At 40.1% G+C, this 144,103-nt stretch overlaps 1 protein-coding gene across 3 annotated transcripts; it reads left to right on the forward strand.

Annotated features, from left to right (window-relative positions):
• The first annotated feature begins 10,779 nt into the window (after positions 1–10,779).
• Positions 10,780–118,615, forward strand: pld1.L (phospholipase D1 L homeolog). Of its 3 annotated transcripts, none has more exons than XM_041562040.1 (27): positions 10,780–10,881; positions 33,118–33,188; positions 68,370–68,540; positions 69,308–69,444; positions 71,881–72,026; positions 72,107–72,212; positions 75,011–75,076; positions 75,720–75,778; positions 76,385–76,477; positions 77,896–78,048; positions 81,903–82,052; positions 83,547–83,630; positions 86,313–86,394; positions 87,114–87,224; positions 89,360–89,563; positions 90,576–90,792; positions 91,802–91,930; positions 93,562–93,680; positions 93,884–93,997; positions 100,435–100,545; positions 102,691–102,779; positions 103,933–104,046; positions 108,029–108,078; positions 109,719–109,853; positions 115,481–115,634; positions 115,922–116,039; positions 117,098–118,615. In XM_041562040.1, the coding sequence occupies exons 3-27, from the start codon at positions 68,387–68,389 to the stop codon at positions 117,320–117,322; spliced, it is 3,120 nt and encodes a 1,039-aa protein (XP_041417974.1). In that variant the 5' UTR covers positions 10,780–10,881; positions 33,118–33,188; positions 68,370–68,386; the 3' UTR covers positions 117,323–118,615.
• Positions 118,616–144,103: the final 25,488 nt, after the last annotated feature.

A 144,103-nucleotide genomic window follows, 5' to 3' on the forward strand; every position in this document is an offset into this window, starting at 1 on the left:
TGCAGAGGATATATGCAAAAGTATAGAGGAGAGAGAGAAAAAGAAGGCAATCAAATTAAACATAGTTAGACAGTATAATCCGGTTTATCTTGTTGATAGAAGAATTGATGAGCAGTGATGTCCAATGTTTGCTTGGAGCTTCCAATTCAACTCTGATCCAAATGCTGTCCAACTCTGTCTAACTCTATATGTTGTACTTAAACTTTCTGTACTTTAACTTGATGGACTTAAGTTGTTAAATCTGCCATGGCTCTCCTGCCATGCTCACCCCTGCTATGCTTCCCCTAGAATGAATGTCCTGATATACAGCAAGAGGGTCACATGGGTGAGGGCCAGCAATTGATTAATTAAGACAAGTTAAAGACAGAAGAATCTCTGAGTCTGGTCATCTAACAGACATCAATAGCAATTAAATGGACATACCAAACTATTCACTAAAGCAAGCAACAAATTGCTAGATATGAATCACAGGGGCAAACATTCTGAAAATCTCAATATATTGGTAAAACAGGACAACCTCTGGAGATTTTGGGGGCCCTAAAATAAATTTGCCATGGGCCCAATATCATCGAATTATGTCACTGCCCTTGACCTTTTGTAGTACAAATAATTAACTGTTTTCTTCAATTTCTTGGTGGTGCTTGTGTTTTTATTTATTTCCAGCCATAAGAAAAATAGGAAAAAGTTAATATAGAAGTCTTTGATGGAGTAGGGATAAAGACAGAAGCCAAATGTATTGCCATATACAAGCAAGAGAATCCAGGGAGGTTGTTAATTATAAGGCCTGCCAGGGTGAGTTCTAAGAAAGAATAAATGGGAGAACAATAGCTAATAAATAAAGACAGCACAGGGATAGAGATGGTTCAGCCTGCACACTATCTGTGCTATCCTCTGCAGTCCCAGCATATGGCAAATAAGTATATTCTGCAATAAAGTGATTTTTGTGTTATATATTAAAAAAAACTAGAGTGTGTGTGTGTTGCTTTGAATAAAAATGTGTACACATGTTATATGTTGCTAAAGACATAAAGTATACACATTACCCCATCACTATACTAATCTTACACATGTAGGAGACTGGTAATTAGTCTCCCAGTATTATTGAGCAGGCAGTCCCCTAGTGTTTTATATGCCTAACTGGGTCCTAAAATACAGTTAGGAGGGGGACCTGTTTCCTTATCCTCCTTAAAGCTATGCCCCTTGGTGTTTTATCAGTACCCAGTAAATGGCACTGTGCTAAAGTATAAAGTCCTGGGCAGCCAAGTGGTCAGGGTCCATCCGTTACCTGAGCAGGCAGGCAGGGTAAAATGGAACCTAGGCAGATCAGTAGGATAGGCTACTCACCTTAAAGAGATACTGACACCAGAAATTAAACTCTTTTTTACATCTATCATAATATTGCCTTTGAAAGCTACTTATAATTTATACTCTAGGAGTGACAAATAGACAGGCTATTTAGCTGAGCAGCTTGAGGCTCCTCCGAGGATTGTGAGTGGACTTATGATCCTGGGAACTAATTGAAGTAGGGACTAGGGGGCAGATTTACTAACGGCGAAAATTCGCCAGCGTTCACTTCGCACCCAGTGCAACACTTCGTCAGGCGAAAGTTTGCTCAGACTACATTAATTCACTAAAATGCGGAGTTTCGTCATGGGCGCCGACTGCTGGTGACTTTTCTCTAGCGTTACTTTGGCAATGCGAGTATTTGACAGTGAAGATGCACTAGCATTCATTTCTGCCTAGCGAAACTTCGCTAGGGATCTTGTGCTCAGGTCAATTTGCATAGGGCGGGAAATTCAAAGTTGTATGGACGTCTTTATGTTAAATGTTGGTGCATATACTTACAAATTACACTTTTTAAAACACATGTCCAGGGAACCTTAATAACAACAACAGAGTTATTCTAATGCCCTACACATGAGCCCACTGTAAAGTTAATGTTCCATATGTTTGTAAATGTATGCGAATTGGCGCCTGCACCCGTTGGGGATGTACCTGCATTGATGCTAGCGTTAGCCACTTCACCCTTTGGTAAATCTGCCCCTAAGTGTACAGACCTAGAGATGTAGAGATTCCCCTTAGGGAAAAGGCTGAAAGCTGGGGTACCTCCTTGCTGCTGTAAAAGTTCACTGATACTGACCAAAGGTGCTGTGAGTATATGCCTATCCACTGTTGCTATGATCCTACTTGCTCTATATATGTACACTCCTGTGTGGATTATCCTGTTCAATAAATATATTCTCTGGTTAAGTTAAAGAACCACTGGCGCCCAATTATTGTACCCTGTACAAAGTTACAGTTACACTACACCCTGTCTCCACACCGTTTGCTAGGGCTTACCCCTAAGAATTAAGGTCTCATCCGTATTGGGGATAATGCTCGTATTAGAGAATGGTGCACTCAGTTTATTACAGCGCTACACACATTGAAGAAAAATCTCTGCATTTAGTAAAGACACATTGTTAAATCATTTGTACAAAGCACACATAAGCTGACATTTCTCATTAATTTAGCGTCCTTGCCTCAGTCCTAAGTGATACACATGTATTATAACTGGTGAGCAAGACCATATTTGCTCCTTTTTTTATTTGCATGCACAGGTCACGAATATTATTTTTGTTATTATGTTTGTGCTAGAGATCAGCATTGTACAACTTCAGCTGATGCCAATCTAAGCTGCCACCATTAAGGTTTGCACCTGACCGGTAGAATGTGGCTTAAAAAAGAAATAAAAGAGAGAAAGACACTTTTTTTCTAGAAAAGTGTGAACCCTATCCACTATAATCACTTTGGAGATTGTTCCCTAAAGAAAAGGTGTTTTATAAGATGTTGGATATTAAGGACATTCGACTCCCTACTGCCTATAATCCTGTAGTATATTAACCCTCAAATGTCTTTTAATTGAGCAGGGAGATATACAGAGTTGTACCATACAAGTTGGAATGTTTACAGACATATAAGCATATTGACTATTGCAAACACTGAAATGATGTGGAAGATACCTCAGTTGGAGGGGAAACCATTTTCAGTGGCCAAGTTTTTTGCTGCGTTTAATGCATCACTTATTGTATGTGAGGCTGTTAGTCGGACTCCCTCAGTTTATCACACATCTTCATAACCTCTTACTATGTACTGTATATTAAAGGTTTGTATTTCTGTTAGGACAAGCCTAACTAAAGAGGAAGCAGGCCCTGCAGCTGTAGGGGGGCCCAGGAGGCATAGGCGCCCCATGAGACCCTAATTAATGAGCATTTTCAACATAACTTGGTAAAACAGGACAACTTCTGAATATGTTGGGGGTCCCTAAAATTAATTTCCTGTGGGCCCCAGCCCAGTAACATATAGTTATGCCATTGCCTGTAAGCTTAGGCCCTGTGCTACATTCCTTTTAATCTGAAACATATTGTTAAAAATTTGTTAGTATACATTGAAAAAAAAACACCACGACAAATTAAACTTTAAAATTGCAAAAGCCTTTATTAAGAAATAACTTACCGAAACTCCTCTTCAGCTCCTCTTCAGAAACGGCAACAGGGCGACAATCCATCGAGCAATTCCTCCTCCCTGACTATCTCTTATATGGAAGCAAGGGAGTAGAAATCGTGTGCCGCACGATGGAACACCCGATCGCTTCTTGAAGAGGAACGCAAGCGGAGTTTGTCCAGTGATAATCATTGTTTAGTCCCTGGATCTAATTAACTCATAGGCCTTTAGGAGTTGTCACCATTATAAAACCTTTTGACATCCAAAACTTTGGGCTGTCACCCATCAACCATCTTATGAGAGTTGAAAAGAGCCTAAACATTTTGTTGAGACATCCCTGATTGTCTGTGAACATAGTGGGGTGGAGGGAAGTGAAGTCTGTGAAGGCAGCAAGTCCATGTGTTGTGTAGGCCCCTGGGGTAAGGTTTTCTGATGGACCCTAGGTACCCCAGTCTGATGCTGTTCCTAGCTGTGCTCTTCTCTTGTTCTCATTCCAGTAGCTTGTATCCTAAGGGCTGATGGCTCATGGGCTCCATTTCTCCAGCTTCAATATGAGCTGCAGGAGGAAAACATAGCTAACTAACCAATGTTTTCCCCCAGAATTCAAGCCGAACCCTGAATCTTTCCAAAGGTATTTGGCTGAATACCCAACCAAATCTGAGCTCTAATTTGCATATGTAAATTAGGAAACAGACAGGGTAAAGAAGTCCAGGGGAAATTTTTTTGATGATCTAACGTTACATGATATTCAGTGTTTTGGTTTGGCTCTATTCGAGTTGTTTGCTGGACTAAAAAAGCAACTACAATTGGTGAATAGTCTCAGACTCCATTTCTCAGGTTTCCCAGGAAAATTTGGTGGATCATTCTCTGAAAAATCAGTGGGAATAACCTGCGAGTATGGCACACAGCAACATCTCCTAAAAACCCTTCCTTCTACCTGTCTTTGTTACTGGAGGTTGATAGGAATTTTTCTATTTAGGTGTGATTTATGCAAATCTGTTCAAGTTACCCGAGGAAAACTTTAATATGCTGTTCATCTTATCATTATGAAAATTCTGTGGTTCCACCAGCAGAGGTCAGAGTACTCTTTCTGTTTAGCAGAGCTCTACTTGCCATTAACTTTTCACTATCAGGCTAACTATTTTAGACATGAAGGTGATTAATAAACTTTTTGTTTGCTGGTTACTTCCTTTGATTACTTAACTTTTCAGTAAAAAAAAAACAGACGGTAAGCTTGCCAAATCATTTTAAAAATTGGGGACACTTCTAGAAAATCTGGATGGGCCCCACTGGTTGTTCACTTTTAAATGAACTTTTAGGGGCCGATTCATCAATAGTCGAATATCGAGGGTTAATTAACCCTCGATATTCGACTGGGAACTAAAATCGTTCGACTTCGAATATCGAAGTCGAACGATTTAGCGCTAATCCTGCGTTCGATCGATCGAAGGATTTTTTGTTCGATCGAACGATTAAATCCTTCGAATCTAACGATTCGAACGATTTTAATCCAACGATCGAAGGAAAATCCTTCGATCAAAAAAAGGTTAGCAAGCCTATGGGGACCTTCCCCATAGGCTAACATTGACTTCGGTAGCTTTTAGCTGCCGAAGTAGGGGGTCGAAGTTTTTTTTAAAGGGAAAGTACTTCGACTATCGAATGGTCGAATAGTCGAACGATTTTTACTTCGAATCGTTCGATTTCGTTCGAATTCGAACGAATTTAACCAATTCGATGGTCGAAGTACCCAAAAAATACTTCGAAATTCGAATTTTTTTCATTCGAATCCTTCACTCGAGCTTAGTGAATCGGCCCCTTAGTATGATGTAGAGGGATGATTTTCTGAAATTTGCAGTTGGTTTTAATTTTCTATGGTTTTTGAGTTATTTAACTTTTTATTCAGCAGCTCTCCATTTTGCAATTCAGCAATCTCAGCAATCTGGTTGTTAGGGTCCAAATTTCCCTAGCAACCATGTATTGAATTGAATAGCAATAACAACACATTTGTAGCCTTACAGCACATTTGTTTTTCAGATGGGATTAGTGACCCCCATTTGAAAGCTGGAAAGAGTTACAAAAAGAAAGCAAATAATTCAAAAACTATAAAGAAAAAGAAATAATGAAGGCCCTTTGAAAAGTTGCTTGGACGTGGCTATTCTATAACCTACTGAATTTTAACCTAAAGGCGAATCACCGCTTTAATTGCAGTGCAAACATTTGGAAATGAGTGCAGCCGAGCAAATTAGACATGTCCCAGATTTTTCACATGACCTTATATTTTGCAGTTATTATTGTTAGTTACCGGTACTATTATTTATAGTGATCATCAGCATTAAACCAGAAAAAGGAAATTGCTATTAATCTTGTATTGCACAACTTCTTTCAGTTTGTGTTTTTTAGTTTTATTCATACAACACACACTCACGTGAAGGTCATCTTATTATAGTAGATTTGAAGTACTAGTTTATTACATTGTATCTGGGCGGAGAGTCCTTTAGAATATTGGGATGCCCAGATTAGAAACAGGTGGGCTGCTAAATCCAAATAATATACAGCAACAAAAAGAGTTAATGATATTAAGGGTGTGAGTGTGTGGTTATTGTGTGTTTCTGCCTAGACTGAATACATTATTCATTATCTCTGTAGATAACAGCAACAGATCAGCAGTCTCCATCAATATAAAGGTAAGGGATCCGTTATCTAAAAAGCTAAATTTTTTCCAAATAATTCACATTTTTAAAACTGATTTATTTTTCTCTGTATTAATAAAACAGTACCTTTTATTTGATCCAATATATAAGGAATCCTTATTGGTAGCAAAACCAGCCTATTGGGTTTATTTAATGTTTACATGATTTTCTAGTAGACTTAAGGTATGATGATCCAAATTACAGAAAGATCCATTATCTGGAAAACCCCAGGACATTCTGGATAACAGGTCCAATACCTATATATGTATGTAAGGGGGTAGAACATGTATTCAGATTTTGCCACAGCCTTTTTAATTTTTTCTTTTAGTATGGCATATATGACTTTAGGCATGGAGCATGCTAGTGCATCTATCACACTGCAAGATTGGGGTCAATTACAAAGGGTGAGTATTTATCGCCACTTACATGAGGGTCAAGACACAGGATGTTCAGAATGACTGTCCTCTCCAGCAGCTTGTTTCTAGTCATTAGAATAAGAAATACATTGCCTGTGGTGCTGATAGGCCGACATTAATTGGAACATTGACTTAACTTCATAACTTATATCCAGATGCCAGAAGTGTCTGCTATAGAAGGCAATTGTCCCCGTAGTCACTCCTTGTCCTTTATTATGAGCCACTTTCCTGCTATTTCTACTTGTGAATGCCCACCCAGAACGGAATACAGATTGCATTGTGTATTTCTATGGAGCTTGAGCCATAACAGCAGTGATTGGAGAGAATTGCAACATCAGCAGGAGAAGTCACTTAGCAATGAAGCAGTTCAGACATGTTTTCCAGGAGCTTGTGCAGACATGGGATCTATTATCCATGTGGGATAATAAGGGGTCTTTCTTTAATTTGCAGCTATATACCTTAAGTCTAATAAAAACATTTACATATTAAATAAACCCCATAGGATTGTTTTACCACCAATATGGATTCATGCAACTTAGATACCATCAAGTGCAAGCTACTGTTTTATTATTACAGGGAAAAAGGGCATTGTTTTAAAAAATCTTAAAATAATTTGCTTAAAATAGACTCCATGTGAGATGGTTTTCCTGTAATTTTGAGCTTTGTCTATAATGAGTTTCTACACAGGGGATCCCATGCCTATACTAGGCAATTCGGGACCGAATGGCACATGTTGATCAAAAACCATAATATGACATGGGGGTTTACAAATAGCATAATAATATTCTTGATGCAACTTAATTACTGGTGCTGGTTTGGAAGCAAGAAGCAATATACCATGAACTGAATAAAAAGGGGTTATTTACTATGTGAATGGCAGGATACAAAGTGCATGCCATGCTCTATGTCTGCATGCTGCCATTCAATTTCCTCTCCCCAAGCACAATCAGATGAGGACGGGTGATAGGAGCTTGGGTTGGGAGGGATGTTCAGGCCTTGATTCCGGGCCGAGGTGCCCCTAGGCCGCTGGTTCCTAGTGCCCTGCGACTGTGATCACGCACCCCCACCCTCCGCTCAAGTGCACATGCGCTGGGGAATGCAGAAGTACGCATCCCATGTAGGTTGTGGCTGGGCGGCATGCCACCCCTAAAATCTTGCCTCCCTAGGTCCTGGCCTTTGTGGCCTCGCCACAAATCCGGGCCTGGGGATGTTCAAGTATCAGGAGAGACACTGTCCTGTGGTTAAAAATGTTATGAAGATACAGTGGCACAGGGGGCCCCAAAAATCAGAGGATACTGGGTAGATGCCCCACTTGTTTATTTATAACCGTGGCTCTGATTGTCACCCATTTACAAAAACAAAAAGTAATCTTACAAACAGTATAGCAATGCAGTGAGTATTCTTTACTTTTACTTAGCAATAAAAACACAGCAACATGAATCCATAATTAGTATTATTCCTGAGATGAAAGTTTAAATTGTAAACTGCCAGCACTGCCAATATCTCGGTATAGTTCATGCTTCTGTCTTGTCAGCATTACTTATTTTCCATCGTCTGGCTTGGTTGAGCATATGTTTATTATATGGTAGGTTGTGACAAGAGGATCTTTCTGACATTCTATTCCATGACGCAGACTTTTTAGCAAAACTAAAGGTTCAAGTTCACCAGAACTTACAGCACTATGCTAGCCTGCTGGACAACATGTACATAGCACTTTTGATTATTTCCAACTCCTCATTCTCTAATTGTGACTGATTTACTGTGCTTACTTTCTGTATTTTCAGAGACTCTGTGATTCAAAGCTTGTTCAGGTCACTTAAATGTTGGTCAGCCTGTATTTCTGTCTTTTCAAACATTATAGATTATGATTCACTTTCATTTATGTCTGCAAAAATATGAAAAGTTTCTTTCATCTATTGCAGCACCTGAAACATCTTTAAAATCAGATATGAGGTTCCTGGACTGGAATAAAAAGTTCTACTTTGATATGTTAATAAAACTCACTCAGCGTCTATTTTCCTAAAGAGTAACTTATTTACTTGAATCTTACTATTATCTTGTGGGCTTGTTTATTAAAAATCTAATTTGTGAGCTTTGAGGATTTTTTCTACTTCGAATAAACTCAAATTTAAAAAAACTCAAATGCTAGCTTATTTATGAAAAAATTGAATGTAAAAAACTCAATTGAATACAATCATGAAAAAAAATTCAAGTTAATAGGCTTAAAACCCTTGAATTTTTAGGAGGTTATTTATTAACGGTCAAGTTGTGTTTTTCGAGATTTATTATGCTCCTAAACTGCTAAAAGCCCAATCCGAAAATACTCCAGCTAAAACCTGTCGGGGTCATATAGAAGTCAATGGTAAATGTCCCTTTAACCATTTGAACCATTGCCTTCATGATTTGTTTTTGTTTTTTTTCAGTGGTTTTTGCTCGAAAACTTGATACATTTGAGGTATTGGACATTTTTTTCAATAAATTAGTGGTATTCAAGTTTTTTCCCCGATTGCTTTCAATCAAGTTTTTTACATTTGGGTTTTTTCATAAATAAGCAAACATTCGATTTGTGAGTTTATTCGAGGCAGAGAAAACTTCCCAAACCTCACAAACTCGACCTTTGATAAAACTCATTTGGTTTTTCGAGTTTTTATTGCTTAATCAATCCAAGACAATCGATTTTTTGAAAATGTAATTTGAATTTGTGAGTTTTTCTGCAAAACATTTGAATCGTGGCAAAAATTCCAATTCAAACTTAATAAATCAAAGCCTCCAAAACTAATATTAGGGCTCCCTGCATAGATACCAAGACAAAATATATTTAACTTTTAAGAGGGGCTTCAAAAATGTCAACATGGATTAATCTGTTCTGTATGAGCAGCAATGAATAAGCATTTGGACATATTACTCACGCAAAAATTAAAAATCCACCATAAAAAACTAAAATCCACCATATTTTAAACTCTTGAGTCCAAGTAATCTGCTCCAATATGGTTATACATGCATCAAGCTGTTCCAAGATCCAGTCCATCTGTCCACATCGATGCAGTGTGAAAACTGACCCTTTTGCAGATAGACTTTGTATATAAAATCTTAGAAGCCATCCATGCTGGTCACAAGAGAATCGGCTGACTGTGGTGTTTATTCAATGGGAGTATCTGTAACTATAGGGAGTGTTGTGGTTGTTGTTATGATATTATAGTAACAGAAGTTACTGGAATATGTACATGTGAGAAACTAAATAATGGTGGTTAATTAGAAGCAAGCAGCACCAAGTCTGTTTTTGTTAATTTTTTAAAATTGGTTAAGGTGCTGTGTTCTCTTTTTTTATGAGACTCTTCGTGATATTTCATTGTCTTTGTTGAAACAAGCAGCAAATGGTTTTCTGCTCATATTACTAAATACACAAAGGCAGATAAATGAGCCTCTCTGTGCATAAAGCTGGTCATAGACGCAAAGATCCGATCGTGCGAATCATCGTACGATCGGACTTCCCCAACTCCCGACCTGCCACTAACCATTCCGATCAAATAAAGTAGAAAAGAACAGATCAGCCGATGTTCTGCCCTTGACAGCAATCGTACGAAAGTTAAGTCAGACAAAAGCTTGTACGATCGGCAATACATGCAGAGATATTATCGGCAGCCGACAGAAATTTTCTAACCTGTCCGATCGACAAAACGACTATCTCCGCCAGACGAAAAATGTCGGGACTCTCCAAACACAGTCCGAAAATCAGATCTTTGCGTCAGAGCTCTAAGTGAAAATAAACCATAGAAATAAACCATAGTTAAAAAAAAAAGTTTTCTTTAAAAACGGCCCCACATATATATTTATGGCAAGAATGCAAAAAAATGTTTTTGAAAGTGCATACTAATTTGTGGACTATGTTACAAAATACCATTATGATTTCTTTTGTTCTAAGAAGCTGGTTCTTTACTCTAACCTTCTTGGAAAAAAGCAGTGTTTCACTATGTAAATGTGCACGGTGCTTACAGAGCTCTGTGGCCTCAGCCCTCCAGCTGTCAGCACAGCACCAAGTCTACATTTTCTTAGCTTGCTGGCATTTTAACACTCCGGTCCCTCCCTTTGTCAACTCTTTGCACTGAAGGCCACAGACACATGATTTATTTGGTGTGTTCATTTCCTGCTTTCTGGGAACTCTCGCCTGCCTGAGCTCCTGTGTACTGACAGAACCACAGCTCAGCGATGCCCACAGAAGGGTTGCAGCAGTGGCATTGAAAAAAAGTCAGTGTGAGTGCAGAATCTTGGCAAATGGAGCTACAGTCATGAAGGTACATTACAGAACAGATATAGACATGTTTTTTCTTTACTACAGAGATGTAAAACACTGCTGATAAAAGGGGTTGCTGGGAGATGTATTTGTCAATCTTCTAGAGAGGCACTAGCATTAGGGAGCTGTCTCTGATAATGAAAACTATAACCAAAGAATCTAGTTGCTTACACCAAATGGAAATTGGAAGCAAATAAATACCCAAATGTACATGTACCTCTTTTAACTGTAACAGATATCAACCTGCATTGTTCTAAACAAACGTCTAGGAAATGTAATCAAAAAGCAATGCTGCAACTACAGTGGCTGAGTTCACAGATACCTGGAACTGTAAGATGAGTCATAACACCCACATAAATGACAAGGCAAACCAAGCAAGATGGAATAGACATAATAATTGCATTTGTGTAATTCCCATAAGAAAAATATACAGGTATGGGACCCAGAAAGCTCCAAATTACAGAAAGGCTGTCTCCCATAGACTCCATTTTATCCATAAAATCCAATTTTTTAAAAAATATTTTTTTTTTCCCTGCAATAATAAAACAGTACCTTATAAGTGATCCCAACTAAGATATAATGAATCCGTTATCCAGAAAACCCCAGGTCCCAAGCATTCTGGATATCAGGTCCCATACCTGTAATTGTTCATAGGAGAAAAGACTAAAGACAAATTTGTGAAAAACATTAGCTGTTTTAAACAGATGTTAAAACGTTTTTTTTTTTTTAATTGTCCTTGAAAAGTCAAAATTTTTCTCATTAACGGCATATGAAATGTGCTCGGAGTGCCATTATGCCTCAGAAATAAAAAAAAATAAAGTGTTAACAGTCTCCTATCTAAGTCTCCAATCAGTTTCTACATTATGTTAGAGTAAGATGGGTGAAAAGCTGAAGGAATGATTGGTGGAATGTCAAAACCCAGTTTGCAGAGAATGATTCATTTTGCTGTACAATGCTTTATATCAGGGATCCCCAACCTTTAGAACCTGTGAGCAACATTCAGAAGTAAAAGGAGTTGGGGAGCAACACTAGCATGAAAAATGTTCCTGGGTGCCAAATAAGGGCTGTGATTGACCATTTAGTAGCCCCTTTGTGTATTTTCAACCAACATTAAGGCTCTGTTTGGCAGCACACCTGGTTTTTATGCAACTAAAACTTGCCTCCAAGCCAGGAATTCAAAAATAAGCTCCTGCTTTGAGGCCACTGGGAGCAACATCCAAGGGGTTGGAGAGCAACATGTTGCTCGTGAGCTACTGGTTGGGGATCACTGCTTTATATAATACAGTCATATTATTAGGCAAATGATTTTGTGAAACAGTCCTGACAACATCTAAGTCAACATCTTCTATTTGCAAGTGGGTGAGGTAATGGGAAGATCTGAAATATGATAACACCTACTTCCTCTAACTATCAAACGTGGGATTGTCCCAAATCATGGGCAGAAAAAGAGGCAGGTGATACAGAAAAAGGAGTACAATTGGATCTTCTTGTGTAGCCTTAGGGCTTGTGCCCCTAGCGGAAAAACTTGTTAGACACAATTTTATGGGATCAGATGTAGGCGGATATGCCTTGGTTTAAAAAAAAAAAAAAGAAAAGTGTGAAGAATGTTATGCTGCACTGATTATGTTTACTTATTAGGCCGTAATACAGTTCTGGATTTTGAAACTAACATTTATAAAAAAGTAAATGATGCTGAAAAACCTATATAAAAGTATAAACTTTCTGAAGCACTCTCTAAATTGATTCACGAAACAGAAACCCAAGTAGGTCAAGAAGCTGTAAATGTTCTCCAAATTACAAGAATTTGATCTGATATAAATGTCCCAGTTGTAATAGAGAGAGGGCAAAAAAAGGGGGAAATGGAATATCCAGTTATGTATTCTTGTAAGGTACACTTACCAATAATAACAGGGGGTCCAGGTGCTCAAGCCCCAGACTTTCAGCTTGGGGAGGTAATTACAAACATTTGTGATCAATGGTAGGCTGGCACAGACCAGACTTCACTCCGAATTATGATGCAAATAAAAGTAATATATTTAAACAAAAAAGAACATCTCAAAAGGGTAGCCTTATGCGTTTCGTGCCTTGTGGGCACTTAGTCATAGGCTAAGGGTATTCCATACAACCAGTGATATTTAAATTTGAACAAACCAGTCAGAGAAGCTGTGGTGTTTATATAAATGGCCTGTAGATGTCACTGTGCTCAAGACTAGTGGGGCTCATTTATCAACACTGGGCAAATTTGCCCATGGGCAGTTACCCATAGCAACCAATCAGTGATTAGCTTTTTAAAGCCAACTGCAAGTAGAACAATGAATGCAACAATCTGATTGGATTCCATGGGTTATTGCCCATGGACAAATTTGCCCAGTGTTGATAAATGACCCCCAGTACTGTATATACTTCCTGTCAGCTTGAAAGTGAAAGCTTACTGTTGTATAATGGCTGCATGAGGGCCTGCTAATAAAGCACTGTTATACGCTACTCATCCTCGGCTACCCAAATATAACAAATGGCAACAAGGATGGCTCTACTACCTCTGCAGCAGCCTGCAAATTTTCTTCCAAACCCTGGTGAGCCTAGCATACCTTTTACTACTTGGATCTGTATGTCTGAAAATGACATTATTGCTGCTGACCAAGAGGAGATTTCTGCTGCGAGAAAGCGTGCTTTACTTATTCACTGCCTGGGAGCAGAGGGACAGCGTATATTCTATACATTACCATTACCTGATGATACTTATGAAACTGCTCTTACTGCTATAAAGAACTTTTTCGTGCCAAGAGTAAATGTGGTTGCTGAAAGATATAAATTCCGCCAATGTGGACAGCGTAATGGCGAATCCACAGAACAATATGAAGCAGCTTTGAGAGAGCTGGTTGTTACCTGTGAGTTTGGGAATCTAACAGATGAAATGCTAAGAGACCAAATAGTGGAAAAAACAAACTCACCTCACATTAGAGAGAGACTGCTCCTAGAGCAGGATTTAACCCTTGCAAAGGCTATTACAGTTGCTAGCCAAATTGAAACAGCAGTGGCAGAGGCTAAAACTCTCAGTCAGGGAACTGCTGGGAATGTACAGATTGTGAATTCAGCACTGTGGCCTAATAATGCACAGTCACAGGCAAAATACAGTGCTAAGGAAAGGGATTCACCTACACTGCAAAACCGTGCAGCAAATACAAATAGAAAATACTGCTTTCGCTGTGGTTCAACACAACACACTGCAAATCATGTTTCATGTCCTGCGAAAGCTAAACGGTTCCGCAAACTGCACAAAAGTAGGACATTTTGTTTAGATCTGCCGTAGTTCTGCTAAAGATGTTCATGAAGTCACTACTACAAATGTCACAGTATTAAGTGTGGATAAAGCAGGTACATTTATTCCAGACAAGTTTATATGCACTGTCAGTGTCAGTACTGTTTCTGCTGACAAAGGGACACTCCATTAACCTGATGCTGATACAGGTTCAGCTGTTTCTATACTACCAAAGGATATTTTCTTGAAATACTTTGCAAAAATCTGCTTGTTGCACTTGCCCTGAAACTGGTCAGTTACTTAAAAGATCCAATCCCTGTGCTTGATTGCTTGCCAGTGACTGTACAATTTGAATCAAATACTGTAAAATGTGACTTTTACATTGTGAATAAGGGTACTGCTATACTTGGGAGGGATCTCTTTACTGCATTAAACCTACAATTAATTGATGGTCTCATTACTACAGCACCAGTGCCTGCCACACAGCCAGTGTCTAAAATTGCACCACAAAGCAACACTTCACTGGGTTGTGCAAAGAACTTTGTACACAAAGTTAAGTTGAGACCAGATGTAAAACCAGTACCATTCCCTGATTCAGCATGGGAAAAACTTGCTATCAATATTGTCGGTCCTTTTACAGATGCTCCTATAGACTGCAGATTTGCTATAACCTTGATAGACTACTACAGTAAATGGGCAGAAATTGCATTTGTCTCTCATATAACATCAGCTACAGTATTAAAATTTCTGTCTACAGTCTTCAGCAGAGAAGGTAATCCAAAGGAGTTAATATCAGACAACGGACTACAGTTTGTCTCATCTGAGTTTGAATTCTTTCTGAGAGAGAGGAATATTGTGCATAGGAAATCTTCAGTGTATTACCCACAAGCAAATGGAGAAATCGAGCGATTCAACAAAAGTCTGAAAGAAGCACTACAGACAGCAAATCTTACTGGGAAATCTTGGAAAGTATTTACAACAAAGTTCCTACATAACTACAGAGCAATGCGCCATGCAACAACCCAATCATCTCCAGCTGAATTATTACATGGCAGACAGATGCGCACTAAGTTACATGTTGCAGACATCAAAATTGTCGGGGGCGTCTAAATTGACACGCGTCAAAATAATTTTGACCCCCTTTGACTTCAATTCGTTTCGCTATTTTTTTTGGGACAAATTCGTCCATGACAACTCCTGGTTATAGAATGTCAGCAAACAATGCTGTTATAAACATTTTGCCTCCATAAAAAAGTACCCAGAGCAGGTGGTATAAAGCATGATATCCTTAATGGGACTCTCTCTTGCTCCAGAACACTCTTTATTGTCCCCCTTTACAGGCCTTTTGCAACAACTTTCCAATATTCTATCTTAGTAGCACAGAGAAATTAGGGAAATGGGAAGGCCATCTGCCATACACTCCATTTAATGAAATAATTAACATATTTAAAAATGATTTTATTTTATCTGTATTAATAAAACAGTACCTTGTACGACTTGACCCCAGCTAAGATATAATTAGTCTTTATTGGAGGCAAAACAATCCTATTGGGTTTAGTGAATGTTAAAATGTTTAAGCAGGCTTTAGGCATGGAGATTCAAATTACAGAAAGACTTATCCAAAAAAACACAGGTCCTAAGCATTCTGGATAACATTGCAATATAGTACCCTGTTCCAAAGACACTTTAATATTGTGTTTGTAGTCAACATATATTTGTAGCAGGGAGATTATTGAATATCATTCGATTTGATTTGTTTTTGGAGCCACTTGCCATTGCACATAGAAACATCCCAAATATTTCTAGGGTTATTAAAGGGCTACTGTAGTCTATTTTACTGACCCATTTGACTGAATGACATCCTACATAGGACTGCAAATTGTGGTGGATATTTTGCCATGTAAAAATCAAAGCTATGATCCAATGTTGATGCAAGTACAAATAAATACAGCATTACTAACCATGTTTATTTTAACTCTATTTTAAAAGCATCTATGAGCAAACCGCGTGACTCAGCTGGTTATTTGCTGGTATCAATTTCTATGACAAGGTTACAATACTGGATACACCTACAAAGAATTTGCTGTTGAGCCCAATTAACTCTATTTATGCAAATATATAAATAATATACTGTTATATGATTGTACATTAGTGTGTAACCAGCCTTCAGCAGTTTCTAAAAAATTGGGAATAGTTTTTGGCTGGCCTATAAAAAAAGCAATATTGCATATGGTTACTTAGGTAATAGCAGATCTTAAATGTACCTGAAACATGGGTTTCTGATTCTCGCCCTTGAAGTGTGGGTTTTCTTCTTTTTTTTTGGCAAAAGTGTGCCCTTTTGGGTAAATTGCATACCTCCAAACTTAATTTTAGTAGCAAGTACCACAATGACAAATATTTCAAGAACTTCACTGCACAGTACTCCCCACATAATAAGCTTGTATGCACAAAATATGAATCCTTGCATTTACAGTACCCACATTTTGCACTCCGCGTCATATGCTCATTTAGCAATCCAGCCAAACAAATTGAACTACGTACCTCGGACTATTAATTGCGTTTCTTATTGCAGTACACGGCTGCTATATAAATTCAGAGGCACATGCTGTAAAATAAATATCACATATTTGCCCCATGCTCACCTTCATGGACTTCCATGTTAATGCAATATTCCCCTTCCATGTGCCCAATGAATTAACTTTTTATTTATTCTTTTACTTGTAGAATATGGGTGGAATTATGATATGTGCAACTTTTTAAAAGACTGTACAAATGTGCACAGCAATAAAACTATGGTATGAAAACATGTATTCTTGTGCAGAGCTTATTATAGACATTATTAGGGCCAGTTAAGTTGTATTTCCAGTTCCTAATGAGGTGATCAGTAGCTGGGAGGCTTATGGGTGCTGACAGTGCAAAGAATAGTTTAAATATTACGGGCCCCAAATATTTAATTTATCCTTTGACTACCAGATTAGCAACACAGGCCCCTCTATCCACTTATTAGTCATCCCCTGCATGTGGCATTGTATAAGTTTACTTCTTTAGACTATGTTTTTGTATGCGTTCTGTGTTAAAGGGATACTGTCATTTGAAAACATGTTTTTTTCAAAACACATCTGTTTACAGTGCTGCTCAAATTACTCAATTTTGAAATCTGACATGGGGCTAGACATATTGTCAGTTTCCCAGCTGCCCCCAGTCATGTGACTTGTGCTCTGATAAACTTCAGTCACTCTTTACTGCTGTACTGCAAGTTGGAGTGATATCACCCCCCCCCCAGCAGCCTAACAAAAGAACAAAGGGAAGGTAACCAGATAGCAGCTCCCTAACACAAGATAACAGCTGCCTGGGAGATCTAAAAACAACACTCAATAGTAAAAGCCAAGTCCCATTGAGACTGATTCAGTTACATTAAGTAGGAGAAATAACAGCCTGCCAGAAAGTAGTTCCATCCTAAAGTGCAGGCAGAAGTCACATTACTGGGGCAGCTGGGAAACTGACAGTATGTCTAGCCCAATGTCAGATTTCAAAATAGAATATAAAAAAACCTGTTTGCTTTTTTGAGGATTGGATTTCAGTGCAGAATTCTGCTGGAGCAGCACTTTTAACTGATGTGTTTTGAAAAAAACAGGTTTTCCTATGACAGTATCCCTTTAAAGGAACAGATCAGTTTAAAAATAAAAAATCGGTAAATAGATAGTATGTACAAAATAAAAAATGTTTCTAATATAGTTAGTTAGCCAAAAATGTAAGGCTGTAGTGAACAGATGTCTAATATAGCAGCCAGAACCTTACTTCCTGCTTTTCAGCTCTCTAACTCAGAGTTAGTCAGCGACTTTAAGGTGGGTTAAATGGGATATAACTGTTCAGTGTGTTCGCTATTGATCCTTAGCATGCAGCTCAAATGCAAAAGCAAACAAATATGACCCATATCCCCCCCCTCAAGTCACTGATTGGTTACTACCTGGTAATCAATCAGAGGAAAGTAAGAGAGGTGCAAAGCAGGAAGTTGTATTCCGGCTACTATGTTAGACATCCAGTCTATGTTAGACGTCCACTACAGCCTTTATAGGTTATTTTTTTGGCTGACTAACTATATTAGAAATTATTTTTATTTTGCACAGCTTATCTATTTACCCAGTTTTAATTTTTATACTGAACAATTCCTTTGAACTAAAGAACTAAAAGTTCCTTTGAACTAAAGAACTAATTGTTTCCTGACCGTGGAGGTACCCTAGTAATCAGGTGCAATTGCCCCCAACATCCATAGTCTCAAATCTCACCCTACTCTGATTAGAATAAATACAGGCACCCCCATAACACTCAACCCATCTAATTTATAGGACATGAGCACATTGTAAAACAAAGCATACAAACCTCTCCACTTTATTGCAAATGTACTAATAATGTTGAAATGTGTGCTTTCTCTTTAAATGCAGAATGACTTGTTTGCCGTTTATAGTAACTGCATTAAGTGGCTGGAAAAGCTGCCTGCATTATTTTGTTAGCGGGTGTGTCTCACAGGTTGCTCAATGAATCCGGATGCTTTCAGCTTGCAGTCAGTTGCAGCTGTACTCTGAGCACAACACCACTACCCTAAGGCACTAGAAACAGAATCTTACGAAAGGCATTGTCGCACGCACAGGTAACATGGGAGAGTTATGGCTGTGAATCTGTGCTGCATTGCAGGGTACCAGGAAGATTATATTGTGGGGGCTGTTCTCTGTACTATGTGACAGGAGTGATTGTGCTTTGTATGCAAGAAATGGTATTCTACTTGATTTGTTTCTGTAACTGTCAATCATCTTAGTTATTTAAATGTTAATATATGTCGTTCTAGGGTCATTTACTATATGCTCTTCCTATCACAGTGCAGTGTCATTTATAAAAACACCCAAAGACAGTTAATGCATGCAAATTGCTAGGTTGCAAATTGATTGAATTTAACGGAAGCGTCCCCAAATTTCTACATTGTCTGGCAATCTTATGGAACTGCAAGCATAAACAAGGGAGTTTTCTATTTGGCCAAAATCGGTGTTTCATTCGTCATGTGGAAAATGAAACAAACTTGTTCTTAGCCTTCCAGAACTGTATTTTCATGTATTGCCTTAAAATAGCAATAGATAAGTAAATATCTGTTATCACTAGGGCATCTGATGAGTCAGGACCTCACCCACCACCCTAGCAAATTTGTGTGTTATAGCCACGTGCCCATGCTTCCCCTCCTCCTAACTTTTGTACATTTGTTGATATTGGGATTCACATTTATCGCACTAGCTAATTAAATGCTAATCCTTATATCACTGGAAAAGTAGCAGCAAAAGTCCCAGTGGTTTTTAGAGGGGGTTTCATAAAATTTTATAATAGTAAAATCCCAAATCTGCTTTTGTGATAATGATACCTTGCATCTGGCTAATGGAAATATATGTTTAAACTGTTCCACTGATCCACATTATACTTTTCCCTTTAAACCAGTACACTAAAAAATTGCTTTAAGTGATAAAGTCTATGCTGTCAGTTATGTTTGATATATAATCCTATACAAGGCTATATAGTATGTAATTATCACAGACTATGTGACATTCCGCACTGGTGTAGTCTATTAGTGTAGAGTAGACTCCCCTTTGGAAAATGGATTTGTAATTGACTTCCTTAGGAAGACTGGCATTTCCAGTATGGCATGGCTCATAAAACTTGAAGCTCACAATAACCCTGTGAAATGGCATGCAAATATATAGACAAACACAAGGAGATTTTATAGACTAGAATTAGGCTGTTGGATAGTGTCACGTGCAGTGCCACTAGTAATCTCTAATCATCAGTTCCAGGGGTATTCAAATGGTTCATTTGTATCTTATACAGTAGTTATACAGAGAATGTTTTAAAAGTTTTGGTTCAATCATGGGATGTGGAAAGTTTTGGTGACATGCAACACTGGACTACTCTGAAAACTTTTGTCTATAGAGAAATCCTAGCCAAAGGTACACACCCTAGTGTGAGAAGCAGCTATATGAATGTTAAAGGATGCTATGCCTCGACCATAATAGGTCGGGGTGCTTTGTGGTACATGGTAATGTTATGACACCATCCATGACTGTGAAAACAGGTACCATATCTGTATAATATAAAATAACAGGCAAGATGGCTCTATGATGGATGTGCTTAAGAACCTTAGAATGCACTGGAGTACACCACCAATTAATCTAGTGAAAACTTGTTTTTTTACATTGCAATACTGAAGCAACAAATTATTAAACTGCCTTAAGCTGGCCATAGACGCAACGATCCGATCGTACAAATCGCGGATTCGTACGATTTTCGGACCTTGTGTGGAGGGTCCCGACATTTTTCGGAGATCGGTCGTTTGGTCAATCGGACAGGTAAGAAAATATCTGTCGCCTGCCGATAATATCTCTGCATGTATTGCCGATCGTATGATTTTCAGTGGGAGACTGTCGCTAGCTTTGTCAGACATAACTATCGTATGATTGCTGTCAGGGGCAGAACATTGGCTGATCTGTTCTTTTACTACTTTATTTGATCGGAATGGTAAGACTTTGATCGGTTAGTGGCAAGTCGGGAGATGGGAAAGTCCGATCGTACGTTGATTTGTACGATCGGATCTTTGTGTCTATGGCCAGCTTTAGAATTAGTTACGTAATACATTGTTAGTTTAATTACTACAAAGGTCATTATGGAGGCTAAACAGTGGTGTAAACAAGAGACTGATGAGTTGGAGTGGGATGTGTTTTGCATGGTTTATATATAGAGCAAATTATATATAAACTGCATCTTTAAACTAGATTATGATAATGTGACATCCCATCAGTGGGGTGACAAGGTGTAAGTAAACACCTTTATGGTTCCAGAACACACAATCATGCTAAGTTTTCTGTTCCACCCCAAACAGCTTTGTTCCATCATACAGTTTAGTCTATCCACTGGCTGATTATGAGTTGTATCTAGGGTTGCAACCTGGCCGGTATTTCACCGGCCTGGCTGGTAAAAATGATGCTTGATGCCAATGTTATTAATAGGGAAAAACGGCACAAATATAGGAAGGCAGGTATTTTTTTTCCAGAAAAGGTGGCAACCCTATTTGTATCTGCTCAGTCACCATTATCTGCTCTGTTTGTTCAAGCTGGCAACCTGAGTGATCAGAACCCACAGACAAGGTGCATCAAGTGTCGACATATTACATTTTTATACATGATATATCATCTGCATTCCAAGAGGATTGCAGGAATGTCTATGGACAGGGGCGTTTCGCCTCAGGCGGCAGCGCATCACTAGGTGCCAGAGGCAGCAAACATGCTGCTCCTGGTAATTTAAGAGCCGAATTTCTGTTTTTCAAAGAGGAAATTCGGCTCTTCTAGCACAGAGCGCGCAGTTAGGCTCTCTGTGCTAGCGTACTGGCCCTCTTCGTCGCCCTCGTGGACCCCCCTGGACCTGATCAGGCGTAAAAAGGTAATCGCATGGGGGAGGGGGGGCAGCAGCAACTGCTGCTGCCTCAGGTGGTGGAGGGGCCAGAATCGCCTCTGTCTATGGAGATTGTATATTTACTACCTTTTTATAAAGGCCTGTGCCTAGCATTTTGCTGATGTCCCACTGACAGCATTCCAATAGTTAAGCAGTTGTGTCAAACTTGTATAAATTTGCATGCCCTTGCCCAGATAGAACTAAGGAGAATAGTAAAGCTCAACTAAGCATATAATAATATTTAATAAGCTCTCTTTGTTTGATGTATGCTCCAGGACAACAGTTGCAATTACATCAGATGGGAGAAAGAAATACTGGAAGGTAACACCACCCATAGTCTGAACGTTCTGTAAGGTACTATTCATGCTAGGTAAATATGTCCACAAAAAGTGAGTTGTTTGTTATCAGGTGTGGGTGGGTGTTGGAAAGGCAGGAGAGAATGTCTAGCACAAATAATGACAGATAATACTAAGCAGATGCGATATGGGAAGAAGTAAATGGCCAAGAGCCAGTTAAATAACCAGTTTGAAACTGGATTTTTTTTTAGCAACTGCATAAATGTGCTTTCTGTTTATGGATGGCCCACATTGCTGAATAGGCTAGCAATTGTAAGCTTTGTGTCTCCTTCTTCTATTGGGTACTGGAGAGCCTGCTATAATTACCAGGATACACTGTAATACCCTGGTTTGTAATTTTATACTAAAAAAGTATAGAAGTAGCCGTAGTGTACAGTAAGCAATTATCTAACTTAAATGTATTTGCCTGTACTCATTCTGGGTAGGCATGTTCTAGGGTGGTCATATGCATAATGCAGTTTTATCTCCATTTTAACTCACACTGGTATAATTTTTATGTAGCTCAAACCTATCTCATGTCACAAGTGGCATTTTTTCATCTGTGGCTACTTTGGTTTCTGAGTGGAGAGAGAATAAAATGGAGCAAATTAGTACAGATCTATAGTAGACTGATCAGCTACAATCAGTTGTAGTGAACCTTGCATTTCTCTCTTGGCAACACTATCCTATATAATAAAGTTGAAGTGTCTCTGCGTCCAGTCCCTGTGTCCGTGGGATTGCGCTACTGCGCATGTGCCCCACGGACCGTCGCGACCGTTAATTTAACGGGCTTAATGTCTAGTATATATATATATATATTTTGCATGTTTATATAAATGTTTCTCTGAATTAGAATTTCACTGATAAAGAGACAAATTTGCTGACCTCCCCATACTAAGGTTATCTCTATAAATAACAGCAGTCAAGTAAGAGGGAAGTTGGGTAACTGTCTAACCGTGGGATCTTGCAACATAACATTTATATCTTCCTATAATTCTGGCCAAACACCAAAACATTAATTATCTTGTTACAATGCTCCATGTCATATTAACTATTAGGATGATGGGCCAAAACCTTAGGTGTGGTATTCCCTTGAGCAATATATAGTTTGGGAAACACCATTATTGATATAAAGTTGGACTATAAAACTCATGACCCTTGCCTGCTGTTCAACTTCAATCCCAGCACTTCCCAACAGGCTCCAAAATCGGCATTTAAAGGGGCTGTTTGAGTTAACTTTTATGATGCAGAGAAGGGATCCCAAACATTTTTTCCCCTTGAGCTACATTCAAATATAAAAAAAGGATGGGGAGCAACACAAGCATACAAAAAGTCCCTGGGGGTGCCAATTATGGGCTATGATTTGCTATTTGGTAGCCCCTATGAGGACTGGCAACCTACAGTAGGCTCTTTTTGGTAGTATATCTGGTTTATATGCAACCGAAATTTGCCTCCAAGGCTGGAATTCAAAAATAAGCGCCTGCTTTGAGGCCATTGGGAGCAACATCCAAGGGGTTGGTGAGCAACTTGTCGCTCACAAGCCACTGGTTGGGGACCCCTGATGTAGAGACTGATATTTTGAAACAATTTGCAATTGGTTTTCTATTCTTTATGGTTTTTGACTTATTTCGATTTTTATTCAGTAGCTCTCCAATTTGCAGTACCAGAAAACTGGTTGCTAGGGTCTAAAAATACCCTAACAACGATGCACTAATTTGAACAAGAGGCTGGAGTAGGAGAGGGCCTGAATAAAAAAGTGATTAATAAAAAGTAGCAATAACAAAATTTGTAGTCCTACAGGGCATTTGTTTTTAGATGGGGGTCAATGACCCCCTTTTGGAAGCTGAAAAGAGTCAGAAGAAGGCGGCAAATAATTAAAAAATAAATAATGAAGACCAAACGAAAACTTGTTTAGAACTGTCCATTCTATAACAAACTAAACGTTAACTTGAAGGTTAACCACCCCTTTAAGTTAAAGACTTAAACATAAAAGACTCAATCGCCTGCTTCTACCACACCCTACCTTTGTAAGAACATAATAAGCCTGCAAGCGGCAAAGAAATTGAAAAGGCTTTACCTCTGTCCCACCTATAATTTTCTAATCTATTTTAATGCAAACAGTAAATACAGGTTTCATTGTACTTATGGTATATGGTAAGTATACTTGTAGTTGCTGCACCCTGTTCATTAAATACATGTAACTGTCCTCAAGAAGAACCTAAATGAATATTATATTTATTCCTGCCCAAAAGCTGTAAGCTACGATTGAAGGGCACAGTTTGATAAGTGTAATACAATAAAGGCAAAATGGCATTATATTGTAAGCTATTTTGGGCTGGACCCTTTTTACATTTTGTATCGGTTATTGGTTGTTTCATATGTAATATGTATAAGTAATAAATATGTAAATACATTTCTTCTCAATTAATTTGTAAATATAGCTATGCAGTGGGACAGCTTTTTGGCTGCGTTTAGTGTCCCTTTAAGTAACTGAGCCCTCATTGTTGTGATCAAAGCACATTGGACTAAATAGATGTGTATGGCCTAAATTGATGTTATAGAAATGGGGGGGGGTGTTATTGAAAAAAAAAAAAAACATATAGAAGAAAAAAAAGAATAAAATGTAACATATGATGGTAGAAACAGACAGATTGTGGCATTCTAGGCATGTAAAAGAGTTTTAAGAGTTTAAACTAGACCATAATATTACTATATCACAGGGATACATGAGGATATCACTGCTAAATATATATATATTTGTGTTTATATAGATAGAATAATAGAGCTATCACTATTTACAATAAACATAACTTACAATTAATATCATTGCATACCAGATTATTTATTTATAATACACAAAAGCTATTTGGCCTTGTGTTTTTATATGGTCATGAAACTCCCGGTTACATATAATATCCTTATATTTTACAAGAGGGGGTATTTTATTCACTATATATAATACACAAGAGTCATTAAGATCCTGTAAATTATATCCTTATATTTGACAATAGAGGATACATTATTTACTATAGATATTAAGGGGCAGATTTATCAAGGGTCGAATTTCGAAGTTGAAAATACTATAAAAATTCGACCATCGAATTGAATTACTTCAACTTCGAATATCGGAGTCGAATTTTTTTTCATCGAATTTAGCCATTTGCAGTCGAAGTAAAATCGTTTGATCGAACGATTAAATCATTTGAATCGAACGAGGATTTCAGCAACGATTTTTCTTCGCCTTCAAAAAACGTAGAAAACTGCTCTAGAAGTTCCCCATAGGCTAACATAGCACTTCGGCAGGTTTAATTTGGCGGAGTATTGAAGTCGAAGTTTTTTTAAAGAGACAGTACTTCGATTATCGAATGGTCGAATATTCAAACTATTTTACTTCGAATTGAAGTCGTAGTATCCTATTTGATGATCAAAGTATCCAAAAAATTACTTAGAATTTCCAATTTTTGAAAATTCCCTCGAATTGACTTCGACCCTTGATAAATCTGCCCCTATATTTCATTTTCATATTCATTGGATCTCTATACCTTGTCTGCTAAAAAATCAAACTCATTACATCATTAAAAAATTAATTAAAAGGATTATTCATATGTTAGTTGGAATTGAGTACAATATACTGTTTTATTATTACAGAAAAAGGGATATCATTTTTTTTAAAAAATAATAATTTGGAGATTTATGGATAAACAGTTTCCAGATAATGGATCCCATACATGTAAAGAGTAAAAAAATTACAATATAAAATGATAGGTAATTGTTATTGTCATTTTTTAGACATAGGAAAAGTATACCCTATTTGTACAGAAGTAGAGTTAGCATTACAAATATTTCCTATATATGTGTTTTTCATAATATCTCAGCATAAGCAACCACATTCACAAACCCTAATTAATAGTGCCCTCCAGTGGGCAGATAATTAGGAAACCATGATAAGGATAACTTTTAAACAAAATACCTCTTAGACAAGAAAATAACCCATACAAGGAATATATTATTTTTATGCCATATAATGTCCCTTTAGGGCAGAGACACATGGACAGATTCAGGGAGATTAGTTGCCCGGCGACAAATCTCCTCTTCTTCGGGGTGACTAATCTCCCCAAACTGCCTTCCCCTGCCTTCATTACAGCTAGAAAGAAAATTGCCAGCGGGATGGCACTCGGAGCGCTTCGTTTTCCAAAGTCGTCCTACGGTGCCTCACGAGGAATCTTCGGGCGACTTCAGAAAACTAAGGCTGGGGAAGGCAGTTTGGGGCGATTAGTCGCCCTAAAAAAGAGGAGATTTGTCACCGGCAACTAAAATCCCTGAATCTGACTGTGTGTCTCTGCCCTTAACCTTAAAGCAAGTACAGTCTTATTTCAATACTGAAGTGAACAGCCATCAGATTTTAATTCACATTCTCAATGAGCATGTGGACACCTACAGTGCATTCACTAATACCTAATGTGCTGAACAATTCAAACATCTGAATAAGTAAAATGCACAATACGTAATTGTCATTACAATGACAATCCCTTTAAGGGATAAAAAATGTGGAACTATTTAAAAGGGTTGTTCACCTTTAAATTAACTTTTAGTATGATGTAGAGAGTGATATTCTGAGACAATTTGCATTTTAATTTGTTATTATTTGTGGTATTGGAGTTATTTAGCTTTTTATTCAGCAGCCCTTAAAGGGGTTGTAACCCCTCCCCCACAAACAGCTGGTTGCTAGGTAACAGCTTACAGCACACAGAATCTATGCCTGAGCGCTTTCAGGGATAAGAGCAAGGGTTTTGCACTACTTCCCTACATGTTTGAGTCGGTCCCTAAGCTCAGTAACTGAGAGCAGCACAGAGCATGTGCAGTGAATCAGCAGAAAAGAAGATGGGAGCTACTGGGGAATCTTTGGGGGAACAGATTTTCCCCTGCTAAAAGACTGTGGTTGCTTTGGGCTGGTACAGAAGCCCAAAACATAATGTACAACATTTTTAGCCTACTGCTTTAGTTCAGCTTTAGTTCTCCTTTAAAAGGTTAACAGTAAGGTTGCATAACCCCTTAATCATGTAGATATCCTTCTACTCATCTAACCCACTCTGCCCCCTCCCTCAGGAATTTACTTTGGCTGTTGGTTCATGCGTATGCTTAGTTCTTCTCAACTTACTGAGATTGCTGGTTCCCATAGAAATTCTAGTTGTCTGATCCTATTTTTTCCCCAACCACCTCTCCTGAGCTCAGCTTAACTATTACAGTGCTCAACCCCAGCAAAACTTTTTATCAAAATATGTTGTGCCTGTGTAAACCTGCATTGCATGAACAGCATACATGTCCTGTTTGCAGATGTCAATGTTACTGATGATGTGTCAAATGGCGACCGGGTGAAGCTGCTATTTATTGTAGGAAAATGTGATGGTGCTGGCAAATGGTGGGAGTATATGCAGGACAAATGATGTGGCTTGGGTGGGGATGATATGCCCAACTTATATACATGGTAGGAAAATGTAGGCTTTATATTTGCTTTAAGTTTGCAATTTCAGCAATCTGGTTGCTAGGGTCCAAATTACCCTAGCAACCATGCATTGATTTGGATGAGACTTGAATAGGAGAAGAAATTTTATTTCTTGAATAGGAGAAGGCCACAATAGAAAGACAAGTATTAAAAAGTAACAATACATTTGCAGCATTATAGAGCATTTGTTTTTTAGATGGGGCCAGGGAAGAAGTCAAATAACTCAAAAACTATAAAATATAAAAAATGAAGGCCAAACGCAAAGTTGCTAGGATTTGGCTATTCTATTACATAATAAAAGTTATGTAAAAGCTGAACATTGCCCTATAAATAAACATGTAACAGTTTAAAGATTCAACTCAGAAACCTAGAATATGTGGAGACGGCACTATGATAATTTTATTTAGGTGTGAAAAGTTGAGTAAGAATCTTTTTGTGGTAGAAATTATGACTGACCAAAGGCTATTCGAAAGTCTAATGCAAAGAGTTCCACTTAGGTGAACTTTGCAAACAAGGAATTCTTATAGATTGGAAACTGTATGAGAAGTAGGGTTGCCACCTATCCTGCCTTGACCTGGGCTGCCTAGGTCAAGATAGTCTTCAAATAAGGAAAACTGTGCAGGATCCTCCTTTATTGACATGGCAATAAGCCAATCGCTGATCGCCACATCATAGCTACATCTCGGCTTGCCTGCAACAGCACCTGCCTGCCCAGGATTGTGGGCCATAGAAAGGTGGCAACCCTAATGAAAGGAAGATGTGGGGGGAGGCCCTCGGTACCTGAAAAACTGAAAAAAAATTAAAAGTAAAATTAAAAATGCCCCCCAGCCACCACAGAACACTTACTGCAGCTGTGGTGAGGGGTTTCAGGCCTCAGAGTATGACAGGGGGGAAGTGATGTGTGACATGTGTGCATGATGTCAATGTCATGTTGTTATGTTGGAGGTGCAGCCATCTTGGATTTTTCACAGGCATTAATGCAATCAGCAAGGCAAGCAGAGAGAGAGAGAGAGTGAGAGCATATGCCAAGCAGCAGCGGGAAGCACAAGGAAAGAAGAAAATTCACTACTGGTAATGCTTTCAATCTATCCACTGATCATTCTAATTAATGGAGTTCTCACTGGATATTTTTCAGTGATCTTACTGGTATGTATGGGGTTAATGGAATGTGTTTTGGAAATTTTCGTAGGATCTTACTGGCGTGTGTAGTTAGAGAGCTTACTGGTCATTTTCATTGGTATTAATGATGTGTGGAGTTATTATAGTGATTATTGGTAATTTTTCAGTAGTATTACTAGCATGTCCAGACTTAATTCAGTGTTCATTGCCCTTTTTTTTTTTTTTTAGCTATTTTACTTGCTTCTCTGAGATTAATGCAGTGCTGTCAACTTTCCCAGATTATTCTGTAGTTACCTGAATTTCTCAACCTCCCCCATGGACTCCCATGTGCATAGTGAATGGTGCAGTGTGCTCTTGTGCAGTGAAACGCACAATTTATCTATATTTTGTATACTAAACATAAACATGAACTTACTACACCACAAGCCTAATCAAACAAATGATTTATGCTTTCAAAGTTGGTCACAGGGGGTCACCATCTTGTAACTTTGTTATACATCTTTGCAAGAAGAAGACTGTGCACATGCTCAGTGTGGTCTGGGCTGCTTAGGGATCGTCATAAACAAAGCTGCTTGAGTTCTGCATGACTGGGAAGTAAGGCGAGGGCTCCCCCTGCTGTTCATAAGTATGATTATTTCCCTGCAGAGCAGTTAGGGACCGTCTGACAATTCCTATCCACAGCAGTAAATGAAGGGAGAATTTCACTGCATACAGTCAGGTTTCTTATAAAAACGGTACACATTTTTTAATTAAAGTATATTGGAGATAGGTTTCTTTTTCATTAAAGATAGTAAAAATGGGATTTTATTTTTTGCCTTTACATGCCCTTTAAGCATCATTTTTACCAGCCAGGTACTTAGTGTGTGTGTGTCCCCTATGTAGCATACATTTAATGAGTAACCTACCTATTAGTGATTGATTCCCTGGTGCATGGATAATGGTAGAGCTGCTAGTCATCAAATTGATAAAGTGGCTATGCTAAATGGTGAGTGTAAATAATAATAATGCAAGTTATACACTAAATGGCAGTGTGTTGGGAGTTTCCTTAAATGAGAGGGATCTAGGGGTCTTTGTAGATAACAAGTTGTCTAATTCTGGGCAGTGTCATTCTGTGGCTACTAAAGCAAATAAAGTTCTGTCTTGCATAAAAAAGGGCATTAACTCAAGAGATGAAAACATAATTATGCCTCTTTATAGGTCCCTGGTAAGGCCTCATCTGGAGTATGCAGTGCAGTTTTGGACTCCAGTCCTTAAGAGGGATATAAATGAGCAGGAGAGAGTGCAGAGACTAAGTGCAACTAAACTGGTTAGAGGGATGGAAGACTTAAATTATGTGGGTAGACTGTCAAGGTTGGGGTTGTTTTCTCTGGAAAAAAGGCGCTTGCGAGGGGACATGTTTACACTTTACAGGTACATTAGAGGACATTATAGACAAATAGCAGGGGACCTTTTTACCCATAAAGTGGATCACCGTACCAGAGGCCACCCCTTTAGACTAGAAGAAAAGAACTTTCATTTGAAGCAACGTAGGGGGTTCTACACAGTCAGGACAGTGAGGTTGTGGAATGCACTGCCGGGTGATGTTGTGATGCTGATTCAGTTAATGCCTTTAAGAATGGCTTGGATGATTTTTTGGACAGACATAATATCAAAGGCTATTGTGATACTAAATTCTATAGTTAGTATAGGTATGGGTATATAGAATTTAATTAAAAGTAGGGAGGGGTATGTGTATGGATGCTGGGTTTTCATTTGGAGGGGTTGAACTTGATGGACTTTGTCTTTTTTCAACCCAATTTAACTATGTAACTATGTAACTATGAGTGTTGCTTTGGGAGGCACACTGCGTCTTTACAAGGAAAATGGGAAACTCTGTACAACGATACATTCATGTTAATTGAACCGTGCACTAACTCAAGTGTTTCCTTCAGAGACTAGTGTGGAGGGGAAAGTTATCCAGTCATAATAAGCAGCAGGACTGTCCAACTGGCAGCCCATGGGCCAGGTGTGGCCCTTCTATGTATTTTTATAGCCCTCTCTCTGCCTATGGGGTCCATACATAGCTTTGTATGACATTTATTTTGTCCACAAACATGTAGTTTGCCAGCTAACAGGCCCACTACATGGAAAGAGTTGGCCAGCACTGAGAAGCAGAATTACTCTAAGAAGCCCACCAGAAGGGGGTGGCATAAAGCCTATTCTCAGGAAAGGTACCATTAAGCAAATAAGTACAATTTGTGGATAATAGCATATGTTTTATTATTTACTAGATGCAAAATCAGACAATAGCTTTAAGCCCCATTTATTTATTAGTTCACCACACATCTTAGTTCATCTTCAATTAGCACTTCAGTGCTTTACTAGTTTTCCTTTGGTTTCAGGGTGATAGCAGGAAGTGGAAGTTTCACCATGCCGCGCAATAACACTTTTCACAGAAATGAGAAGCAGTATATTTCTCTGCACTTCTTTTTTCAAGCTTTATTTTATTTATAATCAGGCTCGGATTTCGAATTGAGGCGCGCTAGGCTAGTCCTGGTGCCCATCCCCCCACCCCTTGCAAGTGCATCCCTACCTCGCCAGTGTATGCGCCGGTACGCAATGGAGTACGCTGGGGATTACGTGTGTTAAAGGGCTGCACATCCCCAGTGCTTCTGATAAAACCATAATGTGGCTGAGCAGCATGCCGCCCCTAAAATTTTTCTGCCCGGGCTTTTGTGGCCTTTCCACAAATCCAGGCCTGGTTATAATTGAAAGCAAAAGGAAGACAGTATGTCAGCACTGCAAACAGATATTGCTAATTAAGACTTAAGATGCCCCATTAGATTGTATGCTTGTTGGGCAAGGCATTTTTCCTTGCTTCCAGGAAACTACGCTTTTACCTTGCTAACATGCATATTTAGTTATGAGATATACAGATGCAGGATTTGTAATAGTGGAAATTGTAGATCCTGTTGCAATTGACAGGGATGTTAAGTCAATGTGGAGTTTTATGACCAGTGCATGCAGGCTAAGTGCTTTCAAAAGAGGCCATTAGATCTCACCCATTGTTTTCAGCCAGGTCTGGACTGAGAGTCAAAATAGGTCCTGGCATTCCAATTACAGAGAGGCCCAAACAGCGCCCCAGCAGCCCATAAATAGAGACTTTCTATGGCATCTGACAGCAGGCATTTGCCTGAACCCACAGATTTCCAGTGCGGGCCTGTTTTCAGCAATTGGCTAAATGAATTGCCACAGGCATCTCTGCTCCAAATTGGACATAGTTGCATTCAAAATTGTAAAAAGTAGACATGTTTTTGCGCTCAGTGTTAATGTCGTCTGCATGTGACTGTATCAAAATACCATGCACCAATAATGTCTCATGATGTTCTCTGTACTCTCCAGAATTGATAATCACCTCCACCACTAGAGGGCAGCACAAAACCAAAAAAGATATGTTTTTTTTCTCTGCTGTTTTCTCCAGGTGGCAGTATATCGCAGTTTAGTGGCATGGTGTGCACTTGTAAAAATAAATAAATAAAGCTCAAACATTATCTATAACAATATCTGTAACATTATTGGTTTTGATGTTTTTGTATTTAAACATTCACTTGTTTTTGACAACTAGGTTAAATTATATCATATCTTGTCCCAACTATGCCTGTGGGACATATAATTTGAATGTCATTATATATCTACAGTCCCTGCCACAAAGCAAAGCAAGAATGCTGTCAGTAAGCAAGTACAAACTATATAATATGAGTACCAAGGAAGATACTTAAAGGGGTCATTTAAAGGGGTAGTTCACCTTTAAGTTATACAGTAATACAATGGCCTATTCTTAGCAATATTTCAATTGGTCTTCATTTTTATAGTTTTTGAATTATTTTTTTCCAGCTTTCAAATGGGGGTCACTGACCTGGCAGCCAATAAACTATTTCTATGTGAGGCTACAGTTTCAATGTTATTGTTACTATTAATCACTTATATTTCTATTTAGGCCCTCTTGTCTTCATCTTCCAGTCTTTTACTGAAACCACTGTCTCGTTGCTAGTGTAAATTGGACCATAGTGACTATATAACCCAAAACATTTAAAAAAGCAGTGTACTAAAAGCAAAAAAAAGTCACATGAATTTGAGCAAAAATTTATACTCCATGATCTGAATGCACCGACAGGCACAGTGATTAAAGGACACTATACATTTGTTTATTTTTTTTAAAAAATAATTATACATATGAATTATGGTTTATTTTCAAGTTTTTTTCTTCTTACTGAATTTTGTTTTATTCGCCAAAACTGGTCAGACATTATATTTAAACAAGGTGTATTTCTGGCTAGAGATTTGTGCACAAAAGTAAGGAACAGTGAAAAGGGCATTTTATCATAGAATAGCAAATCTATGTTATCATTTTTTTTAAATCCAGTTAGACGCTTCTCAGTTACAGATTTTCACTTCCTTTACTTATCTGCATTGAACTTCTGTCTAAATTTGTGTGGTGGTATTTATGGTGCTAGAATGCAGGCTTGTTAAAAATAACCAAGTGATACTTGTTTATTACAGTTACAAAGATATCTGTCATGAAAAGGGACATGAATGATCATACACAGTGAAACCTTCATCTTTATCAGTTGGTGAGTACTTGTGTTACTTTGCTCGTTAGACAGATGCACGTACATACTCATAAATGAAATGCTTCAATCTAACATGCATTTTCTTTCATTTGGCTCCACATTAATAGCTTAAAGTGATAATGTCATCACATAATTACCCCTTTTTAGTTATACAACCATTTTTTATAGAACATATAACAATGTAGCATAGCCCTGGGTGTCCCCAAGCAGCAGTGTAGTAAATGTTCATGAAACTCTTAGATTACAGTCAAAGTAAAAACAATATTCCCAAATAATTCAAGCACAATGTTTTCTGGCAAATGTATATGCTTTTTATTCTGACAACCGCTTCACTTCAAAGGCCTCTTTTATGATCAGCAGGGCAGAGTGTAAAGTGCAAAAAACCATAGCCTGAGCTTGGTGTAAATTTAGGAGCAGGCTTTTGAACTGCAGAATGAATACAATGCTGTCTGCATTCAACAGTTGTGCTAGAGGGAGAGCCTATAACTGGCTTCAAATACAGGTTTCAACTTGCCTGAAGGTGCAAGGTGCAGAGCACAGGTATGCCCTTGACAGAATTGTTCTCTAATTGAGCAATGTGAAATTTTGCACCTCTTATTGGCCTTGCATTTGAGTCCAGGACATTATTAAATTGCCCTTAATGTCAGAAAAAAACAAGAATGATCAAACTGGGGTAATGATACTCATTTCTGCAGACAGAGAGGAGTACAGCATAATAACAACTGTGATCCATCTGTTTTGTGTTAAATCTGTCAGCTGTGCCAAAAATATAAAATCCACCCAAACTAGAACTTTAGCTTGACAAACTATTAGAAAAACTATTTTATTCAGCATATTGGAAGCACCATTTTCCAAAGATTCCTATTTTTTAGTGTTTAGACAGTTTTTCCAAGGCCCAGTGCAGTTTTCTCTGAAAAGGAGACTGGGGGAGTCAACATTTTAGCCCCCCCAATGAAATAGATTTCTCATTTTCTCTCAAAAACTGCACTGGGCCTTGGAAAAATGAGAGATTTATTTCATTGGAGGGGGCTAAAATTTTGACTCCCCCAGTAAAACTGGATTTTCATCCTGCTCATTGGACTTACTGTGCTGACAATGTGTAGAAAATTCAAATACACTCACGATACTTAGAGTAACTTGTAAATTAAAGGCTCGGCGTGTCTCCCAGTCACGTGACTCAGCGTGATATCCAAAATTGAAGAAAAAAAACGATGAAGATGCGATGCCAATGCAATTGGTGTACTTGAAGTACCTCCAAATCTTTTAATGTGCGGAAATGAAGCCAAACGTTTCAGGAGCCTCACGCTCCTTTCATCAGTGGATAAGTACACAGTTACTGTGCCCGCAGCTTCGGCCCGTGTGCACACACAGCAGATTTTGCTGAGAAAACGTATACTTGTGTGTCAGGGCAGTTACAATGAGCAGGGCTGGAGTTACATAGCAGGCACCCCTAGGCCCGCTGACGTTCGGTGCCCTGTTCCTTCCCTTTTATTCGCTCAAATTTACATCATCGGGACTGAAGCAATGGGGATTGGTGCACGGGAAATTTTAAAAACTGTCAAATCTCTTGCACATTCCCAGTGTTTCTGAACCAATGTGGGTGTGGTTGGGCAGCATGCTGCCCCCCTAAATTTCTGCCACCCTAGGCCCAGACCTTGGTGGCCGGTGGGCCTTGGTGGCTGCAAAGAAACAGCCTTGTGTGGCAGTAGCCTTAACATCCTGAGCCAGGTATAGGACTTTAAGCTCCACAGGGAGAGAGATTGATGAGAATAAAGCATTTCATTATTAATGCTAAAACACCTTTATGTAATCCATCTGCACTTACATAATATTGAAGTTCTTTCCACTTTCTTAGGGATCATATGGTTGTCTGGCAGTGTGTGGCTGCTAGGGAACATTTTTGGTGTAACTTGTCCTTTAATTCATTCAAGTTGTATCCTCTTAAATAATACATGAGATTTTTTTCTTCATGTACCAGTGGTGTCAGATTACTCATAAAATAAATTAGCAGTTTCAAATATCTATCCTGGTAATGTTTTGATAAAGTGTTATTTTTTTTTCTTTTTGTACAAAACATTTTAAGATAATGTTACAATCTGGTAATTTCATGCTTATATGCAAAATATTCCTCTTGTCAAAAGTTGTTATTGATCTCAGAGCTGGTTAGAAAAAAGTTATATTAGTTGGGCTGGGGCCAAGCAAGAAACCTTGTGTTACTAATGTTTGTGCCTATGAATCTGATCCAGATTGACGGAGGTAACTGGCAGGGACTCATCACCAGGCATAAAATTATGTGACGTAAAGCCTGCTTTGTTGAAGAGCAGGCTACACAGGCAGAGTGAGAACAGTGTTCAGGTGGCTGGGGATGTCAAAATGGGAGGAGGGAAGCTGTGATTTCACAACTTACATCTCTTTAGACATTACTGGATACCGTAACTAAAATAACCATAATATAGTAGTGCAGCTGCAAATTGCCAATGTCGCACTATGGTCAGAAATGAATAATGTTGAATCATCTGGTGTCTAAATAAATGCTGAGATGTTGGATCACAGATTACTTATGAATTAAATCATACGGACCATATTATATGTAAATGATATTGGTTACTCTGCATTAATCTTAGTGAATACTAATACATGAAAGGACGCAAAGATTACAAATTTGGTTTTCACTTGGGTTTTCAGCAGGATTGCTGGCATGAACTCCATTTTTAAGAAAAACTACGTTATTTAAACCGAATTATGACTTGTCACACAGAACTGCAAACGTAGATACCTGTGGCTTAAAAGACTATACAGTAAGGTTAGTCAGGCAAAAGGGCTATCAGTCATTGCATCTACAACAATTTTGGAATGAATGAAACCCCCTTTTACTGAAAAAAGTCCAAAAATGTGTTGACTGAAGGTCAAAAGGCCATGTAGTCTTAGTGCATTTTTAGACCTCAATACAGGGTATTGTATTGATGGATCAAATTAAATATAATTGTTTTAACGTTATTTCATTTCTCTGCACAAAAAAATAGCGGATCTGTGGGAAACCCGTATAACAAAGTGACAAATATGTTAATCTTACTATTGATTATGAAATGCTCCAATTTTAATGATCTGAGAATAGTTTTTACAGCGTGTAGGATTGCTGTATTTGTACATTTTCGGAGCAGCCTTCATTTTCTCTGTATTTCTTGTTTGTTTTGGCCTAAACTCAGGAACTGACTTTTCCAAGAATAGAACACGGAGCATCTGCTATATAGTCAGTTCAGCTGCTTTATGCGAAAATAGAAATATAATTGCTGTACAAACATTCAAACCAAAACAAATGCACCTCTATGTCAATAATAAAAATAAAATCTTAGGAGGAAGAAATGCTTGAGATACTGCTAGAAAGGCGAAACCTCTTCCATTTCTATTACAATAACATTGTATCAACTGCAAAAAGCATACTGTGTCATATTAAGTCAATGCATTTATTAAGAAAAGACCAGGACAGCTACTCATAAAAATGTTAAGTTCATGTTAGCTTTTGTGTAAGAAACAAAGTCCACCATGTAAACCAACATTATCAGAGGAAGGTCGGATGTTTCATGTTTGCTCAACGGCAGCTGAGGGGAAACTGGATGGATATCCGAGATCTGCTGGCTTGAAAGTATATGATACAGTGATCTATAAAAAAAAAATTATTTGTACATGAAAACAATTGGAGGGTGTACAATATTGAACACAATTACAGAAGCACATAGCCCATAGGTTTCTCTATAGCTGCTTTGCTTGCTGATTGCAATGTACAATGCACCTTTAGTTATACTGTACATTCCCCTCACTGTGTCACATACTGCAAGTGGTGTATATATTCACATCAGAGTTTTACTTCATAGAAAAATAGGTAGTACACAGCTTTTTTTGCACAGCTTAATGATGAGTGCACTTCCTCCAGCGTCCCTCCACTGTTAAAATCACTTGTACAAATAGGCCCTGGGCAGCACTCCAATTCAGTTAAAAGCCTTTATTTTAACATCAAGTGCAGCAGCAGCACATCAGCTTTTTTTCACATCTAATGTTAAGCCTTGATGAAGTTTTGCATTTTGTGTTTCTAATGGGCATTGTATTTTATGGTACCCATGTGTCTGTTAAGCAAAACTGCTTGAACTTTAATGATGTTATTCCAGTTCTGCTTCTGCCTGGATCAGTGTGTTAAAGGGGTGGTTCACCTTTAAAGTAAATTTTATGATGTTATGGAACGGTCAATGGTCAATGAAAGCAACTTTTCATTATTTATTTTTTATAGTTATTTGCCTTTTTCTTCGGACTCTTTGCAGTTTTCAAATGGGCGTTGTTGACTCCCTTCTAAAAAATGAATGCTCTGTAAGGCTACAAATGTATTGTTATTGTTACTTTTTATTACTCATCCTTCTATCCAGGCCCTCTCCTATTCATATTCCAGTCTTTTATTTAAATAAATGCATGGTAGCTAGGGTAATTTGGACCCTAGTTACCAGATTGCTTAAGATGCAAATTTAAGAGCTAAATAACTCAAAAACCTTCAATAATGAAAAATTAAAACCAATGCAAATTGTCTCAGAATATCACTCTCTACACCATACTAAAAGTTATCTCAAAGGTGAACAACCCCTTTAATATCAATACTTACATGAAGTCTTGTAACCATGGATAGCTGACCTTTAAGAACAAAAGACCATGTAATATGTAATGTATTTAGTTAGACAGCCTGTCTTTTTTTCTGGTTCTTACTGTAAAACCATTTTCTTCTTTTGGAATCAACTTTCCTTCAGTATTTTGCCTTTTCCTGTTTTATTTCTAGTAAAATAACACTGTCACACTAACTAATGTATTATACCTAAAAATATTCAGAGATCCAGTGGCTTACCTATGGCGGACACAGTCTTTTACATCTGCAGTTGCCTAAAGCTTGCCATTTATACCCAGATTTGGTTGGGCACGTTGGTTGATTTTAATCATACTGCTTAACCATCTTGGCATGTATGGCCAGTCATATCCAATAGTACAGGTTGGTAAAGGATGCAGACAGTTTTAGAAATGTGGATGTCTGCCATTCTTTACTTGAAAGCATCATGCCATTCAAAACTTTTTATGAGGCATTATGCATACACTGAAAGAGCTACATGTTTCTACCTGTTCCTTTTATTTAATCACTTTATGAATGCTGAACATGCTTACTCATTTTCATTGTACTGTAACCCATTCTATTTCAGGCTTTCTTGATTCATAACATCTTTGTGCAACTTTTTGTTGCCAACATCTGATACTAATTTCAATGTGACATAAATTCATATGTACGGTACATATAAAACCTTTTTTGGAGGCCCTGATGCTGCTCTCTGGCAGAGCATGTGCAACATACAACATCAAGCAGAACTTAATGAACTGGTTAAAAATAACAATAATTAGACATTAATTGTCAACGGTCTTAAAAAATAATGACATACTGTATATCTGTTGGATTTACAAGTTAAACATGCTGGCTCCTCAATAGAGGATAAAGGCACAAAGACATGAATATGGGAACCTAACAATTAGTACTTGTACTCTAGGGCCCAATGATCAGATCACAGTGAGGAAAAAATGAGCGGGCGGATGAAGGACCGCATCAACCAACGAATGTGGTCCCTGATGGGATTTAAAAGCCCGGCTGATCGACATCTCTCCAACTTTCTGCCAGATATGGATCAGAGAAGCATGTCAGAGGGCCCTAAACACTGGGACTAAATCTGTTGGCACCTTATATCTGCCCATGTAAGGGGGCTTTAAGGGAATAACCACCACCCTGGGCATATCCACTGAGGTCCCTTCTCTGGAAGGACATGGGTAGCTATCGCTGTGCTCCACACTATCCCATCTTTTATATTCACTTCACTAGGCAACCCTGGGCCATCATAGTGATGAGACCTGTGTCACATGACTCATTGAACAACAACAAAAAAATTTAAATAGGCCTGTTGCCTTGTCCCTATATGTGGTCATGGATTTCACCACTGACTTTTATACTTATATCTTACAAGTGCCCACTTAAATAATTTTTCTGGCCTCATAGGTATGGAACTAGGGGCTGGCAGCAAAAGTAATAAGGGCAGGGTGCAATTGCAGAAAATGTTTATTGTTTAAAAAAAACTATAAATGTACAAGTTTTTTGTCTCTTTTTTCTCTTTATATGTAACTTGATCTGTTAGTATGTGCAGCCTCATAAATGTCCTTGCATATTACAAACATAAGCTCACAGGACTGCAGTATTAGATTTATCACAATGATTTGGCTTATAACTGATAAAGCAGAATGGTGATAATGTTACTTATTTAGTTCTAAACCTTGGGGAAGGTTGCACAGTTTTAGTTCTGATGATTGAAGCTAGAACAGAGTGCTAAAATACTTGTTCCCAATGCTAGCTACTAAGTTAACTGCTAAGGCTAAGTTCATGTGGGTAACAAAATGCCTACAAATGCCCTTCTGTAGTGCGTTGTAAGGGGTTGTTCACCTTCCAACACTTTTTCCAGTTCAGTTTTCCAGTTCTTCACTACCTGTGACTATTCCTCTAGCTTTGCAGTTAAAAGTTTCATTTTTGACCTTCTTATGTATTTCTGAAGCAATTATAACATATTTTGCTCAGCAGAGTCAAAGATATGAAATATGTCAACTAATCAATCAATTCAATCAATTTAGAACAGTTTACAGAGTCGGTGACCCCCCTCCCAGAACTGCTATAGAAAGACATAAGATGAAATATGAAACGTTAAACTTCAATATTAGACAATGATAACTATCTGAAAACCACTGAATTGAAAAAAAGTGTTGGAAGGTGAACAACCCCTTTAATTCAACAATGCGCCCTATCACCGAAAATGCCCAAAGCTGTATTGACAGTCTGGGTCTGCAAGTAGTTACTTGTTAGAGAAGAAGAGATGTACTTTACTACAGTGCAGCCTAGTCATTCATACTGTTTGGGAGAGCTTAAGGTGGCCATACACAGGCAGATTAAACCTGCCGATATCGGTCCTTTAGACCGATTCGGCATCTTATCTGCCCATATGTGGGGGCTCCCGACGAGTCCTCCCGATCGATATCAGGCCAAAAATCAGCCAGATATAGATCGGTCTAGTTTGATTTTTTTTTTCTACGATCCAGGACCGCATCGGTTAGTTGATGCGGTCCTGCGACCCGTCGGAGCCAATTCGTAGTATTGTTATCCGAATATTCAGCCGCCGAATGTTCGGATTCATCCGATATCACCCAGCCATTAGTGGGCATATCAGGTTAAGATCCGCTCGTTTGGCGACCTTGCCAAACAAGCGGATCTTATAGTGTATGGCCACCTTAAGTTAAGCTTGCCATTAGGGTTGCCACCTGTTCAGTTTTAACCCGAACAGTTCGGGTTTTTCTAAGGCCTGTTCAGGTCTCAACTTTCTGTTCGGTTTTCAGTAGGGATGCACCGAATCCAGGATTCGGTTCGGGATTCGGCCAGGATTCGCCCTTTTTCAGCAGGATTCGGATTCGGGCGAATCCTTGTCCCCGGCTGAACCGAATCCTAATTTGTATATGCAAATTAGTGTTGGGGAGGGAAATCTCATGACTTTTTGTCACAAAACAAGGAAGTAACATTTTTTTCCCCTTAAAACCCCTAATTTGCATATGCAAAATAGGATTCGGATTCGGTTCGGTATTCGGCCAAATCTTTCGCGAAGGATTCGGGGGTTCGGCCAAATCCAAAATAGTGGATTCGGTGTATCCCTAGTTTTCAGCCTTGTGAAACCCGAACAATAATCTGGCCAATGTATGAAAACCAATTAAATACCAAGATACTTACCTTGACATGGCTTTGTTATGATCAAGTGTAGTTAATATCTTGTTATTACACAAATAGGCAAATCAGTAATAAGAAATATTTTTTCTAAATGAGTATTGCTGTATTTCAAAGCTTTCTGTAGAACTGATTTCTGTATAATAGATCCCATACCTGTAGTTAAGGATTGGTTTTACTCACCGGGCAGAATAGATAGAGGTTTCAACTGGACATCTCAGCTTGTCAAAAGGCTGTCTGTTCAAAACTAGGAATGCACCGAATCCATTATTTTGGATTCGGCCAAACCCCCGAATCCTTTGAGAAAGATTCGCCATAATACCGAACGAATCCGAACCATAATTTGCATATGCAAATTAGGGGTGGGAAGGGGGAAAAAAATCCTCCCTGCCCCTAATTTACATATGAAAATTAGGATTCGGATTTGATTCGGCCAAGCAGAAGGATTCGGCCGAATCCTGCTGAAAAAGGTTGAATCCTGGCCGAATCCTGAACCGAATCCTGGATTCGGTGCATCCCTATTCAAAACTTTCTGTCCCATTTAAAGGCGTTGTTCACCTTTGAGTTAACTTTAGTATGATGTAGAGAGTGATATTCTGATACAATTTGCAATTGGTTTCCATTTTTTATTATTTGTGGTTTTTGAGTTGTTTAGCTTTTTATTCAGCAGCTCTCCAGTTTGCAATGTCGGCAACCTGGTCCATATTATCCTAGTAACCATGCACTGATATGAATAAGAGAATGGAATATGAATAGGAGAAGACCTTACTACAAATTAGCAATATCAATAAATTTGTAGCCTTACAGAGCATTGATTTTTAGATGGGGGGGTCAGCGACGCCCATTTGAAAGCTGGAAAGAGTCAGGAGCAGAAAAGGGCAAATAATTTTAAACTATAAATAATGAAAACCAATGGAAAAGTTGCTTATAATTAGCCATTCTATAACATACTAAAAGTTTACTTAAAGGTGAATCACCCCTTTAAAAACAATGCAAAAACTGGACCAAAATCCAGCTAGTTGCATATAAGAGATGCAATAACCCTGACCGGGCATCATTGTGCCTTCCTTTGATGTCATCATGGCCACCCCAACATCACTGCTTCACCCCCAATGATAACTACCCCGCCCCCTTTGTTCGGGGGTTAGCCACCAGCTGGCAACCCTACTTGCCATACATGGGTCGACCTAATTTAAGCCATCCATGCAGTGTGTTAAATAAATCTGATACTCTGATCATATGGCTCCCAGCTGAATGATGGGACAATACAAGGGTCGTTTGAGGATCTATCTCAAAACCCAAAAGTGACAAGTCCTCCTCGGACCAAGTCGGCAGCGAGTTGAGAAGCGGAACTATCCGTATATGGGCAGTTTTACAGTGAGTTTTCTCATCTGTACAGTAATCGCTTTCTGTGAATACAGGTACAAGTAGTATGTGAGTAAGCTGCTGGTACTGAGTATACACAAGCACGTAGTTGCCTTGGTAATGCGATTCTTGGTCATCTTTGCTTAGTAAAGCGACCCGCTGCAGCTTGCCACAAGCGCAGGTAAAGACATTACACTTGTGCACGTCACGCCCCCAGTGACATCACTGGCAAACTTTATTCTCTTGCTCTCATAGGCTAATAAACCCAGAGGGTGTGGCTAAATTGCATGAGGCTTGTGGGGAGTTGGCTAGAAACCTTTAGTCGTGCCGTGTGTGCTAATTGGGTAGGTGAGGGAATGTCTGCGCTCCCTCGCTCGTTTTGGTAATTTTAAAGGCGGCTGTGCGTGAGGAAGTTTACACAGGAAGAAGAAAACTCCTCATAACTGGCACGATGTGCTTTCCCTTGGCACAGGGGCCACAGGTTGGTACAAGGGGGAGGGAAGCCGCCGCGCGTGTTATAAATGCGATTATCAGGGTTCAGTTCTGCATATATTTTCAAATGTGGGTTGCACTTGTGTGTTTATGCTACTGGCAGGAATTTGGGTTCTGCTGAGGATTGTTTCATTGATGCTTAATTAAACCCAAAAAAAGCTGCACGTACTCTTGGGTGTCATGCCTGGCTTTCTCCAAATGTTCATAACAAAAAGGCTTCTGGGAATTGTAGTTCAGCTACAACTGGTGGGGGCTTTCACTCTGCACAAAAACACTTGTATGTTGAGCCCTGCAGCCTCTGGCTCACTTTGTGTCGTGCTACTTCCTACAGTGAATTGTTCTGTGTAATGTGTGGCTTATGCTTCTGATCAAAGTGGCTTTCTGAGTTGGCAAGTGTCTCACTGTTGGACCCCCATATGTATGGCAGCAGCAGCAGTGTTTCTTCAGTCATTTGTGACACAGCATCATGAGCACAAATCATACCGTTCCATTGGAAATAACTCAATTGTATAAAGTGATTGCTCCTTGTGGTCAGATAAACTAGTTGCAGGTCACGATCATCCTTTAAACTGTATACAGTAGAACCCACATTTTACCTTTTTCAGGGGACCAGAAAAAAAAATGGTGTAAAATCCAGGAAAATGTATTATGCATAATATATTGGTGGGAGCACAAAACAGCAATGTAAAATGAGGGAAAACTTAAAATCAGGAGATGTAAAATTGAAGTGCAATGGATTTATGTGTGTTCCACCCATTGGATCTTGGTCTGCGCTGCAGATCCGTACTCTGGAGGCAGAGCTTAATGCTGAGTAAACTAAAGACAAATTTCTTTTGCCATTCACGGTTTGTCTGCTCACATTATCAAGCAGAAAATGAGGTTGTCCTGTAATATAAGCTGATGCTACGAGGCTATTTATTAAATTCTGATGCTAGTTGCACTGGTTTTTGTACTGCCATGTAGTAATTATCTGTATTAATTACTAATCAGCCTTATACTGTGACATTTATAATCTATGTGTACTGTATATTGTGAGTAGGTCCCTAAGCTCAGTACGTGACAGCAGCACAGAGCATGTGCAGTGAATCAGCAGAAAAGAAGATGGGGAGCTACTGGGGCATCTTAAGAGACACAGATCTTCCCTGCTAAAGGATTGTGGTTGCCTCGGGCTGGTACAGAAGCCCAAAACATAATGTACAGGTATGGTATCCGTTATCCGGAAACCATTTATCCAGAGAGTTCAGAATTACGGAAAGGCCATCTCCAATAGACTCCATTATGACCAAAAAAGCCACATTTTTAAAAATGTTTTTTTATAATTTTAAAAAACAGCCTATTTGGTTTATTTAATGGTTACATGATTTTCTAGTAGACTTAAGGTTTGAATATCCAAATTACGCAAAGACCCAAGTCCCGAGCACCTTGGATAATAGGTCCCATACTTGAACAACATTTCTAGTCTACTTCTTTTGTTAACCTTTAGTTCTACTTTAAAGTTATGACAATATAATGTACTGTTGCTCTGCACTGGTGTGTTTGCTTCAGAAACACAACTATACTTTATATAAACAAGCGGCTGTGTAGCCATGGGGGCAATGTTTCAAGCACTGGATACACAGATAACTGTTTATCTGTTATTTGCTGTGTAACCTGTGCCTTTTCTTCTTTTTCAGCTTTGCATGGCGGCCCCAATGGCTACACAGCCGCTTGTCTATATATAAACTACAGTGGCACTAGCAGTTGTACTAGCACAGACCAACAGTACATTTATAATTTTCATTACTTTAAAACACTAATTGTTTGGTGTTACTCTTTCTATAATATTTCCTCTTTGGTAGAGCCAGCCTATGGAGGCTGCAGGTTGAATTTCCCAGGAGACAATAACATTGTGTTCTATAGGAAACTTTTAATGCTTGTTACTTTGTTAGATAACTGTATTTTTAGGTCTTCTTGGATTTATCCCCTCAATTAGATATTGATTTTAGTGTCTACATTTAGTTTAATTGTCTGCTTTGACTTTCACGGATTTATACCTTTTAATTATCAGTTGTTTCTACAATCTCCTTTTAATTAGTGTAGAAAGAAATATGTTGACATCTAAGAATAAATGAAATCACTACAAATCATGAAGCATACAGGTTTTTGCCATCGCTAAAGTTGTTGCATGCATGTTCCTATTGCCATAATATATACGTATAAATAAGTAGATCACACAGGAAGCATGTGTTTGTCCAGTGTGAGGGTAAGCCACTAATAATCAGAAAACCACTCTTATCCTGCACAAGATAAATGTATTAATATCATGTTCATTTTAATCGTGTGCTAGGGGGTTAAGAAGTCTTTTCATATCTTTCCATGATCCAGAAACACAGCAGAAAAATATTATCTTTCATAAACTAAATTATTACATATCTTCCTTTATTCTCCATGAACAGGAACATTAAAGGGTAACCTCTTCATATAGATGAGCTGTAGCTGCTATTTTATCGATTTGACTTACAGACACTAACAGCGTCCTTGTGGGTATACATTTATGGCATATTTCATGAATTTTTCTAAATACACCTGCAGCCCTCTAGCAGCTCAACTGTTACAGGGGTGCTGGGAGTTGTAATTCTTCTGTGTTTGGCATTCCAAACCTTTGTATTATTATCGCATACTATGCATGGGGCCGATTAGTGTGTTTATTATTAAGAAGGTGCTTACAAAGTTGCAGAGATTTGAAAGTAAAAGCATTCTGTCACAAGACTGTAGTATATGCAGCGGTATGTACATTAATTTTAAAAAAAAATTTTTGAGCTGAAAATTTTTCTGAGCTGCATTCCAGTAGGCATGTAATCCGTTCATTTCCATCTCTATCACAAAGAATTGGTTGCCAATTGCCTACAGTATAATGCACATGTTTCTTGACACCCTTTTGAAAACATGCTTAAAATGGTTTATTTTGCTAAAAGTTTACATGCTCTTAAAATTAAGTCATTCCGAATATTTCAGTGAAGTACACCAAAGACTCTGGCCTTGTGGACAACAAAACCTTGTAATGCAACAGCATGAGATTGCTACAAAATCTGATTGTCCATGCTGTAATGAAAAAATATGACCAGATGAAATCAAATAGTTTCCATGCAAGCACCTTAGATAATCCTTATATTTCCATGGGAAATATACTGAAAATCCTTCATGAAGTTTTACAGATCAGGTTTTAAAATAGGCAGTACAGTGTGTGAATTTGATAGGGACTTTAGATTGTAAACTCCAGTAGAGTAGGGACAGGTATGAATAATCTCTGTAAAAGTGCTGTATAATGCTGCTATCACTTGATTTGGGCATGTTCCCTAGTACACTTCTTTTGGACCCAGATAATTGATTTCCTGGCCAACAACCTTAAATTCCCTAGAATACTTTCACCCATTATTTGTCTAGATGCTGTGATACTGCTGGCGCATGCACAACTGGGCTATCACATACTCCTATTTTATGCCAAAAAACTGTAGCCCCCCATTGGATGGGAACATCTCCCCCCCCCCTCCATCAAAGCCTGGCTCCAGATGGTAAATACTGTGGTCTGTCTTTACTTACATATGAGAGTAGAGCATCTGCTGATAAATTTGACATGGTATGGGGACCTTTGTGTGATATATTCAGTCATCCAGCCACTGGATCCCTGAAATTTCCCTCCTTCATTGGCTAACCCACCATGGTCAAGGAAAAGAATGTTTCTCGACTTCTAAATGCTGAACGTTTACACTGAAATGCTTGATGTAACATTGACGACCTGACAAATGTTAATGTTATTATATGTTGTATAAAAATGCCACCTTAAAAAAAAGTGCTGCGTATATGTTGCCACTATTTAAATAACCGATAATGATAAAATACAGCTGCCAACAGCAATAAATTATCAGTTTCTAACTTACTAACGGTTTAATGCATGTTAGAAAATGAAAGCAAAGAGCTGATTGTCAGTTTAGCACCTACAGTATGTTTGTAAATGGTCACTGTAAGTAATACATTTACTGTATATGGGGCATTACCTTTTTTTAATGTTTGTTTACATGTACAAAATATTTTAGCTTTGTTGGCAAAGCACTGGGTCCAGGGGCAATCATCTAATACTGCTAATGGGCTTTCACTGAACACATTCACTTGCTGGAAGATGATCCCCTAGAGAGATTTAAATGTCTCATTTTCTGTTCATTAGATGCTTCAGTTCACAGAAATAAGCATGGTGCTGCCAGAAAATCCTCTCTGTGACTACCTCTTTATATAGCTCACAATTGCACACATATTAAATTATTGTTGTTAGGGTAGTGGCAGACGGGGAGATTATTCGCCCAGCGATAAATCTTCTCTGCTACTGACGACTAATCTCCCCAAATGCCTTCCCGCCGGCAAGAATATGAATCGCTGGTGGGGTGGCATACGAATCGTTTCGGATTTCTGAAGTCGTCCGAAGTTGCCTTACGAGGAGACCGAAGCGATTCATATGCCATCCCACAGGCGATTAGTATTCTTGCTGGCGGGAAGGCATTTTGGGGAGATTAGTCGCCTGCAGCAGAGAAGATTTGTCGCTGGGTGACTAATCTCGTCTGCCATCACCCTTAACTGACAGTTTGTGAAATAAATATAGGTTGGTAAAGATATTCTGAATTCAGATTCAATAGCATGTCTTGTACTCCTGTTCATATTCCAGTCACTTATTCAAATCCGTGCATGGTTGCTAGGGTACCTTTGACCCTAGCAACCAGGTTGCTGAAATTGCAAACTGGAGAGCTGCTGTATAAAAAGCTAAATGACTAAAAAAAAACAAAATAATAATAAATAAAAACCAATTGCAAATTGTCTCGGAATATCACTCTCTACATCATACTAAAGGTTCATTTAAAGGTGAACAACCTCATTAAAAAGTGTCACGAACTGCTTAATAAAACTGTGCTTATATCAGGTCACTATATTCATTAGAGTTGTCTTAAGATGGCCATAGACGCAAAGATCCGATCATACGATCGGACTTTCCCATCTCCCGACCTGCCACTAACCATTCCGATCATATAAAGTTCTAAAGAACAGATCAGCTGATGTTCTGCCACTGACAGCAATCGTACGAATGTTATGTCCGACCACAGCTAGTGACAGTCTCCCTCTGAAAATCGAACGATCGGCAATACATGCAGAGATATTATCGGCAGCCGACAGATTTCTTTTAACCTGTCTGATCGACCAAACGACTAATCTTCATCGGATGAAAAATGTCGGGACTCTTCATACACGGTCCGAAAATTGAATGGATCATTGATTTGTACGATCAGATCTTTGCGTCTATGACCAGCTTTACTGGCAGCAGGATGTATCCCTTTAGGTGGCCTTTATTGCTGACAATCTGCCCATAAGGTCCAAAGGCCACTGATTATGTTATAATCTAGCAGTTAACATGTGGCACATAGAGATAAGCCTCGGCATAGAAAATGCATCTGCACTATGAAAGAAGTGCCTTTCCCGGAAATTTAGTTTTCAGGTCTTATATCTATCTATCTATATCTATCTATCTATCTATCTATCTATCTAAATAAAATAAAAAAAAAAAAAATATATATATATATATTCAGCAATTAAATGGTTCTTACAGTTTTTTTTTTTTTAATGCACTTGACGCGCATTTGAGCGTGCCTTAATGCATTAGGTAATTGTTTCAATTATATTCTGCCTGGTTATACTCATGAACATTCCATTTTTACTCCATTTGTGTTTCATTGTGCTTTTTTGGACACAACACACGCCATTTTCTTGTACTTGATGTTCAGAGACCAATAGAATAGAGGATTGCATTTGGAAATGACAAAAATGCCCTTAGCTGCTTGTAAAAATAAATGCAATACAGGTATGGGACCTGTTATCCAGAATGCTCGGGACCTAGGGTTTTCCAGATAATGGATCTTCCTGTAATTTGGATCTCAATACCTTAAGTTCTGCTAGAAAATCATGTAGACATTAAATAAACCCAATAGGCAGGTTTTGTTTTCAATAGGTAATCATTATATCTTAAAGGAACAGTTCAGTGTGAAAATAAAAACTGTGTAAATAGGTTGTGCAAAATAAAAAATGTTTCTAATATAGTTAGTTAGCCAAAAATTTAATGTATAAAGGCTGGAGTGAACAGATCTCTAATAAAACAGCCAGAATCCAACTTCCTGCTTTTCAGCTCTATAACTCTCTGAGTTAGTCAGCGAATTGAAGGGGGGCCACATGGGACATAACTGTTCAGTGAGTTTGCAATTGATCCTCCACATACAGCTCAGATTCAAAAGCAACAGATATGACCCATGTGCCCCCACCCCTCAAGTCTCTGATTGGTTACTGCCTGTCAATGTAAACCAAGAGAGCTGAAAAGCAGGAAGTAGTGTTCTGGCTATTATGTTACACATCCAGTCACTCCAGCCCTTATACATTACATTTTTGGCTAACTAACTATATTAGAAACATTTCTTATTTTGTACAGCCTATCTATTTACCCAGTTTTTATTTTTACACCAAGCAATTCCTTTAATTTGGATCACGTATAAGGTACTCTTTATTATTACAGAGAAAAAGAAAATCATTTTTAAAAATTTGGATTATATGGATAAAATGGAGTCTATGAGAGACACTTTCCATAATTGGGAGCTTTCTGGATAATGGGTTTCCTGATAATGGATCCCACACCTGTATATGCTTTTTGGGATGGCTAAGCATGCATTTTTAAACACATTCAGCATCTGACTGGCCTGCCAGGGCAGCAGGAAAAAGCTATGGTCTGCTCGAATGAACAGGCTATGAAGTACTGTGGTGGTACACGGGGTCCAGAATGCAGCAATCCGTTTGCGGCAGTGAAAATCATGGTGCTGGAGGTGGGTGGTGTCAGGAGGGGGGGTTGCTGGAGGGGGCCCTTCGATGGGGAGGTGGGCCCTAATCTCGGGTTTTCCGGTGGGCCCCACCTCCCCAGTCCGACACTGAACACATTAAAAACCCACCTGAAAGCAGTTGGTGATATAATTCTCAGGCACTAAATCACTGACGCACATTTCCGGAATTAACTGGTGCAGCGCAAATAACAGCATTCATTAATGTTTAATCATCCTGGTTCGTTTATCATTCAGGTACAAGAGGAGGGTTGTGGGTGCACTCCTAAAGCCATATAAAAATATATTTAAATACAATAATCCCCCTGTCTAAAAAAAACAAAAAAAGAAAAACAGGGTTTTTTGTTACAAAGTTATGATCATAAAATTGGTAAGCTGCCATACCACGTCAAGGTAAACCCCATACGGCAGTCCCTAACCTGTTTACCTGTGATCAAAATACAAAACCTTGGTTTCAATCTGTGGACTAGATCCTCCCCCGGCACCTGCATATGCGGCTTTTGAAGGGGAGACTGCCCAGACCAACGCCTATTTTTAAAAAAAAAAAGGTGATTGTGAAGAGACTATAATGAAGGAAAAGTAAAGTTGTAAATATAAGTGCACACTTGTGTGTATGTGTGTGAGTATAAGTACAGGTGTGGGTATAGATGTAGAAGAAGATGAAAAAGGAAAAACTAAATGAGGAGTGTAATGTGTGTGGGTCTGTGCAAGTGTTACCTAGTGATAAGTGCACCAAATATAAAGATTAGGGACCGCCGTATGGGGTTTACCTTGACGTGGTATGGCGGCTTACCAATTTTATGATCATAACTTTGTAACAAAAAACCCTGTTTTTCTTTTTTTAGACAGGGGATTATTGTATTTAAATATTTTTGTATATGGCCTTAGGAGTGCACCCACAACCCTCCTCTCGTTTTATCATTCAGTTATCAGTGGCAAAGCAGAAATTGTGTGCTACTGAATGTTTCATTACTTCCAGCTAAATGAAACAGAACATTTTTATTTAAAAACACCATCTGCATATAGGCAGTGACACAGCTATATAGTGCTAAGAGAGTATTATCTCTAAAAAACACACCTAAGTTGTAGCTACATTGATCCTTTCTGGTCCATGTCTGTTAGAGATGAGTGTTCTGAGACCTAATTTCTCCAGAGCACAGTAGGATGTAGGTAGCCAATTACAGATCTGCCTTCACTTAGGGAAAGAAAAACGGTGGCACTGGCTAGTTATTGGCTGTCTGCCTGCAAGGTAGGGATTGGCTGCCGTGCTACAGTCCTGGCTGTCATTGGTCTGGGAAAACAACCACCAAGAAGTGGAATGGCTGACTGGTGCTAGTATGGTTTTTGGAAGAATAAAACCATACAAAAACCATAGCACAATGGCACAAGCGTGTTATTGACAGTATTTATGCCCTTTGAAAGGTGGTTTATTCTGCAACTATGGCATGTGGCATGAAAAGTGCAAAAGGTGAGGAAGGCCCTGTGCAAAAGAGCTTGCAATCTAAAAGGGGAAGGGAATGAGACACAAGGTGTGTGAGTGGGCAAGATCAGATCTAAGCAAGGTGAGAGATGTGGCATATGGTATTGCATTTGGTAGCTAAACAGAGTCAGGGTAGGCTTCTCTAAATAAGTGTGTTTTAAGAGCGCTTAGCAGAAAGGTTGTGGAGAAAGTGGGACAAACTGTGGGGGAGAATTCCAGAGAAGGGGTGCAGCCCTTACAAAGTTTTGAATGGGAGCGTGTGAGGTAGTAATGAGAGAAGAGTTGAGGAGCAGGTCAGTAGAGGGACATAAAGACATGTATGAGAGCTTTACTGGGGGGGCTGTTCTGTTCCTCTAGCTCTCAGCAGAGTTAGATAATATATGGAACTTTGATTGCATTGGGGCTGTGACACACATTTGTTTTTCTTGGCAGAAAGCAAAGGAGAACAAACACAAATGACCTCCTAGTTGAAACCAGTGAAAGTTATATTTGCACATGGAACACTGACAATCAGACTTCAGCATAAAAGCACTTGTTTGAGTGTTTTGGGTGCTGCTGGGGTATTCATGTCACTGCTTAGTGTGCATTCAGTTAACTAACAGGCTACCTAGGTGCAAAAACAATACAAGGCATTTCTTTATGGCAGTAACCATGAGAGTGAAGGATTTAATATAACAGCAATACATTGGGTTGCTATGAGACTAGAACCCACTGCTGCAAAGTTTGCAAGTATAGATAGATAGATAGATTGTATCAAAACACAGCAGCTTATATGTGGAAGATATTGTTTACCTGCACAAGACTCCATTTCTATGTAACTTTTTTCTGAGTATCTGTACATTGTGATTGAGCACATGTGATTGCAGTGTCATTAATGTTGTAGTTTGCCTTTCCTGCAGTACTGCCCCTGTCTTGGCTTGTAACCAAGGATAGAAGTGTATATATAGGTATGGGACCTGTTATCCAGAATGCTCTGGACCTAGGGTTTTTCTGATAAGGGATCTTTCCATGTGGATCTCCATACTTAATTAAAAAAAATTCAATCATCAAATAAACCCAATAGAATTGCTTTACCTCCAGTAAGGATTAATTATACCATGGGTTGGATCAAGTACAATGTAATGTTTTATTAACACAGGTATGGGATCCGTTATCCGGAAACCCATTATCCAGAATGTTCCAAGTTACAGGACGACCATCTCCCATAGACTCCATTTTATCTAAACAGTTAAAATTTTTAAAAATGATTTCCTTTTTCTCTGTAATAATAAAACAGTACCTTGTACTTGATTCAGACTAATATATACTGTAATTAAACCTTATTGGAGGCCAAATCAGCCTGTTGATTTTGTTTAATGTTTACATGATTTTCTAGTAGACTTAAGGTATGAGGATCCAAATTATGGAAAGATCTGTTCTCTGAAAAAACCCAGGTCCTGAGCATTCTGGATAACAGGTCCCATACCTGTACAGAGAGAAAGGAAATAATTTTTAAAAATTTTAAATATTTGCTTAAAATGGTGTCTATGGCAGATGACCCATACCTGTATTGTCATTTTACGAGAAGAGATTGCATTATTTATTGGTTTCAGGGCTCCTACACAACAGTGTATGATTCATATGTTTGAGATGGATTTTGCGGCTTTTTTTTTTTTTTTTTTTTTAAGGGATGCACCGAATCCACTATTTGGAATTTGGTCGAATACTTAACCGAATCTTAATTTACATATGCAAACTAGGATTCAGATTCCAGTACGGCCAGACATAAAGATTTGGCCGAATCCTGGATTCGGTGCATCCCTAATTATTTTTTTTTATTTTTTTGGCAGCTCTCAACTATGCCGCCCTGATCCTGATAAGTCCCACGCTCTCTGTGTTCTCCATTCGCTTTTTTTTTAATAGTGATTTGCAACCTGCATGTTCACACCTCCCTCCCACCTGATGCACAATGCAATATCTATAGATATAGAGAGATATATATATATGTAGATATATATATGTAGATATATATATGTAGATATATATATAGAGATATATATATGTAGATGTAGATATATGTAGATAGATAGAGAGAGATATATATATATATATATATATATATATATATATATATATATATATATATATATATATATATATATATATATATATATATATATATATATATATATATATATATATATATATATATATATATATATATATATATATATATATATTAGTAGTAGTACCCGCGCTCTTGGATTGTGGGTGCTCAGTCAGAAATATTGTATAAAGTTCAAAATGGACTAGCACGCTATCATTACTTGAAACAAACGATTTATTAAATCACCTGCGCATCCAATGTTTTGGCCCCCTTTGGAGCCTTTATCAAGGATAATATATATATATATATATATATATATATATATATATATATATATATATACCGTATATACTCGTGTATAAGCCGACCCGTGTATAAGCCGAGGTACCTAATTTACCTAAGAAAACTGGAAAAATTTATTGACTCGTGTATAAGCCTAGGGGCTGATTGAAAATCAATCTGTACCTGCACCCACTGAATAACAATGAAAGGTAGGCCTGCCCACAGTTTAAAAAAAAAAATTGTAAGCACACCAGTCACAGTAAAATAACTTATAACTCAAACAGGGGCAGAGAGATGGAGAGATGCAGCAACTACATACGAGGCTCCTTCTGCGGCCCCAACAGTGTGCAGGACACATGTAAATGTTTACAGTCCGCAGCAAGAGCTTTGAAATTCCTCTGCTTATTTTGGTCACAAACTCTTCTAGGAGAATATGGCCTGGATGGGGGAAGGGGGTCCAATAATCCCATTATTATAAATAAGCCCCTGTTTAGCAGTTGGTGCTGCCATGCTGGTTCCTGTAGGGAGAAGATAATCCATATAGAATACAGGGCTAGCAGTGGGTGCTGGGAAATAACACAACACTTTATACAAAAGGGCCCTGGTCCTGCTACCTCCATGCCTGAATATGGTCAGGACTCTGTGACTGACACGATCGCCGCCCGGAGCAGGTCCAGGAGCTCCGGGCGGCGCGTCCTTCCCTGCCGGCGTCGCTCCCAAAATGGCGGCGCCCATGGCCGCCACGTGGGTAGCGGCGCCTCTACCCACGTGGCGGCCATGGGCGCCGCCATTTTGGAAGGACGCCGGCAGGGAAGGACGCGCCGCCCGGAGCTCCTGGACCTGCTCCGGGCGGCGATCGTGACAGTCAGTCACAGAGTCCTGATGCGCTATGGGAGAGGGAGGTGTGTTGGGGCCGCAGAAGGAGCCTCGTATCCGGTGAGGGATTGGCTACAGTATCCGGTGAGGGATTGGCTACAGTATGTGCGTATGACCCGCGTATAAGCCGAGGTCGAGTTTTTCAGCACATTTTGGGTGCTGAAAAACTCGGCTTATACGCGAGTATATACGGTATATATATAATTATTGCCGACTCCATATTGATTACCCCAATAAAAAAAAACTACATGCACCAAGACACCCTGATGCCTTCCCTGAAAGTTGCTATACCAAGGCCACAGATTGGAGTGCATGTAAACTCTTCCTAGGTAGTTGTGTGCCACCTCTGAGAGAGTGTCCTCTAAGGTGATAGGGATATCTATGGGGCAAAATCAGCAAGGGCAATGGGACATTTAATTGATTTTGGGGTATTTTTTTGGCCAGTAATTGCCCCTGCGGGACTAATTCTGGCTCTTCTGACCATGGCACTCAAGATAATCAAAAGGGATAGCCAAACATGATATGCTGTAATGTAGCACCATATCCAGAGGATAGTTCAAATTAAAATTTGTGATTATTGTGAATCATGGTATAACAGTTACACGGCGAAAATATCTTTCTATTTCTGCAATAATGGTAATAGACAGAGTCTCGGTGATACGTTGCACTATGCAGTTACAATGGCTGTAGGGAGGGAAGAAGGACATGGTGTTCTTGGAGTGCTGCTTGTGGCAAACACAGTGTGAAAGAACCAATGCTTTCCTTCTCTATCACTTGTTACTGGCCTGCTATGAGTAGATGAGATAATGTCATGGGCTACATACAAGGACATTTCATTACTGTTGCATTCTAACTAGTCTTCACTAAGGGCATTTTATAGCCCTGGCAGGTAGGGAATGTTCCCAAACATCTATGTGTGATTTTCAGCACTGACAGACCAGAATAGGCTGCCTTTGTAAACTCTTAAGTGCAGATGTTGAGAAGTAGAACCCTGCACCTAGTCAGAAATAGAATTATTACTGTACTGTTCATCCTAAAGTGCTCCTTGACCACCCCCAGTCCAGCAACAGCCAACACCCCCCCCCCCCTTCGCAGGTCTTCAGTATTTAACAGACATAAACTCGCTCTTTGGCAGTATTTTTCTGTATTATGTACCCCACATTCTGGTTTAACAAGATGCCCAGTCCCTACTGAGAAAAGCTAAAATGTTTTTTTTTTTTTGTAAATGTAGATTGTGTATTAGATTTTGTGGCATGTTTTGGTTTAAACTTTGGGCAAAAAAGGAGCAATTTAAAAGACTGCAAATGTGAGTACTGTTGTGTCCCTTAGTGCTCGGTCAAAAACTCTTTCATTCAGGATCTTGCTGCACTTGCAGGCTAGAAGGTGCCAAGTGTAGCGGCAAGGAACAGGGCATCTCCGTCGTTAACTGCCTGAAGGTAGTGTACATAGCTCTCCTCTGCACCCTGTACTGTATCTCTTCCCAATAAAAGGCCAGTGTTATTCACAGCTCTCAATATGAAGTATGGGGTTACTCTTATTCAGTAAACCGTACTGCTAATGAGAAATGAGATTCAATAGTAAGCCTTGGGGAAAAATAATAGTAATATAATTAAAGCAGATAAATGTGATTACAATATACTTCTGAAAACATAGCAAGAGAAGACTCCCAAATCTGTTTTGCAGGAGCAATTAAACGTTGAGGATTGGACTGCTATAATTGGGTGGTAGAACGCAATGATTAATTTACTGGGGCTCATTTATAACAATGGGCAAAGTTGCATATGGGCAATAACCCATAGCAACCTATCTAACGCCTATCTTAACAGAACTTAAAAAAGAATGACAAATATCCATAGGTGACTGAGGTCCCTAATAACTTAATTAGTGTCTACATCAAACTAAGTGATTTTGTAAGGTGAATTTAATGCACTTAATTAGCACAATACACAGTATCCCACCCTCAGCCACATTTACAATCTGTTCCAGCTTTAACTGTGATTTTGCAAATTTCCATTTTGATTTTTTTGGGGAAAGTTAACATTTTCTCATTCTAACTTGCAAGTAAGAGAAATAATAATGGTGGCATGATCCATCATGTGGGTGCTGAACATGGGTAGGTTTCATGTACCTGTGCTTTTAAAACGGCGCAAGATCTACAATTGGTTAATTTTTACTGTCGAGTCCCACTACATATTCTGCAAGGCTAAAATATGGATGGCATTCAATTGCCTCCTTTTATAAAGTAAGTAAGGAACTAAGCAGAATAAAACAAAATCTGAGGGCTAAACTTTTCTGAAAATAAGCCTAGGAAGAAGACCCAAATACAAAATCCAATAAATGGTTTCATAGTAATTTTCAATCAAAATGCTTTTGTGATGTCTTATCTGATGAAATCTAAACCATTTTTATTCAAACAAAAAAAATGCAAAAACATGGAGTTAATAATTGACTTGCTTTTGGTTTGCATGTCTAGCTGTTTTGCTGGAGGGTTAGGATAAGCCTGGTACGGTATATTTGCACAAGGATGGTTCTGAGGATCTTTATGATGCATATTTACAATGGTTACTGTGTTTGTGCACATTCTTGGAATTGTATTTTTCTGATAAATTGATTGATAACGGGTTTTCTTCTTTATGACGCATTTTCTGCTGATTGATCATATTGATTGCTCTTCCTTTCAAAGAAGACACATCCGTCATATTTAACCTTTTACCAAAGTGAATCCTGCCTGTGAATGACTTCTTGCTGATCCAGAGGAAAATGGTCGAAAAACCCCATCTAAAATCAATCTTTGCCTCAAAGAACTAAACCTTCTTGTAATCCATTCCTGGAAATAATGTTTGTACCTGTGGTAGGAACTAAATGACTCTCTAATCTGCTATGGGGACCAGTGGTGTAACTAGATATTTCTGGGCCCCACAGCAAAAAAATTTTTTCAGGCCTCCAAAATGTCTGAGCAGGAGTGCCCATACTTTACTAATGAGGGGTCTACTTTTAGTGATGTTGTCCCATTATGATCTGCATCCATAATATCACTGTTAGCATTCTGTTCCATGAAAAATATTACTTAAATATTGTATTAATTTATGAGCACATGTATATTGCTAGGTTTTACTAACAACTATTTATTATGTAACTGTAATACATTTTTTTAATGAAAATAATTAAACAGGAAGGTGATTTTAACAAGCTATTTGTTGACAGTGTCTTGAGATCTACTAATCACCAGCTAAAGGTTTACTGGTAGATCCCGATCTACCTTTTGGGCATCCCTGGTCTAGAGTTTAATATTTATTAAAACTGTATATGATTTAGGGCTTCATGGGGCCCCCTATTCCTCCTGGGCCCCCTGCAACCACAGGGTCTGCTTCCTCTGTAGTTACGCCCCTGATGGAGACTGTATCGTATGTAAACCCTGAATGCAGATAACATTTTCTTCTCCATTACAGCCTATATATCTCTCATGGGCATTCCCCATAGAAGAGAAATATTTTGGTTAACTCACCACATAGCGGATTTCTGCTTTCTTCCACCTGCTTTTTGTACACAGGTGGAGGAAAGCAGATCCACTTTATGTGCGCACCCCCAGCTCCAATGACAGGCCTGGCATTGGCCTGTTTGGAGCTACATGGAGTGGACATTGGCTATCCACTATGTGTGCCCTTGTCCTAAATGCATATAAATAATTATCCCTTTCTGTTGCCTCTGGCTCTTAAAATACCAGTTGGGTTATCCGTTCCTTTCAGCCTGCCTGCGATAAGTATGAGATTAATATCATTTCTTGCATTAGTCAGACGTTTGTTTTGGTAATTTTCCTTCAAAGTTGTTTAATACATCAAGAAATCATTTACGTGACAAATGTCTTTGTCGCAACAGGATGTGCAAGACCTATTGTAATGTGATAGAAACATCAATATTTTGTAACAGATTATCATACTCCATCATGGCCGTAAGATAACATTGTCAGAACCTCCTTTTTTTGGGTAAGGACGCACTGGACGATTTGTCGGCAACGTTTTTAAAAAGCAAATCGCCGCGACATATCGCTCGTTTTGTCTCTGAACAAAACCAAATGAAAGACGCAAGCTCCTGTGCCCACAGCGCGTTTGTGAATCGCCTGTAGCTCCAAAACGCACTGAGACCCTTTTCCGAGCGATTTATCAGAAATAGCATGTACTTAGAAAAGCACTGAAATCTCCTAGACACGCACACACATACAGATAAGTAGCAGCAATTGTATTCAAATTACAATGCGAACGCAATGACGCAAGCACGTAAAGACGCCAGGTTACAGCGGGAAGCGCAAACCGTTTCCGGTTTGGGTGGAGCACGTACCGCACAGAGTAATGGGATACAAATCGCTCTGTGCCAATAGTCGCTGTGAATCGTCTGTTCAAAAAAGACGATCGTCTTGTCGCCGCGATTTACTTTTTAAAAACGTTGGCGACAAATCGTCCAGTGTGTCCTTACCCTTATAAAGCACCGGTGGAATTTCTGGGGCAAGATAAATGCCAAGTGCCTTCAGATATTCATAGGGGTGTGACTTGCTCCAGAAAAAAAAAGTCTGGTGTGTATTGCAGAGCATAACATTAGTGGGCAAATGCCAGCCCTATCCTTGATGTCTGCAATAAGGCAGGCATTGGGCACACAAGTTAGGGGGTGGGTATGGGCAGGTGAGGGGATGCCTACATTGACTTGAAGAGGTGTTTTTTTAAACATTGTGTGACCTCTCTGGATGAGAAACCTACTTTTAAATTGGGTAGTCTCAGCATTTTAAATTAAAACAATGATAGCAGCTACAGTATACTCATTTCTCCACAGACCTAAACAGTAAAAGCCACTCCATTTCTCAACATTAGGGGGGTTATTTATCAAAGGTTGAGTTTGTGAGGTTTTTTTTATACCAAGAATAAACGCCCCCAACTCAAATGTTTTCTAATTCATAAAAAAACTAGAATGTAAAAAAAACTTATATCAGTGTAATTGGGGTGACAAATTCGAGAGTTTTCAAGCGAAAACCACCAGAAAAAAAAAAAACTAACATCATGAAGGCTACTTCAAATAGTTCAAGGGACCTCTGTCATTGACTTCTACATGACCTCAACACGTTTTAGCTGGAGTATTTTCAGATTTGAGCTTTGAGCTATTTACAGCTTTGGGTAATAATACATCTCGGAAAAATTAGTTTTTTTTTGTTTTGTTTTTTAAACTGAAAAGTCAAGTTTTCTCTGAAAACTATCCTCCAAAACTCGAATTTTTTGGGTAAAAAACAACTCGACCTTTAAAAGAGAAGGAAAGCTCCTGAAGCAGTTTATTACCAATCGATTAGCCACAATAGTGCAAGCTATAAGACTATATTTATTCTGCAGAATGCTTTACCATACATGAGTAAACGGCTCTAGAAGTTCTTTTTGTTTGTTTAAGATAGCAGGTGCCATATTAGCTTGGTGTGACATCACTTCCTGCCTTAGTCTCTCCCTGTTCACTTATAACTCTGGGCTCACATTATAGCAGGGAGAGGGGGAGGGAGAGAAGAGCAAACTGAGCATGCTCAAGCCCTAGCCCTGGCGGTTTAAGCAGAAAACAGAAAGTCTGATACAGATGCCCATATGTACACAATAGAATGAAAGAAATGCTGTGTTTTCTTTTGACTTTGAGGGTTTACTGGTGTATTCATAATTTTAGCCTTTCTTTCTCCTTTAATAAATAACCCCTTAGATTTCCGTCTGAACGGAGGCAAGCAAGCTGACCCCATTGTTGCACTTTCATTATGTATATTCCTTTCCATATTTAGCCCAGCTGAAAAACTTGTCTTCTGGGGTCCAATTGACTTTAGGCATCTGAGCCTAAAAATTATTACCACAGTGTAATATCTGTATTAATCCTGTCTAATTTGAGTGTTTAACTCTTGGGCTAATGATAGTGTATGAAAAGATATCTCCTGACTGAGTGTTTAGAACAGGGATGTACGACCTTTTGTCCCCCAGCTGTTGTTTAATAAGGACTATAAGCAGCACTGACCCAAATTGCTGTTTTGGGTTGGATCCTGAAGTTTGTAGCTTACCCACATTTTGCTGGCCATAGGTTTCTCACTGCTGTTTGGAAAGAGATCCCATCCACTGGCATTCACAATAGCTAAATGTTCTTTCTTAGTAAGTGACATGAGTCACTGCTAGGAACGAGTACATTTTCCCTAGAAGACTGATCCAGATATCTTGGGAAACATGGAGCTACTTTGCAACAAAAGATGTAGCTCATTAATTTACAATGCAAGTGTAATTCATCCAAATTTTACTATGAGCCATTGGTACCCTAAAATTGGACCAATGCCTCTGAGCTGTATTGAGAAATTCCAAATAGGGGTGACTTACCAAGGTCAAGTACACAGTGAAGGCCCCACTAAAACAGTATTTGTTTGTAGGGCATAGATAGTAAGCAAAGGGTTCTGGAAGATAGACTTCAACCACACTTATGGTTGCCACTTTTTGTTGAAAAAAATACCGGGCTTCCTATATATTTATCTTTTGTCCATATTAATAACATTGGGGTCAGCCGGCATTTTTACTGGTCAGGCAGATAAAATACCGACTAGGTGGCAACCCCAATAACAACTGAAATGAAGTATGGCTGCCACCATCATCTCGAAAATAGACTTCAATAACAACTGAAATGAAGTATGGCTGCCACCATTATATATTGCTGTCGCCATCTTGTTCTACTATATTCATTATTCCATAGAAGATCTATACTACAACCAACTGGCAACAGTAGGACAGCATGGAGGCAATACTACTTCCTTTCAGTTGTTGTTGAAGTTTATCTTCCAGCACCTTTGCATTTGAACAGAAAATTCTTTACAATATTCTACAGCACGTCCAGGAAAACCAGTGGTTGTGAGTTTTGGGATAATTTTCCTTTGTCAAAAGAAACACAGCATTTCATTCCTTCTATTCTGTGTACATGGGCTTCTATATCAGACTTCCTTCTTTCAAATTAACACAGGCTTGAGCATGCTCCTCCCTCCCACCTTCTCCCCCCTCCCTGATGTAATCTGAGCGCAGAGCTATGAGTGAGCAGGGAGAGACTCAGGCAGGAAGTGATGTCACACCAAGTTAATATGGTGGCTGCTATAATAAACAGAGATGTTCTAGAGCTGTTTCTTTAGAATGCATATAACATTCTATTTTTGCACTATTGTGGCGAATCTAAGGAATGTTAAAGCATTCTTTAGAATGAATACAATATAACATTCTATCTTGCACTATTGTGGTGAATCTATTGGCAATAAACTGCCTCTAGCTTTCCTTCTCCTTCAAATGAACAGTAATTAAAGACATGAAAACTAATAGATTAATATATTTTACATATCTAGTATTTCTTTTTGAAGTAGTTTTGATGTTTTTAGCTATATGATCCTTCATGACATACATCTCTCTGTTGCAAAAGACAATTCACTCTCAGGTATATTACATTATTCAGTTGAGCTTATATCATTTTTTTACATTATGTGGCACTTGGGAAGGTGACACCTGTACCGTGGTGCAAAAATGGATCAAACATTTTACATTAAGGCACTAACAGCTGTGTTGTACTTGTACTTTCTGATTTGATGCAGCTATTTAAGCATATTTTCCATTTTAAACATTCATTTCTATTTCATGGTGTCACTGGCCTGGCAATATACCGTATATACTCGAGTATAAGCCGTCCCGAGTATAAGCCGAGGTACCTAATTTTACCTCCAAAAACTGGGAAAGCTTATTGACTCGAGTATAAGCCGAGGGTGAGAAATGCAGCAGCTTCTGGTAAGTTTCAATTAAAAAATTGAGGGTTTCTGCTCCCATTGGAGGTGCCGGCGTCTCGTTTTTGGATGCCGGCGACCATTCTTGGACGCTGGCGAATATTCTTGGAGACTATTCTTGGACATGGAGACTATTCTTGGACACCGGCGACTATTCTTAGGCGCCGGCGACTATTCTTAGACGCCGGCGACCGTTTTTTCGCTTGACCCGAGTATAAGCCGAGGTAGAGTTTTTCAGCATATTTTGGGGGCTGAAAAACTCGGCTTATACTCGAGTATATACGGCAGCTATTTAGAGACTGTACAGGTTCCAATCTACAGGTTGTGTGGCTTCAGATTATTTTTTTTCATTCATCTTTTTACTGCAATTAGATAACAAGCTAGAGATATTTTGCACAGACTGTAATCCAGTATTCGGTTTGGGATTCAGCCAGGAATCGGGTGATTCCTTCTGGCCGGCCAAACCGAATCTGAACCCTAATTTGCATATGCAAATTAGGAGCGGGAGGGAAATCGCATAACTTTTTGTCACAAAACAAAGAAGAAAAAAAGTTTCCCCCTTCCCATCCCTAATTTGCATATGCAAATTCAGATTCGGTTCGGTATTCGACCAAATCTTTCGCAAAGATTCGGGGATTCGGCTGAATCGGAAATGGTGAATTCGGTGCATCCCTAATATATAGGAACCTGTATCTGTGCTGTGCCATTCCTAGAGCAGAATCGGGCACCACAAGGGGGAAAACACAAAGCCAAATACACTCTCTCTCCAAGTGTGCAATATGTCTTGAAAGTCTTCCAACTTATTAAGAATATAATTCTCTAGGCAGCATGGAAGGTTCATCCAGTTGCTTTGAAAAGGGAGTGCCTCAGCAAATGCTTGCCCTGGTACCTTACATTTTTGCTGACTCATTGCCACATTTTTGAGATCTCTATGTGAGGGCCAGATTTAGAGGTCTGTGTGGACACTTAGCATTGAGGAACAGCTGGGGCCCCAATCTAAGGGGAAAAATGTGCGTTATTCAGGGATGGCAAGCTTGCATTCCATTAGCTGTTATTGAACTATACTTATTAGTCAATGCAGTGAATTGCATTCTCACATCAAATGGCGGGCTGCAGCTTGGAGTTCTCTGACATACTAAAAACGTTTTTTTTTGTAATGGGGCCCAAGAGAAACTTGGTATGTTGCTGTTGTATTAGGATGCTGTCTTATGTGTTTGTACATTGCTGCTGGTTACAGTATTTTGCCTTGGCTACTTATAATGGGGCTGTACATATAACAAATATATAAGGGGTACAGTACTCTATCAAATAGGCTATGATTGCTATCTATTAAGCCATTCCAAAAGAAACAGTTTTTGGGCTGTTAATTATTTTGGAGAACGGGCAGGCTTGAACATTTTATGAAGTGAAGGGAAGCCTCAACTCATCTTCACTAATTGCTAATCTAATTGCCCATGCTCTTTGCACAAGCATTAGAACGGTTACCCTACCATGTGCATCCACGCACCCAGTTGGTTGATTGGTTGGACAGAATAACAGATTGGTCTATTTGGGGCTCCTTGTAAATAACACAATTGTTAAAAGCTTATTTGTCTTTAGCACTATTCATGGCATTTAGTTGAAGGTAAACATGCTCAACATCACACATTTTCCACTGAATGCATATTGTCATGGAGACAATCTGTCACAAATTTCCCAAAGATTAATGAAACCATCCGTTAAATTGGAATGAGAATTTAAATGTTGGCTTCACAAAGTCTGCATATTAATACCCTTGTTTAGTGTTTATTAACCTTTTCTCTAGGAAACCCAATGTATAAATGGATCTTAGAGAATAGGAGAATATCAGAAGTATGACTGGTATTAAGGCACTTAGCCTGCAACCTTTTGTCTGTATATGTCCATGGAACTTGTTGTCCGATATTCCAGGCAAAAATTTCACTGATTGGTTGGCATACACCAATTTCAGGAGTGCCTTGCTGAACTGAGTCTAACCTTTAGGGGCAGATTCATCAAGGGTCGAATTGAAACTTCGAATTTTATATTTTCGAGTTCTTTTATTGCCAAAACTGTCAAATTCGACTAGGGTATTGTTAAAATTCGATTTGAGTTTTTCTTTTAAAATTAGATTTTTCTAGATTTATCATACTCTGGCCCTTTAAGAACTCAAATTCGACTATTTGCCGCCTAAAACCTGCCGAATAGCTGTTTTAGTCAATGGGTGACGTCCTGGGATCATTTTGGAGTGGTTTGCTGCCTTCTTGACAGAGAAAAAACTCGAGTCTGAGAAAAAACTCGAGTCAAGTTCTTAAAATTTGATTTGAATTAGATTTGTGTTTTGGCGTCGATCCTATTCACCCGAGTTTACAAAGTTAGTTTTTTTAAAGAAAATATCAATTTATTTAAAAAAAAAAAAGCTCCTATGAATTCGAAATTCAACCCTTGATAAATCTGCCCCTAAATGTCAATTGACTATACTGTAGCACTGAACATATTCAAGGCAACAATTTTTTGGGAAAATCTATGTTTTTCTGTTCCTCAATTAGTGTTTTACCCTTCACAAAACTATTTAATTTATATATGTAATGCTTTGTTCTTCTCAAGTTAGTTAGATATGCCCCTATTTGTTTTGACTGTATGCCTTGGCTAGTGTAAACTACAGCAATTATTATTATTAGCAAAATTTATAGTTCCTGAACCCTCTGTCGGTTGCTTTTCATTGTGATATATGGGAAATATGGTGCATATGGTACACATTATGCAAGGGATTATGGACAAAGGAGATTTCAGTAATGAGAATTAAGTTTATAGGCAGTGCTGAGGTTCTGAATTTGATTCCAGCCAGTGTGCTCTCTGCAAGGAATTGTATGTTCTCCCTGTGTCTGTATGGGTTTCATCCAGTTACTCTGATTTCCTCCCAAACGCCAAAAACTATACAGGCAGGTAAATTGACAAGCTAAAAATTGGCACTATTGTGTGAATGTGATATGGACTTAGACTGTGATATGGACTTAGACTGTAAGCTTCTCTGGAGCAGGGGCTGATATGAATGATTTATTATCCCTATATTATTATATATTATTATATATTTATTATCCCTATAAAGCTCCATGTAAATAATAGAAATGTGTTTGCCAAACTTTTCTTGGTCAATGGGCATTTTCCCCGCAACTTTGAAAGGATTTCACTGAATTGTGGATCATGGACCCTTTTTTCACTTTTTTTGTGTTTATTCTTTGCTTATGCTCTTCTGTTGTACAGCACTGAACAGTACATTGGATTACGAGAATTTACTCATAGAGCAGGTTGTTAACTGATGTTCTCTTGTTTGAAGTTTTCTGATTTTCTGTTTTTTTTATCTTATCTGTAGCTAAGCTATTGGCCTGTTTGAGCATGTTCATTTATTCTGTGCAAAGGTGAAATTGTTGTTTGTGGTAACAAATCTCCTGGTATTGATTCGGTTTTCCATTTTATGTTATCAGAAGTTGAATGTCAGTGCAGCTGTATAACCATGACACCAACCTTCCTTCCCCTGTGTGAACCTGCCACTTGTGTTTTTCAGCCTAATGACCCATTTAGTGTTGAATTGTTATCAGTTGATCCTGCAGGAGTAAAAGCTATTATCCTTATCTGTAGGACTGGGGAACAGCAAAGAAAATACTGTATATGGGTGGTGTTTATGAGAGTACCTTGTACATGACAGTGATTTCCTGTTCAAAGGGCGTAACATTTAAGTGAATTCAAACAATAATAGGTTTCTTATAATATTATGTGTGTATTTGGTGAATCATTTTGAATACAGATTAATTCTGTTGGTAATTCCATTCAGCAGGGGATTGTTGCCGGCACATAGAGTGGATCATGATAGAACAGGTTTATATACTGCCTGGCCTGATCCAATTGTTCAGGAGACTTCCGAATGAACTGTTCAGGGCCTATACTGGCCATTTTGTGTGTATTTGTGTGTGTGTGTGTGGTTTAATTGGCCAATAATCTGCCTGATAAGATGCTGGATGAAATAGGTACATCTGCCCATATGCACCCAGCATTAGATAACGTGCTTGTGCCGTATTAGGCACCATCTTTCTTCTACTGCCTGTAAACTGAAGGCTTTGTCTTTGTTTTGGCAAGTTCATATTTTAGCAGATCTAATGAGAAATTGGATTATTGTGAAGCAACTGCTCTGTTATCTGCTTCTTAAACGATACCATTAATTTCGAGCATATTATATACTTTAGTTTACATTGTACAGTTTGGAGTAATTAGAGGAGGGTCATGATAAGTCTATAATTACATATGTATAAATACATATAGATATTGCATGAAATGTCTTCAATTTGAGTCAAACCAGATGTCTATTCAAGCATATTATATACATTTGCTTATCCATCACCAACCCCAAAGTACTGTATTTTGTAAGCTCTATGGGACAGTGTTTCAAATTCTGTTTTACAATGTTTTTAAAAATTAAATAAATGTTTTTGGGTAACAGTTGATAGAGCTGATAGTGGTCTCACAAGCTCTGGAAATTGGGTGTTCTTTTTACCAAATGTATTAAACTCAAACTTGAAATTTGTTAGTTGCACTGCGAAATATGTTGGCGCTATATAAATACATGTTAATAATAATAGTTGTGAAACAGTGTTTTATTCCATTTGATCTTAGATTTATTCCCTTTTGATATATGGGATGTCTAAATACAACTGTATTTAGCAACTATAGTGGCCCATGTGCAAAAAGTCGTCATTCCTTAACGCATAGTTTCATGCATTAAGAAACAATGTTTATTTAAGGAAAGATTCATCAAAGTAATTTTGCATGCATTAATCACACATATCGCATGCGGTAATTCTACATTCTACAGTATGCTACTCACATTGCTGTATATTTTGAATAGAAATAATTAGGGTTGCACTGAATCCAGTATTCGTTTGGCCATGATTCTGCCTTTTTCAGCAGGATTCAGATTCGACAGAATCCTTCTGCCTGGCCTAACCGATTCCTAATTTGCATTTGCAAATTAGGGGTGGGGAGGGAAATCGTGTGACTTTTTGTCACAAAACAAGGAAGTAAAAAATGTTTTCCCCTTCCCACCGTTTCGGTTTCGGTATTCGTACAAATCTTTCACCTAGGAGTAGGTGTGTTACTAAACGACATCAGTTCTGTTTGTCTGTGGTGACAAGATGGAGTTTGCGGTCTGATTTTTTGCTTGAATATGCAGAAGAGAATCAAGTCTGATCGCCTAGAGTGAGTTCTCTGGGAAAGATCAACTCTAGATAGATTAATAGAGGAAGAAGTAGAGAGGCGATACTGATTAAAGGAAAACTGTACTCCCTAAACAATGTAAAAAGATATTGCATAAAACAGCTCATATGTAAAACCCTGCTTCATGTAAATAAACAATTTTCATAATATACATTTGAACCCCCATTTTACTTTTTTCAGGGGACCAGAAAAAAATGGTGTAAAATCAGGGAAATGCATTATGCATAATATATAGGTGGGGCCATAAAACAACAGTGTAAAATGAGTAAAATCGGGATGTAAAATTGAAGTTTCACTGTACTTTTATAGCTATATGTGCCATTGGGAAATCATAAATATAAAATTGCCATTTTAAAAAATAAGGGCCACCCCCTGGGATCTTAGAATTCATGGTGCACACAAACAAACCAAACAAAACCATACATGTTCCTTTTATAGTTACAGCTGTAGTATTTCTGGTCAGGTGATCTCTGAGGCAGCACACAGACCATCACGAAATGGTGGTTCAAGGCAAGACATGTAAAAGGGCAATAATTACTTACATGTATATACCAGTTTGGTAAGATTCTTTAATATGCCACTTAATGTGATATAAACGATCTGTTGCTAAAGTATTTATTTTGGGGTATAGTTTTCCTTTAAGTAGGGCAGCAATTAAAGACCTTTATGAGGGGCTGGAGCCTTATCTACAGCCACTAACATGGAGAAGCCATGCTGTACCAGGCATGGTGAAACTTCTGGGCTCCCTTAATTTTTTTGCAAACTGTCATTTTATTTTTCATCTGAATCCCTTTCTGTCTTCTTTTTCAACAGGCCCCTGTGTTTCCATCATGTCTCTGAAACTAGAAAGATCTATAGATTCATCTGCTTTGCAGAAAATTGCAGCAGACATGACAAATCTTATAGAAAGCCTTGATACAAGTGATCTCCGGTTTGATGGAGAAGAAGTGGATGCTGACTTCACAAGTGACACCAAAATTAGTGGTAGGTAATTCACAGTGTGTGCGCAAAAAATTGTTATTGTACAATTGTGTAACTTCATGTGTGTACCGTGACATTAGAGACCTTTATAAAGAATGGCGGTAACATGGTTGCACAGGGGTCTGCTCTTGCTAGGGGATAGTTTGTTATCCCCTTGTTTGCGTGGGTTTCTTTTTGTTTGCTCTACTGTCCTTCCGCAAACATGTCTGACTACCTATGGTGGAGTAGCTGGATTTAACTTCCAATGAGATATGGAATAATAATAGTGCCAATATAATCCCTGCAAAGCCCTAAATACTTCAGTCAAGGAAAATTAATATTAATGATCTTATTATGATCAGATATACTATGCATTATCTGTAAGAAAATAAAAATAAATTTTGGGGGTGTTATCATTAAAGAAAACTATGAAAGATATGAGAAGCATGAAGAAAATAATTTAAGGGTTAAAAAAAATTTATTAGGACAAAAGGAAGATGGCACAAAACGCATTAGGCTTAACAGGACGCTTACTCACAGGTGTTATCTGCATTCTATATTGTATTTACAATATTTGTGTATTTACAAGGCGCAATTTACACAAATGTGTAATAATTACATATTTTTAATATTTGGTATGGAAATATTTGGGTATGACAGTATGCAGAGAATGATGTACTTTTGGTGTATTGTATTCTATATTTTAGCTTTTGAAATTAGTATTTATATTGTGTTGAAATGTCCTAAATGCCTTGGGATGTAATGTCACTGTTTTTGTTGTTTTTATTTAGGTGCCTGCTATCCATTCTCTGCTATCTATAACACAAAAGGATTCAAAGAAGCTGACCTTCAAACGTTTTTGGTTGGATGTCCTATTAAAGTACGGGTTTTGGAAGTTGAACGTTTTGCATCATCATCTTCCTCAAAGGTGGGAACTTTTAATCCTGTTCAGTAAAGCTGAAATTGCTTCAAAGGAATAGTGACCCCAAAAATATAAAGTCTTTGAAAGTATTTAAAGTATAATGTACTGTTGCCCTGAAAGTCTTTCCGAGTGCCATGCCGCAGGAGTTTTTTTCATTGTAGAAGGCGGAAGACAGAGGAAAGCAGTTTGGGGAGATTAGTCGCCCCAAAGAAGAGGCGATTAGTCGCCGGGCGACTAAAACCCCCCCTGAATCTCCAGGTGTGACCTTAGCCTTAGCGTTTGGTTGTGGTTTTTTTATTTTAAAAAATTAGATAAATTCCGATTATAGTAAATACCCCCCCCATACACTATTTAATTACTTTAAAACATGTTAAATTTTTTGAGGTCACTGTTCTGTTATTATTTTTCTGGTCTCTCCACCACTGTTTAAGTATAACAGAAACAAGTCTCAATAGCATCTAATAAACAGTGTTGCCCAATTATTTTGGTATGGTGAATAATTTTGTGATGCTAAAATAATCTGTTTCTATCATATTCATATCAGTATTCTAAATCAAATTCTGGCTAGCCTTTATTTTTTCAGTTTTTAATCGTTTTTGAGTTATTTACATTTTTTGTTCTGCAGGCTTGAACTTTAAAGCTGATTGCAATGGCTTAATTACCTTAGCAACCAGACCGCAGATCACAAGTTAGAATCTAAGATCAGTAGGGGAGGGCCCAAATAGAAATACAAGCAATAAATAACAGGAATGACTTTTAAATTTAAGCCTCATTCAATCTGTTTTTGGTTGCAAGGGGCCAGGGACCCAAGCCAGGAGAGGCAGCTAAATTTAAAATTATTTAAAAGATTAATGCCAGTTAATAAAAAAGCTGCTTAATTGAGATCCATCAGCAGGAGTGCCTCATTGCCTCAGTCGGCAGTGTCAACAAGTTACCAGGGGCGGCAAAAAACACTGGGGGTAGCATTGCAGAGAGACGCCTCATGTGGCTCCTTACATAAAGTTGCCACTGTCCATCAATTATATACTAAAAGTCTATTTAACGGGTTCACTTCTTTCTATGCATGTTTCAGGCAGCTGTTAAAATTTATACAGTAGTTGCTAATATTCCACAAATGCAACTGAGAAATATAAAAACTAAAGGTAGCCATACATGGACAGATTTCTTTCATGTGAAACGACCGATTGTAACACAATCTGATGAATCCATCTACTTATCGTTACATTGATGGGGTGAAAACGATATCGTTCTCACAAAAATGTTCCAATAGTTTAGAAATAGGCTTAGAAATTTTCATTGTGAATTCAGTCTATGGATGGGATAATCATTGTTAAACGATCATTCACTGTGCATGCCTTTTGCGAAAGTAAACAAAGAAACAGAGATAGCCTTTGGTTAGTATATGTTAGAACTTTTGGCCTACACGACAAAGATATGATGAAAGTCTCCTCACGTATAACATGGATGGGTGAATCGTTTGTTTAAACGATCATTTAGCTGATAAGATTTTTGCAGAGCAGTGACCTAATCTGCACATGTATAGCAACCATTTCGTATCTGCACCTGGAATACTGAACTGCCAGGCTTAAATAACATCAATTTAGAAGAAATTGGTAAAAAAAAAAGATAAACTATTTTAAAAAGTCTTTATTTCTGGTTACAATCTGAAAACAACCAAACTGAAAAATTTGTTTTGGAAGGTGAACAAGCACTTTCGCATTGGGTCTCCAGTTGGAATACAACTCCTAGAATAATCATAACATATTATCAATGTAAAGTCAATGGAGGCACATTTATCAGCCCATACCTCTGTGAGAGAAGCTTGTGCAAAGCACAAAAAAGTCAAAGAAACTTGGGATTCAAACGAATCTGAATCCTGCTGAAAAAGGCCAAATCCTGGATTCAGTGCATCACTATTAACTATAGACTACAGTCACATTGGTTTTGTTAACTAGTCTTCTATCTTGGTGTTCTGAAACAATCATCCACCTGTGTGTCTTGGGGTCTATGAGGTTTAATCCATGATATGCACATTGGTTAAATAGCACTAGTGTTATCATGAGAACTTCATTGCTACGAGTAAGGGAATTGGGTGTAAATTGGAGCCTTATATGAGAGATTTCCCTAGCCATTTCCAAAACCTTTTTCTACCAGTCAAGCACTTGAATACACCAGTTAAGTATTTGGTCCTGAAACATAGACAACTGTTCCTTCAAATCGTTGCTAAAGGATGTGGGGAGCGATAGAGAGAGAAGGAGGGAGGGATATATATGTATGTAGAGAGAGATATTATATTTCTGCGTTTATTTCATGTCTTTAAAGGTAATTAAAAAAACAACAACAAAATTTTCCTGAGAAACCTCTTGTACTGACTGAATAAGCACCATGTCTTTCTTGTATGTGTTATTGTTATAACACTGCTTTTGTACGGTTTCCCTTTAGGCGCCGGTTCTAAATATCTACACAATAGAATTGACTCACGGAGAATTTACATGGCAGGTAAAGAGAAAATACAAGCACTTTCAAGATCTCCACAGAGAGCTACTTCGGTACAAAGCTTTTATCCGTATCCCTATACCCATTAGAAGGTAAAAATGCTTGGTGTCATCTGAACAGAATTTTTAATGGCTCACTGTCAACAGATGAGTAATTTTGCATTTTCCACCAGCCACACAGTAAGAAGACAGACTGTTAAAAGAGGAGATGTAAGGTCAATGCCAAACCTTCCACGGAATGCTGAGATTGTCAGAGAAGAACAGTCTTCAAGCAGAAGGGTACTCCAAAGCAATTGCATTAACTCTTTCTCTTCATTGTATCTGTGCCTTTCAGTATATTGCAACCAGTGAAAGTAATTCTCCTTCATGGCAACATTTTCAGGGGTTTAGGGTAATGGAACAGAGGGAGATTTTCACCCACATTTAAATTGGTGCTTTCCCATTAGTGAATGGCAAACAGGGAAAATTGTCCCCCACAGTAGCACAAATTTAAATGCAATCGACAATTCTTCCCATGTGATATTACACTCAATGCAAAACAGCTAAACGTTGTCCCTCCTGCAGATAATGGCGATATGCCATATACCTAGGGTTACCACATGGCCGGTATTTTACCGGCCTGGCCGGTAAAAATGATGGTTGATACCAATGTAGGGAAAAAAAAGATAATTAACATAGGAAGGCCGGTATTTTTTTCCAGAAAAGTTGGCAACCCTACATATACCATTGACATCAGTACCTTTTGTAGCCCTGGTCATGCCTATGCTGTCCTTGGGTGCTAACTATCTTATCCAGTCTGCAAACATGAATAATAACAGTTACAGGATCTACAGTACAGCACTGAACAATAGAGTAAATCATTTTTCTTCAACTCTAAAATCTGTCCAAAGCACAACATTTCTGATTTTGTGTTAGAAAGCATTTACTAACTAGACAGTCATTGAAACGTATTAGTAGTCATTAACTTTTGTTTGTCTTCGCTTGAGATGTAATATGATTTATAGCCCGACTGCTATATAGGAAAAGTTATAAAGCAGAGGAAGCAATGACTGAAGGGGGATTTTCTGGGATGTTAAAAATGACGGAGAGCAAAACAAAAGCAAGGCTTTCTTCATGGAAAGTTACAATAAATACAATGATAAGTCTTACCTCAGGAAACCTAGGAAAAAAATTCGGGAAGTCAAGTTGAAGCTTTCCCGAATTGTTCAAAGTCTCCTTTTAATGACAACAGATGTGAGGACTAAACTCTGTAAGCACATGTAAAAAGTGGTTTAGCTTTATCCTGGTGCAGGCATGACTTCTGGGTAGTTGCATTTCCCTTTGGTACAGACATGTCATTGCTACATTAAGTGAGCAGTGGCCATGTTAGTTCTCTTGGAACTACCCTGGTAAGAATACCAGATATGTGAAAAATCTAGTACACCTCTAGAAAGTTCAATTAGAAGGGCTGCACTGATTACATTTAATTTAAATGCAATCACCTTCCTGTTACTGCTGTCTGACTACTTGCATTTGTTAGAAGTGTCCCTGATTTTTCAAATAATCTGGTAAATTAATATTGCGAAAGGTGATGGATGATGTTAGAGGCCTGGGAAAGGAAATGCTGCAGTGGACACACAGCCCTGTGGTAGATTAGATCTAAACGCAATTCGATGAAGAGTAGATGAGATCCTATGTTTAGGTGACTTGGATTGAAGTCTGATGCCATGCTGAGAAGTGTAAATAGTATTGAAGACAAGCAGTCAGCACAACACTTATCACTTCTTCTTTAAGGTGGTGCAAGTTAAAGGGTGCTTTCCACTGACATCACAAGCAGGAACTTTAGAACAGCAACTTTATCAAGCTTGATAAAAGGCTGCATGGCCCGAAAGGTTGCTGTAATGCCCTAATCACTAATAAAGGCTTTTTTTAAGTGAGAAAAATGCTTTGTGCTGTTCTTACGTTCCTGCCTGAGAAGTGTAAATAGTATACATAGAAATTAGAGAAATGCCTGAAATGCATAATTTTGAGTAGTGGGTTTTTCTCCATTTGTCATTTGCATGTTTGCTGTGCTAGTTCAAGCTAACTAAGCTGTATTCACCCTGATGTAAAGTGTTTCCTGAACTGGTACACTGACATAAGATAATTGTGTAGGTGGGTATTTGCCTTGGCACATTCCATTAATTTAGGGATTCATATGTGTTGAGTGTATTTGAGAATTCTTGGACTTTTTTGAGGGACAGTATAGGGGTAACGAACTGCCCTGTCTGGCTTTTAAGATCTCCTTCCTCCAGTGTTCAACAAGGGCCCATTTTAGAAATATAGTCCCATATGGTGGTAGACAAAATAGAATTTTGCTTTCTTGGGGTCATTAAGTGTTCCAGAAATAAACAAAGTAGTACCCGGAGAGCACGATATATCTTGTATCATCATAGTATATTTATTGCAGAGAAGTTGTGCACTACATGTTGCAGCCCATCAGCCTTCACCAGGTGCAGGTGATCCAGAAATAGCTACTAAAACTTTTCTCAGATATATTGGCTTCAAAATATGCATGTTTCTTTTTCATTACAGAGGGATTTTATTGACCCCAAAAAATCTGTATTTATTCAGATACAAATGCAGGAAAAATATTCAGGAGCAAATAGTGATGGTGAACACTGACTGATAATATATTTCAAGTTAGGAAAAAATTATGGACATTAGCACAGGGATGGTGGAGAAGAGTAGAAGAAAGAAAAAAAATAATGAATTAGCAGACTTATGGGAGGGGATGTCCAGGGGAACGGAACCCAGCTGTGGCTACTTTAGATTTTTACATCATTCTTTGTCATTTAAGTAAAGCCAGGAAAACCAAATGTAACATTTTGTGAATTATTTTTGTATACATCCTGTTTATTAAACAAAACCAGTATTATTTTGCTTCCTAGCTATTTTATTAAGTGATAAGCCTATCAAAATATGAAAAGCTGATGGGATAGCTATTACTGGAGTTTTCATTTGGGACTTGCATTTTTGCATGAATGAATTTACTTTGACATTGTTTGCTGAACAGATGTATCGTTTTTTGGGATAACTTTTTTTTTTTCCTTTTACAGAAACAGTTGGAAGATTACATATCTGCATTATTAAAAATGCCCATGTACAGAAATTACCATGCGACTGTAAGTCTTGAATTATTTTCTGCATGTTATTTGCACGATGGCATGGTCAGTTTTATATCTTGTGCTAGCCAAATACACCATATAGCCATATAGCATCCATCCCTCTAGTTTTTGTTAAACTAAAACTCCCATCATTCTGTATATACAATAATAAATATTGCCCACCATGGTTTTTAGAAGATTTTTATCTACTCCGTGGTATGGGAGGCAAAATGGCATTGGGTTTGTATGCCCCCCAGATTTGTGTGGGTTTCCACACTGAAATATGCCCCTTGTTTGTCCACTCCATGACTGTCCGTGTATGAACAGTATAGGATGGATGTAAGAGCATGGCCTTTCCTCTACTAGAGTATCTACACAAGGAAATGGCTAGGAAGCAAGCAAAAGCATATTGTAATATGCCTTTTTATGATGATTTGGGTAATGGCCACTCGCTACATGTCTACTGACAATCTATGACTGCAAAAGGGCAGAATGAAATGCATTTGGCTATGTAATCTAAAAAGTAGCAACATTTGGAAAAAAAGTAAATCAAATGTTTGCAATGCTAAGTCTGTAAAATCTGAGTGACAAGTTTAGTGAAAAATAGGTATTTTTGCTAAACACTTAACTTCTTTTTTTTTTTTTTTTTTTTTTTTTAAAGAGAGAATTTATTGATGTAAGTCAGCTGTCTTTCATTCATGATCTTGGACCAAAGGGCATGTAAGTCTTATTGGAAATATTTATGCTTTTGTTTTATTTCCTCTCTCCATCACTGTGTCACGATTGCTTCATGAAAAAATATGTGTGATTAAAAAGTAATAATGTGTTTTTCTTGTTCTGGGGTCTGTCTTCATAATTTTATGGTATATTTAGTACCAAGAAAGAAAATTTCTTCTTAATGCTGTGCATACACAGGCTGATAAAAGCAACTGACTCGGATGAGGACTGCTTCACTGCACAGACCTCAAGACAAACAGGTCTTTGTAATCTTTGATCCAGTGTCTCCCAGGCATATGATTGGATCAGGCCGATTTGGCCCCGAATTTGGGTGGCCAACTTGGGCAGTGATAATCTTCTTTGCCGACCTCAAACAAACAGATGTTTATGAGGCCAACTTTATGAGGATTTAGCAAATCAACAACTGTCATATATGGATTGTGCTCAATCTGAACCCTATTTTGCATTAAAATTTTGAAGTACAGCTGGTCTACATTATGAATATTGCCAGTATAGGCGTTTTACAGATTCCGTTGTTGCACATAACCTTCTTGTGTTTATGATTTAACACAACTTCCAATTACAGTAACTTTTTTGTTGTTGTTGTAGCGAAGGAACAATAATGAAGAGATCTGGTGGTCACAGAATACCTGGTTTAAATTGCTGTGGACAAGGAAGTGTTTGCTATCGATGGTCAAAAAGGTACTGCATGATCCACATTCTGAAACTAAGCGGAGTGGATCTGTATTTGAGTTATTACTTATATATTCATGGAACAGTTTTTCTAGTTTAGGTGTGTTCAGATAGTACACCAGAAATATACTTTTTTCAATTGACTCTGTAAAATTAATATATTTCTTACCTTTGACCCTCCTGAGCAGAATCCCAGAGCTTTATTTAAGGAAGCTGTTAGAATTGATACAATAGTTGCTAATTTTTAAGTCATACTGCTGAGAAATGTATCAACTAATGTAGCAAATTGTAACAGTTCAGCAGCTGCACCAGGATCACTGAACTGCCAGATGTACTATGGGAAACAAGTTGCATAAGTCAATATTGGTGCCAAACCAATTGTATAGGGAGTATTGAAAGTTCAAATGTTGGTTTTAGCAGACATGGAGGTCTATTTACTAATTTTGAGGTTGAGAAAAAAAATCCCACCTGTATTTTGAGGTGGAAATCATTTTCTTGTGCTTTTTATTGAACAGTCTCTGTGCTGCCAAATCTTAGCAACAATGTGCTCCTGAAACTGTACCTGCAATAGATTTCCTTTGGGTAGTGTCATATACAGCATTTAGCCACAGCACTGACCATGAAAAATCACTCAAATTATTATTAAAATTAGGGATGCACCAAATCCACTATTTTGGATTCGGCCGAAACCCCAAGAATCCTTTGCGAAATATTCGGCCAAATACCGAACCAAATCCGAATCCTAATTTGCATATGGCAAGGGGAAAACATTTCTAACTTCCTGTTTTGTGACAAAAAGTCACGTGATTTCCCTCCCCGCCCCTAGTTTGCATAAGCAAATTCTGTTCTGCCTGGCAGAAGGATTCGGCCAAATCTGAATCCTGCTGAAAAAGGCCGAATCCTGGATTCGTTGCATCCCTAATTAATATATATTGAGAAGCAAAATTAATAAACTGTGTATAAAAGATCATATTCCTTTAAGGGCCTTTCAACTTGCCCTATACTGTATATTTTACAGGTCAGGGAGTAGGGTGCAATTTCAGTTAAGCTTAATAATGTTAAATTATATAGTGAATAAAGTACCCCCTCTTGTAAAATATAAGGATATTATAAGTTACCGAGGAGTTTCATGACCATATAAAAACACGAGGCCGGAGGCCGAGTGTTTTTATACGGGTCATGGAACTCCGAGCTAACTTCTAATATCCTCATATTTTACAACTGGGGGTACTTTATTTATTATAATACACACATTTCAGTGAGTCATGTGACAGAAATGACATCAGAACTCACCATTTATAACTGATGACATCAGAACTCACCGTTTATAAGGATATAATTTACAGGATATTCATGGCTTTTGTGTATTATATATAATATTTGTACATCCTTTGCATACTAACAGAAGTGTATTCTTGTCTGACTAGGTGGTTGGTTGTAAAAGATTCATTTCTTCTCTACATGAAGTTAGACACTGGGGCTATTTCTTTTGTTTTTCTGGTCGATAAGGAATTTACCATAAAGATTGGCAAGAAAGAGACAGAGACCAAATATGGTTTACGAATTGACAATCTTTCAAGGTGAGTTTAAAATATATTCATTCCCTGAAAATTTGCTCTGGGATACTCTACAACAGAGGTTTTCACCCTTCTTAAGTGCAAGAATCCCAGTTTAGTCCGTAGCCAGGCCCTCCTTAGGTCATAACAGGATTAGAAGTGCATAAATAACATGTTCATGTCGGCTAACTTGCTATAGCTTTGGAAGGGATACTGGGTGGTATACCAAAATGTATCAGTGCTTTGTGTTACTATATAATATCTGTATGGCACCCCAGCTTAATGTATGTAGCTGATGACTCTAAATTCAGACTTTAATATAAAGGGGTCATTAAAATATAATTTCAGATTTGTTAAAAAGGGTTTGATATTTTCTAAAATAATGTCGCATTTAAATGGTTTTGTATGCAGTGCTATGCGTTTATATTAAATTTATTTTTCCTAGCCACTATATGTCAACATAAAAACTCTGGCTAATTCTCTGCCCCCTCCTGCCTTTAACCAGAGAAACTCCTCCTCCTCAAAAACTTTAAATGCACCACCACCTCCTAGAACTAGTCTGTTTTTTTTTGTTTTTTTTCTTCTTCTTCTCTGCCTTAAGGTAGAGGGAGATCCACTCGTTTGGCGATGTCACCAAACGAGCGGTTCTCTCCCCGATATGCTTACATTGAAGTGGGCGATATCTGGCTGATCCAATCGTGGGCCCTAGGGCCCATCGATTGGATCAGAATGAAGGCCAAATGGGCGGCCGGATCGCGGGACTGCATCAACGAAAAGATGCGGGCACGATTCAACAGGAGATTTTAACTGGGTCGGATGGCCCCACACATGAGCCAATAAGCTGCCGACTCGGTCTGTCAGCAGCTTTTATCGGCCTGTGTATGGGGGGTCTTTAGCTGTTGCCAGAGACTTTTTTTGTCGTTTACCTAGCAAGATGTTAACCTGTGGCTGATTCTACAATGCAGCAGGGTTTCCTATCCCTGGAGCAGATCAGGGTCAGTCAAAGCACTCCTTGTCTGATCTTGCAGTGGTAGTTTTTGTGGGCTATTTTGATAGTTATGTTTTTGGTGTGTTTCCATCTTTTCTTTTGGCAGTTTGTGAAAGCAAAAATCTGTCAAGGCCAGAGGGAAGATGGAGTGTAGAGGATGCTTCAATCCCACTTTGCTTAATAAAAAGTTCTGTGTAGATTGCCTTTGCCTTTTGGCAGATGAAAATGCCCCCTTTTCAAAATCTGCTAAGTCAAGACAGTGTGTCTCCCTCTCTGGTATGTTTTTCAGAAGCAGTTGCACAGGGTATTTCCAGAGCCTCTTGTTCTTTTTTAATGCCATTTCTGGAGAGGATTTTTTTTCCTCGGAGGAAGATTTTTCATATAGCAGTCTCTATAATATATCTGAGCAGACGCGAATGGCAGCTCAAGCACCTAGTCTTCCAGCAAACAGTGGAGAAGTGGGAGATGCCGAGTGTAGGTCTTATGGCTTCACCAAAGAATGTTCAGCTACCGTTATTTTTATTCGAGGGGTCATCACCCTCAGGCAGAAGCCTCAAATGCTCTCACAAAGAGAATATAGAAGCAATACTCATTGCACCGAATTGGTCAAGGCGTCCTTGGTATCCGGTTCTAATGAAAATGCGGATGGAGGAGGTGTGGCCATTACCTCCTAGGCAGGATCTTCAAAAGACTCTGGAGAAAGGATTACATTACAGTTCATGTGGCTGCTTTGTCTGCAATATCAGGTATCCGGTGGGTGGAAGATCCTGTGGTTAAAAGATTTTAGTAGTTCTTAGGATTCGGCCTCCAAGGAAAGATCTTCTGCCATCGTGGAATCTACCCCAAGTTCTTTCAGCTTTAACATCGTCTCCTTTTGAGCCCTTGAAAGAAACTTCTACATGGATTTTAACTTTAAAAACTGTGTTTTTGAGTGAGTGAGTTTTCTTCACGCTATATCTATCAAGGAGAGTAACATGACTTTGTTCCCGGATAGGCTTATTCTAATCTACAAAAATTGTTCTTCCAGCACTTTCTTTCACCCAGGCTTCAGTGAAGGATCCCCTTCTGGTACAGGTGGATCTAGTGAGAGCAGTCTCTCAATATTTGGAGGTTTCCAGAGCTTTTAGTAAGACAGAAAGGATGCTTCTACATCTATGATTGAAAGATGCTTGGTTATACTCATTTCAAAGGCTTACTAGTCCCAAGGCAAACAAGCTCTAAAGGGAGTGAAGGCTCGAACTAATGATTTTCCTTCGATCAGAAATTACTTAGAAACCCTATGGGGAAGGTCCCCATAGGCTAACATTGGTGCTCGGTAGGTTTTAGCTGACGAAGTAGCTAGTCGAAGTTTTTTTAAAGAGACAGTACTTTGACTATCGAATAGTCGAACGATTTTTAGTTCAAATCATTCAATTCGTAGTGGAAGGTCGAAGTAGCCAATTCGATGGTTGAAGTAGCCAAAAAAAAAACTTTGAAATTCAAAGTATTTTTCATTCTAATCCTTCACTCGAGCTAAGTAAATGTGCCCCTAAACGTGTTGTTGAAATAAAGTGGCCAGGAAATAGGAAAATTGTTGTCGTACTTTGTAATTTTCTTTTCCTGGCCACTATTAATGTCAACATAACCTACCTGCCTTAGGCTATATTATACTGGCTACTGGCTAGGAGGTGGGGTCTTTGTGGGTGTTTCTGATGGAATCCCACAGTCTGCTTTTAAATCAATAAAGCGCTACTGGAAATGCAGAGTAAAAATATCCCTTAACACTGTTTTTGGGAAAAGGCTAATATGTGTTTACACTCCAAAATAAAAACCCTATCTAAAGCTGGCCATAGACGCAAAGATTTGATCATACGAATCTCCGCTTCGTCCGATTTTCAGGCCGTGTGTGGAGTGTCCAGACATTTTTCGTTGGATGTTGATTGGTTGTTCAGTTGATTGGACACATTAAAATTTATGCCGGGCTACCGATAATAACTCTGCATGTGTTGGAGTGGGAGACTCTCCCAGCTTTTGTCGGACATAACTTTCATATGATTGCTGTCAGGGGCAGAACATCGTCTGATCTGTTCTTTTACTACTTTATTTGAACTGAATGGTTAGTGGCAGGTCGGTAGATGGCACCAAACGAACGTTCATCTGATATAAAGGTAAATCTACACGTTTATGGCCAGCTTAAGCCTAAATCGGTAATAAAAAAAACTATATTTTTATTGATCATATGAATTTTTTTTAAAATAAGTACTAAGCTGAAAACAATAACACCTGTTATTGTCTGCTACACAAAGTCGCATGCAATAAAATAATACATTAATATGCACAGTTTTTTCCTTTATTCCTTTTTAATGGTATCATTCAAAAATAAGCACCACGTTTCCTTCAGGCCTAGTTACCTTGGCAACCAATTAGTTTCCTTTATAGCATCAAATGCTGCCATTAGATTAGTTACTGTTGGTTATTAGACCTGCAGAAAAATTTGCACTTATTATTACATCCTCCATCTTAGTAAGCTAGTTAAATCAGCAGTGATGCTGCATATACTGTAGCTGTAGAAGCCTTCTATAGCAGACATAGCAGTGTTGTTTCTGAGATACAGTTTCCTTTTTCTGCTCTATTATTTGTATGTCTTCCTTTTTGGATTCTTCAGGAATACAAATAGAGTAAAGGCATTATAGAAAAGTAGTAAAATACACAAAGGCAATGCAAACTGGCAAATGTACTTTTGATTCATAGTTATATAATACTTAATAGAGGCAAACTTTAAAGAAGCAACTTTTTTTTTTTGTATGAAATACACCAGTAGCAAACCCATGTGCTATGGCCCTAAATAAGAACAAACAAATATATAACTGTTCAATGCTAAATGCTGATTGATTGGTTTATTTATTTTTAGGACCTTGATATTGAAATGTAACAGCTACAGGCATGCCCGATGGTGGGGTCAGGCAATTGAGGAATTTGTAAGAAAAAATGGCAAAAATTTCCTTACTGATCATCGATTTGGTTCATATGCAGCAATTCAAAATAACACACTTTCAAATTGGTAAGTGCCCCAAGATATCGCTTCAGTTCAGTTTAGTGCATTTATGACTTCTTATGAAATCATGAAGACAAATGTTTCCAAAGAGTACAATGTATACCTGTGTTCAATGTGATCCTTATAAACAGTTTTTTTGTTATTTAATGCACTAAACCATGCAGAATTTGAAACTGAAACTTTTCTTTTACACTTGATTCCAAGTCCTTGTTTTTTTCAAACCAAGAAGTTAGACAATTTCATCGAACTATAAACCTGAGATATAGGCAGCTAGAAAACAAAGCTTTTTATTCTACACTCCTCTGATTCCAGGAGGTGGGACAGGGCCAGGTTTGGACTGGGATGGTGGGACACTGGGGAAAAAACCCAGTGAGCATCGATGTAAATTTAAGGTGCATGTGGGGTGGGGACGGGCTGGCGGTATGTGAGCAAGTAGGCGAGGGGGGCCCTTGGGTAGTAGCCCCTGTGGATCTCTCACACAGTGTGATGCTGGACAGGAGGGGAATAAAGGTAAAAACAAAGCAATTTTATGTACTTTAGTAACCTTTGTTTTTTGCCCTGTAGATGTTTATAAACTATAATGGCTCCCTTTATTGTCCTTGTGCTGCTGGTGCTAAATTTAGTTGTTCAACAACAGCTGCTGGGCAGAATGTTTTGTCAACAGTGAGCTATTACTGTGATCTACCTTCCACCATTTTATGTTGATCTTAGTATTGTACCTCATGGGGTGTTTCACAATCTGCAATTAAACTTTTTTGGTGGATTTTGACTTTAGCATTCTTATACAACGCTCAGGCTTGGAATTTAGTGAGATGTTCTAAATGTTAGGTCTTTATCAACCAGGAAGTCAGGATGGAAGATCATTAGGGAATGGTCTAAACACAGAGATAAGATATAATCATACATCAAAGACCAACAGCTTGTCTGTTTTATGTTTGCTGGGTTTATTGACCCCTCCCCCCCCCCAACAACCAGATATCATTTTTAGACAGAAGAGGATGACAAAAATATTTTTTTTAAATTATGCAAAATAGAAAAGGAAGACAAATGAAAGAGCTGTTCAGGTCTGTCGATATACTAAAAGTAATTTAAAGGTGAACTTTTCCTTTAATATGTGACTTTCAGTTTTATTAGCTCAGTGCGCAGATTGCTTAGGAATGATAATCAAGTAATTGCTTATAAATATCTGCTGTCAGTATAAGGAAATCAACTTGGAATGGTTCATTGACCTGAGATTTATGGGCCTAATTTGCATTCTTGTTACTGCCAAGAGCTAATTGGTATTTAATATTGTAAGTCACATGGTGATGTTGGAAATTTAAATCTATACTTACAAGGCAGCAAAAAGGTTATGGAAACGCACTGTGAGAGGTTCAAGAATGAGTATAAATGGGCACTTTACTATGTTACCAATGCTATAATGGATTTAAAAAAAATAGGTTCTTTATAAATCTGTGTTACCATATATATTTTTTAATTGTTTCCTCTGGTTTACTGTAGGTATGTTAATGCAAAATGTTATTTCAATGATGTGGCTGATGCAATGGAAGCAGCAAAAGAAGAAATTTTCATCACAGATTGGTGGTTTGTATTTTACATATTTTGACATTTGGTTTTAAAAATAAAGTTTGTGCCATTATGTGATTATTTTATTAAATAAATAAATAAATAAATATATATATATATATATATATATATATATATATATATATATATATATATATATATATATATATATATATATATATATATATATATATATATATATATATATATATAGTGCAGAACTTTCCTTAGAGGAAAAAAAAAATAGTTCTTAGCCAGTGCTATAAGGTGATTTATTCAAACATGTCTCAGAAATATGCTTCATTGCTGTGGCAGTTTGGCTAACATGGTGAGAAAAAAGGTAAAAGCAGCATGTCCCAGAAACAACGCAACTTGACATGCACTTAATGTATCATTTTTGGATTGAGCCAGTTACCGAATCCTTCACCAGAAGGATCAAATCAAATCAAATTAGAAACTTTATCTGCATATTCCAGAACTTTTTTTTTTTTTTTTATCACAGATTATTGGCTTGTATTTTACAGTTTTGACATTTGTGTCGGTTTAAGAACGATATCATTTGTGTCCTTGCTTGAAAGGCTGGACTTAGTAACTTGCACCAGAATAAATCTCTGGCACACAGTGCAGGGCAAAGTTTGAACGGGTGCAAGGCTTCCTTGCAATTCTGGTACTTCTTTCTTGCTTTTACCAAGTTGCACTAAATGTATGAGGAGTATCAGGGAATGCCTATGTCCCACTTACTTTTCATACATACATACATACATACATACATACATACATACATACATACATATATTTAGGGCTGCATACAGAAACTGGCTCCAATATCCAACTAATATATTTGTTCAATGGATTTCAGTTCATTGGTTGAAACTGCTGGAAAATGTAATTTGCCCATGCAGCACATCTTTGAGGGTGTATGCCTTATGTCTTTGTGCTTTATAACCTTTCACTGCCATTATAAAAGAAGCCCAATAGCTGCCAGATATATATTGTTTATGAGGCAACTAACCTATTGGAACATGATGCCAACTACTCACAATGGTTCACTTCATGCTCAGTCCATACGACCATAGCACACTGACAAATAGGTTTCTGTTGCGTTTCAAATGTTTTATTGGCTCATTACAGTAGAAAAAGGCAACGTTTTGGGCCGCACAGGGCCCTTTATCAAGCCTGTGACCATATACACAACCCAGTATGGTTCACTTCATGCTGACATCAATGGGTAGCATTAGAGATTGCCCTACAGAGGCTCTTTCAACTGAAATTGGTATATTATTTTATCAGAGGTGCAGTGTCAACCATTGCAATTTCTTTTGAAGTCAAAGTAGAGCTATCAGTAGTGAGTAGCAGCTATTTCAATGGCCGCTTTAAGAGTAGTGGCCGACAGGGAGATTTGTCTCTTATGATTATTTATGCGCTACTGTAGGTGACAAATTTTGAAAATTCCGAAAATGCATCTCCATTGGAAATCGCTGGCAGTAAAAACCAATTTATTGCAAAGTCGAAAAAGTTTCTTCTGGATGCAACTGCCTCGCGAATTGTTTTTTTACTGTCAGTGATTTCTGTATTATTTCCAATGGAGACGCATTTTTGGGAGATTTGTCGCTCACAGTTGTGCATAAATAATCGTGGGCAACAAATCTCCTCCAAGTCAGCCACTGTCCTAAAGCTGGCCAGCATGTACAGCAATAACTCAGGCAGGTTAATTGGCTCCTGATAAAATTGACACATTTTGTGTGTGTGAATGTGTTTGGGACCTTGGATTGATGTGAATGATATTTAACTTTATCTTGTCCTTTCTATTTAAATAATCTGATATTTATTTTAACCCCCAATTTAGGTTAATGTTGAAATAGCAGGCAGTAGAGGATATAATACTACAGGGCCTTTAATCCTTTGAATCCAGAAAAATTGATTTCCTAAGGCATAAAATGCCAAATTGCAAAGCTTTCTCATAGATATAAAATTACGGAATATAAAAATATTGCATTTTATTTGCACTTTATGTGAACTGAGCATACTTTCCCACATCGTTGTGGTTAAGTTTCTACTGACAGAAATGCCCTTGTGCATTAATACTATGGCCTTGTTATAGAAGGAATTTCCTACAAGACTTTTCCCATAACATTAAGCAAGCTGTGTCAGCAACCTTGGCAACTAATCAAACTGGACCATGTAAATAAATGGCTCTTTGTCAGTTGGATCACATATGGTCTAGGCTCCAATTTTCCAACATCTTATAACGTTTTTTTTAAAACGAGAAGGATATGTGGGCTTCTTTAACATAGGATATGTGTGTGGAGCAGCGTCGGAAAGATCACCTCAGGGTGGCCAGGAGCACAGAATCACCCCTGTTTCTGAATCTTACCCATTATTCTTTTTTAGATATGTATTAATACTCAATGAAATCTGTTTCTAGCTCTGTTTACATTGTAATCCGGTGAAGGTTACATTCTCTGTTTTATAATGGTCAGTAATATAATGTAACTGGAGAAGGAACAGAAGGAAGATTTAAAGAAACATGAATTATTGCTAGGGGCAATAAGATGAGGTTTAGAGATTAATTTTAAAAGTTAACTGAATTTTGTTTCTTCAAGAAACGTATTCATTCAATTAGAAACTGAAACTGTACATTAGTATTTGACAGATCTCTTGCTAATGTATTCGGTGCTTGTTCCTTTGTTGTGTCTCAAGGTTGAGTCCTGAAATCTTTCTCAAGCGTCCTGTTGTGGAAGGAAACAGATGGAGACTGGACTGCATTCTTAAACGAAAAGCTGTAAGTTCTTCTAACTACTAAAATACATAAAAAACATTTTATAAAATAGTACAAAGGATTAAGTTGGCATTGCCAACAGTATTAGTTGTTTTCCCCAATCTTTTTTTTTTTTATTATTATTTTCCCATTTTCCTTAAAAAAGAAACGTTGTTCCAGAGATGTCCACTTCTCCAAAAGCAAATTCAAGCGTTTTTGGCCACCCTCCTTCATTCCCTCAGGTTGGGGGTAGTATACATCCAGGAGACTTGCCAAAAATTCAGAAGGGATAACGTGTGTTGGCCAAACCCTGCTTCTCAATTCCTAACTTTATAATGTTTGATCTAACCTACCACATCGTGCTCTATACAATGATTAATTCTTTTGAGTAATTGACCTTTCACACAGCTGGTATTATGCCATCAGCATGCAGGCATTCACGAAGGCTGTTCTGAAATCATACTCTGTAATGCCTAGACTGCGGAAATGTACAACAAATGAGATATACCTAGATATTGACTGACTGTCTGATCAGGTGCATGAGCATGCTCATGTTTGTGCAACACACATCTCTAAGTCACGGCTGATAGCTGTGCTGTGAGCAACCAAATGAAAACAGAAAAAAACTGCTGGGCTATTAACTCACAATACCAAAAAATAGGGGTGTTTTTCTCAGTAAGCGTCTGCACAATATCTGATCCATGTTAAAAGTGATGCTGCTAAAAAGTATGTCCTTTTCACAGCAACAAGGTGTGAAAATTTTTGTTATGCTGTACAAGGAAGTAGAACTTGCTCTGGGCATCAACAGCGAATACAGCAAGAGGACCCTGCTGCGCATTCATCCAAATATTAAGGTACAAGCTGCAGGAATTGACTTTGATAAAACAAAACCCTTTGGCAGATGGCTTATCCTATATTGTTATGTGTACTACATTCCACAGTAACTCAAGTTGCATTTTGAAGAGAGAAAGATTTGGTTTATATGTTCACACTACACAACTGGAAGAACAGGTTGGGCAAGGATGTCCCTAATTGTTTGCAACATACATGCAAATTATTGGAATGTCATTTGCAATGAGGCATTACTGTCATATAGCTGACATAAGCAGAAACCGAGGTGGAGAGCTTAAAGCCTTGAACACATACCTTTGCGGTACCAGGTGCTGTACTGAAGGACCCACGCCTGTTTCAGGGTCAAGTAATCCAGTCAAAGATGTTATCAGTAGCACACCGTAGATCTGAACAAACGTGAAATTTATTGTATCAAAACATTTCAAACAGGGCAATGTTTCGGGCCACCCGTGCCCATTTTCAAGCATAGGCTTGATAAAGTGCCCGGGTGGCCCGAAACATTGCCCTGTTTGAAATGTTTTGATACAATAAATTTCACGTTTGTTCAAATCTACGGTGTGCTGCTGATAACTGCTTTGACTGATATAGCTGACATAAAGCTGACTCTGTAAAGGCCTGTCCTGACGTTTTGTACTTCAAGTAAATACACTTCAAGATTTCTTTTAAAAGATACACTAATCTTTCTTACTTAATTATATTGTCTTGGAAATTGATGCATACAGTTAAATTTAAATTGCAGGAAGGCTTTTGCTTTCGACAGTCTCTGTAAAGGTGGCCATACACAAGCCGATAAATGCTGTCAACTCAGCCCTATGGACCTGCCCCACAGATATCTGTCCAAAAATCAGGAAGATATCCATTGGGTAGCTAAGATTTTTCCTATTAGAACAAGGACCACATCAATTTGTTGATGCAGTCCTTCTCAACAGCCTGCCTTTGTGGCAATTATGATGCGATTGTTGATCCAAAGGTCAATTAGCCTGATATTGAATCAGGAGCAGATCTTGCTTGTTAAGTGACCTCCCCAAATTAGTGGCTATTTAGATGTATAGCCTTCTGTACATAAAATCATGAGCTACTGTGATACTAAAATCTACAATTAGTATAGATACTGGAATATATAGTTTATGTGAGTGTATGGAGGGGTCAGTGTGAGTGTATGTGTGTGTATGTATGGACACTGGGTTTCATTTGGAGGGGGTGGACTTTTCAACCGACCTTAACTATTTAACTATATAGCCATTTTATTTTTGTCTCCTACAAGCCTTTTTATCTATTATTAATTATTATAATTGAAACTTTACCTGCCACCAAAATTCTTATTGTGCCATTATTCCTCTAATTGAATCCCTTAACAGAGCGTTCTCCAGCTCAAGGCCCAAAGCTGGATGTAGCCGTTTCATAGAATGCTTTACAGAACATTATCGGATATACTTCATATTCATGATGATAACGACAATCAGTTCATGACATGGAAAATGCTCTAACAATAGATTGGTTTAGTGAAGGGTTTTAGTGGCCTAAAGAATGTTCTAGTTTTATTAGGTATGCGACCATCATCATGTCCTTTAAATTTTGTCATAGCTTGTATGCAGAGATAACAATAAACTATTTGTAGTATATTGTAACGCAGAAAGTGCTACACAGAGATTTTTCACTTGTAGTGTCAGGTGTACTCTGATTTCCCACTGCCAGGGATAACATGCAATATAGAAAACCCAATACAGCACACCAAATTCATGAAAGAAACATGTTTTATTGTGCTATAAGCAGGTAATATTTCTGGCTTAGCACTAGCCCTTTATCAAGCCTTGTATAAGCCTTAAGCCTCCTATAATTTTAAGCCTCAAGCCCTCCTATATTTTGCCATAGCTTGTAGGAGAGATAGCATTAAACTATTTGTAGTATATACAGTTTAAAGTACTAGGGGCAAAGAATCAACAACCACAAAAAATTCTGAGCTCAAATTTCCCTTAAGATAATCGTCTAGCAGAAATATGCCTGGTGTGGACTTTGCTGCAATCCTGACACACCTCATAATTGTGATAATTGAAACCTTTACTATCATCTAGTGAACAAAGTTTACCTTTGTTTTAAGTACCATCATTTGGATGTTTGTGTGTTTTAATGTCTTTAGGTTATGAGGCACCCAGATCACATGTCCTCCTCCGTGTACCTTTGGGCTCATCATGAAAAGATTGTTGTGATAGATCAGTCCGTAGCTTTTGTCGGAGGAATTGACCTGGCCTATGGAAGATGGGATGATGATGAACACAGACTAACTGATGTTGGCAGTGTAAAGCGGATTGTAACAACACAGTCAACAACTGCAATAAATAAGGTAACCATATTGAAAACATCTGCAACATAATAGTTAAATAAAACCATCATTACAGAGCATGGAATGTCAGTATATTGGCAGTGTAACGAGCTGATTTGAACATTTAATCATTAAAATGAAGGCATTCATCACAATCATCACAAAGTGCCAAATAGCAGACTGAGTCTATTTACTGGTTTAGCAATAATTGAAATGGCAAACAAATTAAAGAATATTGGCCTGTAATATACAGTGGAACCTCAATTTTACATCCCTTGATTTTAAGTTTTCCCTCATTTTACATTGTTGTTTTGTGGTCCCACCTATATATTATGCATTTTACATTTTCCTGGATTTTACACCATTTTTTTTTCTGGTCCCCTGAAAAACGTAAAATGATGGTTCTACTGTTTGTATTTGGATAGAGAACCCGCTAAAGCAGGGATCCCCAACCTTTTGAACCCGTGAGCAACATTCAAAAGAAAAAAGAGTTGTGGAGTAACACTAGCATGAAAAATGTTCTTGGGGTGCCAAATAAGTGCTGTGATTGGCCATTTGGTAGCCCCTATGTTGATTATTAACCTTCATTGAGGCTCTGTTTGGCAGTACACCTGGTTTTTATACAACCAAAACTTGCCTCCAAGCCTGGAATTCAAAAATAAGCACCTGCTTTGAGGCCACTGGGAGCAACATCCAATGGTTGGAGAGCAACATGTTGCCCACGAGCTACTGGTTGGGGATCACTGCGCTAAAGAATACATTTTTGTATTTTTTTCTTTATCCAAAATAAACCAAGTAAGAATTTAATTAGATTAGATGACAAGCTTTCACAAAAATGCCACTAACTAAAATATACAAAATAAATTAATACAGTGTCCCCTACCAATAACAAGAGACTTCATAGTCTGATGTTTAATGGACAGGGAATGCTAGGTATTTTAAGGTAAAAAAAAAAAAAGTTATTTGTCTTATGCTGAACACGTGTGTTTTATCCCTTTAAAAAAATAATCAGTTTTCTTTCTTTTCTTTTAAGATCCCATCTGATTCCACTCTGTCATTGAATGGTGATAATAGGGCAGGGAAAAGAAGTTTTCAAGTTCCAGGCAAGAAAGATGAGGATGCAGTGGATTCATCGAGAATCAGAGGACTGGGGAAATCTAAGAAGTTTGCAAAATTTAGCCTTTACAAGCAGCTCCACAAACATAACCTCCAGCATGCAGACAGTGTGAGCAGCATAGACAGCGAATCTCGTAAGTGTGTCTTTCCAAAGAACTTGCTTATGCAGGAAGAGAAAGCTGCAGCAAAATGTCTCTTGTTTGTGGAGGTATTTAGTAACTGTGATGTGTGTTTAATATATACATCATTCTACCAAATTGTAGGCTGCAATAGATTAGTAACTGGAGTAGTACATTCATTTAGGTTATGAGGAGCCCTGTTCATGTAAACTCAAGGGCAGATGGAACATGAGCACCGCTGCTCTCTGTCTGTGTATTTTTTTCAAACTGAGAGATGCAGAACCGCTCCAGGCCCCATCTCCATCAATTTGAATAAGATCCTTTTGCATGCAGTCACACAGCAAAGGCCAGCCCAAATGCACAAAAGCAGGAATTTTTAGGACAACTTCCAATCTATTGTATGTGCCTGCACACAAGTGGAAGAGGTTCAGTTGTAAGGAGCAGATCCGTTCCTCTCAGCCTGAACAAAAAATATCCAGGCTGAAAGCAGAGAAGCCAAGGCTCCATCTGCCCTTGGCCTAAGGGCTATGGCAGACAAGGAGATAAGTGGTCTTGATAAATTTCCTCTTCTGCTGGCAAATAATCTCCAAATGCTTCCCCACCCGCAATAATGCAGCACTTCATTATTCTGAAGATTCCTAGCAAGGCAACTTCAGAAAAACAAAGTGCCTCCAAATGCATCACCACCAGCAATTTACATTATTGCTGGTGGGGAAGCACCTGGAGGAGATAGTCATCTGCAGAAGAACAGATTTATTTAATCTCCCCGTCTGCCACCAGCCTAAAGGACGACCAAAAATGGGGATTATATGCATTTAAAAAAAAAAAAAGCTGGTCACCACAGTAGTTGTAATAATTTGTGCAAATTTCTCGTACACATTCACCCTTTTTTAATCTGGATCCCGCCGTGTGAACTGTAAGCATGTAGGGCAATACATTCTGATATTATAGTGATTTTTAAATGGAAGGGAATGGTTCTTTACAATAAGGCAATTCTCTACTTTGTCTTTGTACATGATTGCAGATAGAGGATCAGTTCGCAGTTTGCAGACAGGCGTGGGAGAACTTTTGGGTGAAACCCGCTTTTGGCATGGAAAGGACTATTGCAACTTTGTTTTTAAGGACTGGGTACAGCTGGACAAACCATTTGCAGGTATAGTGCTCTGAGACTTCTTATTTATTATAATTATAACACATTGATTCTCTGTTTAACATTAAAGGATTTGATCGGTGTAAAAATAAAAACTTGTTAAATAGAAAGGCTGTGCAAAATAAAAAATGTTACTAATATAGTTAGAGCCAAATATGTAATGTATAAAGGCTGGAGTGACTGGATGTCTAACATAACAGAACATATCCCAACTTCCTGCTTTTCAACTCTCTTGGTTTACACCCGCTGGTTGCCAGGCAGTAACCAATCAGAGACTTGAAGGGGGGCCACATGGGTTATATCTGTTGCTTTTGAATCTGAGCTGAATGCTGAGGATCAATTTTAAACTCACTGAACAGATATGTACCATGTGGCCCCCCTTCAAGTCGCTGACAAGCTCATAGTTAGAGAGCTGAAAATCAGGAAGTAGTGTTCTGTTCTGTTATGTTAGCCATCCAATCACTCCAGCCTTTATACATTACATTTTTAGCTAACTATATTAGAAAATTTTTTATTTTGCACAGCCTATCTATTTACCCAGTTTTTATTTTCACGCTGAACTATTCCTTTGTGATAAAGGTATAGCAGTATTTGGGTAGACTAAGAATGACAGTGACACACATATTACTTTGTTGGTCGGTGTAATCACAGGAAAAGGCCTTAGTCCTCATTGTTGAGTTCTGCAATGTTGCTTATTCTCTTGAGGAGAATTGATCATACATGCATAAAAAGCTGCAAGATAGATTCTGGATAACAAAAATCCACCACCTATTGCATTATACAGAATAGTATAAATGCATTATGAGATGATAGTGTGGCATGTTCCGCAAAACTACTGTAGTTATTGAACAGTAGACCTGTCAAAGACCTTGATTGCCCAACCTGTGGACCTCCAGTTGTTGTTAAACTGTAACTTCCCCCTGTTTTCCAAAGTTGCCTTACGAGGAAACTTCAGGCGACTTCGGAAAGCCGAATCGATCCGAGTGCCATTCTGCCGGCAATTTACATTCTAGCCAACAGGAAGGCAGTTCGGGGAGATTAGTCACCTGAAGAAGAAGCGATTTGTCTCTGGGCGACTAATCTCCCGAAGTAGCATTGTGTGCATCTGCCCTTACATAAACAGACACAGAGGATTCTAAAGGTGGCCATACATGGGCAGATAAAGCTGCCGATATTGTCGTTTAGGCCAATTTGACAGCTCGTGTATGGGGGCTTCCGATGGGTCTTCCCGATCTATATCTGGCCACGATATCGATCGGGAAGGTTTGATTTTTACCCGACCAATCCCGTCAGCCCCATGGCGTATCATAATTTGATCGTTCAACCATACGGCCGAACGTTCGAATTACCCCAGATATAGCCATGCCGTTAGTGGCATATCGGGGAAAGATCCGCTCGTTTTGCAATGTCTCCAAACGAGCGGATCTTAGAGTCTATGGCCAGCTTAACTCTTGCAATAGAGCAGTTGCTGTTAATCTACAACATGCCAAAACACTGGCTGTTTTTATGTTTCACAACTTCACTAAGTAAAGAATAAATACAAAATAAGCATAGATACTGTATATATATATATATATATGCAACTATTCTGCATACAAAGCATATTATTTGCAGTTTTTTTTTTTTTTGCTTAGATTTCATTGATCGATACCAGACTCCTAGAATGCCATGGCACGATATTGCTTCTGTTGTACATGGAAAAGCAGCACGAGACGTTGCAAGGCATTTCATCCAACGATGGAACTTTACTAAAGTATGTACCATACCAAGACTTCTTAAATGGTGGGTGCGTTGGTCAAGTTTTTGCATATACAGTAGTAAATGGACCCGCACTCCAATGTTCTAGTGAAGAAAAGTAATGTGGTTTATTCACAGATGTGTGTGTGTGAAATACCATTTCTACCAATTGAATACTGTTCATTTCTTAAATACAGTTTTCTTTTCTTTTTTATATAGATAATGAAACCAAAATATCGTTCTCTTTCCTACCCATTCTTGCTGCCAAAATCTCACAAAACTGCCAAGGAGCTACCGTATCAAGTTCCAGGGTCTGTACATGCACAAGTGCAGGTGAGTCATTTGGTGACATACTGTGTCCTGTCTGTAGCAGACATTGACTCTGATTGGTAATCAGGAACTAGCAAATACTTGAAATTTTTTTTTCCAAAAATGAAAAGAATTAAAAGTTTGTGTCTATATAAATGCACAGCCATGGGTTGATTGTAACTAGAATGACTAGTATCTTTTCATTATGCATAGTTCTGTTTAATTTGTATGCAGTAGCGATCCTAGAGGGGGGCGGGCCCCGCACCCCTCCGTACGGCCGCATTTTCAGCGGGACACGGACTGCCCGGGGGCCCTGAGGGGGTACGGGCCCTGGCCCGCTCGCACCCCCTGCTCCCCCGTTAGTGCCGCCACTGTTTGTATGCAATATTGGCCTTCAAATAGTAGCTGTACTGTAACAACGGTGCTCTATGAGTTTGTAGGTTTTTTTTACACATTGTGTCCTGTCAGCATCCAAAAATGATCTCATCAGATTTAAGGTGTGCTCTAACTGCTTGACCCTTTGGAATGCACTAATGACTGTGAAGACATGAATACTAGCAGCAAGCAGTCCATTATCCCTGTCTGTAGCTTTCAAGCGCAGTTTAGTACTAATGAGGCTAAGCTCATTTGGATATTCACAAAATGTAACCTGCCCAGGACTTCCATGATAAGTCTTATGGTCGGGTGTAAATTATTGGCAGCACTGCTGATTTCCTCATAAAACTTCCAAAAGGACCGTGAAATCATCCATATATCTATAACGACCCACAATGTGATGTTTAAATGGGCCTTCAGCAAACAACCTTTTCCATTTAAAAACAATGGGGCAAAAGCTGCACCCTTTGAGGAACCTTGCTGCCAGTAGTATTCACTTGTAATTCCTATGTAACGCTAAGGTCACGCATTCCACAAGAATATATAACAAGTGGTGTGGTATATTTGTATGTTTTAGAGACTCTTCTACATAATGTATATGCTCCTCCTGCACAATGGAGGGATAAAGGCTTTGAATATCAATACTCTCAGAGTCAAAACTAGGGGTAGGCAACAAAAGCAGATGCAATTTTCCAGTTTGTAAACTCTGTACTCTAGGTTATTGTGTTGTAAATCCCTGGGGTTTTGTGCTCTGGGGTTGCGCTCACCATTTCTTGTTTTCTTATGGAGGAGTGCTTCTTCTAGCAAAGAGGAGTATGGGACTTAGACCCCATAGCAGAGACTGGCGGACTGCACCTTAAATCGAGTGCTGCCTGCGTTAGGAAGCTTTCAACTCAAGAGAGGACAATGGCCACTTAGGGGCAAATTCACTAAGATCTGAAGTTACGACAGCTTTGCTGCATTTTGCCAGGCGTAGTTTTGCCAGCGCTACGCAAACTCACTAAAATACGAAGTTGCGCTCAGGGAGGCGAACGGTAGCGAAGTTGCGCTACCGTTACTTCGTCAGGCAAAGCGAAGTTACACAAGCGATGCCTAATTTGCATACGACGCAAAGTTAAAATATAATGGACGTATATGCTGCAGCAACTACATTACACTACACAAGCCCAGGAAACCTTTAAATAAATAAAATAAAGGTGTTCTATTGCCCTACACATGTGCCCACTGTATCGTTGAGTTGCCATATGTTAGGAAATGTAGGGGGGAAAGAGGTTACCCACAAAAATAAATTACGCCATTTTTCATACTATCACCCTTAAAAAAGTACACGGGACACGTTTTTTGTCAACTTTTTTTGAACAAACTCCTATCTATTGTATTGAACTTCGCCTGGTCTGACCTGGCGAAGTAAAGTCTGGCGCAAGAGGTAACTTTCAGTAAAATGCACAAGTTAGTGAATTGGCGTAGTTACGTCCCTTCGCCATAGCGCAACTTCGCCTGGCGTAAGGGTGCGAAGTAGCGCTAGAGTAGGTCCACTTCGCTAGCGAATTTACGCCAGCACTCATTAGTAAATCTGCAAAGTAACGAAATGACGTCACGCTGGCGAATTTGCACTAGCGTTGGCCGATTTGCGCTTTAGTAAAGGATGGAGCATAAGGGGGTGTAACCCGCATCAGGACCCTGTTCTTACTACCTGCTCTAAGGCAGTCTCCTGACACTAATTTCTGCACTGTGTGCCAGATTTTTATTTGGGGATCAGTGCAAACAGCAGCTAGACTGGGGGGGGGCACAGGTGCAGGCTAGATAAGATCTAATGGGCACGCTGTTGCACTTGCAGCTGGCTGACACTTGCATGTCTGTCATCCAAGTGATTTTTTTGTACTGCTGTGTTTTAGAAAGGCTGTGGATAAAAATGCAGCTTCGAGATATTCCAAAAAATATAACTTTATAGCATGCCTGGCAGTAATTTAAATAAATAAAATCACACTGTAATTTGCTTGCTCTATTCTATTTCACCATACTAAAATTAAGTAGGCTTTATCAGAAAAGTCTATCTATATGAATACACCAGTAAACCCTCAAAGTAATGTTGCTCTGAGTCCTCTTTTAAAAGAAACACAGCATTTCGTTCCCTCTATTGTGTTGACATGGGATTCTGTATCAGACTTCCTGTTTCAGCATAAACCTCCAGGGCTAGGGCTTGAGCATGCTCAGTTTGCTCCTCTCCCCCTCCCTTTTCCCTCGTCCCTCCCTGCTGAAATCTGAGCCCAGAGCTATGAATTAGCAGGGAGAGATTTGGGCAGGAAGTGATGTCACACCAAGCTGATATGGCAGCTACTATCCTAAACAAACAGAGAGAGCTTCTAAAGCTGTTTACTCAGGTATAGTAAAGCATTCTGCAAAATAAATATACTATTGTGGCTAATCTATTGGCAATAAACTGCTTTGGTAGCTTTCCTTCTCCTTTAAGAGCATTCTGCTTAAGTCAGCTGTGGTAGAATTGTATAAACATTCTTGACTTGGAACAGTGATTTGTAAAAACAAAATTACCACTGGATACTAGGATTAGATGATAAAAAAATAAACAATGGCATCAGAATTATGATGTAGGTTTCTGCCCTTCCCTTCTATCAGATAACTTGGAACAAGAGCAGAAGGGGTGCCACATTTCTTGACTTTCTTGTTTGACTCTCACATATGTATCACTTGTACAATTAACCACAAGTAGCCGGCACTACCATTTTTGCAAGATACCTTCCAGTGTCACCCAAGCTTTTGTTACCTGGAATATTTCATAATAATAGTTGTGATTCAAAATGTAATTCAGATTATACCGTATAATGAAACACCTCTCGGATTCCCAGGGCACAGGAGGAGTTCTGTGGTTGTCCTGATGTTACTGTCGACACCCTTCCTTCTAAACTGTGCCAGAAAAGATGAGCTCATATAGGAAAAGGAAAATATGCCATTGGAGAAAAAGGATTGCATTGAGTCATAAGCCTCAATCATATAAATATATATATTCAAATGGCTGCTTCAGCACTGTCTGCTTTAAAATTGTTTGTTTTCATTTATACTCAGATTGAATAAATCTTCCCATGTCAACTGCAAAAAAATGTATTGCTCTCTGGTAAGATTCTGAGAAAATACATGATAAATATGTGAAGTAGCCTGCTAATATTAGTAGTAGCCTGCTAGATAGATGGATCGGGGTAAATACTGTAGGTGCATCTGGTCAGGCAGGTAAATTGATCAGGTAAAACATTCATGCTGATAAGTTGGTACATCAGATCAGCAAATAGGAGCTGGCAAATAGATTTGTATCACGCAGATATGCGAGTAGATAAAGGAGATCAGCAATGTAGATCATATCTGATTGACAGGCATGTAGGAATCTCAAATCAGGCAAGACGTGGGTAGTTAAGATCAGACTGGCTGAGAAGGTTTCTGCTGTACTATAAAACAGTAGGAATTTCAGGTTTCCTAAAAGCTTTAACTGTCCCAACTTTTTTCTTTGTAAAAAGGGAGGGGGGTTCACTCTTTTGGAGTAAGGGGTTCACTCTTTTGGAGTAAATTAGAGTAATTTAATAGATATCCGTACAATACATCACTAAGTCTTTTTTCAATCTCTACCTTTTTCATGAGTTCAATGAATAGGGATGTGCTGAACACACTTTTGTCTATTCTAAGAAATATCACTTTTACAACTTCATGTTCTGCCAAGTCACTGTTTGCAGTGGAGGAGATAATTGACATTACCAGTCCACAGATAAGCCCAGTGTCAGACTGGCCCACCAGGATACCAGGAAAACTCCCGGTGGGCCCAGGTGTCAGTGTGCCCTTGTGCTGCTAAACATTTGGCCTATTTCATGGACATTCCCCATTTCTATGAGAACAAAGAGGCTAAATAGATGGAATAATAGATTCTAGTATGTAAAACTATAAATAGAGGTTGAGCTAGGAGAGGAAGAATAATAGTACTGAGAGTGGGCCCCTGCTCTAAATTTTCTTTGTGGGCCCCTGGTTTAAGGTTTTTGGGTGGGCCCCTGGTATCCCAGTCTGACACTGGATAAGCCCCCTCTATAATGAGCTGCAGCTTGGGGAAGGGAGGGATTGTTTATACAAATCTCATGATCACTCAGGGGTGGGTGTGCAGTGAAAAATAAATCTGTTTTTAAATAGTGCTTTATAGGAGATTTTTAATAAAAACAATATAAAGAATACATTTTCAACACAAGTCCTATTTATTGTGCTCCTTTTAGCATATGTGTATTTAGGTGTATACTGTCCTTTAATGGCCAGTAATATTGGTGGGTACCAGTGTGTGTGCTTGGAAGCTGAATCTGTGCAATTATTCTGCCACTTCAGGGCACTATGATAAGAATGTCTGGCTGAGTTTCAGGGTGAAATGACTGCAACTAAATATAGAGATGTTACCCCTGTTTCAAACTTAATACACTTAGCAGAGCTATTTATAAGCTGTTTGTGTTTCACTTCTATTTTTTTTTCTCTGCCTTGAATGTTTTCCTTAATAGGAAATAAATATGCAGGGCTTGTCCCGCTTGCATGGAGTCCTGCTGGTTGTACTTTTTAGGGTGCCGACCCCTCTTACTGAGCACCAGAAACATTTTCCTTCAGAGGCCAGGGTGTGCTGGTGGGTTAACAATTGGACGTTCCTTACTAGGAGCCCATTTTTTATCAAGCAGTGAAGGCAGGAAAATTGTATTTTGGTGGGGAATGGGTTGGGGGTTAGAAACAATTGCCACACAGAGTAGTAGTTTTCTGCAAGAGAATTTACAGTGTCACACTACAACTGCCAGCATCTGTTGTCATGGTAACTTGCAGCTGAGCGTTGTAGCATATAACTGCTGGGCCAATATGTTTGACAGAGCCGCTTTATATTTTATTCCTATCTTTTTTCACATTGCTTTGGTTTTTTTTTTCTTGTGGTATCCCCATTTTGTCATATATCTGCTCCTCTGGCTTTTAGTCCTGGATGTGACACACACACTGTCATATGTCTACTTTACAAAGCACATATCAGTTATTTAAATAAGGTAAGCTACAGAGACAGTTTATTGCCAACAGATTAGCCACAATAGTGCAAGCTATAACACTGTATTTATTCTGTTTGTTTAGGATAGCAGCTACCATATTAGCTTGGTGTGACATAGAGTATTGCCTGAGTCTCTCCCTACTCACTCATAGCTCTGGGTTCAGATTATAGCAGGGAAGGGGAGAGAGAGAAGCAAACTGAGCATGCTCAAGCCCCAGCCCTGGAGGTTTAAGCTGAAAGAAGGAAGTCTGATACAGCAGCCCATGTATACACAATAGAAGGAAAGAAAGGTGGTGTTTCGTTTCACAGAGGACTCTGAGCAGCATTAGGTTTTGACCTTTCCTTCTCCTTTAATGCCTACTGCTTGCTAAATTGAGGTTCACATGCTTGAGGGTAGTTCTGTCAAAAATTCGTGGTACAGTGGAAGCCCACCAATCAGATATTTGCCTTGGTCCTACTGGCAGGCACTGCTGTGAATGGTGTATCATTTAATGCTGCACAATATGTTTGCACTAAATAAAGGATAATACTAAAACAAATATTTTGTAATGTAATGTGAAAAGTACAGAGAAAATATATTCTTATTGATTTCTAAATCTTCTAGAAGATGGTAGTGCCAGTTAGTGTGCGTTCTTAAACAGTTTATTTACTACCTAAAGATCTTTTAGATGGCCCTATGCTCAGAGTCTTCTTTCTATCCCATTTAATGCAAATCTGTAGAAGCTTCAGCTGCTGGTGGATCCAAACATTCCTATCTTCTGCTGATCTTTCCAGGACTCCACAATGTGTGGAATCCAAGGCGTTTGCACTCCCCTAGGCAGGTCTGCATATTCTGAGACAAATGTTTCAGACTTTGAAAAAAGGTCTTGTCCTGGTTTATAAAGCATTGGTTTGTATTGTAATATTTCAAAAGTTCAGCCTCTCTAGTATTCTACTCATTAATGGTCAACTGTTCTGTTTATAACAATGATGTTATGTAAGTGGCTCTGGAATGGATGTGTATATAACGCACACTGCTGCTTCCATTTAGGTGTTGCGCTCTGCAGCAGATTGGTCGGCTGGTATTAAGTACCATGAAGAGTCTATCCACAACGCATATGTGCATGTGATAGAGAACAGTAAACACTACATTTACATTGAGGTAAGCAGAGATGTATGGAGATGCATGTATTGTGTTACTACTGTATGGACTTGTATCTATCTTTAAATTCACTTTTGACACAAATTAAAAACTTTATTTCCTGGTTGTTCTTGATTAATGGTCTGGTTAATTAGGCAATTGATCTAGTGTTGATGGTATGCATCCAATTTATACACATACAACTCTTCACTTTTGTGCATTTATACCGTTGTAGATGTACATACACATCTGTACCCATTTAGCCCTGTCAGTGCACACAACATGCCATAGCCTTGTGTAAAGATACACAGTCACATACTCACAACCACGTCCAGAAAGGCACATACACACTAAAGAGAGTAAGTACACACTGGGGCTCATTTATAAACACTTGGCAAATTTGCCCATGGGCAGTAACCCATAGCAACCAATCGGTGACTGGCTTTTTTTCAGCCAACTGCAGGTTGAACAGTGAAAGCCAACATCTGATTGGTTGCCATAGGTTACTGCCCAGGTGCAGATTTGCCCAATGTTTCTAAAGGAGCCCCACTATGTAGACAGGCAAAACAAGCACATTGGCCATTAGCACTGGGATGATTTGAACATTTACTAGTTTGCTGATATAAAAGCAGGGGTTCATTTCCTAACATAGGTGCAAATGTGTGAAAAACAGATGCATATCTCATTAATGGGAATATTACAGTTCGGCATTAGAGGAACACTTCTGTAGCAAGCCATGTAAATGAATTTCATGAAGGCAACACTGAAGTTATGAAATCCAGTGCTGTGGACCATATCAGTCCAACAACTAGAAAAGGAGACATGGATAAAAAGCGTCTTCGATGTGAAGCTCAATGGATATATTGGTTAAAAAGCAAAGCCCCACACGGTCTAAATGAAGGCTTTACCTTCACACCATTTCTGTAAAATAATGATCGTTCGTGTTTAACACCTACATATAAAAATAGTACACACACTGGTACAAGTACATTTTAATTTATTTTACTTTAATAAAAAGTCACACAGGCAGGTCGCAATAAAATTGATTAATAACTATTTGAATATCACAGAACAATTTATTCATGATATTGTGGTATTATCAGATATTCAAAATTTAATAGAAATCAAGTTTAATATTTAATATATTTACGTAATCAATTAATTTGTAGCATAATTAATTATTGTATGTATTTCAATATGAAGTAGATATGAATCCCTCTTTAAATAATAAACTTAGCCATATATGGATTAGCAGTTTTCGCAATGTTATCTGGTAATGGGTGAAGCAACATTCACTGCAGAGCCCCGGCAGATGACAAGCAACGGAGTGAGGGTAACGCTTGCGCAGAATAGGCATTGACAGATTGTACTGATTCTGTAGCTTCGGTAACTGGAGGCGTTGAAGTATGGGCAACACATGCGCAGAATAAACCATGAATCAGCACGGTACCACACTTCCAGATAACTCTGCAGCTACGCAAGTAGGACACCGGTAGTAATTAAACAATGTGAACCCGGAACCATGCGGCAATTCATTGAGTATCCGTAGCCTATATAAACTGAGAATTGCATTGCTCTCATCACTTATGCCCCTGATGAAGCTGAACAGTCAGCGAAACTCATAGGGTGGCATAGGTGGACGGTGGAGAGTGTAGCTCCCCATGTAGACAGGCAGGTTTGCACATGTGGGAATATTGGAAGGGAGGGTCTGGGTACTGCACTTTAATGACTTTATTGCATTGAGCAATTGAATTTTGGCAATTTAGTAAGTAGAAAATACTGATTATAATGGAATCCATCGTTCCACCATATGCGGTTTTTAATTTTATGTATTTTGAAGGACACCATTCTGCACTGCTTTTAATTTATAAAGCAGAGTGTTTGTACGTGATTGGGCAACATGTTTTAATGTAACAAGTAGTAAAGGTTAAGTTTTATATACATTGCTGCAATCACTATCTGAACTGCTCAGTTAGCAACAAAATGAGGAAGTGTGTGTAGTATACATGGTACATTTGTTGCAAATTTGTAAATAATCACTTAACACTGTTGTAACTAAAAACAGTTCTGACAAAGGATTTCCCAATATTAACTGGATGTTACTTCTATTTACATTGTTTTGTCTTTTCCTTATTTAATTACTTCTATTTACTTATTTAATTTCAGAACCAATTTTTTATCAGCTGTGCTGACAACAAGCATGTTTTTAACAAGATCGGGGATAGCATTGCTCAGAGAATACTTAAAGCTCACAGGTAAATTCTTTCTAACCCATTCCCTTGTCTTTTTTTTTTTTTTTATTGTATTCTGCACCTTGTTGTGCAGCCGTGAGGCTTGTATTCTAGTAAGCTATGGGGCTGTAATGACTTAACTTTGCATGTAGCACGTCTACAGAACAATGTAAGGGGTAATATAAAAATGCATGGCATGCAAGGTATTCATAAAATTATTTCAGAAGATTAAAATGAAGGGTTTGCTGTTTCCTGGAAAAGCTTGAGGTTTACTGAGGTTTACAATGTCGTGCACTTTTGGTCTGTTGCTGGCATGATATCCTTGCGGTTCAAAAGCTGCAGACACAACACAGGGATGCCCATTTATCAAAGGTCAAATTTAGAATTCATGTGGATTTTTTTTAATTCGAATGTACTCACAATTCGACTGGGAGGTTATTTAAGAAAAGATTTGAATGTCTAATATTCGGTTGGTTACGACCCGAAAATTCGAATTGTATTTGATTCCTACGAATAGGGGTTTTCTCCCGAAAAAAAAAAACTTAATTGTCAGGAAGGCTATTAACATCTCCAAATGGAGAACTCTGCCATTGTCTTGTACATGAACTCAGCAGGTTTTAGGTGGCGAATATTCGAATTAGGACTGTTTTCATGGTTGAGAAGTGATGCATCTCACATTCGAACAGGGGGATACAAATTCGAATGTTTGGATTTTGAAACTCGAACGTTCGAATTTGAATTTACTATTCGACCCTTGATAAATCTGCCCCCTTACTGATATGAAATAAGTATTGTATACATGTCCCTTGGACAGCTCACACCTTACTTTAATCTGCAGAGTCCTACAACATTACAGTACCAACTTTTAGAAAAAAAAACATACTCTTTGAATGCACTGAATCAGACCTTAACACCGCAGAGAAGTCAATACCATATTTATTGAAGTCACTGAGTTTGTTTAAATTCTTACACTTTTTCCTTGCACTGGTAGAAATCCAGCCATTTAGAATGCTAACGAAATAGAAGTGAATATATGAAGTTTTGAGGTTAACATTTTGCCAGTTATTTTGTACATGGTTTACTGGGATCAAATTATAACTTGGAGAAAATGAATCACTGAGTGTCATTAAATGATTATTTATATTGGAATTCTGAAGCTCTTTGTTCTTTGTTGTAGGGAAAACAAAAGGTACAGAGTCTATGTTATAACTCCGTTGCTTCCTGGATTCGAAGGAGATATTTCCACCGGAGGGGGCAGTGCCTTGCAGGCTGTTATGCACTTCAACTACAGGTTGGCCTTTCCAGATATATTTTAATAAAATAACTGGATCATCTGTTTTGTTTTTTAATTCCATTACAACATTGTTCCATTCTGCTACTGAAATGTGCCAGTACAATGTTCTACAGAAAAGTTAGGCTTAAAGCAGACTCCTTGAACTTGTGAGTTTACATGCTGAAAAAAACATTTGATAAAATCAAATAAATTTTGCATGACCAAGCTTGTAGATGCAGAAGCTTTACATTCACGTTTTTTAAGCTTGAAGGAACAGTAACATCAAAAAATGAAGTGTTTTAAATAAATATAAATATAATGCAATATTGTCCTGCACTGGTAAAACTGGTGTGTTTGCTTCAGAAACACTGCTATTGTTTATATAAATAAGCTGCTGTGTAGCAATGGAGGCAGCCATTCAGGTTACACAGCAGATAACAGATAAGCTCTGTAGAATAGTTGTGTTATCTGTTATCCATTAGTTAACCTGTGACATAAAGCCTTTTTTCAATTTCTGCCATTGCTACACAGCAGCTTGTTTATATAAACTACAGTAGTGTTTCTGAAGCAAACACTTCAGTTTTACCAGTGCAGAGCAACAGTACATGATATTTTAATTTCTTTAAAACACTTTAATTTTTTGATGTTACTGCTCCTTTAATAAGTACTTTATTTCAAGTTCTTGGGATGTTCTGGGAGTTTTAGTTGGTACAATACCTTGTGCTCTGTCTGCTTTAACTCTATCCTTCCACAGTTTTTAGCGTGGCTCTCTCCTGCTGTGCAGTGATCAGATATAAGATCTTGCCACACTATTCTCCCCATAGCAGTGGGGTTGGAGGACATTAGAGCAACTGTAAACAGAGTTGACCCTTCTACCAAAAACAGTTCATTGTGTAGTTTTTCATCTAGGTAACAAATTTGCTTTTAGCCCAAACATGTCTGCAGCACTTCAAGTTGCTCTTACTCCTTGGATTTCTTGCTAATTCTGCATTCCAGCTTGATAAAAAAAAAAAACTTTTCTGCCAGGGAAGGGCTCCTGTTAGCACAAGGAATGCTTCAGAGCAGGCATAACTGGTTTATTTTGTCTGGAATAAGAGAATTCGATACCACCTTCTGGACATCTCTTTAAAAAGCTTTACTTTACTGGGTAGAGATGTTAAAAATCTCCATCTGAATTCTTCTTCAGGGAATTTACAGAAATCCAATGTAAGAGTACAAAAGCACCTTCCCATGTTAATTATTTTGTCAATGAAAGAAACAAACTGAAAGATCTGATCATGAGGGGAACAAAGACAAGTTAATAATTTATCCTGCAGTATGTCTGTGTTAGGCAATAGCTAAAATATAACTTTTATTATTGTTATAGAGTAAATAGTATGATCCCTGTAGTAAATGTATATGTAGGGACTGAATAAATGTCTTGCCAAATGGCATTATGGTGGTTGCATCAGATCTCTCACAATGCATTTCATATACAGGTATGGGATCCGGGAACCCGGTATCCAGAAAGCGCCGAATTAGGGGAAGGTTGTCTCGCGTAGACTCACATTTTTTAAAACAATTTCCTTTTTCTTTGTAATAATGAAACAGTACCTTATATTTGATCCAACCTTAGATATTATTCATATTTATTGAAGGCAAACCCAGTCTATTGGGTTTATTTAAAGGAATTGTTCAGTGTAAAAAAAAAAAAACTGGGTAAATAGTCTGTGCAAAATAAAAAATATTTCTCATATAGTTAGGCAAACATGTAATGTATAAAGGCTGGAGTGACTGGATGTCTCACATAATAGCCAGAACACTACTTCCTGCTTTTCAGCTCTCTTGGTTTACACTGACTGATTACCCTGGTTACCAGGAAGTAACCAATCAGAGACTTGAAGGGGTGCCACATGGTTCATATCTTTTGCTTTTGAATCTGAGCTGAATGCTTAGGTTCAATTGCAAACTCACTGAACAGATTTGTACCATGTGGCCCCCCTTCAAGTCGCCGACTAACTCAGAGTTATAGAGCTGAAAAAAAGAGTGTTCTGGCTATTATATTAGACATCTAGTCACCCCAGCCTTTATACATTACATTTTTGGCTAACTAACTATATTAGAAACATTTTTTTATTTTTATTTATCTAGTTTTTATTTTCACACTGAACTGTGTTTACATGATATTCTGGAAGACCTAAGGTATGAAGATCCGTTCTCCATAAAACCCCAGGTCCTGAGCATTCTGGATAACGGGTCCTATACCTGTACACATTATCTTAACCAGACAAAAGATCTATGGCACCCAAGGCAAGAATGCCAATGTGTGCCCCCCTTGTTACTCATTATCTACTGTCATACAGACTAAGTGGCAGACACACCAACACAGAGAGGGAGAGGACTGACGAGGAGCTTTTATTGGTTCCAATAATTGAGTACATAATCTGGACACTAAAGCTGCATTAAACCAAAATAAACCTTTGTGCATGTGCAACCACTCTCCTCAAACTGGTTTGCACCATAAGCATAAGAATGCACACAAACTTAATTTGTATCAACAATCACCCCACACACTACAGCCGAGCCTGTATGCAGTCGTTTTCTGTTTGTTTTATACAAATTCTTTGAATTAGCTGGAAGCTCATCCACACGTGCTCAGCTAGATTTATGTTACTCCTTGTCCTTGGGTGAGATCCAATGTGGGCAGCAAGGTTTATTTTCAGAGATATTTTATTTTAGATGCTAAAGTAACCATAATAATCACTTACCTATTATGGATGTATGTCCTTCCCAGAGGGTATTGCCTTAGATTACACTTTCCAGGGTGGCAAATAGCTGCCTCTGGTCATTTTAAAATGTTCCATCTTCTTCATCTAGAAAATAGTCATTTAGTGCAAAAAGCTGAATTGCACTCTAGTCCCATTCTGAGTGTAGGGGATAAGTTCTGCCTTCTAATGTTAAAAATCCTTATTTCTGATTCTGCCCTTGATATGTGTTTTGTTCTTGTTTTTTACTTTATTTGTACAATTCAGCCCCTCTTCTCCCCCTGGTGGCTACATTATATTTTTTTTTAATATATATGTACATGTGTCTAGCACCACCACCTGGTATTAAAGGGTTTGTTCACCTTTGAGATAACTGTTATTATGATGTAGAGAGTGATAGTCTGAGACAATTGTCAATTTGTTTTAATTTTTTTATTATTGAAGGTTTTTGAGTTATTTAGCTTTTTATTCAGCAGCTCTTCAATTTACATTTTAAGCAATCTGGGAGCTAGGGCCCAAATTACCCTAGCATTGGTTTGAATAATAAACTGGAATATAAATAGGAGAGGGTCTGAATAGAAGGATTAGTAATAAATTAGCAATAACAATACCTTTGTGCCCTTACAGAGCATTTGGGTTTTTTTTAGAAGGGGACAGCGACGCCCATTTAAAGCTGCAAAGAATCAGAAGAAAAAGACAAATAACTATAAAACTATAAAAAATAAATAATGAAAACCAATTGAAAAGTTGCTTAGAATTGGTTGTTCTGTAACATAATAAAAGCTACTTTAAAGGTGAACCTCCCCTTTCATGTATTTTGCTTAGCCATTATTTTGCTGGCACTCAGAGATACATCAGATGCAGGGAATATCCCTAAGAGCATTTGTTTGGGATATTCCCTGTATTGGCTGGGTCTTACAGTACCTCCCTTTTCTGATGCATTGCTCTGGTATAAGGAAATGCTGATGAATGTTAGGGGACAATAGTCACTGCAATGTTTATTTCCTTTATGTCAGAGCAATTACTTAAATATCAACCAGTAAATGGTTACCGGTTTTTATATGTTTTTGATCTGGTTTTTTTTTTTTTTTTTAGTTGATTTTAATTTGGATACTAGATGAGGACTCATGACTGTCGTACATTATCAGTAGCTTCAATTCATTGTACATTGTGACTTGTTTACTGCCTTTGGCCAATTTACGTTTCTCTCAGCTTCTGTTCTGACTGAGCCTTGTCTTTTAATTAAATATTTATAGGACCATTTGCAGAGGAGAGCATTCCATCATTGGACAACTGAAAGCAGAAAGTGAGTTATTGTGTTATTAATTCATTGAAAATATTAGCAGGGCTAGAGAGTCCGTATAATGCAGAAATTTGAAGAGAACCGCATCGTTTCGGGGGGGGGGGGGATTAACCCTCCCTTTGTCAGGATACAAACATTTGTGCTACAAACATATTTAAGGCATTTGGGATACATGTAATCCCACCCCTTTACCCATAGTCCACCAGGGTTCAGTGTATTCCAAAGTGAGGCTTGACACACATAGTCCATGTGTTGGTATAAAAGTCCAATTGTGCATCACAAAAATGGTTACATTTTACCCCTTTTGACCCAAACATAATTACCAATGTAATTGTATGACAGTCTAATGGGCAGTCGAGTACCAGGATCTTGCCCCAATCCACAATAAACAAATAATTATCAAAAATACATCAAAGTCCATACAGATCCACGTTTATTAAACACTCCTATTAAAAAATTACATACTGACCCACTGAAAACCCACCTTACTCATTTCATACCGGTGCACGCTGTACTCCTCTCTGCACAGGTTCTCTACACATGGATTAAACAACTGCAGCAGCACTACTATCTTTGATCAAACTTTTAATTTGTGTAACAACGGCAACGTTTCGGGCTATACCAGCCCTTTATCAAGCCTGATAAAGGGCTGGTATAGCCTGAAACTTTGCCGTTGTTGCACAAATTAAAAGTTTGATCAAAGATCGGAGTGCTGCTGCAGTTGTTTAGTCATAGGTGTATATCACATTAATCACACAGATTTAAAATTGAGGTAGTCCCTCCTATTTCTTGCTAAAACCAGAGGTTGGCCACATCTCCTTATAAACAACATACCTTTTTGACTATACATTTCTAGGGTCTTAGTATTAAAACCTGTATACATATCCTATATGAAATACATGTGAAAGCACATAACTCGCATTATAACATTAGTATAAAAAATATAATGGATATATATAAATATTAGGGCATAATCTCCTATAAAAAGGTGCATTAATTCATTGGTAAATGCTAAAGTGAAGAAGATGAATTGCTTATTCATTGATTTAATTGCTTTATTTGATTAAAGAGAGGAAGGTTAGTTGCTAGGAGGGAGGGGTTCAGGATTTGTTTCTGTTCATGTCACATGAATGTACAAATTATAATTAGGCATATCCCAAATGTCTCTCTCTGTGGTTAATGTGAGGTTATTTCTACATTGACTTTTACTGCCATTGAACAGGGTTTAGCAGTGCTGTCTGCCAATAAAATAGATGATAAACTGCTGACATTGACCAGGCATAAGTGTTCTGTGTGCATAGTTACACTACAAAAATTGTACATGTAAATAAACATCAGTCTGCATAGGGCTTCCATATTAACACACTGTAAGTCATTATTTAAAAATACCCAGGGGCTCATTTATAAACACTGGGCAAATTTGCATCTGGGCAGTAACCCATAGCAACCAATCAGTGATTGGCTTTTTTTCAGTCAGCTGCAGGTTGACCACTGAAAGCAATCATCTGATTGGTTGCCATGGGTTACTGCCCAGGAGCAAAGAGTTTATAAATGAGCCCCCCAGTGGTGAGCTACACTGCGATTTGCCTTCTATAGGTTAGCCAGTCTAATAAACAAAAATTTTCATTACCTGCTGTTTATAGTTGGAAACCAGTGGATTAACTACATATCGTTCTGCGGTTTGAGAACCCACGCGGAACTGGAAGGGAATCTTGTAACCGAGCTGATATATGTGCACAGCAAACTGCTCATCGCTGACGATAATACAGTTATTATTGGTAAGAGCTCTGCTTCAACAATGTATTTGTGTTGTGTCACAGAAGTAAAGGCTTAATGTAACATGATTTATGAATTCATTTTATGGTTCTTCTAGTGTTATTCTTCCGATGTGATTTAATGGTCAGTTTCTATGCAAAATGAGTTGTACAATATTGGAAAAATGTTCTCTGAAGCAGTAACCAGTCAGGCATTAAGCAAAATAATTCGCTTGATTCCTTCAGGAGACGGCACTGGAATGCAATCACACACACGTATTCCCAAGTAACCGTTCTATATAAGATTAACATTCATTTAAAGGTTTTAATGTTGAAAGTGTTACGTAATTCTACACTTTAGCAAAGTTCAGTATAAAGATTCACTTTTCCTTTGTCGTGCACAGTGTATTTAGGCAGTAGCACTTTTAGTATTTCACTGCATGTATATACTCTACCTGTATGTGTATAGAAAACGGATCCGCACACACACTGGTTAATGCAGTCGGGGTGTATCCCCTTTTATTCAGCCACCAAACATTCAACATTTCGGGGGGGGGTCACGGGGGGAACACCCACCCTTCATCATGATGAAGGGTGGGTGATCCCCCCCGAAACGTTGAATGTATGGTGGCTGAATTAAAGGGGATACTCCCCGACTGCATTAACCAGTGTGTTTGCGGATCCATTTTCTATACACATACGTTGCTAAGGGACCCGGCTGGGTCAACGTAAGAAACGCACCACCAGTTGCAGGATTGGTGAACTACAGGTGTGCGGTAGGAGAAATTACATTATACTCTACCTGCCCCACTTGAGAAACACCAATTGTTGGTCTGCCATAAGTAGAGGAGACCATACATACATACATACATACATACATAGATCTGGGTTTGTAATGTTACTGATAGGGTCGGTTTTGACCAATCATCTTGCTGTCCCTTTGGATCACATTGACTGTCTCATAGGGGCAACTGCTTCCTTTCAGTTATGATCTGATCCCCTTGTACAGGACACCGGCCAGGTTCATGTCCTATAGTATTGCTTCTTCATTTCTGAACAGAGATGAGCCTGTCACCACTATGTGGGTTCAAGCACCAAGCTTTCTGTACTACCCATCACAGCCCTAACTGCCCACCAGCATAGGTGTCTGCCAAGTGAATGGGAAAGGACTGCTGATGTGGAGGTTTTGGCTTAGTGTCAGGGGCCCTATCGGCTCCCAATGGGAGAAGTCTGGCCCAAGGAGGAAGCTTAGGGTTAAAGTCCAAGTTTGGAAAACTAAAGGGATCAAGAAATATGTAGTCCGGATTCAGGCAATAGTTCAATAGGCTGGCAGCAATAATCAAAGTCCAGAGTTCAGGCAAGCGTCAAAAGTCCAAGAATCAGCAATTTCAGAAAATTAGGAAAACCCAGGAATGAAACACACAAATCCTATAATCAGGCACCGAACCCGTGACCTGGAAGTCCTTTTATTTTCAAAGTTCGCACCAAGCGCGTGACATCATCACCCATCCACCCATGTGAATCATGGGTGCCGCCATTTTGGATAGGACACCGCCGGAGACGGGAACGCCAACTGACATACAGCATCCCAAATTTATCCCTCCTACATCGCTTGCTTAAAGGAACGGTTCAGTATAAAACTAAAAATTGGGTAAATAGACAGGCTGTGCAAAATAAAAAATGTTTCTAATATAGTTAGCAATAATGTAATGTATAAAGGCTGGAATGACTGGATGTCTAACAGAACACTACTTCCTGCTTTGCAGCTCTCTTCGTTTCCACTGATTGGTTACCACACAGGAACCAATCAGTGACTTGAGGAGGGCAACATGGATCATAACTGTTGCTGTTGAATCTGAGCTACATGATAGGGATCAGTTTGCAAACTCACTGAACAATTATGTCACACGAGGCCCCTCTTATAGTCACTGACTAACTCAGAGTTAGTTGAAAAGCAGGAAGTTGGGTTCTGTTTTGTTATGTTAGACATCCAGTCACTCCAGCCTTTATATATTACATAACTAGAACTATATTAGAAACATTTTTTATTTTGCACATATCTATTTACCCAGTTTTTATTTGTACACTGAACTCTTCCTTTAATATAAATGTTAAAACTCCAGGAGGGTTGACAGGTCTGCATATGGGAAATGGAAAATTGTTTGTATGGATATGCCATTTTTATCTAGTTTATCAGTTCTCCTATGCTGTTGGGTCAGGGCAGGGCACTGGTGATTTATGGCTAAATACGCCTTAATACATCCCACTCTGCACCGAGCGCACCCCTTTGGAGGTCTATCAGATGGAACAGTCCAATGGAGATATTGCATTTGGTAGCTATGGTCTCTGTCCCAAGTGCACCTCAGCACCCTAATATGATTATGAACAGTTGTATCAATTTGATCCAATCAGCTCCATGTTTCTATTTGTTTTGCTCCTCATGATGATCGGTAATTAGTCACCCATTTATAGGAAAATGAGAAACAGGGTGGCACAGAAGGTTGCTGGTTAGTTGGTTTGAATGAGGAATAAGGTGCCATTCTCTATCCTAATACAACTGGGCTGGGGATAGAGCTGTGCTTTACTTCTGATACATTTTAAGATATTGTTGATGTCACATCCCTGCCACCAGCCAAGGAGCATCTAAATGGAGGTCTAGAAAAACACAGTAGCCAAGATTCAAAGTAAATGGCAGCTTTCTAAAAGCCACAAACCGGAATCAGGGTCGCTTTAAATATTATTTTGTTGAAGTCAAGACAATAACAGTATTGATTCATTCTCCAATGGAATCTTCCTTGTCTGTGGAAAACACATTTTAGCAGTGGGATGTCTGTCAGAATGCGCTCCATCTGTCTTGAATCAACGTCAAGTTTAGCAATTAAACCTGTTGAACCTGTTATCTGTTCTTTGGAGAACAGAAAGTGCTTTGAAATGTATACGTTTTTGGCATATTCTGTACTTGCGCATCACATTTCCATCAGACATGTTCATAATATTGCATATTTCCAGGGGGAAAGCTGTGTAGCTGAAACCAGAAAACACACATTTGCATATTCTTTTGCAATGCATAAAATATCAAGCACTTAGTTCTGGCTTCTTTACTGCCTTTCTGTGTGTTCAGTGGGGGAAACCACAGCTTTGTTTCAGTGGTGTATGTGTGTTACTAGATATTAAGTGTAAGGCCTTTATTGCCCAAATAAGTCACAGCTACAATAAATGCAGTGCAACTCAAAGGGCCTTGTTATTGTTGGGGCACAGCATGCAGCTCAGACTGGGGCTCAGGTTGCCCACATGGTTATTTTTCATACAATATCTTTGTTACTCACACACCGCAGCGTTTACTAGCCCTCTTTAACTTTCACTCCTGGAGTGAACTCGCTTCCCCTTACTATCCACTAGCTAGCCCTCACGGCTCCAACCACCCACCAAGGGTCTGGCTTTGGTCTGCTGCTGCCAGAAGTGCACTCTTTTATATAGGCTCGTGAGTGGGCTTAGAGCCACCTACTGGACAAACCTGCATAATGTATTTACATTATAAAAAATATACTTTATTTTTACCACTTTACATGTGCATTCTGCAGCTAGCGTTTAATGGCATCCATTAGTAGGAGAGAGAGGGTGTAAATTACTGCTCAGCTGCCCAGCACTTTTTAATTTTGTGAAGCATAAATGTAATATAAACCTGCTTTGGGTGATGTATATTTAAATGATAATGAAGTCCACATTAGAGTGGAGGAATATTATTATTATTATTATTAACATTTATTTATATAGCGCCAACATATTTTGCCGCGTACAAATGTCCCAGGGAATGCTGCATCTGGCCTACAGGCCCCCATTTGGGAAGGTGGAGGAGCTCCTCATGCTGTCAAAACAAACTTGATAGTGTGGATGGCATCGTCGGAATAGGGGAAACCAAACTTGTATAAAATAAAAAAATCTTTATTGCTCCATGTTAAAACACAAAAGTATAGGCATGCACGGAAACCAGCTTTACGCATTTCGTGACTGAGTGTCACTTCATCAGGAGCTCCTCATGCTGTTCTGTCTCATAAAAAGCTGAGTTTACTGAGGGGCCCCAACCTTTTTTACCCATGAGCCATATTCAAATGTAAAAAGAGTTGGGGAACGACTCAATCATGGGAAAAAGTTCCCGGGGGTGCCAAATAAAGGATATGATTGGTTATTCGGTTGCCCTATGTGGACTGGTAGCCTACAGGAGGGTCTTTTTGGCTATAAACCTGGTTTTTATGTAACAAAAACTTGCCTCCAATTCAAAAATAGGCCACTGGGAGAAACATCCAAGGGGTTGGTGAGCAACAAGTTACTCACAAGACACTGATTAAGCCAGAGTAGTAAAGTCTGCTCCATCACAATATCTAGTGGGTGAGATTAAAATATATACGTTTGTTTTTAATAGATGAGTAAAGAATCTGTAAATGCATTCTGCCTATTTCATGAGGAAGTGGAAACACTGAAAAAATGTTGTGTCCTTACTCGATGCAGTGTCATTGAATAGTATTTAAATCTTTAATGCCTTCCACATTAGTCTGTTTGTAATAAAAGGTTATTGCTAGTATTCAAATCACAACTCATTTTGCTAGTATTCAAATCACAACTCATTAAGTGATCAGTAAAACCCAAATTAAATTAGCACCCTGTAAGCCAGTTTAATGGCTGGTGGCATAACTACTGCAAAGTAGAGCATATGGCTGTGATCACTGTCTATTCTTCCATTTTATTAGCTTATTTGGCTTGTGGGGTTGTATAAAGCAGATACATATCCTATTACTTGCTTCCTATTCTCTAGAATACTTGCATTGGGCACATTATGGCTGCCTAGTCCTGCTGCTGTTATTATGGCAGTCATTTCACATTCACATCTAGTCCCATTGCCCTCAGCCATATGACAGATTTAGTTCAGTAATGAATACTGAGCTGCAGTTGGAAATTCCTGAATTAAATATAAATAAAAATCACTTTCATACAGAAGTGTAAAGGGGACTGATATGCAAAAATATATATTTAGCCTTTGTATTCATTAGGGATGCACCGAATCCACTATTTTGGTTTCGGCTGAATCCTAAGCGAAAGATTCTGCCGAATCCGAATTTGCATATGCAAATTAGGGATGGGAAGGTGAAACATTTTTACTAACTTGTTTTGTGACAAAAAGTCATGCGATTTCCCTCCCATCGCTAATTTGTATATGCCAATTCGGATTTGGTTCGGCCGAGCAGGATTCAGCCAAATCCGAATCCTGCCTAAAAAGGCAGAATCCAGGCCGAATCCCAAACTGAATCCTGGATTCGGTGCATCCCTAATATTCATGCACTCAGATCCCTAGATCCCAGAATCTGTCTTTCCTTCCATAAGGAAAAAAACTGTGACAACAACTGCTGGCTTTGCTATGAGTGCCGGGAGTTGTTGCTCTGATTGGTTGGAGGGCTGCAAGTTTGGATCCCTGGCCCAGCCTGTGGCATACGACTCTCTGAATTGATATGAGATTAATCCCAGGTAGGTATTCACTGTAGATGTGCTGCTATTCATATTATAACATTGTATTGAGAAGTATCTGGCACTGTTCTCCTAAAAGATGACCGACATCCATGTGTGCTAATGAGATAATTCATCATTCTCATTGCAATCAGGTTCTGCTAATATAAATGATCGCAGCATGATGGGGAAGCGTGACAGTGAGATGGCTGTTGTGTTTCAAGACACAGAGACTGTTCCATCGGTCATGGATGGCGAGACTTATGAAGCTGGAAAATTTGCCCTGTCTCTTAGGCTGCATTGTTTCAGGTACATAAACTACTCATTTTCTTGGAAGCACACAGACCGCTCAGTATTTCATGGTTTGAGGAGCTATTTAGTAGCAATGTCGGACTGGGGTTGCTGTCTCAGACGCAACACCCCATAGCCCCTCCCCCGGCCACTTTTATTTTGCTGCGACTGAGCCCAAGAGAGAGGTCAGGGGCAGGAACAACAATTGTCACTGTGCATTCATGTTTTATAAATATTCATGCAAACATCCTTACATACAATGCATTGTCTTTTATGTGATACCTATGTCTGTACCCCTTGTGCAGGCTGATTCTTGGCTGCCTTAATGATCCTTCTGCCAACATCCAAGATCCTGTAAGTGACAAATTTTTCAAAGAAGTGTGGGTTGCAACTGCGGCACGCAATACCACTATTTTTGATAAGGTGAGAATTATTTCCTACTAAATCTGTGTGTGTGTCCCTAGAGGTCAACTTCCAGTGTCTTTTAAACATCAGGTTTGCTTGGATGTTGCATTTTATGTTATATGTACAATTTGTCTTCATTCCATTCTACCTTTTAATGCTAAAGCGGTTTTTGTAAAGTAGTCATTTCAGGAGAATACGTTATGCTTAAAGGGGTTGTTCACCTTTAAATTAACTTTTTGTACGGTGTAGAGCAGAGGTTGGGGACCACACAAGCATGAAAAAGTCCCTTGGGTTGTCAAATAAGGACTGTAATTGGTTTTTTGGTAGCCCCTATGTGGACTGGCAGTCTACAGGAGACTCTACTTGGCACTATACTTAGTTTTTATGCAAATAAAATGTGCTTCCAAGCCTGGAATTCAAAAATAAGCACCTGCTTTGAGGACAGTGAGAGCAATATCCACAGGGTTGGAGAGCAACATGTTGCTCCCTAGCTACTGGTTGGGAATCACTGGTGTTGAGAGTGATATTCTGAGTGATATTCTGAAACTATTTGCAATTGGTTTTCGTAGTTAGTTAGCTTTTTATTTAGCAGCTCTCCAGTTTGCAATTTCAGCAGTCTGGTTGCTAGGGAGCATATTACCTTAGCAACCATGCACTGATTAAATAAGAACTGGAAAATTAATAGGAGAGGGCCTGAATAGAAAGATGAGTGATAAAAAGTAGCAGTAACAAATGTGTAGCCTTACAGAGCATTTGTTTTTTAGATCGGGTCCGTGATCCCCATTGAAAGCTGGAAAGAATCAGAAGGCAAATAATTCAAAAACTACAACAAATAATAATAATAATAGATCATAATAATAATAGAATGAAGACCAATTAAAAAGTTACTTAAAATGGGCCCTTCTATAACATACTAAAAACATACTAAAAGTTAACTTGAAACCACCTCTTTAAAATGACCATAATAATATATAGCATTCCTGAAGCTCGCAGCAGCTGAAGGGCCACTTGTGTTGCACAGAAAATGCTAAATGTGTCTGAGGTTTCCATTTATATTTTCTCCTTATGATGTCCAGGTCTTTAGATGCCTTCCCAGTGATGAAGTTCATTATTTTTTCCACCTTCCCGAGTACCTTTCCAAGCCAGGACTCGCAACGCAAGATCGCGTGAAAGCGCAGGAAGAATTACAGAGAATCAAAGGTTTCGTGGTGCAGTTCCCCTTTTTCTTCCTAGCCGAAGAAAACCTCTTGCCCTCGGTTGGCACAAAAGAAGCCATGGTTCCCATGGAAACATGGACCTGAACAAAATGTTTTGCCTGGGGCACAGCACATGAAAAATCTTGCACACGTTAAATGGCACAACCAACTTCCAAAAAGGAATGGAGAGGACATGTTGTGCATCAGAACTGGTACCACTGGGGAGGGGGGGTACTCGTTTGGTTCCACACACTCTTTCACCCGTTACATTTGTTCAAGCAGCGCAGGAGTTAATCACAGTCAATTATTTAATACCACTAAATGAAACACGGCTCCTGTATATATTTAACAGCACACACAGCCACTACATCTCTTTTTTTCTGGGCCCAGGGAATGGTATATTCAAGGTTTTAAGGCTGGAAAAGAAGAGTAAATCTTATAAGTGATTATCTGTTTTTTTAATATTTCAATTAGATGTGTTTATTGTTATTTATACCTGTATGCTGGCTAGACAGTTATATGTGGCTTAATTCTCACTTATCCATGGTCTACACACATTTAGATAGGACTGGTAAATAAACCATACAGCTGAGGGTGGTGTGTGTGTAAGTCATGTGCCTAATAGAACTGCATTCTATGTCAGACATACAGTATTTCTATTTGGGGGCATTAATCAATTCTATGGAGACTACCAGTCACATAAACCAAAGTTCTTTCATATGGAATAGATTTCTTCCAACTGTTCTACTAAAGCCCTGCAGGGGGAGCTGTCACTCAGCATCACAAAACTCTTCAAATACATACATGAAATTCCATACAGGAACATGTCGTTGTTGATACGCTATTAGTGTAATGAAGCAAAACAGTGTCAGTGTCTCTGAATGGGTGGAACATTCGGCTCCATTTTTAAGGGCCCACAGTTCTCCATCCCAAGCCTTTGTTTTTTAATACAAACGGCATTTAGCATTAATGTTTCAGATAACATTAACAAGACACATTTTATAAAACCCACAGAATATCTCAACTTATTTCCAAAGCTTCTGACCTTCATTACCAATGGTTCCTTGTGTAAGAGGCTGACACTGAGGCTAAAGAGGGGAGAGCATGGTGTGTATTAGTGATGTGCGGGTTGAGTTTTTCTTGATCCGCCCACTCCCAACCCAAAGCGGCCCCAATCTGTCCCCTCTATAGACCTGCGCCCAACCCACCCCATGGTGATGTCACGTAAAGGGCAGGTGTGAGTCTATAAATTGACAAGCTGGAAGCCGACAGTGTGAGGTTGAGATCCTGGAGATTTGTTTGTTGTAGCCAAGGGTAAACCCGTGGGTTTTGGGCCGGCCCACATCACTACTTTTTTGGGACCAACCACCATTTGTGGTATCTTTACTGCAGTCTTTTTATACATGTTAGATATTGTCTTCCCATAAGTGGTTGTACGTGGGGTTCTTTGCTCCTCTTCGTCACATTCCATTAGGCAGGTAGAATTGTCCATAATATAGAACCATAATACAGGATCCTTATTCTGCTACATAAAAGGAATACTCGACCCAAAAACTGAATATAAACTGTCGCCTTGTGTATTACGTTTTTTCTTCTGTAGAAATAATAACATGAAAGACTGATAACCTGACCCAGGACTGAAGCAATTCCTGGGGATTATACGGTATAAAAGCAGCGCAAATTATAGTAAAGCTAAAACCTGACACTTTTCAGCTTGGTTTCTGACATGGCCTGCCTTTACAAACTGATTATATGAAATATATATATAATACACAAAAGCCATGAATATCTTGTAAATTATTTCCTATAAACTGTGAGTTCTGATGTCATTTCTGTCACAAGACTGACCGAAACTGTATTATAATAAATAAAGTACCCCCAGTTGCAAAATATAAGGATATTAGAAGTTACCTCTGAGTTCCATGACCTGTATAAAAACACTCGACCTTCGGCCTTGTGTTTTTATATGGGCATGAAACTCCTCGGTAACTTATAATATCCTTATATTTTACAAGAGGGGGTACTTTATTCACTATATATACATATACACACACAAAATCCTAATTATAAGCATCTAATTTAAAAAACAGTTACTTCTTTATTCTCAAAATGATCTAAGACCGTTCTCAAGGTCCAGCCGGTCTTACATCAGGACTGAAATGTCGATCCATACGTTATGTTTTTAACATATTCGGGGGAATGTAATAAAAGTCAGTAATGAAAAAATGTGAAAAGTTTTGCCTTTGCGGGAACAAATTTAGCTTTCCGCAAATTTAATATAGCTTTTGCAAACCCGGAAACTGTTTAGCGCCCACTTCCAACAGTGGAAGACCGTATTCGAATTTTATAGTTTGCGCCAATGCGCAGTCAATGTAATAAAACTTCTTACTGAAAAAGTCGTTATGTTTGCTCCAAAAGATTACGACACCTTCAAGCACTTCTTAAGAGTGAGCAATTATAATTCGCAATGCAATAACAGTTTAAGGAACAATATTACATTGCAAGTGCGAATTGTTTTACTCTTTGCGACTTTAATTACATTCCTCCCTGACTTTTTTTTTTTTTAAATCCAGTGTGCGATGCTTATAATTAGGGTTGTTGCGGATATGCAGCAGCAACAATCTTTTTATAGTCCCCTAATGTATTCTCAATGTCTAATTGCACATAGAATTATTGTATAGTAACATATTGCTATACTGATTTGTACTCTGTGTCTGTATTAATGAAATGTATGATAGAGCAATGTCACATCCAATGATTTCTTATCAGCTTTAGTTTCATGGTTTACATTTCACTTTGCTTTGTTTTATCAAACTGTGGAACAGAGTATTATTTTGGTCCTTCATTTTAAATATTTTCTTTTTTTAATCCGTTCACAAAATGAAGTAATTAGGAGTCTAGTACAGAATCATTTATTTATTTAGTTGATATATTGTTGTTTAAGTTGTGTCTAGGGTTGCCACCTTCTGTCCCGCAGAACTCCGGGCAGGGGGCGGAGCTGTGACATAATGGGATGGGACTGTAATGCGTCAGGGGTGGGCCATGATGTCAGGGGCGGAGCTATGACATGGCGATTGGCCGATGGCCACGTCAATCATAGGGACTACAGCCCGGCAAAAAAGGCAGTTTTTACCCAGACAACTCCTCAAAACCAGAAAGGTGGCAACCCTAGTTGTGTCCGTGTTTAATAGCACATTCTTGCAGTACAATTGCGCATGCCTTTTGGTGGCTCAGATTCTTACCACATAAACCACTTCCTGCACTCAGGGCCCACCTTTTCCTGGGGTTTAGCAGATTGAGACTCTGTGCTGCACCTTTAATTTACTCTCTACCATAATAATAGTCCATTTTAAACCCATCTACATGTAAAGTAACACAAACAGCCAATACACACATTGAGGTAACATTTATTTCATATTTCTATTCTGACCTGTTTAATAAATTCCACCATTGCCTTTCCATGAATCCTGAAAGCACAGGCTCTGGCTCCTTAAATATTATTGTGTTCCCATTGTATAACCAAATAAAGGCACAGCTCACATGGAGGCACATTTATTTATCAAAGGTAGAATTTCGAATTTTTAAAGGGTTGGTTCACTTTTAGAATGTTACAGAATTGCCAGTTCTAAGCAACTTTTCAATTGTTCTTCATTATTTATTTATTATAGTTTTTTAATTACATGCCTTCTTCTCCTGACTCTTTCTGGCTTTCAAAAGGGAGTCACTGATCCCATCTAAAAACAAATCCTCTCTAAAGCTACACATTTATTGTTATTGATACTTTTAATTACTAATTTTTCTGTTCTGACCCTCCCCTATTAATATTCCGTATTCTCATTCAAATCAATGCATGGTTGCTAGGGTATTTTGGACCCTAGCAACCAGATTGCTGACACTGCAAACTGGAGAGCTGCTGAATAAAAAGCTAAATAACTCAAAAACCACAAATAATAAAAAAGGAAATCATAGTTAAAGTTAACTCAAAGGTGAACAGCCCCTTTAAAAACTCCAATGAATTCGACCAATCGAAATTTATTAAAAAAAATTGAATTTCCTATACTCGGGTGAATAGAATCGACCCGAAAACTCAAATCAAATTTGATTCAAGTTTTAAAAACTCGATTAGAGTTTTTTTCTCCAAAAAAAAACCTTGAATGTCAGGAAAGCTGCCAACTTGATCCCAGGACGTCTTCCATTGACTAAAACAGCAATTTGGCAGGTTTTAGGTGGTAAATAGTCGAATTTGAGTTCTTAAAGGGACAGTGTATGATAAATCTCGAAAATCGAATTAGAATTTTTAAAAAACACTAATCTAATTTGAACAATTCCCTAGTCGAATTTGACAGTTTTGGCCATAAAAAAAACTCAAAAATTTGACCCTTGAATAAATCTGCCCCATAGTGTTCAGTCACTCTTCACACAACACACATGTGTAACAGGAGACCTCATATAAACTGACTAAAGCTGCTTTTCTGCTACAACTCCAAACTCCATTCGACCAATCATTTACCACTAAATATGCCCGGGTCTCTCTCCCACTTCATCCATTGGCAAATGAAGGAATAATAAAGATTAGATTGTTGGAAGGGGATCGTCTTTGTTGTGGGATACTCAACTCATTTATTTGATCAGTTTATTCAAAATGGTAACGTATAATAGAGAAGAAGACTTTTACCCAAACATTGCCATATAATGAAATAATACAGGAATATTCCTTCTATGAAGGTTGTACAATACTGCTATCTGTACTAGATGTCTTTGGCAATGTAATATTGTATCTTAGAGCGTAACTGTAATTTGATTTGATTTTAAATAAATATATTTAAAGGTTAAATAAAATATTATTTAAAAAAAACAAAAACGTTTATTATTTCAAGTGAATTCTGCTCATAACCAGCACATATGTCTTATACATGTAACTGTCTCCTCCTTATAAGCAAGAATAACAGGTGAAAGTGTTCTCATGTAACTGTGGGTATAGCACATAATAAGCTGGAGATGGAGCTGACTATATCCATGAAACAGACCTTGAAGTGACTGGTGCACTGTGTGAGCCACATGCATCATTAAAGACTTTATATGGAATGTCAGCTCACTTATGATGAAGTCTCTTGCTTATGTGAAGAATATGATTAAGTCACTTGATGGAGTAAAGCAGATGAAACTGGAATATAGGAAAGGGGAAGATAAATCAAGGCTTCCATGTTGGGTTCATTAGATCGGATCAGAATGCAGGTGATACAGGTGGTCGGATCGCGGGACCACATGCCCAAGCAAGATAATTACATTGGGTGTGAAACAAGTATTTTGGCAGTTTGCACTTGTCTATAAAACAAAATACACCCATTCCTGACTATGGATGAACTATTCCGTTTGGGATTCAGCCTTTTTCAGCAGGATTCGGGTTCAGCTGACTCTTCAGGCCTGGCCAAACTGAATCTGCAGACGGGAAGGGAAATCACGTACATTTTTGTCATAAGTAAATATGCAAATTAGGATTTGGTTCAGTATCGGTCTTTCATGAGGAATTTGGGGATTGTGCCGAATCCCAAACAGTGGATTTAGTGTATCCCTTTGCCTGACATAAGATGCCTCTATCATCATTATTTTACTGTAATCACTTGTGCACCATAAATGACATGCCCAGATACCGACACCTCACCCAGACCCACTCTCCCCCAGTAGTGATGTGGGGACCGACCCAATACCCACGGGTTCGGGCCGACTTCGCAGGCTCCTTTCCAGGGCAGGCTACGGGTTGAACTCTTCTGACTGCTCTCTCCACCCGCGACATTCCAAATGCTGGCTTCCAACTTCCGGGTTGAACTTCTATAGACGTGTGCCTCTTGCCCTGCCCATTTTGTGACTTCAGCGGGCGGGTCGTCGCAGGTCTATAAAAGGAACCCAGAAGTTGAAGTAGTGATTCCAGTCATTATATGTAACTGTTTTACATCAACATTGTCCCCACTGCATGTGTTATGCCCCCTCTGTAATCTGAAGTCCTGCTCCTATCTGCACTCAACACTTCCCTGAGCAGCTAGAGATCAAGGGCAGGTTTTTGAGCAGGTGGCTGGGGCCTACATTTAGCAAATACAGAAAGGTCTAGGTGCAGATGTTTTAGAACAAAGTCTTTCTTTTAGTGTTTTCTCTGGAGAAGAGGCGCTTGCTCTGGGAAATGATTGCTCTTTACAAGTACATAAGAGAACAATATAGACAGATAGCGGGGGATCAAAGAAGCAGATGCCGTGCCTTTATATTTCAGGAACAGAAGTTTAACTTGAAGCACAAAGATTCCTCACAAGAGAGGACCGTGGAATGCTCTGCTGGGTCATATTGTGGTGACAGATTTCATGAACACCTTTAACAGTGGTTTGGATGATTTATTAGACCAGTATAACATCTAAAGCTATTGTGATCTTGATCTTAGTTTAGTCTAGCTACAGGTATGTATGTATATATGTATTTCGCACATATATATCTATATAAAAATCAACATTCACTCTTCTGGGAAGACTTTCTACTAGGGTTTTGAACATTGATGATAAGATCTGCTTCCATTCAGCCACAAGAATTACTGAGGTGGGGGTATTCATTCTGGGGATTGGGCCTCACAATTGGCATTCAGAGCTTTGTGCAGGTCAATCCACTTCAACACCTATTTCATGAAACCATTTCTGTATAGACCTTACTCTGTGCATGCGATTACTATCCTGCTGACACAGCCAAGAAGAAAGCATAGAAATATTAAAAATGTGTGATGTAGTGGCATCTGTGTCTGTAATGCTATGGGCCATAAAGTGTAGGTGGATTGTGTGTTTGAAATATAGTATGTACACCACAGAGATATTAAACTGATTGCGATCTGCTGTTTAAAGGGGTTGTTCACCTTTAAATACCTTTATAGTATGTTGTAGAGCGTAATATTCTGAAACAATTTACAACAATTTGCCGAGTCAAAAGAAAAAGGCAAATAATTAAAAAATTATGAAAATTAAAAAATGAAAGCTGAAAAGTTGCTTACAATTGGCCATTCTATAACATACTAGAGGTTAAAGGTGAACCACCCCTTTAAAGTTGGCCTATATCTATTTCTAAGCCATTTTCATACAACATCTGAGAGGTCTCCTGTGTAGTATGTATTCATGTTCCGCCATCTATAAACTTTAAAGACTAAAGGTGGCCATACACAGGTATCGCCAAATGAGCAGATCTTTCTCCAACATGCCCACATTGAAGTGGCCCTAGGGCCCAACGATTGGATCAGAATGGAGGCGATACGGGCGGTCGGATCATGGGACCAAATCAACTAACAGAATCTGACGGGATTTTTTTACCAACTTTCAGCCAGATATCAATCAGGGACACCTGTTGGATGGCCCCACACACGGGCCAATAAGCTGCCTACTCTGTCCGTCGGCAGCTTTTATCGGCTCGTTTATGGGGGCCTTTAAGAGCTGTAAATATTGGGGGAAAATGTTTTAATCTTTGCAATACTGAATGTTTATGGTATAGAAAAAGGGAAAACCAATAACAATGGCTTAGATATGGTACGCAGACACAGAATGTGAGGGGCCACCGAAGGGGGGGGTCGTGGGCCGCCAGTTGGACAGCCCTGCTCTCTAGGAGCGAAGAACCGAACAGGATAGTTATTGAGCAGTTCTTGGCTCCAACAAGGAGATAAGTGGGGTTAGTACCCTTGTGGTGTCCAATTTGCAAGACAGGGACACGAGTGGGTGAGCTGAGCTGAGAGGTCAGGGAAAGAACCAGGAAGCAAGATACCAATGTGAGATCCCTAGTGCTGGGGAAGTCACCAGAACAGGCTGTCCTACCCACTGACAGGGATTATTCTACAAAGTCCACGTGTGAAGGGTTTCCACTGATGTTGCCTAAAGGTGTGAACTGCTTCTCCTCTCCTGTTCAATCCACTGATGTGCTATGATTGATGTTGTCTGATAGTGACCTGCTTATCCTCTCTTGTTCAATAAACCAGTTATTTGTTTGAAGCATAACCCTCTGGATTTGCTTTTCCTTTCAAGCTCCCTCACTGGCACCAGGAGGGATCCAGAAGCTACTGGACGGTAAAGTGTTAAAAGAAGGGCACCACAACTGCAGCCTAGTACTGTACTCATAGTCACTAATTCTCACATAAAAACACACTCATGGGTGGGCTACATGTATTAAAGCAGTGTTGTCTGACAAGGCGTATCTCACTGTAACCAGTCCCTGTAATGATGAAGTACAGTTGTGGGTAACCCTATGGGCAAATCTCAAGAGCTTGGACTTCTTATCACTAGATTAGTGGTGTATGGATGTACAGAGAGAGCTAGAAACAGGCATGTGTTTGAATGACAGATAATTTGTCCACATGACTGAAATGAATAAATGATTATTTGATAATAAATATGGCAGGACAAGAAGTGTGACAAAGTCACAGCCGAGGAAGCCTCAGATTATTCATATCAGTTTCCGGCCTGTGAAGCTTGCATTCTAATGCGATTCACATAGCTTGCATTCTAATGCGATTCACATATTTGCCCATCAGTTGCAGGAAAAGGATGCAATTCTGGTTTTTCATTGCTTCTTCCAGCATCATCTTGCCTGAATCCTAATCTTGTAAAAAACACATTTATGTGTGGCTTAAAAACCCAGAGAAAAGAAAAGTTGCTGTAATGAGTTTAATAAGGAAATATCATTGATATGTTATAGTAATTTGCAATTATTTACACTTGAATCTAGGGGAGTATCAGAGGTAAGACACATTATAAACTAGAGACTTATGATTGGTTTGTGTTTGCTCAGTATTATATACTGGATAAAGAATCTGGCATTTAGAGGAGTTCCATGGCCATATAAAGACATGAAGCTGCAGTGCTGTAATTAAGGTCATGGATCCCTGAGCTGACCCCTAATAGCCTTACATTTTATCTAAGGGTTTATCCATTCAAGGAGAGGCCTGTCCGGATTCCCTAATTTGGAAAGCCTTTACAAAATCTGAGTCAAAACCGGATAGGTGACAACCCTACGCCAGTGAGAGAAGACTTGTGAGGACTCTTCATCAGGGACGCCCACTGCGGTGATCTTTCTCCTTCACTTGCCGGTTCTCAAGATACAATTAAAGATCAGCACCACAGGCTATGGAAAAAAACAAATAACAGAATCTAGTGCATCATTTTAATTTATGATGGGGAGAGAGATATTCTGAGACAATTTGCAATTGGTCTGCATTTCTTATTATTTGTGGTTTTTGAGTTATTCACCTTTTTGCTCAGCTGCTCTCCAGTTTGCATTTTTTAGAAATCTGGTAGCTATGGTCCAACTTATCCTACTATGCATTAATTTTGATATGAGACTGGAATATGAATAGGAGAGGGCCTTAATTGAAAGGTGAGTAATAAATAGTAGCAATAACAATACATTTGTAGCCTTACAGAGCATTTGTTTTTAGATGGGGACAGTGACCACCATTTGAAGGCTGGAAAGTGTTTGAGGAAGGAGGCAATCGTTCAAAAACTATAAAAAGAAAAAATGAAGGCCAATTGAAAAGTTGCTTAGAATTATATAACATACTAAAAGTTAACGTAAAGGTAGGGATGCACCGGATCCTTGGTAAAAGATTTGGCCTAATACCAAACCGATTCCTAATTCACATTTGCAAACTAGGGTCAGGAAAGGAAAAAGTGGACAAAATTCTTCTTTCGTGACAAAAAGTCCTACCCCCCATATTTACATATGCAAATTAGGATTCGGTTCGGCCGAATCTGAATCCTGCTGAAAAAGGCCGAATCCCGAAACTAATCCTGGATTCGGTGCTTCCCTTCTTAAAGGTGAAACACCCCTTTACCTTTTGTGGAACAACATTTTGCTCTGTTTGTAGTCACATTTAACAATTTAAAATTATACAAACTCCTACATAAAAATCTCAAGCCAAAGCAAAACTGAAGGATGAACAGATGGTGAGAATGGAGTCACTAATTCATAGGTCTAAATTACTAGTGAGACTTAGTACTGTCTTAGTTCCCTTTTTGTACATTGCCGTAACAAAACAACAATCCACGTAGATCCATTACCCCAAGAGCCAACAAGGGTCTTAACCTTCAGCTTCTATTCAGGATATTAAATAAACCACAGACACTGGCCACAAAGAAACTGTGTTTTTAAATTGGTTATCTAAAAAAACTCCATCATTGATGGATATCCTCACTCTCTTTAATCACCTCTCCTGGCAAGAAGCAATAAGAGTAAAGACCGCTGAACCCCATCTCAAACAATCTTTTATCAAAACGGGGTCAATATTTTGGGACCAATTTGATTCTAGTTGCAAATCTGGAACTTTGGGATTGCTACAGTTATAACTCATTCTGTAATGGCTAATTCCGAATGTTTCCTGTTCACAACACTATAAATACTATACTATAAGAAGTATACTATAAGTATTCTGCTTGTTTAGTGTTTAATATTTACTGGAGCCTTGTTAGGTATGGTTTAATATGGTTTACTTACTTCAGATCTAATAACAGTCTAGGTGATGAAACCAATAATTATTTGTAATTGGTTGTCCTTCTATACTATTAGTCACCTTAAACTGTATAGACTTATTTCATAGTCCAGCATTTGACTTCTGTTGTTTATGTAAAACACAATAAAAATCTTGAAAAAAAAACCCCCAAAGAAACCAGAGTATTCAAAAACAAATCCTGTTGATTCCTTCCTTTGCCTTGTTCTAAATCATTTAGGGCTTTTTTTTGTACCCATGAGGCTCATTCAAACAGAGATGGGGAGCAACACAGGCATGAATAATATTCCTGAGGATGACAAATAGGATTGTGATTGGCTAGTCCCGTATGTGGGCTGGCAGCCTACAGGAGGCTTTGTTTGGCAGTTATCTGGTTTTTATGCGACCAAAACTTGCCTCCAAATCAGGAATTCAAAAATATGCATCTGCTTTGAGGCCACTGGGAGCAACATCCAAGGGGTCGGTGAACTCATCATGGTTGGGGATCACTGCTGTACACCATATATGTGTTTAGCTGAATATAGTGACCCCATGTCCCTCCTTGTCAACTACAGAATTGGCTCACCGCTGGACATCTTTATACACTACTGGCTTGAAGTGGCTTCAACCCAATCCTCCCAGCATGCTCTACAGGATTCTCCTAAGATCTCTGGGTGGAAATGTTTTCAGTGATTGATTGGGATCGTACATCATTTAGCAGATAAATTACCAGTTATTAATCCGAATGAAGAAGGAAAACTGGGGTAGACCAATCAAACCAGGGGCACGGTGAGACTCGTTATTTCTGCAGAATGTTCCACTTTGGGGTTCTTGAACATAAAGTACTGTTGTTTATATGTAAAACACCTCACAAAAGAATGTGCATTGATCTTTTGCTAACAGAGAGATCTCAAGTGGTTTTGGTAAGAAGTGGAGACATGGAGGCAAATGGCTATTTATTGCTTCACCCTGGGCCTACGGCTGATTTGAGACACACAACATCAACTGAGAGGACAACGCTAGGGCTAGGATACTTGTGTACAGTGTGTAACACAAGCAGTTATTCCTGTGTGTGATTGTGGGTGTGGCCTCTGCAGAATACATGTGACACAGGGGGCATGTTGTTTCATTTGTGTGTGTATGACGTTCCCGGGATGTTTGGTATAAGAATGGTAGCCACCATTACCATCTTATCCGGAGTTCCTTTGTACCATAGTAGACTTGCCTGTGTGGCGTATTGTAAAGATGTAAATGAAATGACCACAAGATGGCGGCGTGGTACCTGATACCATGTAGCAACTTACACACAAGGAAGCCACACCTACACAGTAACATAAAGGGAATAAACACTCATTAGCACATTCATACACACACACATGGGGAGACTTACACACATAGGGAGCAAAATAAGTTTTTGGTTGAAGGGGCCAGACAAGAGGCAAAAATAGTAAACCATGCCCACTTTTAAGGACCCACTCTTCACAAGTTTGTTTTTAATATTGCAGCAAAATATGCCCTAAATCTAACAACCTGCAGTTTATACCTCACTAAGGACAGACTAATTGCTATGCTTGGGTTGCCGCGTTTCCAACACTGCAGTAAAGTATATTTGATGGACGATGGAAGCTGTAGGGGACGAGGGATATTGGAATCCCAAGTAAATGAACCTAAGGGAGTTATAGTTGCTTTCTTTTCAAGATTCAGAGTTTTGTGAATTTGTGTATGGCAGAATTAAGAATAATGGCTGCTAGTAGGAAGGACTGCATGAAGATGTGACATATCCATGGGTGTTGGGGACCAACTGTGAGCACATTATACTGTGAGATAAATCTCACCACCATCCAAATATACAATGGGAGCAGTGGGACCTGCACCCTAAAACATTATACAATGGAGCAGCACATTAAACAGTGAGGGGTTCTTGCACCCCAAGAGTGCATTATACAAAGAAAAGCAAAGGGTACTGGCACCACAAGAACATCCCATACACTGAGTTAATCAGCTAATAGCAGTGCATAGTTATAGAGGAAACAGATCCCATTGCAGCAGGGGGCTTGAGACGGTTACTCTCCTGAACACCCTGACCCTCATTGTATAACAGTGTTCTCCTCAGAAAAAATAGTGTTGGGTATGAAAAAAACTGAGCCGGCTGGGGGAACAAAACTAATAATAAAGGTGCCTCCCACTCCTCTGCATTTTGTAGAAGCCAAAGAACAATGTATAGATATACTGGAATCCATTTTCACACGTCATAGAAGAAGCAGTTTGCGACATGTCAAATATTGCACAAGTTTTCCTGTGCAACCAGGTTGGGTTGCCTAGTCAAGTTGGTTAGACCAAAGTCTTTCTTAAAAGCTACTGTATGGGCTGGTGTATTGTTCTGGATCTTTCTCCTTTCTCTATGACCATTTTTGGATACCTGTCTACGTAATACCATTTACTAAACCCTTAAATATAAAAACAAATAAAGAAAACATCTTTACACATTAAAGATTTTAGTTTAGTTATTTATTTATGATTATTATTTCACGTTATATACAAAACATGCTTTTCTTTATATAACTTTCAGATGAAGGTCCATGTGCGTAGCAATGTAGATTACAATAAGAATCCAGTATTTTTGTGGCTTCTTCTGATGCTGCTGCTGCTGCTCTTCGGTGGTGCTGTAGAGGGCTCAGGAGGTTTGGAGGGCTGCTGGTAGTGCTGTGGTAAGCTGGGGAGACACTGTTGGTGGAGCTGCGGTGGGGGAGGGCTCCTGGTGGTATTGGGGCAGGTTGGTGAGGCTGCGGTGGGGAGGGCCACTGGTGGTGTTGTGACAGGCTTGGGAAACACAGCTGGTGGAGCTGCGGTGGGGAAGGGTCGCTGGTAGTATTGCGAAAGGCTTGGGAGGACCCGCTGATGGAGCTGCGGTGCAGGAGGGCCACTGGTGGTGTTGGGGCAGGCTGGTGAGGCACCGCTGGTGGAGATACGGTGGGGAAGGGCCCCTAGTGGTATTGGGGCAGGTTGGTGAGGCACTGCTGATGAAGCTGCGGTGGGGAGGGCCACTGGTGGTGTTGTGGCAGACTTGGGAAACACTGCTGGTGGAACTGCGGAGGGGAAGGGCTCCTGGTGGTATTGGGAAAGCCTGGTGAGGCACCGCTGGTGGAGATGGGGTGGGCAAAGGCCCCTGGTGGTATTGGGGCAGGCTTGAAAGGCACCGCTGGTGGAGCTGCGGTGGGGAATGGCCGCTGGTGGAGCTGCAGTGGGGAAGGGCCATTGGTGGTATTGCGACAGGCTTGGGAGGCACCATTGGTGGAGCTGCGGTGGGGAAGGGCCCCTGGTGGTATTAGGGCAGGCTGGCGAAGCACCACTGGTGGAGCTGCGGTGGGGGAGGGCCACTGGTGGTGTTGTGGCACGCTTGGTAAATACCGCTGGTGGAATTACGGTGGGGAAAAGCCCCTGGTGGTATTGGGGCAGGTTTGAAAGGCACCGCTGGTGGAGCTGCGGTGAGGAAGGGCCTCTGGTGGTATTGCGACAGGCTTGGGAGGCACCGCTGGTGGAGCTGCGGTGGGTAAGGGCCACTGGTGGTGTTATGGCAGGCTTGGGAAATACCGCTGGTGGAATTAGGGTGGGAAGGGCCCCTGGTGGTATTGGGGCAGGCTAGAGAGGCACCGCTGGTGGAGCTGCGGTGGGAAAGGGCCCCTGGTGGTATTGCGACAGGTTTGGGAGGCAACACTGTTGGAGCTGTGGTGGGGTAGGGCCCCTGGTGGTATTCGGGCAGGTTGGTAAGGCACCGCTGGTGATGCTGCGGTGAGGAAATGCTCCTGGTGGTATTGGGGCAGACTAGTGGTGGGGAGGGCCACTGGTGGTGTTGTGGCAGACTTGGGAAACAACACTGGTGGAACTACGGAGGGGAAGGGCCCCTGGTGGTATTGGGGCAGGCTAGAGAGGCACCGCTGGTGGAGCTGCGGTGGGAAAGGGCCCCTGGTGGTATTGCGACAGGTTTGGGAGGCAACACTGTTGGAGCTGTGGTGGGGTAGGGCCCCTGGTGGTATTCGGGCAGGTTGGTAAGGCACCGCTGGTGAAGCTGCGGTGAGGAAATGCTCCTGGTGGTATTGGGGCAGACTAGTGTTGGGGAGGGCCACTGGTGGTGTTGTGGCAGACTTGGGAAACAACGCTGGTGGAACTACGGAGGGGAAGGGCCCCTGGTGGTATTGGGGCAGGCTAGAGAGGCACTGCTGGTAAAGCTGCGGTGGGGAAGGGCCCCTGGTGGTGTTTTGGCAGGCTAGGGAAACACCGCTGGTGGAATTACGGTGGGGAAGGGCACCTGGTGGTATTGGGGCAGGCTGGTGAGGCACCGCTGGTGGAAATGCAGTGGGGAAGGGCCCCTGTTGGTATTGGGGAAGCCTAGAGAGGCACCGCTGGTGGAGCTGCGGTGGGGAAGGGCCCCTGGTGGTATTGGGGCAGGCTTGAAAGGCACCGCTGGTGGAGCTGCGGTGGGAAAGGGCCCCTGGTGGTATTGGGGCAGGCTTGAAAGGCACCGCAGGTGGAAATGCAGTGGGGAAGGGCCCCTGTTGGTATTGGGGAAGCCTAGAGAGGCACCGCTGGTGTAGCTGCGTTGGGGAAGGGCCCCTGGTGGTATTGGGGCAGGCTTGAAAGGCACCGCTGGTGGAGCTGCGGTGGGGAAGGGCCCCTGGTGGTATTGGGGCAGGCTTGAAAGGCACCGCTGGTGGAGCTGTGGTGCAGGAGGGCCACTGGTGGTGTTGTGGCAGGCTAGGGAAACACCGCTGGTGGAATTACGGTGGGGAAGGGCCCCTGGTGGTATTGGGGCAGGCTAGAGAGGCACCGCTGGTGGAGCTGCAGTGAGGAAATGCCCCTGGTGGTATTGGGGCAGGCTAGAGAGGCACCGCTGGTGGAGCTGCGGTGGGGAAGGGCCCCTGGTGGTATTGGGGCAGGCTTGAAAGGCACCGCTGGTGGAGCTGTGGTGCAGGAGGGCCACTGGTAGTGTTGTGGCAGGCTAGGGAAACACCGCTAGTAGAATTACGGTGGGGAAGGGCCCCTGGTGGTATTGGGGCAGGCTAGAGAGGCACCGCTGGTGGAGCTGCAGTGAGGAAATGCCCCTGGTGGTATTGGGGCAGGCTAGAGAGGCACCGCTGGTGGAGCTGCGGTGGAAAAGGGCCCCTAGTGGTATTGGGGCAGGCTTGAAAGGCACCGCAGGTGGAGCTGCGGTGGGGAAGGACCCTGGTGGTATTAGGGCAGGCTGGCGAAGCACCGCTGGTGGAGCTGCGGTGGGGGAGGGCCACTGGTGGTGTTGTGGCAGGCTTGGGAAACACTGCTGGTGGAATTACGGTGGGGAAGGGCCCCCGGTGGTATTGGGGAAGGCTGGTGAGGCACCGCTGGTGGAGATGCGGTGGGGAAGAACCCCTGGTGGTGGTGGGGCAGGCTAGAGAGGCACCGCTGGTGGAGCTGCAGTGGGGAAGGGCCCCTGGTGGTATTGGGGCAGGCTTGAAAGGCACCACTGGTGGAGCTGTGGTGGGGAGTGCCACTGGTGGTGTTGTGGCAGACTTGGGAAACACCGTTGGTGGAACTGAGGAGCAGAAGGGCCCCTGGTGGTATTGGGGCAGGCTGGTGAGGCATCGCTGGTGGAAATGAGGTGTGGAAGGGCCCCTGTTGGTATTGTGGAAGGCTAGAGAGGCACCGCTGGTGGAGCTGCGGTGAGGAAGGGCCCCTGGTGATATTGGGGCAGGCTAGAGAGGCACCGCTGGTGGAGCTGCGGTGGGAAAGGGCCCCTGGTGGTATTGGGGCAGGCTGGTGTGGCACCGCTGGTAGATATGCGGTGGGGAAGGGCCCCTGGTGGTATTGGGGCAGGTTGGTGAGGCACCGCTGGTGGAGCTGTGGTGGGGAGGGCCACTGGTGGTGTTGTGGCAGACTTGGGAAACAACGCTGGTGGAACTGTGGAGGGGAAGGGCCCCTGGTGGTATTGGGGCAGGCTAGTGAGGCACCGTTGGTGGAAATACGGTGGGGAAGGGCCCCTGGTGGTATTGGGGAAGGCTTAAAAGGCACCGCTGGTGGAGCTGCGGTGGGGAAGGGCCCCTGGTGGTATTGGGGCAGGCTTGAAAGGCACCGCTGGTGGAGCTGCGGTGCAGGAGGGCCACTGGTGGTGTTGTGGCAGGCTAGGGAAACACCGCTGGTAGAATTACGGTGAGGAAATGCCCCTGGTGGTATTGGGGCAGGCTAGAGAGGCACCGCTGGTGAAGCTGCGGTGAGGAAGGGCCCCTGGTGGTATTGGGGCAGGCTAGAGAGGCACCGCTGGTGGAGCTGCGGTGGGAAAGGGCCCCTGGTGGTATTGGGGCAGGCTTGAAAGGCACCGCAGGTGGAGCTGCGGTGGGGAAGGACCCTGGTGGTATTAGGGCAGGCTGGCGAAGCACCGCTGGTGGAGCTGCGATGGGGGAGGGCCACTGGTGGTGTTGTGGCAGGCTTGGGAAACACCGCTGGTGGAATTACGGTGAGGAAGGGCCCCTGGTGGTATTGGGGCAGGCTGGTGAGGCACCGCTGGTGGAGATGCGGTGGGGAAGGGCCCCTGGTGGTATTGGGGCAGGCTAGAGAGGCACCGCTGGTGGAGCTGCGGTGGGAAAGGGCCCCTGGTGGTATTGGGGCAGGCTGGTGAGGCACCGCTGGTGGAGATGCGGTGGGGAAGGGCCCCTGGTGGTGGTGGGGCAGGCTAGAGAGGCACCGCTGGTGAAGCTGCGGTGAGGAAGGGCCCCTGGTGGTATTGGGGCAGGCTAGAGAGGCACCGCTGGTGGAGCTGCGGTGGGAAACGGCCCCTGGTGGTATTGGGGCAGGCTTGAAAGGCACCGCAGGTGGAGCTGCGGTTGGGAAGGACCCTGGTGGTATTAGGGCAGGCTGGCGAAGCACCGCTGGTGGAGCTGCGATGGGGGAGGGCCACTGGTGGTGTTGTGGCAGGCTTGGGAAACACCGCTGGTGGAATTACGGTGGGGAAGGGCCCCTGGTGGTATTGGGGCAGGCTGGTGAGGCACCGCTGGTGGAGATGCGGTGGGGAAGGGCCCCTGGTGGTGGTGGGGCAGGCTAGAGAGGCACCGCTGGTGGAGCTGCGGTGGGAAAGGGCCCCTGGTGGTATTGGGGCAGGCTGGTGAGGCACCGCTGGTAGATATGCGGTGGGTAAGGGCCCCTGGTGGTATTGGGGGCAGGTTGGTGGGCACCGCTGGTGGAGCTGTGGTGGGGAGGGCCACTGGTGGTGTTGTGGCAGACTTGGGAAACAACGCTGGTGGAACTGCGGAGGGGAAGGGCCCCTGGTGGAATTGGGGAAGGCTAGTGAGGCACCGTTGGTGGAAATACGGTGGGGAAGGGCCCCTGGTGGTATTGGGGAAGGCTTAAAAGGCACCGCTGTTGAAGCTGTGGTGGGGAAGGGCCGCTGGTGGTATTGCGACAAGCTTGGGAGGCACCGTTGGTGGAGCTGCGGTGCAGGAGGGAAACTGGTGGTGTTGTGGCAGGCTTGGGAAACACTGCTGGTGGAATTACGGTAGGGAAGGGCCCCTGGTTTTATTGGGGCCGGCTGGTGAGACACCGCTGGTGGAGCTGCGGTGCAGGAGGGCCACTGGTGGTGTTGTGGCAGGCTAGGGAAACACCGCTGGTAGAATTACAGTGGGGAAGGGCCCCTGGTGGTATTGCGGCAGGCTGGTGAGGCACCGCTGGTGGAAATGCGGTGGGGAAGGGCCCCTGTTGGTATTGGGGAAGGCTAGAGAGGCACCGCTGGTGGCGCTGCAGTGGGGAAGGGCCCCTGGTGGTGTTGTGGCAGGCTTGGGAAACACCGCTGGTGGAATTACAGTGGGGAAGGGCCCCTGGTGGTATTGGGGCAGGCTTGAAAGGCACCGCTGGTGGAGCTGCGGTGGGGAAGGGCCCCTGGTGGTATTGGGGCAGGCTTAAAAGGCACCGCTGGTTGAGCTGCGGTGCAGGAGGGCCACTGGTGGTGTTGTGGCAGGCTTGGGAAACACCGCTGGTGGAATTACGGTGGGGAAGGGCCCCTGGTGGTATTGGGGCAGGCTAGAGAGGCACCGCTGGTGGAATTACGGTGGGGAAGGGCCCCTGGTGGTATTGGGGCAGGCTAGAGAGGCACCGCTGGTGGAATTACGGTGGGGAAGGGCCCCTGGTGGTATTGGGGCAGGCTAGAGAGGCACCGCTGGTGGAGCTGCGGTGGGAAAGGGCCCCTGGTGGTATTGGGGCAGGCTGGTGAGGCACCGCTGGTGGAGATGCGGTGGGGAAGGGCCCCTGGTGGTGGTGGGGCAGGCTAGAGAGGCACCGCTGGTGAAGCTGCGGTGAGGAAGGGCCCCTGGTGGTATTGGGGCAGGCTAGAGAGGCACCGCTGGTGGAGCTGCGGTGGGAAAGGGCCCCTGGTGGTATTGGGGCAGGCTTAAAAGGCACCGCTGGTTGAGCTGCGGTGCAGGAGGGACACTGGTGGTGTTGTGGCAGGCTTGGGAAACACCGCTGGTGGAATTACGGTGGGGAAGGGCCCCTGGTGGTATTGGGGCAGGCTAGAGAGGCACCGCTGGTGGAATTACAGTGGGGAAGGGCCCCTGGTGGTATTGGGGCAGGCTAGAGAGGCACCGCTGGTGGAGCTGCGGTGGGAAAGGGCCCCTGGTGGTATTGGGGCAGGCTGGTGAGGCACCGCTGGTGGAGATGCGGTGAGGAAGGGCCCCTGCTGGTATTGGGGCAGGCTAGAGAGGCACCGCTGGTGGAGCTGCGGTGGGAAAGGGCCCCTGGTGGTATTGGGGCAGGCTTGAAAGGCACCGCTGGTTGAGCTGCGGTGCAGGAGGGCCACTGGTGGTGTTGTGGCAGGCTTGGGAAACACTGCTGGTGGAATTACGGTGGGGAAGGGCCCCTGGTGGTATTGGGGCAGGCTGGAGAGGCACCGCTGGTGGAATTACGGTGGGGAAGGGCCCCTGGTGGTATTGGGGCAGGCTAGAGAGGCACCGCTGGTGGAGCTGCGGTGGGAAAGGGCCCCTGGTGGTAATGGGGCAGGCTTGAAAGGCACCGCAGGTGGAGCTGCGGTGGGGAAGTACCCTGGTGGTATTAGGGCAGGCTGGCAAAGCACCGCTGGTGGAGCTGCAGTGGGGGGAGGGCCACTGGTGGTGTTGTGGCAGGCTTGGGAAACACCGCTGGTGCAATTACAGTGGGGAAGGGCCCCTGGTGGTATTGGGGCAGGCTGGTGAGGCACCGCTGGTGGAGATGCGGTGGGGAAGGGCTCCTGTTGGTATTGGGGAAGGCTAGAGAGGCACCGCTGGTGGAGCTGCGGTGGGGAAGGGCCCCTGGTGGTATTGGGGCAGGCTTGAAAGGCACCGCTGGTGGAGCTGCGGTGCAGGAGGGCCACTGGTGGTGTTGTGGCAGGCTTGGGAAACACCGCTGGTGGGGAAGGGCCCCTGGTGGTATTGGGGCAGGCTAGAGAGGCACCGCTGGTGGAGCTGCGGTGGGGAAGGGCCCCTGGTAGTATTTGGGCAGGCTAGAGAATCACCGCTGGTGGAGCTGTGGTGTAGTAGGGCCCCTGGTGGTATTGGGGCAGGCTAGAGAGGCACCGCTGGTGGAGCTGCGGTGAGGAAGGGGCCCCTGGTGGTATTGGGGCAGGCTAGAGAGGCACCGCTGGTGGAGCTGCGGTGGGAAAGGGCCCCTGGTGGTATTGGGGCAGGCTTGAAAGGCACCGCTGGTGGAGCTGCGGTGAGGAAGGGCCACTGGTGGTATTGGGGCAGGCTGGTGAGGCACCGCTGGTGGAAATGCGGTGGGGAAGGGCCCCTGTTGGTATTGGGGAAAAATAAATGAATAATATAATAATTCATAGTATTGGATGGGGAATTACGGTGGGGAAGGGCCCCTAGTGGTATTGGGGCAGGCTGGTGAGGCACTGCTGGTGGAAATGCGGTGGGGAAGGGCCCCTGGTGGTATTGGGCAAGCTTGAAAGACCCCGCTCGTGGAGCTGCGCTGGGGAAAGGCCGCTGGTTGTATTACAACAGGCGTGGGAGGCACCGCTGGTGGAGCTGCGGTGCAGGAGGGCCACTGGTGTTGTTGTGGCAGGCTTGGGAAACACTGCTGATTGAGCTGCGGTGAAGAAGGGCCCCTGGTGGTATCGGAGCAGGCTGGTGAGGCACCGCTGGTGAAGCTGTGGTGGGGAAGGGCCACCAGTGGTATTGTGACAGGCTGGTGATGCACCGCTGGTCGAGCTGGGGTGGGCCACTGGTGGTATTGGATGCGCGTAAAAAAATTGCAGAAGAAAAAAACGCAGAAAAATCACAAAAAATCGCTTGCAAATTCTCACTTTATGGGAGAAAAAGTGAAAAAAAAAATTGTAAACTCTCATGAGTCACTTGGGTCTGTATTATATGAATATATACGTATTTGTATCATTTTAGGCTCCCATAAATAAACAATAACTGCAGTAGTGACTTTAAAATACAAGTAAACAGAAGTAGACAAATGGGAGGGGGATAAATGGCTACTGCCAATCAATAAAGGCCCCAATACCCAATACAAACAAACCACCTCATACCCAACCTGAAATCAAACATGTAAGTGCTATTTACTAAGCTCTCATGACAGTATATTTCTATGGCCATATAACGTCATAAAATCATTGCTGTCCCTATATAGAAGTATAGGATCCATTATCTATCCATTATCCAGAAAGCTCTGAATTACAGAAAGGCCATCTACCAATGAGACCTTTTTAATAAGAAAATGCATTAACTTCTGATGAGAGAGAGCAATTTTCAAAAACATTACATATTGCAAATAAAAAGTAAGGATACAGCAGATAATTTCCCCATTATGTCATTTATAAACATATTAGCAGCTAAAATATGGGACCTGGGGTTTTCTGGATAACGGATCTTTTCGTAATATGGATCTTCATACCTTAAGTCTACTAGAAAATCATGGAAACATTAAATAGTCCAAAAAGGCTGGGTTTGCTCCTAATAAGGATTAATTATATCTTAGTTTGTACAAGTACAAGGTTCCCAACACATAAGTGATACTGGCATAACTCCATAATGAGGAAAGGTCACCTAAAACGTAACCTTTTGGGGGACATCTCATTTCCATAGCACTAAACACAGCTGGTGGGGCATGTGCCTAAATATTCTGCTTTTATGAAATAACATCTGTTTTGTTTATCTCTCTCTATATATGCCTGTTTTCCCATTAACTGTAGGTCAGGAATGGTAAAATCAGTGGTGCCAAAGGCCGTTGCAAAATGACAGTTGGTGACAGTTGGTGGCAGAGAAAAGGCATGTGAGACAGGTTGAAAACTGTTTTGTTTTTTTATCAAAAATACAAATATAGTGAAACTTTGCAGAATTAGAAGAGGAAGGGAAAAGGCAAATTATTCTTTATTCCTGCTTCTCTCTGCCCCAAGAAATTTGTAAGCTCCCTCTGGTTTTACATTCTTGCCCCAACCACTATTATCCACTCACTTTAGAATACATTATAAGAATATAAATACATATATATGACCAGAGCTAATGTCACAGAATTGATCTAGAAACATGCTTATATGGAAATACCCTTCATATATATATTTTCTATAATCAGCCCCCCCGTGTGTGTGCGAGTTCCTCTCACCTGTGGTACCAGAAATAAAAATTAAAGTGTAATTACTTCTGAGTGGCATAATTAGTTCATACTCAACTGGGTGCAAATCCCATTCAGTAGCATTAACTACCCTCTGACACAAAAGCCCACCCCATACTGTAATTAGATGATGTGCACAATGCCTACATATCCCATGATGCACTGTGAGAAAGCAAGGTGACACTGAATAAGGAAAGAGTTAACAAAAATTAATGTTAGTTGCTATACAATCTCCTTCTCTCTAACATGTTTACAAGCAGACAGGGGATGTTGCTGTATATCTGCTTGCACTGCCCTGTCAGTAATGGTAAAGGCAGTTGGTGGCAGGGAAATGGCAATGATATGAGACTAGTTATTTTACTAATTGCAAACTAATAAAAAGAGAAACATAGTAAAAAATTACAGATTGACAGAATTAAAAGAGGAAGGAAAATATCAATCTATATATATATATAACTGTTCTTCCTCCTTCACTCTGCCCTGTACTCTCCCTCTGGTTTTACCTTCTTGTCCCAACTGCTATTCTCTGCTAGCTTTATATTTTTAAATAATATATAAATATATATACATGTGATCAATGCTAACAGCACAAGCTTTATCTAAAACCATGTTCCATAAGTCATACCCTTTATTTATATTACTATTTACCATAATGTTTCCCCCAGTATGTAAATAAGCTGCACTTACCTCTGCTCCCAGAAATGAAAATGACCGTTAAAAACTGTCTCAGTGATATCACTGGGTCCATACTCAACTGTGATTGGCTGACACACAAGTCCTATACAGTTATATCAGCTACCCTTCCCTGTGTATCTGTTTAACTCAGCTCATACACAGACAGACATATATAAGTCCCGGTACAGCTACACAGAGATTGGCTAGGATGCAGAGTGAATCTTTCCAGTCTATCCAATCATGTACAGCTGTACAATGATTGGCTATACTGCTGGGTCAATACCTCTAAAATACCCAATCAGTGTTTAGTTGTACTGGGACTTAGACACTGAGATATTTACAGGCAGTGGTTTGAAACAGCTTCAGTTCAGGTCAGAGACTCCAAGGGGTGTCAAGTGTCCTCCCTTGCCCCTATTTGTGGACGCCCATGTGGGCAGCCAACAGGAAGCTGTAGATGCAGCGCCGTTTCTGGGGAAGGAGCCGCCTGAGGCGGCTCCTGCAATGCCGCCCCCCGCACCGACTTACCTGTCGGCGAGGGGAGGCAGGAACATGATTGCGGAGAGCGCAATTGCGCTCTCTCGCAATAGCGCAGCCGAATTTCCGGTTTAAAAACCGGAAATTCGGCTCTTAAAGGTGCAGGAGCGGCTTTTTGCCGCCCCTGGAATCCTGACTGGCGCTGCCGCCTGAGGCGAGCGGCTCAGCTCGCCTCATTGGCGGAGCGCCCCTGTGTAGATGGAATGTGTCTTCAACAGAGCAGTGTTTAATCATTCAGGGATTTAGATTCTAGAAACAATATGAAACCATAAAGCTGGCCATACACCTTGAAATCGCTTGTTTGGCCGCCATGCTTTTGCCACTCAGGGATTGGATAATACCTCGGCCCTATAGAAAAGCATTAGGTACACTCATGGTTGTCAGAACCAGGAGCCAGAGGACCATAGCCTCCAAAAATTCTATTCCCCATTGTTTTTTTACTTTACTATCACATGTCTATACAGACACTGCAGCATGAAGAGCAAAACTAGGAAGGAAGCATCAGTTGTTCAATGGCTTGAAATCTGTCTTTGCTTGTTTCATCCAACGTATACTTGCAACTGCTTCATCTCCGTTGTGTACTGTCAGACACAAGTATTAATTGTGCAGGAAATTCAAGCAGCGCTCAACCAATACCCAGCCATGATCAATCTTACAGGACAGAGACAGCAGCAGGTTTGCATTGGTTAATAAAGCAAAGACGGATTTTAAGAACCCCCAATGATGCCATAGCCATGCACTGAAGTGAATAAAGGAAGATGAGAGACTGGGATGTTGGGGAATAAGAGGGAAAAAAGGATTAGTATATGGGCATAGTGGGTAAAGGGGCAGATAATGAGACTTAGGAAGGGGGAGAAACTGCTTGTTGGGGAAGTTAGTGTAGGGACCTATAAGTGTAATGGCCCTTATGGCTTCATTCCCTGCCAGTACCTGCTTTTCCCTGTTGCTGGGTTAAAACCCATGTAACAACTTATACATTATTTGCATACCCTTTCTATTGGTTCTAGGTTGTGATCACTTCCTGCAATGCTCTAACAAAGTGCTTTGCAGGGTGGGGCACTTCCTCTTTGGCCTGCAGCAGTTGACCTGGGCAGTTGTTTCACTGAGCCTGGAGTCAGCAAGGCCCCAGAAGAAGTCGGGGTACAGGGACCCCGTGTACGAGGTGAGCTAGTGTGTAGTGTAGCGTCTGTAATAGCACTCTATAGAGAGAGTGAGACAGTGAGGCTAGTGAGAAAGAGCAGCTCAAGCTCCAACTTGGAGGGAGTAGCTCTCCCCCAGGCTTTGCTTTACCTGTTATGAATGGACCGCAGTATTGATGCGGGAATTAGGCTAAGGTGTAACCCTGTTCCAAGTCTGCTGTGGGGGTCCAAGCCACATGAGGTACTGAAATCCTGGAAGGTGATCTCTCAACTCCTTTGGGCTATGCCTAGTGTGGTGGGTCTATATGCTGTCTCTGCTACACCTGTGAATGTACTTGGAGATGTACTGTAGCTACCTCCTGTGTGAGTATTACAATCCCTGTGGCGTGTTGTTTTAAATAAAACCTGTTCTACTGTTTTGCAAAGAACCCCTGGCGTCCAACTCTATTTTTGTGTATTTTTGGCAGTAGTGAGTTGTAGTTCAACAACATCAGCATGTGTGTTTCCAATTCTGCGAAAGCCCATCCTGGAGAAAGGAGGTCGTGTGTAGCCCATGCTCTATCACACTAGTTGGTATTTGACTAAATACAGCCAAAATAATGCTACATTAGGTTAGGAAGAATGGCACATAAAAAGAGATGATAAGGAGAATGATGGAGTAGACTGATGAAATTAAGAATGAAAGCGAGGGTAGCTTGGTTCTTACCTGACAAGATGAAGGAAAGGGACAGTGGGATATAAGAAAATGGCAAACTGGGAATGGAGTAGGAAAAAAGGGGAGATTGAGAAGAGAAAAATATAGAGTAAAGAAAGAAAGAGCCACTATAAGCGATGTTCCCACCCTACAAGTCTACATGAAGAAACAGGAGCTGCACCTGGGACAGGAGATTTTAAACCTGGTGCAGTCCCCATTACAACGGAAAATGGATGGCATGCTGCACCTAAAACTTTGCTGCCCTAAGCCCAGACCTTGTGGCATTTCCAAAGATCTGAACCTGAGTCAGTGTATAGTTATACATCAATGTTTACATAGTTTATCATCATCATGCAAATTGGTCCTTTTCTCCACTTCATTTACCAGTCGTAACACTGGATACAAATATTCTTGTTATACTATTGTTTCTATGGGCTGGAGGTGGCAGTATTAACTTAAGAAAGTAATCAGCCATACTGATAACACCAAAATCATGAAATAAATAACTGTACGGTAGACATCTTGAAAGCCATCAGACAAAGCCAGCTGTAGTTACAGAAGCTTTTCAGTTATTTATGTCATTTTATCCTGGGAGTCTCATTGACGTCCTATGCTGGGGGGTTGCTGGGAGTCTGTCATCTTATTATACAATCTCGTTTTTGACATACACACCACAACATGCACAGGGTTATCTTCAAAAATATGATATATTATATTCTCATTCTCTTCAGTTTAGAGTCACTTCACTACTGTTTGCTAGTGGTTGAAGAGACGGACAGCACAGTTACTCCCAGCATAACATTACACTGTGTTGCCAAAAAGGTGGATGGAATCACTGTGCAGTTTTATGCTGGGGTCACAGTGCTATTATATGTTATTGGTTCCGAGGTGTTCTTAAACATGCAACACTACAGGTGTCATAACATCATGTCAGGGATAGCCAGGAGTCATGCTGCCTTTTTGGTAATGCTGGGAGTCCTGCATAAATTCTAAGCGGGCCACACTAAATTCTAAGGGGGAGGCACATAGTCATCCTCCCGCCCCCTACCCACTGATAACTTGCACGTCATTCTGAGGCGCATGGAAGGAGCACCAGGACACGCAGCCTACAATTTTCCATCTGGTGCATAAAGTGATACCGACACGTTCCTATAGGAACGTTTCCATATCTAGGAGGTTCTGCACGCCAAATAGTTTCCACTAAAAAACCCCCTCAAAGCAAGCCGACCCTCTGACACAGCTAACGGATCTTCTGCGTGGTTTCAGTGACGCTGGGCTGGGGCGGAACAATCCTTCCATAGGCTGCAGTTCTGTTTTTATTTGTAATTAGAATAGAAGGATTGCACCGCCCCCAGTCCAGCATCACTGAAACAACGCAGAAGATCTGTTCGCTGTGTCGGAGAGTCGGCTTAAAGAAAGGTTGTGGTGCTGAGGGCAGCTTTTGGGGGGCTTTTAGAGGAAACTATTCAGCGTGCAGCACCTCCTAGATATGGACACATTCCTTTGATTTTTATAGGAACGTGTCAGTATCTATTTAATACAGAGCATAGTGTAGAGGTCAGGGCAGCATCTGCCATGAGGCAAGGTGAGAACCTAGCCTCAGGTGGCAGCGAGTGGCAAAAAGACGCCTCTTGTAACTTTAAGAGCCGAATTTCTGCGCTTTACCCCGGAAATTCGGCTCCGCTAGTGCATAGAGCGCAATTGTGCTCTATGCACTAGTGATGCTTCCCCCTTTTGAC

The sequence above is a fragment of the Xenopus laevis genome, chromosome 5L (genome assembly GCF_017654675.1).
Source record: "Xenopus laevis strain J_2021 chromosome 5L, Xenopus_laevis_v10.1, whole genome shotgun sequence".
Classification (NCBI taxonomy): domain Eukaryota; kingdom Metazoa; phylum Chordata; class Amphibia; order Anura; family Pipidae; genus Xenopus; species Xenopus laevis.

Coding starts and splice junctions, on each gene's coding strand:
- pld1.L (XM_041562040.1), top strand. CDS start 68,387: ATGTCTCTGAAACTAGAAAGATCTATAGATTCATCTGCTTTGCAGAAA. Junction 75,779..76,384: donor GATCTTGGACCAAAGGGCAT/GTAAGTCTTATT, acceptor TTGTTGTTGTAG/CGAAGGAACAATAATGAAGA. Junction 93,681..93,883: donor AACGATGGAACTTTACTAAA/GTATGTACCATA, acceptor TTTTTTATATAG/ATAATGAAACCAAAATATCG.